The 112,675-nt window shown below is 38.8% G+C and overlaps 1 protein-coding gene and 1 long non-coding RNA gene across 3 annotated transcripts; one reads left to right on the top strand and one right to left on the bottom strand.

Annotated features, from left to right (window-relative positions):
• The first annotated feature begins 16,117 nt into the window (after positions 1–16,117).
• Positions 16,118–95,467, top strand: MYLK4 (myosin light chain kinase family member 4). Its single transcript, XM_039246548.1, has 11 exons — positions 16,118–16,291; positions 73,955–74,033; positions 77,743–77,848; positions 80,097–80,190; positions 80,264–80,373; positions 81,538–81,679; positions 84,702–84,772; positions 85,570–85,698; positions 86,314–86,466; positions 89,854–89,932; positions 95,406–95,467. The coding sequence occupies exons 1-11, from the start codon at positions 16,133–16,135 to the stop codon at positions 95,451–95,453; spliced, it is 1,170 nt and encodes a 389-aa protein (XP_039102479.1). The 5' UTR covers positions 16,118–16,132; the 3' UTR covers positions 95,454–95,467.
• LOC120241449 lies at positions 51,396–69,385 on the bottom strand. Of its 2 annotated transcripts, none has more exons than XR_005530884.1 (4): positions 69,337–69,385; positions 68,636–68,911; positions 66,512–66,647; positions 51,396–51,426 (listed from the first exon to the last, which is right to left on the bottom strand). It is a non-coding gene; the product is annotated as an uncharacterized LOC120241449 (long non-coding RNA). The 2 variants fall into 2 exon arrangements; XR_005530883.1 differs by lacking the exon at positions 51,396–51,426 and adding an exon at positions 61,836–61,855 and having other exon boundaries at positions 66,507–66,647.
• Positions 95,468–112,675: the final 17,208 nt, after the last annotated feature.

Raw genomic sequence — 112,675 nt, 5'->3', positions numbered from 1 at the left:
TCCAGATACCATCTTGCTTTCTCATATTCATACCCAAGGTACACCGGGCATTCTGAGTCTATTTAGTCCCACCATGAAACATCCCTGAGACCTTTAGTCATCATCATAGTAGTGAGCCCTACGGTTATCTGTTCTCCTTCCTGCTTTGTGATTCCTCTCCCTTAACCTAACCTCATGCTCCTTTCTTTTCCTGACATTCCCCGTATCCTCTGGACCGTATGCCACATCTTTGTATCAAGTTTATTCTCATAAATTGTATACATTTTCTTGATATTATAATAAGGACTTTGGATTGTTCTATTTTCTGACTGGTCTTATCGGTATAAAAGAAATGCATTGATTTTTATTAATTTATTTCATATTTGGCCTTTTTTGAACCCCTTTTATTAGTTTTAAGTGATTTTTCTATTGATATAATATAAAAAGAATCTATCTGAACTTTGTCCCCAGTTCCTGACACAGAGCAGGAAAAATGCTTGGCATGTCTTGAATGACAGGGGAGTCTTTATTTTGCCAATGAAGTTGCCTCAGATGGGTTCCTACATAGCTTCAGGAATGTGGCTGGTCACCAGAAAGACCAAACACATAATAAGACCTTTAGACCGAACTGTGGGGGAGGACATTGGAGATTGAGTTCAATCATGTGGCTAGGGATTCAGTCAATCATGCTTACATAATGAAACTCCAGTAAAAACTTTGGACACCAAGGCCCAGTTGAGCTTCTTGGCTGGTGAACATACCGATTGATGGGCAGGGAGAGTGATGAGCCCTGTCCCCATAGGAGAGGGCATGGAAGCTCAGCATCTGGTGCCCTCCAGACCTTGCATTATATGTATCCCTTACTAACAAACTGTAATCATATGTGGAGTGCTTTCACTGAGTTCTGTGATTTGTTCTAGTGACTTACCAGAACTGAGGGAGTCATGGGAACCCCTAGGTTTGTATTCAGTTGGTCAGGAGTGCAGCTCCTCAGACTTGAGGGTGGTGTCTGAAGTGAGGGCAGTCTTGTGGAGGACTTGCCCTTAGCCTGTGGTGTCTGATACTAACCTGGTTAGTTGGTCTCAGAATTGAATTGAATTACAGGACACCTGGGGTGCCTGGGTGGCTCAGTTGGTTAAGTGTCCAATGTCTCAGGTCATAATCTTGCATTCTGCCGGTTTGAGGCCTGCGTCAGGCTCTGTGAGAGCCTGAAGCCTGCTTCTGATTCTCTCTCTCCTTCTCTCTCTTTTCCTCCCTGACTTGTGCTCTGTCTTTCTCAAAAGCAAATAAACATTTAAAATAAAAATTTAAAAAAAGAGCACTGGGTGTTATATGGAAACCACCTTGACAATAAGCTATTTAAAAAATTAAAAAATAAATTAAAACAAAGAATTACAGGATACCCAGTTGGTGTCAGAGAATTGGTGTCAGAATAATACTCTTGTCTCTTTTCAACACATTTATCTATTATTTTGTTTTCTTTTTGAATTGCATTAGCCAGTACTAGGTATTATTAAATTATTGGAGAAAGTAGGTCTCTTAATATTCTAAAATGAAATTTGAAGTAACATAGGCAAAATTCTAATTTAATACCTGATTTAAAAAAAAAAAAAGACTTCCTTCCAGTAATAGAGAAATATACCTCCCTTAGAAGTTTTTTTTTTTTTTGCCACAAACTAGCAGCCATTTTTAAGTTCAATGGTAAAAATACTAAAGATATTCATCATATTTTCACACATACACATCTTACTTCCTCACCCTAGGGTTCCCTTCTAGCCTTTTGCTATATCTGTGTTACTATTTACTCTTCAGTTTAGATAAGTCCTATTAACCTGCCCTGACCCTCCAGATTGCTTTGATACCTTTTGACACATTGTCTATCCATTATATACGCTATGCCTCATAGCATTATAATTGCCCATTTACATGTCTCTTTGCACCCTGTTTCTGCTTCCATTATAGGATAGAGTTTTTCACCTTGCATGCTCAGGGCCAGACCTGTAGTGGACATGTAATAGACACTAGGAACGTACTGAATGGAATCCATTAATAAAACCAATCAGGCAGGCTTAAAATACAGACATAACTCTTTTCTCCTAAGGTTCACATTTGGAGCATTCTATTTCTTCTGTAAAAATCACCTGACTAGGGGCACCTGGATGGCTCTGTTGGTTAAGCGTTCAACTCTTAATTTTGGCTTAAGTGATGATCTCATGGTTCATGGGATCAAGCCCTGCATCGAGTTCTGTGCTTATAGTGCAGAGCCTGCTTAGGATTCTCTCTCTCTGCCACTCCTCTGCTTGTGCTCTTTCTCTTAAAATAAATAAACATTTTAAAAAATCACCTGACTAGGTTTTTAGATATGGAAAGTTTTGGTGAAGACTTTCTGCTGATATGGAAGTATTTAGACAACTTTCCATAAAGAAAAAAGATGCTTCTTTTTCTCAGGTTGAACATAAGATGGTCCACCTAGAACAGTGAAGAATTGCCACTGGGGAGTAAGTAAGACTAAACTTGCTTTTGAGAGACATGGATTTTTAATGGAAAACAGAAGAGAACGTGGAGGATATACCATGACCTCTGTTTATTTCTTGCCAAGCAAAATGCATTTGAAACCTTATGGTGAGAAGGCTGAAGACCAGAAGATGGACAAACTGTGAGAAACTGAATGTTCTAGGCATAAACGGTGCTGCTTTGGGAGCTAGAAGACCCGGCAGCAGTGATTTGGAGAGGAGGCCATATTCCCCAGCTCTGTTCTGGCTCCTGTGGATCAGCAGCTCAAGGAGTACCTAAAGGAGAACTGTGGAAAGCACTCACAGCACAGATTTTGATGTTTGCACCATGGACATCATGAACAGTGCCAGCAGTCAGGCTTCTTTAAGGAGGCTCCTGAGCATTGGCCTTCACTATGCGGGGACAGTAGAGTCCCACAGGCACAACATGATGACTGCAGCTGACAGAACAGATTGTAGCACATTTAAGCAACTCTTTGAGGAATATTCAGACATAAGTAGAGGATACATTGGGAGCTGCTTTGTGAGTGACTGGTTGCTACGGTGAGGCATTGCAATGGAGAATCTCAGAGACCTTTTAAAAAAGGCATTAAAAATTAATGTGAAGGTCACAAATGATCCGGTCAAAACGTGATTAAACAAAAGAGAAAAAAATGAACCTTGGCTTCTACCTTATACCACAGGCAAAAATTAATTCAAGATGGATCACAGGCTTTGATGTAAAAGCTAAAAGAATGAAACTTCAACAACAACAAAAAAGAAGAATATCATCATGACTTTGGGGCAAAGATTTTTTCAGAGAACACAAACAGCACTAGTTATTAAGAATATATGTATATATAAGTTTGACTTCATCAAAATTTAAGAACATCTTCTCTTCAAAAGATACCTTTAGGAAAATAAAAACTTAAGCCATAGATGGAGAGAAAATATTTCAATACATAAATATTTGCACTGGACTTATATCCCGAATATATAAAGAATTTTTACAATTCAATAATAAGACAAAATCACCAGTTTTTAAATGGGGAAAAGGTATAAAAGAATACTTCACAAAAAAGACATATATGAATAGCCAAAAACACATGCCCCATGCACAGGGACATGCAAATTAAAGCGGCAGTGAAATGTCACTGCATTCCTGCTAGAAGGACTGAAAAAAAAAGACTGACAATGCAAAACATTGGTAGACAAGAACAAGTGGTACTCTCATGCATTACTCACGAGAGTATGAAATGGTATGACCATTTTGGAAAATCATTTGGCAATTTTCTTAAAAAGTGAAACATACCCTTTCCCCATGACCCAGTAGTTCCATTCTTAAGGGATTTATCCAAAAGAAATGAAAACATGTCTACAACATGTCCACAAAATGACCTGTATGCAAATGTTTATGGAAGATTTATTAATAATAGCCACAAACTGGAAATACCCCATCAAGAGATGAATGGAAAAACAAAATTTGGTTTAGTCATACAATGCAATTCTACTCAGTAAAAAATAAACTGCCAATACATACAACAAAATAAATAAATCTCAGAAACATTATGCTTCACAAAAGAAATCAGACACAAAATAATATATATTGTATGATTCCAATTATGTGACATTCTAGACCAGGAAACTAATCTATAGTGATAGAAATCGTATCAGTGACTACCTGGGGCAGAGGGCTGGGGATTACTGATAGTGACAGAGTATTAGGGATTTGGGGGGATATTGATAGCAGTATGGTGTAATTTATTGAGGAGATGGTTACACAGGTGTATATATTTATAGAAACATCAAACCATACTGGTTTTGGTTCTTGGAGTTTTGTTTTGTTTTGTTTTGAGACAGAATAAGAATGTGAGCAGGGGAGAGTGGGAAAAGAATCTTAAGAAGGTTCCACGCTCAGTATGGAGCAGAGCTCAATCCCATGACCCTGGGAGCATGACCTGACCAAAAATCAAGAGTTGGACACTCAACCAACTGAGCCACCCAGGTGCCCCATCAAACTGTACCCTTAAAATGAGTGCAGTCTATTTCTGTAAGTTTTCTGTCAACAATGTTGATTTTTAAAAATATGATGAAATCCTATTTCATGCCCATGAGAATGGCTAAAATTCAAATGACTGACAATATCAAATGTAAGTGAGGATGTAAAGCAACTGGAACTCTCACATGTTGTTAGTACATTGCTGGTGGAAATGTAAATGGTACAAACACTTTGAAAAACCTCTTGGTTTTTTATAAAATTAAACATACACTTACCCTATGACCTAGCACTTGTGTTCCTAGGTATTCACCTAAAAGAGATGAAAACCTGTTTATACAAAAGCTTTTAGAACATTTATAGAATCTTTATTCTTAACAGCAAAAACTCCAAACCAAACTAAAACAAAACAAAACAAAAAAACACCTGGAAACAATGTGAATCAGAAGGTGTAGGGATAAACAAACTGGTCAATTCCCACAGTGAAATACTACCTTGTAATAGAACAGGATGAACTACTGATATATGCAACAACATACAAGATTTTCACAAACATCATGTTGAGTGAAAGAAGCCAGACACAAAAGAGCATAGGATATGGTTTTATGGGGTGAGGATGACAGTACTCAAGCTTGAAGTCTGCCCAAGCTGAGGGGTCTACTAGACCTTCCTCCATTAAGCTGGAACTCCCCAAAGTGCAATACCCTGATGGTGAGAGTAAACCAGAAGTAAATCTAACCCCCATAACTACTCCTGTGAGACCATGGAGAGGGTTGCCTCAGCACTGAGCAAAAACAGAGAGACAATAATGTTAAAAGTGCCTAGCTTTGAGCAATGTGCCAGCAGGCTCAGTTTTGTGAGAATTTGCAGCCTGGCCATGCATTCCTGGGTTGAGCCTCAAGCCAAAAATTTGTTAACTCCTGAATTTCTGAGAAGTGCTCCCAAGGCTTAGCAAAGGGACAGACAGACCTTCTCTAGAGAAAAAAAAAAACATTTTGGATAACCTATGAGTCAAAGAAGAAATTAGAATGGAAATAAGAATATATTTTGAGCTCAAGGATACAAAAATATTACATTTCAAAGCCCGATAAATGTGTCTAAAACAATATTCAGAAACAAATTTGTAGCCTTAAATGCATATATTAAAACAGAAATAAGGCTAAAAACCCTATAAGGACTTTTCTTAAAAGAAAAACTTGGTTTAATCTTACTCAAGAACCATAGATGGAAAATTCTTAAAAATAAAATATTAAGAAATCTCATTCAGTAATATATGAAAAGGATAATAAGGAATAACCAAGTTAAGATATTCCAAAAACTCAAGGTTGATTTTACAGTAGAAGATCAATAATGTAAATAACCACATTAATGGATTAAAGGAGAAAATCATGCAATCATCTCAAAAGACACACAAAAATAAAAACACTTAATAAAATTCAACATCCATTTATTTAAATGGAAAAGCGCTTAGAAAACTAGGAGTAAAAGGGAACTTCCTTAATACAATCATGAGAATCCACAAAATTCTACGGTGAAGATTAGTCTTAACTGTGAAATGGTAAAATCTTTCCTTTTGAAATCAGAAACAGAAACAGGATGTGTGCTATCATCATTTCTACTCCATGTTACGTCTGTGTTCATGGTTACCCACATCACAATGTCACATGGTCATTGAATGATATTGACCGTCTCCCTTTTTCCAAAAAATCCTTACACATTTTATTTCTTCCTCTGACTTCATAAGACTTCTAGGGAGAAGGCATCTGTAATACGTAACTGTCAAGCACGGTTTTTATATTATTAAAAACTATTTTAAAAATAATTTAATTAATAGTAATAAGATACATTAAAAAGCTACATGGCAATAAAAAATGATAGCAAATTTAATAAAGAATGAGCAAAGAAATATGTACTTAATAAAAGACAAAGACAAAATTATATACATATATGAAAATGTTCTCAGCTCTTCAGTAGACAGAAGTGCAATATAAACAAAAAATGGCATATTATTTACACCCACTAAACCAATAAATATTATTGTTAAAGATGTGGAGCAACAGGAACATTCTTACAGTGCTGTCAGGAGTCTATATTGCTGTATACATTGAAAATATACATTATGCATACATAGTAATATTCATATAAGTCCCACACTGAAAATAGCCAAAATGTTTATCAATAGTAGTGTACATGCATATGTTTTATACTATTTATACACTGATATATTGCACAACAATGAAAAATGACAAAGACAGCTATCCTCAGTAATATGATGAATCACAGACAGCTTTAACTGAAGAAAAAATAACACGGTAATACAAAAAGTATGAATACATTTACATACAAATCCCAAACTGGCAAAACAAAACAATGTATTTCTTGTGCACACATAAGTGGCAAAACTACAAAGAAAATCAAATAAATAATAATAAATTCAAATTAGTGGTTAATTCAAGAAAGAGGACAGGGGAGTGCAATTTTGGGGTACTGGTAATAATCTAGTCTTGGGGTCATTTATAATTATTTCTTATCTGTATGTAAAGTTGTATGTAGTTTCTAAATATGTATATTCCAATGAAATAAAAATATATTTCAAGTTAGCATAACTTCACTTTGTAGTCATAGGCTGGAAAGGCACTAACATACAATAACAGTCAGCGATCTTATAATGTGGCTAAGAAAATTTAGATACTTGTGAGTATTTTTCCTCCTTAGGATTTAAGTTTCAAGTGTTTCAACTGATATCTTTTATTTTTAAATGAGATTTGGTAATATTATTAATAACAATACTACCAACGATAACAATAAAGGCTTTTATGAAGTCTCCAATGCATAAGCCTTTTTTATCTCATTTCTTATATCTAAGTGACCCTGTAAGGTATGTTATCTTCATTTAACAGATGAAAAAAACTGGGCTCAGAAAAACAGAGCAATTTTTCTGAGTTCACACAGCAAGTAAATCTCAAGTGCAAGAGTAAGCTGTTTTCAAAGCACATGCTTTACTCACTAGGCTGTCTCTTTACTATGGCATTTATTATTTTAATTGCAATTTTTGATATTAAAAAGAAAATACATGTTTTTAGAAAAATTGGCAATTCTTGAAAAGCACAAGCCCTCATTCTCATCCCTACTCTAGAGATAACTATTGTTAATATTTGGAGTAGCAACCTTACCCATTTTTCCAAATTGTGTATCTATCTGTATTACCAATCATCTATATGTTTATAGAGTATCTTTTTTTAGTCAAAATTGGAATCTTACTGCATATTCTATTCTATAATCTGCCCCTCCTCCTTCACATTCATTTTTTCTCATATTGTTAAGCATTCATATTGTTAAACATGTGACTTAATGGAAGCATAATATTCTTTCTCATGGAAGTACCATATCTATTTAACCAGCTTGTACTTTTCTTTCAGTGTTTAAATATAATAAATAATGTCATCATGAATGATTTCAAAGATTTTTTTTTGTTTACTATTCTATTTCTTTGGGGCAAAATTCTTAGGAATGCAGTTGTGCGTCAGAGGGTATGGCCAAATTACCCTCCATAAAGATTAGAGAAATTTCCATTCCAATCAGAAGTATATGAGACTGTCCATCCTTCTATGCCCACCCAGAGAATGTTTCTGTATAATGCCATTTTACCATTTTGCCAGCTTCTATGGTCCTTTTGCACACACACACAAAATCAATGCTTTTGAGCATATAGCATAAAACCCAAGAACCTGTTATGAACCATTACATAATAACTACATTTATTTTCTACCTAAAAATACAAGTTTTACCTTTAACAGGAAATAACACATCCCTAAAAGTATGTGACTTTTTCAGCCATCTCCCCATCAGCTACTAGTACCCTCTGTACTGCAGTATTTTTCCCTATGGAAAATTCTTTGCCTGAACATTACCCTCTTGGGAAAAGCAGGCCAACATTTGGTCAGAAGAGCATGACTTGGGCTTTGCACTTCTGTAATTTCATGCCCTGTTACTATCATAAGCTTCTCCTAGCTCCTGAAATCCACTTCTAATTTAGAAGGTAGAAAACCAAGAATGTAAACATAAATATACTTCCTCCAATTCCCACAACGAAGAAAATGATGATACATGCTGTAGAATGGAGTTTTTAAAAATTGGGCATGACCAATTAGACTTGCCCTCGTTGTTTAGAATAGATAGTCACACAGTAGCATGAATTTTACCTTGTAACAAGCATTTTATTGTGTTTTTTCATTTTCATTTTCATTTTTTCATTTTCAAGGGTCAAATAATGGGAGGGAGATACATATAAGGAATGGGGGAAGGGGAAGAAAGAATCCTATGGCATTGAATTGGAATTAGAAATATACAGGTATGAACTCATGATTTAAAAAAAAATATATTTCTAGCTGTGTCCATGAAGGAGCTAGAAACAATGACACCCCAGAAGCAAAGAACATTCCAATTGCCTTTGTCTTAATTTCTAAATATCATTCTCTAAAAGAACCAGGGGATGCTTTGAGAAATGGCAGATTATAGAAATAGAGTCGAAAATATGTGACGTGAGTCTTAAACATCTTGTTATGCCAAAAAGTAAGCAAATACTCAAAAAAATAACAGTGGCATGTCAAAAGTACACAGGAGCTCTCTCAGAAGGGACCTGAATTAAAGAAATCTGGAAAAATCTGAGCATTAAAATGAATGATATAGGGAATGTACATTCATTTTTAAAAATCCACAAGTTCATGGTGATACTAAAAAGCAACAGGGACCCAAATGGGGTTGAGCTGTTCTCTTACAAGTGAATACCAAGTAATAAATGTAGAAGAAACAATAGAATCAGAAAATCAGTGCTTAACAATTTCTGTGGTAATATTTGATACAGGCAAGAATAAACACTGAACTCATAGGATGATAGATTGTTGGAAACAGGATATCCATAAATTCTCAGAGTTACTTATTAATTACAAAAAGAAAAAGGTTAAGATTACATTGGAGAAAACTGGCAGATGCCACCTTAATCAGATCACCAAATTACATAACGGATCATGCTACAAGCTGCACCATGTGATGTCTTCAGAAAGACACAACATTACTTGTATAGTTTTCATGCCCAGTGGTTTTCCCAGTTTCAAACATGAAGAAACAATGAAGCAATTAAAATTGAGAGATATTGGGGCGCCTGGGTGGCTTGGTCGGTTGGGCGTCCGACTTTCGCTTGGGTCGTGATCTCGCGGTTCGTGGGTTCGGGCCCCGCGTCGGGCTCTGTGCTGACTGCCAGCTGGGAGCCTGGAGCCTGTTTCAGTCTGTGACTCCCTCTCTCTCTGGCCCTCCCCTGCTCGCGCTGTCTCTCTCCTCTCTCTCTCTCTCTCTCTCTCCTAGAAATAAATAAAAACCTTTAAAAAAAAATTGAGAGATATTTTGTGAAGAAATTGGTCTGGAGTCTCCAAAAATGTCAATGTCACAAAGGGTTAAAAAAAAGAAAAGACTGCGTGATTGTTCCATGAATATATAAAAGTAGACTAAAAAGACATGCCAACTAAATGTACTGTGTGATTTGTGAATGGATCCTGTTATGTGAGAAAGTGTCTTTAGTCTCAGGAGACATATGGTAATGTATTTAGGGATAAAGGTTCATGTGGTCTGTAACTTACTCTCAGAAAAGAGAGACAGCAATATAGAAAATGTAACATTTGGTGAATCTCTGTGAAGGATATATGGAGATTTATTGTTCTATTCCTGTAAATTCTCTGTAGATTTTAAGTTTTAATAAATAAATCAGAGGAAGGGAAAAATATTTAATAAAAATTATATGAATTTCATGTCAGCCTTGGAAATTTATTTATGAATAGTATTTTTACAATGTACTGTGTTCCTATTGAATTTCACATGTATTGTTTTATCCACAATATATTTACTCAGTGATGTGCATTTACATTTTATACAAAAGTAAGAAAGAATATAACTAGATGAACAAATTGTGAATCCATCACAGAAGTAATGAACTAAAACATTATTTAATATTTCTGAAGGAAATTAATTTTTAAATGGCTCCATCTATATTTTATCTAGTTTTTTAAAACCTTCCTGTTTTTTATTTTTATTTTTTATTGCACAGAATTTAGCTACTTATTCACTGTCACTTGGAAATATTAGGGGCCTAATATCAAACTGAGTTGTAAATACATTGGGATGTTCATTTTAGTCTCCTTGCTTTAAGTATTCTGAGTATAAAATGATATAGAATTTAGTTTTTAATTACCATTGATTTTTCTATTAATTACAAAACCATGAATTTTGTGTATTCATTCCAGGAGAAGAGTGAGAATCTTGACTTTCCCCCCCTTACCATTCTCATTTCCCTTTCTTTGCCCCCAGGTATCCCAACAAATTTGGGTATAATTGGATCCCAGCCTTGGTCATCTGGAAAAGCTTGGTCACCATAAATGTTCAGTGGTACTTTGTTCTTTTTGTCTTTGAACAAGTTTACTTTTTATTAATCATATTACTAGGTTTTCTTTTATAATTACCTTATTGAAGTTTAACTTACATATAACATTCACCCACTCTTAGTATACAATCCAGCAATTTTTTAGGAAACTTCATGAGTTGGATAATTACCACCACAGAACAGTTTTTTTAACATTTCTATTGCCCCAATAAGATTTTGTTTGCAGCTAATTCCTTTTCCTGCTCTCAGATCCAGGCAACTACTAATCTCCTTTTTGGGTCTAGAGTTGGCTTTTCTGGACATTTCAAACAAATGGAACTGTATAGTATGTGGCCTTCATTTCTGGCTTTTTTCGCTTAGCACAATGTTTTTGCTTATCCAGATTGTAGCAGGGATCGGTACTTCATTCCTTTTTATTATTGAGTAGTATTCCATTTGAATGGATGTATCACATTATCTCTTTCTATTCACTGGACCAATTGATGGACATTTGAGTAGTTGCCAATTTTTGGCTATTGTGAATAATGCTGTTATGAACATTCATGAGCAAAACCTTGAGTGTTCATGTTTTCATTTCTCTTGGATAGATACCTAGAAAAAAAATTGTTAGGTTACATAGGAGATAGTTTTTAAAGAAATTGCCAAACTGTTTTACAAAATACCTGCACCATTTTACTTTCCCACCAACCTGTATGATGAGGTTCTGGGCGTTCCACATCCTTGCTAACATTTACTCTTATCTGTCTTTTTAATTATAGCTCTTCTAGTGGGTGTAAAATGCTTTCATTGTCATTTTAATTTGTCTCTCCCTAATGACTGACTTTGAGCATTTTTTCTTGTGCTTTGTAACGATTCATTTATGTATCTTCATTGATGAGATATGTTTCCAATCAATTGTCCATTTTAAACAATTGGGTTGTTATTATATTGTTGATTTGTAAGAGTTTGTTGTATATTCATGATACAAGTCCTTTATCAAATGTGATTTCACAGTATTTTCTCTAGGTCTTTAGTTTGTCTTTTCATTTTCCTATGCTATCTTTTGAAAAGCAAATTTTGAATTTCAAAGAAGTGCAATTTACCAATTTTTGCTTTTAAGGTTCATTCTCAGTGGTGGTTTTTGAAAGGAAGAAATTCAATAGTTATGTATATAACAGGGGTATCTTTCATTTGTATTTTGGTATTTGTGAAGATTGCTCCACTTTCATGTATAACTGTTCAAGAGGCCTTGTTCTGGAAACATTCAGAATGCTGTGTATAAATAGAAATGATAAGCATTATCCATCCTTGTTTGAATGCCAACCAGTACATAGTCATTGGCAATGCACTCTTTGTGTGGCTCTTTCGACAGTTTAGTTTCTTGTTAGTTAATGAAAATGTCCCTTGAAAAGAATAGCAATTCCCAAGGCTCTGTGGAATGTGGTTTTTCTGAGGTTGGCACTTTTTTTTAAGGATTTATGTCTCCAATATCAAGGATATCCAGGAAAAGCATCACTGAATCTGTTGATAGCCTTACTTTGAACTTTTCCAGGCAGAGGAGCATCTTTAAGAGATTCCATTTATTTTATGGGTATGGACTTAGGGTGCTGAGACTAGGTAGATAAATCATAATGGGCATGCATATATTAACTGGTTTTTGTTTTGTTTTGTTTTGGTGGTCTAGTATTATACCAGGTTGCTTCTCTGTGCTATCATAAGTTGGAGATAGTATAACATAGCAGAATGGACTACTGTCATCTAATGTTAGAAGACAAGTAGCATGAATTATTTTAATTGGTTTTTATTTTTTATGACAAATAGACACCATTTAAAAGCTCCTCTCTGGTAGTCAACAAATATTTATTGAATATGTATTGTGCAAGGTACTATCTACATGTGATGACTTCCACATTTTTATCTCCAACCTGGCCTTCTTCCCTGAAGTCTAGATTTCTATTTCACAACTTATTCAACTTGAATGTCTAATGGACCTGTCAAAAACTGAGCTCCTGATTCCCCTCACCCCACTCAACCACCACCACAAAAAGTTGCTCCCCCTCATGTCCTTCCCCATCTCATTTAATGTTAACTCTCTCCTTCAAATGCTCAGGAAAAAATTTGGTTGACACCATAGACCCAATTCATCACAAGTTCTAGTGGCTCTAAACAGAATATGAAACCCAGGATGAGATTCCTGCATAGAAAAGGGACATTAGGGAAAAAACTCAGAAACTCTGAATGAAGCAAGGAGTTTAATATCAGCGTTAGTTCATTAATTGTGACAGGTGTAAGGTGCTAAAAATAGGGGAAATTGGGTACAGGGCATTAGGAAACTTTTTGTACTATCTTTTCAGTTTTCATCTTTTTTTTTGTAGATCTAAAACTACTCTAAAATAAACCAGTTTATTAAGAAAAAAAAAAGAACAAGGTGCAGATTCTGCTGTTTTCTGGTTCCTTGGAACCTGTGGCTGGTTTGCTGGAACAGAGGGGATGGAAACTCTGATCCTGTTGTTTGGATGGTCTAGGTGAAAATTATAGTCGAATCAGCAGAAGGCCACACACGTTGTTTTCTTTGGCAAGAGATTTGTCATTTTATCAGTTTATCATTTTTCACAGTTTAACTACCCTAAGCAAAATTGACAGCCTCAAATCAATTGCCATTTCATAACAATTTTGTTGAATAATCTGTCTTTAACAAATGCCTAATTTTGTTTAGTTACTCCTCCAAAAGGACAGTTCTCCAATCCTAGAAAAACACCAGTTTTCCTTTATAAAGATTTTGCTATAATTTTTATATCCTACTCAAAATGGAAACATGTATTTTTATATTGTATAGAACACATTGATCTGAATTAAAAATAAGAACTTTTTTCCTTTTGGAAAAGTAAGCACTTACAGGCTACTGTTGGGCTGGGGAGTGGAGGAATCAGCTAAAACTCTGAAAAGGTGAAAATTTTCCAGGTCTTGAAGAACTGTATGATCGTCTGTATTACTAGTTCTATTTTCTAAGCAGCCAAGGTTTCAAAAGATCTCTCTTATTCTAGTTGTGTATGTTCAAAGTATCACATGTACAAACAAAGGTGGCTGTGGGATTCCCACACCCAGAATCCTCTTGGCTGGGAATGAGCACTTAAGTCATCACGAGTCTAAAAGGGGTAGAAGAACAGGGCCAAAGACAAATGCAGTTTGGTAATTCTGAGAGTATTACCACACTGATGAGAAGAAAAGGTGAAGGTGATATTTCATCCACTGTTCCCAGTACATCCTCTCCTTACCTGACCTCTGAAATGGAGCCATTGGCCTTGAAAAGCCTGGTGTCTAAAATTAATATTCTTCCCCATCTGACTAAGAAGGCAACAGCTGAGCAACATGAGATCAAGGACCATATTAATTTAAACAGGGGCTCAAAGTGGCATTTGAGAGAGAGGATACTTCCTTTCAGAGTGGACACTTGTCTTTTCAGAAGACTTATACCGACTGAGAGTAAAGACCTTTACCAGAGAATTGTGTAGTCTTACTGAACTCTGTGAAACTTTCTGTTATCTGCTGGAAATCATACTCTGCACTTGAAGTGGTCCAAACCCTAGGATGTCCTCCTATAAATGGTAATTACTCTATTTTAAAACATTGTTATAACCTCTCACACCTTTTTCTCTTTCTATGTTGCCTTAAATAACAAGTTGTACCAAGCTCTATGTACTTAACATTTAATATTTCTTTGCAAAATTATTATATCTTGTATCTGTTTTCTTTTTAATATGTTAATTTTATGTGGCTTCCTGATCCAATGTGAGTACCATCTGCAATTATATATTATAGTTAAGTCATAGTTTGCCTTAGAAATAGCCATGTATCTGTCTCTTTATTTTAATAATGACTTTTGTTTCAGAGCAATTTGAAGGAATGCTAGTATTGATCTAGGTTGTATTGAACTCTGGTTGATGCAATTCACATTTTAATGTTTTTGAAGTAAGGTGTTTGTGTAGCTAAGTAGAATTTTGTAGAGCATTGATTTTTAATAATTTGGAACTCAAGGTATGTATAAGTTTTACTTTATGAGTTAAGAAAATAAAAATAAGTTTTGTGGAGATAAATGCAGATGATATTAAATGGAGCAAAAGCTGGAAGCAGTTTTCAGAACATCTCCAGCAGGGGGCCTCAGCAGTCGGCGGTGGGGTACCAGGGGCAAATTCAAATCAATCTCTTTCTCCCCAAGCCCCCTACCATCAAGTGTGTGGACACATACCTATGTGTAGATCTCTAGTGTTGAAGTAGTATTAGGTGTACTACTTAATTTGTAATGAAAATATTTCAAGGAAAGCACAAGGACTTGAACTCCTTGATAACTAGTGGTTAATGACAATGCAAAGAAAGCTTTCTGGGTATTTTATCTGTGTGAGAGGGCTGGAAGGAAATTTCTCCTTCTTTTTTTCTTATGGTTATTTATTTATTTGTTTTGGGGCAAGGGGAGAAGCAGAAAAAGTGGGAGAGAGAAAGAGAATCCCAAGCAGGCTCCTTGCTGTCAGCGCATGAGGGGAGGCTCCATCTCGTGAACTGTGAGATACTGACCTGAGCCAAAATCAAGAGTTGGACTTGGATGCTTAACCACCTGAGCCATCCAGGTGCCCCAGGATATTTCTTGTTTAAAATAAACACCAAACATTTCTGATGTAGGCAGAAAACAGCTCTCTGGAAATGGCTCATTTGGTGGAGATCACTCTCCAGAGGGGGACAAAATTCCCAGGAAAACACGAGAGACCCCTCCCACAGGAAGGAGTCCTTCCCTTCCGAGGGTGGGCTGCAATACCAGTTAACCTCAGTGAAACTTTATATTCTATATTTAACCTGGTCACTTGATATAAATCTTATTTTATGCAATGAGGGAAATATTTAGTCACCCATTGAAAATGAAGTTTGCTTCTTACTGTTTGCTTCAATAGGAAAAGGTGGGGGAAAGTCCTTTTTTCTTTCTAAGTCCTAGAATTTGAAATTTGATATTAACATTAGCATTTCTCTTCCTAATTTTGGATCTTCTTTCCAGTTTAAATAGAAGGGACTTCAAAATTCTCACTGGTCATTTCCCCCAAAAGTCAAATATATGAGTAAGTGATGAGAACTTTTGTTTCCTTTTTTTTTTTTTACAGTCAAGAGGAAGGCACACTCAGAGCTCATGATTGTGTCTTATTTTACAAATCGGAGACAGAGGGAGATGAAAACCACACTCCAGACAGTAACTTAATCAGTCTCACCACCAAGATGTTAAAAGTGAAGAGGCTGGAAGAAATCAACACATGTTATAACAGTAACAAACTGGAGAAAATGGCCTTTTTACACTGCATGGAAAAGGTTGAGAAAGTGAAATGTTTTCTGGAAGAAAGTTCTAGTGAACAGGATTCAAGATCCGGAAAGAATGAGGTAATTATGTGCTAATTTAGTCTTGTAAAAAGTATCAGCGCTACTTTATCTATTCTTACATGAATCAGTAAATGTAGCCATTTATCAGACTCCTCAAATTTTATTTTTGTCACTTGTGTGAAGAATTAAGGAACGTTTATGGGTAAGAAATTTTCGTTTTGTTTCACTGAAGATTATGTGTTGTAGATGATATGACTGAGTTTGGTAAGTAATCTAGAGGCCTTTGATAATGCATCTCTACTAGCTGGATACTCCTCATTGTGGTTAGTGGCTTTGACATTATAAAACTGAAGTTATGGAAACACATCTTTTTTGAGAAGGATCATTTAAAAGGATGGATTTGGCCATGAAATTCAGAGAAGCACTATGAGGGGCACAATCACTCTGCAGAAGAAGTTTCTAATATCCTTAAGACCTTGAGCTCCTCACAGTATAGGTGACATAGCTTTTGACAGTTATGGTCAGAGACAGGGACAAGCAAGCCTTCCCTGAGGGTTATGTCTGTATCTTCATTTGTGCACAATGAGGCCCTGAACCTGATTCGGGCTACTTTATCTTTGGCGATCAAGATCTTAGCCAAGCGGCTGCCTCATCAGAGTAATGGGATGATGTCTGTTGAGGAAGTTATGTGTGATAATGTATAAAAAGCATGTAGCACAGTATCTGTCACCATGGTCAGCATTCGAGAAATGCATTCCAGCAACAATCTGCTCTCCTACCTTGACTTAGTCAGTTGCCACTCATGGATCCATGGATGTGCAGCTCCTGGCCCAGCCGATGGGCCCTCTCAGCATGTCGTCTGTGTCTTGTTCTAGCAATTGTTTTGAACATCTGTCACCTTTCTCTAGGCACTGCTCTTCAAGGTCAAGACCTTGAATCACTCACACTTGGACTCTCGGTTACTGTCCTGGTAACTAGCACAGAATAGGTCCCCAAAATGCCTGTGAAATGAAACAGATCTATGGAGGTGAATTCTGTATTCTGATGAAAGGCTAAGAATGATTATTTTTAAAAATGAGAGCAGGTGATTCTTATTAGGCAGGATTGGGAAACATCCTTCTTTGTTCAGCTACTGTTCTGAGAACCACTGTTTGGATAGGAAAGACATTTCTAACTGTTCCATGAATAATGAATAGGGGTGTTAAGTATACAAGGCGGAAGAGTCTTTTCATTGTCAGTGAGTATGGAATGATAGAATGTGCCAGAGAGAAGAAATTAGTTGGGTTAAATCTTAGGTTTTTTGAGACCTCCACTTTCCCTATGAGTCAATATCTTGCTCAGTATACACCAAAAAGAAATTTCCACAGGCAAAATTGAAGCCACATATGAAGGACTTCTTCTTTAGGGCTGTTATAACAGAAATAAATAAACAGAAAGATTCCTTTTTCTGTTCATTAATTTCGGTAGGACAGAGAAAACAAAGCAATCTTCTTGGATAACTTTGAAATAACCAACTACTGGTAATACTTGATAAGAATTTGATTATTTTTCCAGTATTGTTTTTCTCTGGGTTCTGTGCTATAAATTTTACAGGTAGGAAATATCTTTGAAGAGTGAGATAGTGCTAAGGTGAAACAGAAACATTATTAGGTAGAATTGTTTTCATGATAAACTATTCCAGAATATTAAAAATCACATGATTTGGAAATTAAGTATTTTAGGATATTTTTGAGGAAGAGACTGAGAATGTTGTTCTTCAGAAACCCTAAAAGAACATCCTTTGCACCTATTCTGATATCCTGTGTGACGTGGGCCTCCTGGCTTCGCTTCTGCAGTGGATGCTGTGCAGAAGGTGTAAAGGAATGACTGGTTGCTCCCTATGTCCCATTCAGTTTCTTCTTTGTAAATGGCTGAGGGCCCAGAGATGTCAGCAATAAATTTGCCTGTCTCTCTCTCTTGCTGTGGCGGATGGATGGGACACAAATAGGAGACACAGAGCTCTTCTTCTTTCTGTGGCTGCCAAGACCAGAGTGTTGGAGGCTCTGGTTTGCCCAGTCAGTGAGTGCCAGGGTCGGGAGCAGGTTTTGGCAGTGAGTGGGTGGAGAAGGGCGTTCGAGCAGCTCAGATGTCTGCAGGTATGTAGACAGAGCTAAATTGACATGTCTCCATCTTCTGCTGCGGCTCCAGTAAATCTTCACAATATCAGTCTTTTCTCTCCAGGGACTGTATAAAAAAATGCCTGTCATAATTTGCCATAAGTGGAGAAGGCCTATTCTCCTTTCTCTTCTTTTCTTTCTCTTTTTGAGGAGATTAGCATTGCTGATCACAGTAGAAAACTTGACTGTGGTGCATTAAAAAGAATTTACTCTGAATTTCAGGTACACTAGTGAGGTGGGAGCTTTGTTTTAAAAGTTTGAGGTTAATTTCTTTCTAGAAGAGTCTTTACTCCCTAGTCCAGGCTCATTAAACTCAGATTCATTCTCTTTTCCTGCTCTTAACCAGATTTTTCTATCTCACTTATTTTCCCTCCACTAGATTAATTTTAACTATTTTCTTTCTTTTCCTCTATTTTTTGTTGAAGTTGCTAAATACCACATCTTCTGCTTTTCTACTATGTTTTGTTCACTTTCTTTTTCTACTTCCCTTCTTATTCTGTTTTCTAATGACTTTTCATATTGTATTATATTCTAGAGGGTATTAAAAATCACCTAAAACTGTAGAATTTTAAAAACTTAGCAGATATGCCATAATAAGTCAGTTCTAAACCTACATATTATAGTGTTGAAATCAAGTAAAACAAACAAAAAAAAAAGAATCTGCTGTATATGAGGGATGAGCTTACTAGCTATTGTGTATATAACATTAACTCATAAATGATAAATGACTCTCATAACTCTAAATAGTTTAACTTATATATAATTAAATTCAAATTTTCTTCTTTTGTGAGTTCTCTATTACCCATATAAATAGCCCCCTGCTATGTTTTCCTCAGATATAATTTACTGTTTAGCGCGCACGCGTGCACACACACATACCACACACTTTGTTTGTTTAATAAAAGACAAAAGGGCCAGCCTAGCAGAGTTCCACTCTTCTGCTTCATTCTGTCTGCCTCCCTTTGCCTGCCTCTATTTACTATACATACCTACTTTTTATGCCCAAGGTTATCTATGCTCACATTCTTGTCCTTTGGCTTGCCCCTGCCCTCCCGAATAACTCTGGTTCCAATTCTCCATCTGAAAGGCTTTGTCCCAACCAGGGGAGGAAGGCAAGGCTGTGGGTGTAGAAAATAAGAATGGCCCTAACAGAGGTGGAATGTTTAAATGCCTGGTGCAAATGCTCTAAAGAGCAAACAAAATAAAATATTTATTGACAGGATGTGAATAGGATAGAGTGGGTGGGAGCAGTGTGGATCTCCCTATTTTGATTGCAGTTGGTGTGCTTAATAGCAGGTGGCATTTCCTGACTAACCACTGTGAAATTGTACCATCAGTGGTGTTCATAATGACTTACTTAGATATCAAAATAACATAGCTGAGGGTGGAGGTTTTGTGATTTTTAAGGTTGCATTTCCCCACCCCCATCTCTTTACTCCTCGCCCACAAGGGCAGGAGAAAGCTCCCTGGCAGTGGCCCGGCCATCAAGGCAGATGCCAGTTTCTGTGGTGCTAATCGTCCTTGAACTGGGGACAAGAGAATTCAAGTTGGTGTCAACTGTCACCAGCAGATCTCTCTCTGCCCCTGCAGCTGTTTCAGATCTGTCACACAGGCCATCATATTTTTCCTTTTAAAGAGGCAGATTATCTGTTGATCGCATAACGGGAAACACGTATCGCAGGACCCTACAAGAACCTCTGCAATTTGGCAACGCCTACTCCTCAGAACAGAGCATGTAATAAGCATGTGCTTGGAAACGTGCTCATGCTAGATTAGGGGAGGGAAGGAGCATATAAGCCAAGTGACTGCTATAGCTGCTCCCAGAGAATGGACTTAGCACTTAGAAGAAAAGGCATCTGGATTGTAGGTAGTGTGTGCCTTATCTCATCTTCCCTTCTCTGGCGTGTGTTCCGGTCCATGATGACACGAGAAGGTCACAGACAGGCTCCTGCTCTTGAGGACACACAGGTAGTAACATCACTTTTAACTACAACAGATTCATTTTACTGTTTTATTTACTGTTCTATTTCCAACCAGGGAGTGGTGCTTGCCAGAGGAGACGGAATGCATGTTCCGTCTTAATCCTTGCCCGAGACTACTGCCTTAGGAGGGGTTGGGATAATAACAGTGGCATGTGGCACATTTCAACATTCCAAACACTTGCCCCAACTTTCGGGGAACCTCAAAGCGGCCAGTCCTGGTGCATCTTAAAGTTGGCGATCTATTTTTGTTTTGAGAACTGAATAATGTCAACATCTCTTCATTGCCTTACTATTATATGACTTAATAACAAAATAAAATAACATAAAAGCAAAACTTCCATCCCCCTTATCATGTCTACAGCAAAAGCAGCATCTGAAGAGTGATTGCCTCCCCAGGGAGAGCTAGCTCACATAGCCTATATGCTCTTTCTTTTGAACTGTTGCCCGATAATGCCTTTCACATGATGCCGCAGCTATTCCAGGAATGGAATTCAGCCAGGAGAATAGTATAATTCTGAAAGAAGAGAAATAATTCAGATTCTAAGGATTTTAGCAGTTCCCAAGAGAGGGTTTCTGCATCTGGGGAAACAGCTCTTTCCAAGGATATAATTCTTTTATCAATTAGCCTAACGTACGTTCTTTTCAATGCAGTGTAAACCAGTTTGGAAGATACTGTAGAAACCAGCCTGCGTCATAGGAAGGGGATATACAGCAGTGTCCCTCAGCTTTGTTTCATTACCATCTACTCCTCTTACAGTGATTTCAGGCTTTTCTCCCACTAGTGGAACCCTTCCCGTGAAATCTGAACACCACAGGTATACTGTTACCTGTTTACATATGATAGGTCAGCCTGTGCTTTATACATAAAAGGAATAAAGTTTTTTTTCACCCTACCTAAAGATTTATACTCCTTCATTAAGAATGCATGATTTATAGTTTAAAAAAATGTATCCAGGGGACTTGGCAATATATCTGTATACCTGTATGCAAATGCTTTCTTTGTATTTATTCAGTAAGAAACCACCAACTCAGCATCCTGTGGGGTTGGAGGACTCAGAGCACTGGGGGTCAGACTTTCATAATGGCCCTTTGCCTTCTTCTGTGGGACACTGACACAATAAGTATTTCAGGGATCATTAAGTTCACTTTTGGAGGAATTGCCAAACCTTGGAATGGTTTATTGTCTGATCTATCTTAGTTGAAGACAAGGTAAAATAGATGAGAGAAAGATGGATAGACAGGAACTGACTTTTTTTTTTTTTTTTACGTAAGACATCATAAAACATAAGTCTCTTTAGTTCTGACCTAATAGCACTGTTAGGTCTGTGTTTTCAGACTTGGTCACTGTTGTCCAAGCATTACTCAATTTTGGCTGCTTAACAGATTTCCTATGGGAAACACCATGAGGGCTTTCATCTTCTATATGGAAAAGAATGAGTTATTCACCCAAGCTCTGAGAAAGTAGCCCTTATAGTATTTCCCAATGACAAGGTCAACAAGATATATGGGCTAATTGGGAGTGTGGTGGGTATGTATTTCAAAAAGCTTTTGTAACTTTTTAACTGTAAGGAAAATGTCTCTTAAGTCAGATTTTATAACATATCAACTTACTTTTTTTCTTCATTGCTAATGGTTATTTAGAAATATGTACAACCTATTGTCTTAGAAATTTCTACAAGCACAGAAGTTCTAGGAACTGCCTTTTATAGGGGCATCAGAGAAGCCTATCTGTAATATTAATGTACTCAGTCTCCATTCAGAACATAAAACAGTTGAAAGTTTTTTTTCAGTACATTAGGTACAGATACTTGCCCATGTAAAGGGTATCCCATGTTCTGGGTGTCCTGGATCAAACACACAGATGAGTCATATTGCTTGTGTCAGTTCAGGTTCTCAGAATAATTAAAATTATGATAGTTTTATGTTATTAGGTTTAATATGAGAAAAATCTTATTTTCTCTAAAAGCTAAAGTAGTATAGTAAAAAATATAAATATTGCAAATCAAGTCTGTGATCCTAAGTAAGAAAATGCATAACATATTGATAGTGAAATTCCTAAATACAATTGATCAAGCTTTGCCCTTATCCATTTATCTAAAACATTATAGTTGTAAAAAAGCATATTTATATATTAGTATTTCCTAGATTTAAGTTTTTCACATATCACCTTCATGGGTTTTGCTATATCTGCATACTACTTTAACCCCTATCAATTAGTATTTTCACAATAACAAATCATGTAAAATTTTAAAAAATTTTAATATTTATTCATTTTTGAGAGAGAGACAGAACATTAGCAGTGGAGGAGTAGAGAAAGAGGGAGACACAGAATCTGAAGCAGGATCCAGGCTCTGAGCTGTCAGCACTGAGCCCGATGTGGGGCTTGAACTCACGAGCTGTGAGATCATGACCTAAGCTGAAGTCAGACGCCTAACTGACTGAGGCGCCCAGGTGCCCCTAAAATTTTTAGCAAAAGCTATGATAGAGTGGTTTAGATATTCAAATACACAATAACATACACAGCTCAACTTTTAAAAATGGTTTGTTAGTTTATAACCTTAAATCACCTCAAATCCCTAGCAATGAGGTGATCCCAAGTCAGTCTCTGGACACCTGGGCTCAGGAAGCTATTTCCACATTTTTGCCCTGTGCCACTTGGTACTTTCGACTCTATTTCTCATTTTCTGCCCAGCATGCAGTGACAATAACAAAGACCAGGAAAACCGGCAATGAGTGGACAGCAGTGGAGAGAAGAGAAATCCAAAGTTTTCCCTCTAGATAGCGGATACACAGAGAATTGGTAATAGGTAAAGTTTATGTAGCATTTTTTTATGTGCCTAGACCTGTGTTCTCTACATTGTCGCTCTTGAGATCCCATCAGAAAGCAGAGCGAAGACAGAGTGTGTAGGTAGATGGTTTATTTTTGGAATTGACTTCAGCAACTAAGTGTAGGGGCCTGGAAAGTGTGAAATAGATAAGGAAAGAAGCCCCAACAACCTCACATTGACAAGCTAATCACTGCCGGGTTGGATGACCTCAGAGCTGCTCACTGGTAGGATGGAGGTGTGGGGAGCATTGATGCACTGGGCCATCCCCACTGGTCAAGAGCTGTCCCATGCGGTGACTAAAATCCTCGCACTTTCTGTTGCATATATGTGATTGTCAGTTCCCAGGGGATGTCCCACACAATGCTTTAACCTCATTTATAACTCTGACTTCAGGAATAGTGTGTGATTTGCTAGTCCATTGCTTATGTGGACATGTTTCATGCTCGTTTGGATACCAGCACAAACCTGCAGTAGAATCCATAGCTCATGGCTCCGTCTACTTGAGGATTCTGATGAATGCAGGTTATTGTGGCATCTCCATGATGAATGGGACACTAAAGGCCTGTGTTCTAGTATGGAGGCAGTGACTCAAAGATTAGGGACCTAAAAACATAGTTCGTAAGGGATCTTGGCAGTCAGCCCATCCAAATCCTTCTTTGAAGGGGGGACTCAAAGTCCAAGAGAGGTAAAATGGACTTGCCTAAGATTCATTATGTGGAGGGTCAATTCTTTCTTAAAATCAGAATTACCTTCCAACTGTGTTTTTCATGCTGCGTTTTACATGTTTTGTTTTATTTAAGCCAGCTCTTTGCACAGAGGGGGCGCGCAGCACTTTGCATGGTCACTACTAAGGTGGCCATTTCCCATGTGGACACGGCACAGCAGCTACCTGGGTCAACGGGCCCAGAGCAAGGCAGCGTATCGAGTCCTGCAGGCCTGCCTCAAAGGGTGGCTGGCCATCAGCCAGGCCTGCTGGCATCTTGGCGCCACCTCTTTCTAGGCAGGAGCATCCTGCTTCTTAACTTTCCAGAGCCTCAGGCACTCCCTCTACGAACAATTCTTCCAAAGCTTTAGCTCGGAGTTAGGAATCTGAGCAGCAAGGAGCCCTATTAGAAGACTCAGGTTGTGGGGAGACTCGGTAGCTCAGTCAGTCGTTGGACTTCAGCTCAGGTCATGACTTCAGGATTCGTGGGTTTGTGCTGACAGCTCAGGGCCTGGAGCCTGCTTCGGATTCTGTGTATCCCTCTCTCTGCCCCACCTCTGCTCATGCTCTGACTCTCAAAAATGAATAAACATTAAAAAAAAAAAAAAAAAGAAGACTCAGGTTGTGACTGAGCAGGTTTATGCTCCTGTCAGTGGCTAGGTGTCAGGAAATTCTGAAACAAGGCGGAGGAGACCAAGCTAGAATAAATGGTGTATGAGCCCAACCTCAGATTTTTCTACTAGACCTCTAGCGTATAAAGATGAATTATAGAGACAAGATTTCTAAGTGTTTTTTTCTTGTGTCCTTAAGAAATGACTCTACCTTCTGTGCAATATAAATGTGTTATAATAGTTTTTCCCCACATCCAGCCATTCAATTCTAAGTTGAGTTCTGCCCTACCGTTTTTGGAGTGCCAGCATGCAGGTATACCCCTGGAATTTTTTTTTTTTTTTAAACTAAGACTCAGGGATAATCCCCATCCATTTTTTTTTTTAAATTTCTAGGAGAGAGAGAGCGAGAGAGAGAGAGCGTGAGCAAGGGAGGGTCAGAGAGAGAGGGAAGCACAGACTCTGAAACAGGCTCCAGGCTCTGAGCTGGCAGTCAGCACGGAGCCCGACGCCGGGCTCGAACCCACGAACTGCGAGATCATGACCTAAGCAAAAGTCGGACACTTAACCGACTAAGCCACCCAGGCGCCCCTACCTGTGGAATTTTTAACTGTAGAGTTCTGATACGTGGGGCATAATAAGCAACCTCTGGCACGTGTTGCTGTCTTACTCAATTCCAGAGCAACTGTCATTCTTGGGGCCCACTTCTGTATTGGATATCTTTGTTTCTAGCATATATTTGGTCTACAGATTGGTTGCAGATCTCAAAGGGGTTTTGAGATTTCTTGGACACAAGAAGAGGGAGGAAATAGCAGGAGCTGAGTATTTTATTTGGAGCTTCTAAGTGTCCTAGACCCTGCCAGAGGTCTTTGCTTGCCTCTGAGTCCCTTAAGCCCCTTCAGTTCTCTGGAGAGGCTTCAGAAAGTACTCATTCTCCATTCTGGCCTATACTCTAAGGAAGGGTCCAGCAGCCACAGTGCCCCAGAAAGAGAAGCAAAGGGATGGAACAGGCAAGGGGAACACATGGTGAATCTATACTGTTCAACACTGTCTTTCACTGGAACATCATCCAATAGGCCAGAAGTTCTCAAAGTGAAATTCCTGGACCCCCCTGGGGTCCCTAAGAGTCTTTCAGAGGTCTATAAATTCAAAACTATTTTCATTATAATTTGAATATCTGTGCCTCTTTCACTGCATTGACATTTGCATTGATGATGAAAAGGCAGTGGTGGGTAAAAGTGTTAGCACCTCAGCACAAAATAAGGCAGTGGCACCAACGTGTCCCAGGAATCATAGCATTTTTCACCACCAGACACTCAGATGTTTTGTTTTGTTTTGTATTTTAAAGAGCCAGTCTTCCTTAAAAATGTACTTGATGAAACAGGAATGTAAATGTATTTAATCAGCCTGTATCAAAGTCACTTAGATCTTCGTGCCTATATTCTGTTTTAATTTACTCAAAGAATTGCTGAGTTTCTACCGCACAAAGACACACGATTGATTCTGTGGGGAGTGTCCCCAAATCGTTGCAGGATATGATTCTAGTTTGGAGGGCAGATGCCCGAAACCCAAAGACACACATAGTTTCACTTACTGATGGCTGATGATGTCAGAAAGAGGCAGAAACTGACAAAACAAGATCATTCATAAGATATGCATTTAGGTTGCAAAGGGCTCTTTTCTGTTCAGTCTGCGTTCCACATACTAGAGATGTTAGGATCTCTCTTAGACCACTTGGAAATCTCTAGGTATTTGGAAACTTAAAAATGAATAATGACCTGTGTTAGGTCTTATTTTCTTCCCAACCTTCTAGAATAGGCATGTTGAATTAACATAATAACATAGGTAAGTTTCTCCATTCTTTTCTTTTTTTAAAAATTTAAAAAAATGTTTATTTATTTTTGAAAGAGAGAGAGTGCAAGCAGGAGAGGGGCAGAGAGAGAGAGGGAGACACAGAATCCAAAGCAGGCTCCAGACTCTGAGCTGTCAGCACAGAGCCTGACGTGGGGCTCGAACTCATGCACCACAAAATCATGATCAGAGCCAAAGTCAGATGCTTAACCAACCAAGCCATCTAGACACCCCTAGTTTCTCCATTCTCAAGGCTGTGTTTGCATTTGGCAATTCAGGATTTATTTTAACTTGGGTCTATTTATTTACTTATTTATTTAACAAGAATGTAAGTGGCCTTTACATGTGTACCAGACCCTATTCTAAGCTGTTTACAAATAAATAAGGACTCATTTAAACCTTGTAGGCACTACCCTGTTTAGCTCTTTGGATAATAATAATGAGTGCTACCATTTATGTTATGTTTATTGTGTCCCAGGCACTGTGTTAAGCACTTGTCATTCATCACCTCAGTTAATCCTCAATGGTCCAGTGGATTTGGTATAATTGTTACCTCTGTTTTATGGATAAGTAAATTGAGGCTTACTGACGTCAGGTACTTGCCCAAAGTTATGCAACTATATACCATGATATCTCGTGGATGGGTTAGCTTTCCCAATAACATGAAAAGGAAAATTATATTTATTTGTAGAAAATTTAACTGGAATTTAAGAAATTAAACATGAAGTATTTGAAAACAAATTGTCTCTGATGAATTTTTGAAGGGCAGTTGGTATTATCTTCACATTATCTGAAATATAGTTCACCTCTGATGACTGTTTTTGCTTGTTTGTTCTATTTCTTTATGCAAACACAGCCAGGGTTGATAAAAACGATGCCCTTTCTTTTGCATGACAGGGAGGCTCTTTTCTGGAACTGTGATGTAACAGTGGCCTCTACTGGAGAGAAGTTGCAAAAGTTACTGCGGCAGTGCAGTGACATAACACCACTTGAGGCTAATCCTTCTGATCCTATGATCAGAAGAAACTGCCTTGTGGCTGCAGTCAGCCATTGTCAGGCATTGGTTCATGAACACAGCGGAAGCCAAGAGAGAGAATACATTGGAAGTATGATTCTCTCAAGCATATAGTAAGGTTGGAAAATCATAATCTAAATTAGCTTACTTTATTGTAAGAATACAGTACCTAATATACAAAATATGTGTTAGTTGGCTGTTTATTTTAATGGTAAGGCTTCTGGTCAACTGTAGTCTATTGATAGTTAAGTTTTTATGGAGTGAAAAGTTATATGCAGATTTTTAGTGGTGCAGAGCATAAGCACCCCCAAACCCACATTGTTCAAGGGTCAACTGTATTTGACATACAGAAGGATTTAGTAACATGGGCTTACTAGAACATGAGAGAAGACAGAGCTCATTTATTTGATTGGACACGTGTTACTCAATATGCGACAGGAGCCAGGCAATGTGTGACTCATTCAAGCTTGACACAGATACAATTTACAAAGATTTACAAGTACTATGACAAAAGGGGTAGGAGAGAATTTACTGGTCTGCTGTCCAGTACCCTCATCTCTTGATACTTCAAATGGTGAGTGACTAGACCCATCTTACCTAGCTGTCCGATACCACAAGACAAGCTGCATTCTCCACCTCTCCAGTCTTGTACCTTATTCCCTGAGAACCATCCCTGTTCCCAAGCTCAGAAGACCACACACAGTTTACTAACACAGCTGTATATTACAGTGAAATTATTGGGGGATAAAGGAAGAATGGAAAGTCACCAGGAATAATATCTAACTCTTAAGCTTGTCCACCAGAAGGTAATGACTTCTGATTGAAGCCTATCAGTCTATTTCCAATTATTCTCTTTTAATACTGTTTGCACGATCATATCATCTTCTGTGGGCTTATTAATATTATTCCCCAACACATAATGTTGGGAAAATCTCAATGCACATACAGTATTAAAGGCTCTGAGAGGTCCCTTGTTAAAACAACAAAACAGTTTTAACCAGGCAAATGGGAAGCATTCAATAAATGTTAGTTTATATCTGAAACATTAGCATTCTAATTTATCCTGAGCTTTCAAAATTGATCTGACCACTGAACTCTTCTGTTTCCTGACTCACACTCACGTTTCAGGTGCCCTAAGATGTACCTTGGGGAATGCTAGTTTAGAGAGGACCCATTATTGACTCTGGTATCAAATAGACCCAGATTCAAATCCCCGTGGGGGCTCTTACCACCTGTGTGACCTTAATCATTTAACCAGAACCTCTGTCCTTGGTTTATCAAAGTGGGTCAGAATGCCAACCTTGAAGAATAATTGGGAGAATTAAATTAGCTAAGCTATCTGTTAGCAAATGGATTGGTGCCTGGCACAGAGGTGTGGCCCTCAAATTTAATATCTGTTTCCACTTCTTTATTTTCACCACACCTTGCCTCATTCTTTCTCTTCTATGCCTTTTGAAAGCCTTCCTATCCTTCAAGGTCAGATTCAAATCCTCCCACAATTGATTCCTATCTGACATCTTGCCTCCTCCGCATGCCCACCAAGTATGCATTGACTACATCATAGCCTGTGCCATTTGTGTGGATATTTTTGGTGTCCTTTATGGCAATAATTATTTCACAGGTTGGACCTCTGTTCGTAAAAAAGCTGGGGCTCCTTGCCTTTGGGGATCATTCCTTAGATTTCTTTGTATCTTTCACAGCAACTGTGCAATACATGTCCATTTTCATTTGTGTTCTAGTTATTACCAACACATTTTAGGAACAATTTCATATTTTAAGCCTTAGAAGTAAAGATAATTATTAATATATTTATTTCAAATATTTAAACAAAGTAATGAGTAGAGCCAACCTCCAAATAACAGAGTATTTAGAATAAGGTTGGTGTTGGACATTTTCCCAAAAAGCTTCAAAAGGATGTGCTTGAATGAAATTTTAATCATTTCTAGACTGGCAGAACCAATTTTGAGAGGTCTGTGTGATCTGATGTACTGCAGCATTTTCATTACCCACAGATCAGAGTGTCTGTGATTAGAGAATACCTGCAGTTCTGGTGCTTTTCTGCCTCCTTCTGGAGAAGAAGGCTATCTGCTACCTCTTTCTCTCAAGTCAAAATTGTCTATCAACTTGTACTCTGAAATGCCTCTAGTAAAATTGGGTGAAAATTGTGTATAATTATAACCAAGGGGTATTGCATAGATTCTGAAGCCCCTTTTGGAATTAATTATCCAAAATAGTTAATTTGAATATAGTGTTAAAAATCAATTTAAAACATTTTTTAACATTTATTTATTTTTGAGAGACAGAGAGACAGAGCAAGAACAGAGGAGGGGAAGAGAGAGACACAGAAACCGAAGCAGGCTCCAGGCTCTGAACTGTCAGCGTAGAGCCCGACATGGGGCTCAAAGTCATGAACCGTGAGATCATGACCTGACCTGAAGTCGGATGCTTAACTGACTGAGCCACCCAGGAGCCCCTGAATATAGTTTTTATTTTTATTGTTTTCATTTGTTTTATATATTCTATTCTTTGATAGTTGTGCTATTTTATGGATGATGAAGATGGTCATTCACCACAAAACACAATCTTATTACTCAAAACATGATCCATGACTTGTCAGCATCTCTCGGGAACTTATTAGAGATGTGGACTCTTAGGGCCAACTTAGGCCAACTAAATCGGAATCTCTATTTTACAAAGGTCTCTGGATGCACATGCACATTAAAGTTTGAGAAACACTAGAATATTTGTTACCTCTTGTAATTGAAGAGTTAATTAAAGTTTACCATAAAAAAATTCCTGAAATAAACATTTACTATTGCACTTATGAATATATGCCTACGTAGGTAGCACATATGTATTTTACATATATATACATACATATATATTCAGGACGTATATGTATATATGTGTATCCTCCAAGGGGTCTCTCTGGCTGTTTCTTGGGAACTAGGCAATATCCTTTCTTGAACATTTTAAGAGCACATTTTCCTTGATAAAATAAATATGTCTAATAATAGTTCTTTCCATTTGATTTCCCAGGCAGACAAAACTTGCACTCTGTCCAGTGAGATTCGCTGGGTGAGAGAGCATGTGAAGTGCCAGGCATGGCCTGCCTTCCCTGTGAAGGTCACACTGGTCCTCTCAGAGACGGGTGTGGACATCAAGTTCCTTGCCCACTTCAGAGGTTGTAGCCCTCTGATGAGACTGCGTCATGGAAATTCCTTGGTCTGCTCTTGTCGGCAAAGCAGCAGGCTGTTTAATTGAAAGCCACACATGTGCTGAGTAAAGGACTAATCCGTGAGAATCTGTCTGGTAACTGAGTTACTTCTGCAGGTGCTTTCTAACACGTAACCATGAGCACGTGTGGTGTGGAGTGACTAGATCCATCCCATTCTGCTGTTGCCAGTTTTAGGATAGATTTTGGTTCAGAAGCTCTCAGGGTCAAGTGGAAAAGTCATTGGTCTCTGGAGTTTGTGGGTTCATCTGGACTTTGCCACTCATATTAGATAAGTGACCTTGACTCTGAGCATGTTATATAACTCTCTGATATTTGTTTATCTGGGATGACAACCATTGTTTGAAGGCAGAATTTCTCTAACTCTTTTGAAGTTGGGAATCACCTAGGATGCTTGGTGAATGGACAGATGCCTAGCCCCCTGACAGCTACTGGGGCAGGATCTCTGTAAGTGGAATTTGGGAATCTGTGTTTCTAATAACCCTCCAGGGGATTCTTGTAAAAAGTGTGGTCAGCACTGTTTTAGAGAAGATATTTGACTAATATCCAGCTCAATTTCCTCCAATTTCTAAATTTGTTTATATCAGGAAATGCCAATTGGCAACAAAGAAGGTGAGGTTGTATCATTGTTGGGGGTTGGTTAGGCCATAAAAATATATTGGCATTTGAAATATCTAGAAGTGTCTGGGTGGCTCAGTCAGTTGAGCATCTGACTCTTAATTTCGGCTCCAGTCATGATCCCAGGTTTGTGGGATTGAGCCCCGCATGGGGCTCTGTGCTGAGTGTGGAGCCTGCTTAAGATTCTTTCTCTCTCTCTCTCTCTCTCTCTCCTTCTGCCCCTCCTCCCCACTCATACTCACTCTCTCTATCTAAAGATGAAAACAAAACAAAAAAAGAAATATCTCACTTGAGTACTCATCATCTCTACCTTTTATAGTTAAGTTAGTGTTGTGACCACTTGAGTTTCCATTTCTATAGAATAAGCTGGAAATTATACACACATATTAGATGATTTTTGCTCTGAATCAATACTGCATAAAAGTCAGTTGATATTGAGTTTCCTGACCCCCCTGTTGCTTGTTCAGTCTCTCAGGCACCTTGGTCTCTGAGGATTATAAAATCATGGAAAATTGTGGGAAACTATAGTTTTTATGTATATATTTCCATTCCACCATAACTCTTTTGTCTTTACATTAGCCACATTTTGTCTAAGATGAAAAACGTTCTGTAGGATTAAAAATTTGGTTCTCTCATACCCAGTGAGAGATTGGAGAAGGCTGGCTTCTTCACAGTTTGGTGGAAGATATAATAGGTAGTTAAGGTAGCAAAAGAGGATTCGCCCAGGATAAAACCAAGAGACTAAAAATAATGAGAAAAGAAGAAATATATAATAAAAACTTTAAAGAAGAATTGAGTTGAAAATTGTTTTGCATGATGTGCAAGCAGGTAGAGGGATCTGTTCCTGTCTAAATAATTATAATAAAGTAAGCCTTCTTTGAATGTACTTGAGACACTGAATGAAACTCAACCCCAGGGTTATTAGCCCTAAACATATCCACAAATAGATTGAGAGAGCATTTGGGGACAGAGGGTCAAAGAAGGTTGTATGTGAAAGAATGTTTGGAAGGAACAGCCAAGGTCAGGTGGAGTGAAGCCCAAACCTTCTTCAGTGTGAGGTCACTCTCAGCAGAAATGAAGCATCAGTGCAGCCCCTTTGGTCATTCCTGCAAAACCCTCTAGATTTTCAGTTTTATGGCATTAGCAATAAAGATTCCACCCACCTCCCAGAATGTCGATTCTACCTCTCCCCAGGGCTCCAGCAACTTCAGGGGTCACTCCACATGGCCTGGCACAGAACAGCATTCCTAGGGTCACTGTGGAGCTGGCCAATAAACTCTGTCAAGACCAGGGTCCAGCTCAGACAGATTCTGGCTGTGTGTGTGGGCCCACGTGGGAACTACTGTCACCAGAAATGCAAGGAAATGTACTGTTCTGCTCAGTCCAACTGGAAAAGATTTATGAAATGCTTCCCGAGTGCCCAGATACCTGCTTGGGTCTATAGAGGAGGCCAAAGAAATGGGATTTACAGTGCCCATCATGATTAGCTGTTGGACCTCTATCAATTCCTGTAGCTTGCTGAGTAGGTATTTGAAATATGGGGTTAATAATATTGCTCTCATGCTGGCTGCTATGCAGAATATGTAGGGACTGTGTATAAAACACTTAGCACTATGCCTGATACAACCTGAGCACTCATTAAGTGGTAGCTAACATGAATATTGTTGTTACTGTTACTGTAGAAGCTGATCATTTAGTTGAGATTGAAATGCCTGAGTATGTGAATCAGGAAGAAAACAAGAGCAGGAAATTCAAGTGTGGTTCTTGGGGACTGTAATTCTTGAGGTGAATCCAGCAGGCTGGCCCAGGTTGACCTCCTGCCGGACGAGCCTGCAGAGGACTGTTTAGGGTTTTCTCTCTTCTCACTTGGGTTTATGCAAAGATGGAGTCACCCACAGGCCACGGGTCAGATTGCCTGTTGACAAGCTCACTACCACATAGAAGGGACCATGTATTGTTATGATTACCCTCTCTTTGCTGCCACACTCTTTGTTTTACCAATCCCCTTAAAACTGAAGCTCCGGAGGTGCCTGGGTGGCTCAGTCAGTTGAGCAGCCGACTTGGGTTCATATCACGATCTCGCGGTCTATGAGTTTAAGCCACAGGTCAGGTACTGTGCTGACAGCTCAGAGCCTGAAGCCTGCTTCAGATTCCGTGTCTCCCTCTCTCTCTCTGCCCCTCCCCTGCTCACACACACTCTCTCTTTCGAAAATAAATAAGCATTAAAAAAGAGAGAGAGAGAAAAGAAAAACTCAAACTCAAGAGCTGAATCTCCAAGTCCTTTTGGAATAAAAACCAATAAAATAGGCCTATGAAACCAGAATCGCAGAGCTTAGAGTTTATTTATTTTGCCACTCTTCACTGGGCACCCCAATGGGTGGGTGTTTGGTGGGTGATGAGGAGTGTGGCTAGAGCGGTGAGTAAAAGAAAGTCTCCCCTCTGCTCCCAAAATCTCACAAGGAAGTCATGCCATTAAAAAGAGTGCTGACATGGAGGAGGGCACTTGTGGGGATGAGCACTGGGTGTTGTATGGAAACCAATGTTACAATAAACTATTTGTAAAAAAAAAAAAAAAAAAAAAAAGAGTGCTGAGTGTGGAGAGAAGCACAGATGGGGGATTTTACCTAATCTGTAGGTAATTCACAAAGGCCTCTTTGTGTGTGTGGTGCTTTTCAGTTTGCACCTGTAGGATGAGCAAGCATACATTGAGCAGGGCAGCATACAGGAGGTGGTCAATAAAGGTGAATTAAAGAAGGAGGCATAGCAGAAAGATTTGGAGGGGAAGGGCTAAGTGCCCTTCCAGACCCGCCTAACCAAAGTCTAGAGAGAGTAGACCCTCTTAGCTGGTTCAAGTGGAGATACTAGAGGGCAGCCTGTTTCTACCCGTCTGACAGGTCTGATTTCCTGCTAATATCCCTACCATTACTTCGTCACCCCTAAAAGTTAATTCTGGCAGTTCCAGGGCTCATTCCTGGGACTTCTTAGAAATGAAATTATTCTTGGTGCCATTTCCCTTCCTTCTGAAATTACTATTGCTATATTTTTAGTATGTTTTAGGGGAGTAAAAAGCATTACTTACCTCTAGTTTTCCATATAACCACTTCTGATGACTACCCCTTTTAAATGCTTTTTTTTTTCCAGGCTATCCAGCCTGAATTAACTTTTCTTTAAGAAAAGGTCTTTCGTGGTTTATAAATTTTAATGTAAGATGCTAACTGCCAGGATATTTTTGGACCACGACCAGTGATTTAACCAGCCTCCCTTAACAGATGAAACGAGGCAAGCCTGCACTGCACCTGGACACAGTGGCTCTTTCATCATTCACTTTCAAAGTCATGACACCTCCTGGTTTTAACCTCAGGACGTCAAGAATTTTCTTTTAAAACCTGTTTCCTGGAAATAGGTCTTTGCTGTGCTAATGGATAATTTTTCACTTCATATTTTTTTAAGGTGCATAAATTCTATTTTTTTCCTCTTGCAAATAAAAAAAAACAGAGTATGGAGGGGCATGGTAAGAGTCTCCTCTGTACTAAATAGTACAGGCCATCCCTGTCCTGGATTTTTAAATATTTCATTAGCAACAAGGGATTCTTACACTGCCCTATTCATTCCCTGTTCCTCCTCAGACACTGGACTGATTATTTTGATTAAAAGTGCTGAGTAAGAGAATGTGGACTGAAAATTAGCCTCTTAAGCAACCACCAGAGCCTTTAACTGCATAAGGACCTGCTCCTGTGGCTATCTGGTGTCCTTTATTCAATGTCACAATTAAGGAAAACTGGATTTTTGAAAGTTGTCTCCTATCCATGCTTTCTCATCCTTTCTTCCCCTATGCTGGGTAATTCTCCTCAAAGAGGCAGTCACTCCAAGCTGGAAAAGTACCTTTGTGCAAACTTTTGACAAGTGTTCCCTCTAGGGCAGTAGATTTGCAGGAACATTCTTCTATGTGCCCCATGGGTTGCATCTTGGTCAGGTGACCTCACTTATGAGAGAAGAAAAAGGCATCCCTTCCTTAGGCTCAGCCAAGGGAACACAGTGGCTTTCAGTCCATCTGCTGCCTCCAAGGGCAGCTTTGTCCTGTGTGCAAACCTCTCACTGAACATGGATGTCTTGCTGGAACGTAGAACTTGTTCTTAGTCTGCTGTCCATTCATTCTTGTTGAACTGCGAAGAGTTCATTCCTGAGAATCTAAATCACGCATTTGCAAAAGCTTAGTGGGTTTCCTGGTAAGGCAGTACCTTAGGGAGAAGAAAAGCTAGCATTTGCCAAATGCATCTCCATCTGGATGGAGGTAAAAAGTTGTCTTGGGCCCAGTGGTCCTGATGGGAGAATTGCTTGAGTAACCCCTTCTGGGTTATGTCAATAAAAAAAAAAAAGTCACAGAAACCACTGCCTCTAGGATAGGTTTCAACGGGCTCCTTTGTAGTTTGTCAGAAACTCCTCTCCCAATGGTCTTGGTGGGTAAATGCTGAAAAATGCCCCTGAGGAGGAGCCTCCTAGAAAGAAACAAAATGAGACCTTTGCTTTTCTCCCCAAAGTTATTAAAACACATCTGATGACCTGAAATCTCCAGTCTGGAAAGTATCCAAGGAGGCCTAAAGAGAACCTCCCCTTGAGGGGGTCTGGCCCACTGCTGTAGGCAGGGGCTAGGGTAGGGTTGCCAAATAAAGTTCAGGACCCCCAGTGAAATTTGAATTTCAGATAAACAATGCATCATTTTTAGTATAAGTATGTTCATGTGATATTTGAGACATACTTCTACCCCAAAGTTAGTCATTGCTTATCTGAAATTCAAATTTCTCTGGGCTTCCTGTATTTTTATTTGCACAATCATGGGGTGTGGCCTACAAGTAAAGGCTGCACATGATGTACTTTGTGACTGTGGCTGTGAACAAAAGGCCCTGGAGCCTGGAGAGCCCAGGTGTGAGGGCATTTGGTGGACTGGAACACAGGAGGGAGTGGGGGCACCCAGGACCCATTGCTCGAGGGCACCCATGGGAACCAGCACTGACTTCATTGTCATGCCAGGCACTGTACTAGCCCAATGGGGAGCCCGCCACAGAAAGCAGCACAGCAGTAACTTGTAGCTATGGGCACTGTGAATGTTCTCTGGTTCTCTCTCCTTGAAACTGGGTGTGTATGGGTGGAGGAAGCCAGAGAGTCTACTAATTGGGAGGTGGGGGCTTGACTAATTGAAGGTCAAGAAAATACAGGTGTGAGAGGGGTGAGGTACAAACCTCCCACTGTGCAGGTTTGTACCACCTGTGTCTTACATATGAAAAATAATCTTAAAACAAATAGGGGAAGCAAAGCCTGTTGCGTCAGGATTTGCCCCCACCCCCAAGTCTGATGCCACTTGTTAGGACTTTGTTGAACTGTGGCACTGGGGTGACTTTTAAAAATCGAGGTATCAGCTCTGCTAATTACTACCCAAGTTGCCTTGGAGTTATGACTTGACTTTTCTGTGCCTCAGTTTACTTGTGTGTGGGATGGAAGAAAAATGAGCATTTAAAAGGCTGAGGAAGCTTGAACAAAGGCAGTGCCAGGCCATTGTTGAGTCCTCAGTAAATGCTAGCTAATAATAACAGCAACAACAAGAAAAAGAGGAGAAGAAATACAGCAACCAGGTCACTTTTTAAAAAAATTTCTTAGCTCTATCCCAGACCCATGAAATCAATATTTCTGATCCTTATGTTTAAGTACAACCCCTAGTGGTTCTTAGGTATTCTAAACTTTTGGAAACACTGACTTTTGTTTTCTATGAAAAAACGCCTGTCCTTGGGTGGCTTCCCACCCACTTATAGGGTAGGTTGTGTCCCTGAGACTCTGGAGAAGAAGATGAACTTTCTAGTGCCTCCCTGCCACTAGCTCTAGGGCAGCCTCTTTCTCTGGCATGCTCCCCACTCTTCTCAATTTCCATTTTTACCCCCAAAAGCCTTGTAGGGCTTCCCAGTGTCTTGCCCCTTCTTTGTGTCTAGACTCTCAGAGTGGTAGAATCTAAAGTTTTGTGTTTGAGGCAGAACAGTGGATCTACTGTATTCTGTTTTAAAGGGTAGCAGTAATTGCCTTTGATTTAGTTAATGGAGCTTGTTCTTCAAGATTAATAAAGACTTCCAAAGAGACCAGAAACAGCCAATTCTTCATGCCCTTGGTGTTCCACCCATCTGCCTACATCTATGCTCTCTGAACCACACAGTGGACTTTACTAGGGCCACATTTCAGGTAACAGAATCTGACATATATTTATAATTCCCAAGTATCATATGCCACAAAATTGGTCTTTCCTGTTGTAAGGTAATAATCCTGTTTTAAGATATTTCCATAGAATTTTGTTTTTGCTTGAGTTATCATTTGGTTAATTACATAGTAAAGAAAAGCCAACGATGTGAGATCTACTTTGGTCTCAGATTCCTTTGAGCCACTCACTCCTAGTTTTCACTGTGCTTCTCATCTGTCGTAATGGCCTTACAATTCTGTGCAGGGCTTTTGTGCCCTCTAAGTTGGAGTGAATAATTTTCTCAGTATCTAGGAGAGTGCACCAAGGATGGAATTTACTTAAGCAGATACCTAGCACTGAGATCTGGTTTCACAAAAACCACTCACCTACAGTCTCAAAACACTTACAACTATTTCCTGGCAAATGGCTATGGCTTTGTGTGCCCAGAGCTCCTTCCTTCCTCTCACCTCCTACATCTTCTCTGCTTTTTATTATAGCTGTCTGTAACTTGAAACATTGTACTTTTCTGCAAGTCTATAGTTGTAGAGTCTCAGTACCATTTTTGGACTTTAAAAAGATACAAACTGAGGGCTGATAGGGGTGGGGAGGAGGGGAAGGGGGATGATGGGCATGGAGGGCGCTTGTGGGGATGAGCACTGGGTGTTCTATGGAAACCAACTTGACAATAAACTGTTAAAAAATTAAAAAATTAAAAAAATTAAAAGATACATTTCCTAAATACACTGGAGATGCTGATTTTTTTCCTAGTCTTTTTATAAATGCTTTAGTGCCCCTCAACTCTATGAAACATTTGGTTGTATATGCAACTGATAAGGATAAGAAGTTAACCAAGAGAAGACAGCCCAGCACCCATGGCCTTATTTGCTTCTTGGTAAACTCTATGTCAGTGTCTTGAAGATGAGACCAGAAATGCTGAACCTGGTATATAAGAACAGAATCTTCCAAACACTGAGGTCATTCCATTTTGGAACATGATCATGACATCATGAACCTGTAGCTGGACAAACATTTGTCAGCAATATTATAAAAACAGTTTGAATGAGACACAGTCACATGCCCCTCCGAAGTGTAAAACTCTGATTTCTTAAAATGTTGAATCCTGAGATATGTTGAATTCTGATTTATATTCCCCCAGTACACATGAGATTATTTTTAAAGGTACTTTGAATATCAAGATTTAATTCAAAAGACGTTATAGTTTAGCTACAAAGTACATTTTAAATTTTATATTTAGTTTTAGTAAGCTTGAGTTGTGTCATGAGCTTTAACATTAAAAAATTATCTTTCTTAATAGATTATGAGGATTCTCCATGAGGATTTCTCTGTTAGTCTTTATCATCATCAAGACATTAATGAATTTTTCATTTGTCTGGTGCTGTGCTTAGAAAGTTAGGCAGATCAGATTGTTCTTTATGTGTTCACCCCATAAAATGGATTCCCTCCAGATCCCCCCAAAATAATGAACTGTGGAGTAGGTTCAAATGTCTTGGATTACTTAGCAACTGATCATAAAGGTCTAAAGGATGGATTTCTGTAGTGTGAGTTTACTTGGCAAAATAAAAAAAAAAAAGCTTTATTTTTTCCTCCATAATTTCCTCTATGGCTCTCAATGACCCTTCACACTTCTGTTCTTCAGCCCAGGGTGACTAAGGATCTCTAAATGTCTTTCTGCTTGGTTTCTTCACAGCTAGTTCAAAGTCAGCATACCACTTCAGAGCTCCTATAAATCCGAGCTTTCTGGGATTTCTGTTGTTTTCCCTTAACATAACCCTAACCCGGAGCACACCCCACTGGACCCTCAGGAGCAGGAACATCAGGATCTGGGGGGTTGGTCCCTTATGTGTCTAGCTCACCAGAACAGGTGTTAGGTGAGAAGGAGAAGTATCATTCTTGGCTACAGGAGGACTAAAGTAGGATAAAGTCACCTTTAAAATTAATGATAACAGAGCCAGTATAAAGAATATCAGGAACTGTCAAAATAACTTTTTGTAGAAGGGCTCAGAAATAGCCAGGTTCCACTGAATGTAAACAACCTAATGAAAGGTGTCTATCTAGCCAGATATGCCTGGAGCCAGAGTCACCCATAGCCCAACCACTTCTATCTGGGTTCTTCTTGAGGATGCAAAAAGCCTGAACTTTATGAGATGTTCTGACTAAGCTATGAATGAAGAACTGTGGAAAACTGATTCTAAAACAAAAACAAAAAACATATGCAAACTGTAGGGTGCTAGTGAGAAAGAAAATCTCAGGATAGCCCAGGATGAGGGCAGTCATCCAGTTTTATTGAGATCTTGGCACCTTTTGTACTTCCAAATATTTGAATGCTGAATTGCTTGAGCAAATTCACTTCAAGCTTTAAAATATACTCTTTTTACTGCTCCACATGGATAAGCTTACATTTAAAGCTTTACTTCATCATCTTAAGAATTATCATGTATCACATAACTTTCATTTTTTATTAGAGAGGTAAAAATATGAAAAGTTGGTTTATCATTGAAAAAAATGTGAGTTATTAAATGTAAAAGTGAATTACCAAGGTGATTTAACAGGGTCTCAAACTGTCATGCTAAAACTGGGATGACTCACTCAGAGTTAAAATATTTTATATATAAGGTACATAGAATATTTTTCCATAAAAATCTTCATATTTTTCATATATTTTTATACTTATACATTCCCATGAGAATCATAAAGTTCTATAAAGTTTTTGGTGAGAAACAGCAGTCCCTACCCTTATTGTCCCCATTTCCCCCTCATCAGAGATAAGCATTTTCATTTGTTTTAGTTGATTCTTTTGTTATTTACCTTCATATGTCCAAATGACATGTATGCTATTTTCATTTCATAGTTAGGTTTCTTTCACTGAATGCTGTAGAAAGATAAGGATTAAGTCTCTCTCATCTCTCACCTCTAACACACACACACACACACACACACACCCCTTTTCTCCCAACATAATTATAATTTTTAGTTAAATAAAATTTCAGTGTTTCAATTATTGTGATTTTGAAAATTCTGTTCATGACAGAAATGTAGAGCTTCATTGTGTATTTTCATTTCTTGCTCAGCCTTTTCTTTTTCCTGGAGTTATTGGTTGCCTTGATTTCAAAATTTGCTTATAAAAATGCATTATGAATTCAAAACCAAACTATTAACTTTCTAAATCTTTTCAACAAATCTTTATATATATTAAGTATCCTATCGATTTTATCTTCTTGACGGAATTTTCCCCAGAGACTTCTGATCAATCTGAACTTTAATCCATTCTACACTGGTTGCCCTCTAAACCTGAAGCACAGTTGATAACCTAGGATTTCTACTCTCCATCACTGTAGAGAGACCCTGTCTCTTAATATTGGGTATCATTTGGTAGATATGCTTTGGTTTTCTTTCTTGTTTTATGACTTTGTTTAGATAGAACACATCTTCTAGTAGTTTCCTGAGAAGTGATGGAGGGATATAATATTTTTGAGATCTTACGTGTCTAAAAATGCCTATTTTACATATGCACTTGGATAATAGTTTATATGCCATATGATTCTAGATTAGAAATAATTTCTTTTCAGGATTTGGAAGACATTGTAATTTGTCTTCCAACTTTCATGTTGCTATGGAAATGTCCAAGTAAGTTCAGAATTCTGATCTTTTGTATGAGGCATATATTTTTTTCTCTAGCACCTATCAGACCTTCTATTTGTCCCTGATGTTCAGAAATTTCATAATGATAGACCTTGTACACGTGATTCATCCATTGTGCAGGGCATTTGCTGGGCTCTTACATCTTTCAATCTTGGAAACTTTTCTTGGACAATTTAATGTTTCTTTGTTCTTGATCTGGAGCTCCTATTATTTGAATGTTGGATATCCTACTCTAGTCTTCTAAATTTGTTATCTTTTCCTTTCATTTTTATTTTCTATATCTGGTTGCTTTAAACACGACTTCCTTCTTGTAGAAGCTTTTTAAAAATTTTCTTGTCTCCTATATAGTCGTAATTTCCAATAACTCTTTTTAATTCTGAGTGTTTCTTTTTTTATGAATCCTGTTATTTTTACATAGATTTAATGCATTTTCTTATTTCTCTGAGGATATTGATGAGTTTTTTAGAAAGTTTTTTTTTTCTCTGCATAATCTGTTTCCTCCAATTGATTTGTTTCATTAGTTTTAAATCTCGGTTTTTTATGTTAGGACAGGGATCCCAAAACTTGTTTGCATATTAGAATCACTTAGGAAATCTGAAAAACTTCCAAAATCTAGGCCATATGCCAGACCAATTACACCATAATCTTTGGGAATAGAATTTAGAGATTAGTATATTTGAAGCTTTCCAGGTGATGTTACGGGATTTTGTAGGACAATTTAAGATACTTCTCTATGTTTTCCTCTTTTATCTTAAGATTCAGCTCTTCTGCTTATGCTTGGTTGATTATCATTTATCCATCTGCATCCAGCTTCCAAAAGTCTATCACTGTTGTCTCTTTCATTTTTTTACTGTGTATTTGTGTATTTGTCATTTCACAAATCCCTTTACTATTATTTTAATGGAGTTTAAGGAAGGAGCAGAATGTGGGGTTTAGGAAAGAGTATGTTGAAAAGGTGAATTTTGAACGGGAAAGGTCCTATTGATAGATTTTCAGGTATATCAGCAGTGATTTCATCTCACTTCATTTATTCTAAAAGGGGCTACTAGTTCAAAATTACCCAAATATTCATTAAATATGACAGCACTGGCATATAGTCAGTTGCATAGTAAAACCTCATGTAGTCAAACTTTGCTAATCTATAATTAGTGATAATGGACTTGGTTAAAGTTTACCTTTGTTCTGTTTGGCAGGGAGAGGATTTGATTTAAAAAATTAGCATAAATAAGATTGTAGATTAGCAACCTAGGTAAGACAGAAAATATTCAAAGGTATTATTAGAATTTCCATGTGGAAAGAGAAACTAGTTTTTCTGATTACAAATGCTATTTGTTGATGTGAATCTGATCTGGCATGTACTTGAATCATACTTTATTAGATATTAAATTGTATTATGGAATTAAAAGAACTGGATTAAAGTTGCACTTCTTTTTAAACAAATTTCATACTTTTTTAAAATAAACTTCTCAGGTACCTGAACTTGGAATTGTTAAGAACTTACTCTAATGAAAATAACAAAGACAAACTGTGAAATATAACATGTCATTTATAATTAATAAATCACTAAACACAGGCAAGAAATTCAAGGGCTATAAAATGCCATGCATTTTCACAGTCAATTAATACTAAATTATTTGGCATGTTCAATTCTGTAGCTAGATGGGAAAAATTACTATATTTAATTACTTTCAAATTCACAATTTTACCTGTGAAACGATGGCCCTCTTTTCATACTCTCAGAGATTATTATAAAGTATGGGGAAATTGTGCCTCAGTCTTCCAGTTCCCAAGAATGTTGTTTGTTTTATTTCTTTTTAGTACTACCCATCAATCTTTTCTTCCCTCCCTCAATTATTTCTTTTCTTCTTTCCTTCCTCCCTCCTTTCCTCTCTTCCTCCTTTCTGTCATTCTTCAATGATGAACATTCAATGTGCTGATTTTTATGCATGAAATTGACTAGAGTGTTTTCTCCTGTGAGGATGGATGTAACTCTAGGGTATATTTCAAGATTTAGCTGCACTTGCTGCCCTTTGAAGAGTCTTCTTTGTGAAGAGTTCTGCCTTTCCCTAAGAAGCCCCAACACTTTTGCTCAAAATTAACTTCCCATTTTTGCTCACTCCTTACTAGTATGATCTGTCTGCAATAGCAGTCCACAGTGATGCAGGTGGAATGGTGCAAAGAGAACCCCAAGTGGCCTTACAAAGTCACTTTAAGGATTTAATGAGATTAGTGACTTCCAACCTTATTAACATAAAAGAAAAAAGTTCAGACTCATAACAGCAGCTATACTTCTATTATTTCCTGTTGAGAAAATACATGACTGAAAGCTATTTTTATTCAGCAATTCTTTCAAGTAAGTCTGAATTTTACAAACCACACCAGTATAAACAAGCATTTGAACAACAGTCACGCATTCAGTTCATGCTAATTTTCAGCCACTATAACTTAGGAATTTTATGTAGCTTTTAGAAACACAGTTGTAGCTATGGTGGATTAAACACATAAAGATTTAGACCATCATAATAAAGAAGCCCAGAGGTGTTGATTTATAGCCAAGATCTCTGAAATTCTCTGGCCTTTCCTTCATGGTCCCAAAGTGGTTGCTGGAGCTCCTGCCATGAGATCTGCTTTTCTTGAAGCTTGAAGAAAGACAGGCAATGGAATGGCAAAAAATTTTCTTGCAAGCTTTTTATTCTTTTATGCTTATATCTCAGTGGCTACCCCATTTGCAAAGGGGGCTGAAGAATGCAGCACATTAGGGCCGCCTGGGTGGCTTAGTCGGTTAAGCCTCCGACTTTCGCTTAGGTCATGATCTCGCGGTTGGTGGGTTCGAGCCCCGCGTCGGGCTCTGTGCTGACTGCCAGCTCAGAGCCTGAAGCCTGTTTCAGAGTCTGTGACTCCCTCTCTCTCTGACCCTCCCCTGCTCACGCTGTCTCTCTCTCTCTCTCTCTCCTAGAAATAAATAAACCATTAAAAAATTAAAGAAAAAAGAATGTAGCACATTATTAAGCACATGTCTCTGTTAGAAGACGGGAGAGGGATGTTGGCTAAGCAATCGATGACACAGGCTATAGACAACGCTGAGAGTGCATCTGGAATCATGGGCAGTAAGGGAGTTCTCAGTGTGTGGGATAGATGTACAGGATTTCCTCCATCTCTAATGCTCTTTGATTCTATGAAGCTGACATCTTAGCATTCTGAGCTTAGGGCATTTCTCTGAGGAGACAGCAGATAGTGAAAAGAGCACTGAATGTAGATTAAGAAGGTGTGGATACAAATCTTAACTATTGGCCAGGAACTTGGGCAAATTGATTAACTTCTCAGAAGCTCAGTTTTCCCCTCCAAGAAGGAAATCAAAATGTTTTCCCAGAGGCTCCTTGTGAGGATTGACAGAGATATTGAGAAAGCCCCTTAGTGCGGAGTCTCACACATGTAGGTGCCCAGTCCAAGTGACTTTGAGTTGAGGAGTGCAAGGTCATGGTCCAAACTGATTTGGGGACAACTGAGGGAGCGCGATGTGCTGGAACTCTGCCTTGAATACCATTTAATGGGTGCTGAGGCGGACCCATCAAGAGGCTGTTTCCCAGTACGAAACGGTGTGTTGCAAATTACTCGACCCCAGAAGCAGGTGTAAATTGGATTGCAGAGGTGTGAGGCCCGCTCTATTCTGCATGTCTGTGCTCTGGAGGTCTGTGTAGGTATCTGCTTTATATTTCAGGATTTTCATTTTTTATACTAGTTCGTTTACAGATGTTTGATCAGGTGTGAACTTCTACCAAAAAGACTATAAAAAACCAATTTAACAAGTGAGTCTGAAATGCCATATGAAGGGTCAGACTTTACACAAATTACGTACTGGACTTTAAAAATGAACAAAGTTGCTCTTTCTTTTTCATTTCCTTGAGACACTCCTGGAAGGAAAGTTCAGGAGTTCACATTGCCTGTTTTGGGCTGCTGTCCAGACAGCCACACCTCCTTGCCCTTTCTCACACTATTCTCTTTCCCTGAAGTGTCCTATTCTTCCTATTCCCCTGGCAAAAACCTATTTATCTTTTAGGGCCTCATTCAAGCCGCATCTTTACTTCAAAGCCTTGAACCCAGACAGAAGAAGTTACTCTTTTCCCCATGCTGGTTGCTGTATTACCTATCTTGCATCTTTCCCATAATAACATTAGGAGTTTATTGAGAACTTACCATAAACCCAGCACTGTCCTAAGTGCTTTACATATGCTCATTCATTTAATGCTCATAAAAACTTGATGAAGTAGCAACTATTATTATCCTATTCCAGATGAAAATTGAGGCACAGAAAGATTAAGTGGTTTATCCAAAATCACATGGCTAGAAAATGGCCAAGTCAGATTTAAACCCAGGTTTTTAAATAATTATAGCACATACATGATAATTATTTAATAATGTACTTATTATCAGTGTTCTTTACTAGGTTATAAAGAATTTTCTATCAGGGGCTCTGTCTTATTCCTCTGAGCATACCCAACATTTTATCTTGAATGAATGGGTACGTATTCATATACATATGTATATATACACATGCCAGACTGGGAAAACAAATTCAAACTGTACAGAAAACTCTACAATAGACAGAGATTACTCTATGGGCCCAATTCAGGTTTATCCCTATGTAGTAAACACTGTTAATCATTTCTTGTGCTTTCTTCTAGAAGTTTTTATGCACATTTCAGCATATATACAAATACTTTAAAGATTTATCCAAATAGGATCATGCTTAAACACATCCTTGCTAGTATGTACAAATCTATTTTCAACTTAAAAAAAAAGAAAAAAACAAAAGAAGAGGTGATTCATGATATTTTGATTATAATGCCTTGAAAAGGCATCCACAGACTTAGGGTCCATAAAAATTGTTGTCAATTGGGGCACTTGGGTGGCTCAGTGGGTTGAGCATCCAGCTATGGCCCAGGTCATGATCTCACAGTTTTGATTTTGAGCCCCTCATTGGGCTCTCTGCTGTCAGCACAGAGCCTGCTTTGGATCCTCTCTTCCCCACCCCCGTCCCTTTCCTGCTCACTCTCTCAAAACTAATAAATAAATTTAAAAAAATAACAAATTGTTGTCATTTGAAATTATTGATCATAGCACCAAATCCAAATTTTAAAATGTTCTAACCACATGATAGTAACCTCAAATTCTTTGAGGAAGAAGAAAAGAAATATGGAAAGAGATCATTATCTAGCTTAAGCAATGGCACTAATCAACAGTGCTCACTTAGAACCCTTTCATTTCTTCGCATTTACAAAGAAGCATTTACTGGAAGTGTTTTTTTATTTTGTTTTTGTTTTTTTGAGAAAAGGAACTGGGGGATGGAGACCTCTGGGCAGAGTGTGAAGGGCTTTAAAATTCATGGCAGCAGGAGTCTTGGGAGCCTGGGCAGTGGGCATGCATTACAAACCATAGGCTCCTGGCTAGTGCAAAAAAGGTTCCATTAATCTTAGATCTGCCAAGGGACTTTAGTTTCACACATGCTCTGAGTTTTTCTACTGTGCAAACGTTTCATCTCCTTCTCTGGCAGGGAAAACGTCTTCATTTTCCATATGGTGCAAACATGTACCTCTTGCAGAAATGGAAAGAGAACAAGAATCTCTGCAAAGGTGAACCAGAGAAGAACAACATATTTGTGATTTTGATCTTTACCTACAGACTGAGCGCTTAAAGCAGGACTAGCTCAGCAGAAAGCTTTGACTCAGATGCCTTGAAGGATATGCTCCTTTCCCCCTTAGCAGAAAATCTCCTGTGCCCAGGCCTCTAATGGAGTCAGGACACCTTAACACAGCCCTTTTCTCTGTTCACAATTGTCTTGTTAGCCTACTTTCTCCTCAGAAAATTACCAAACAGCAAAACATATATTAGCTTTTATGACTTTAAAAAATTATGGTAAAGTATAACATAAAATATACCATCTTAACCATTTTCAAGGGTACAGCTCTGTGGCTTTTAAGTCCATTTACATTGCTGTGCCACTATCCATCTCCAGAACTTTTTCATCTTGAAAGGCTGAAACTTTGTACCCATGAAACACTAACTCCCCATTCTCTTGTCCTTCAGTCCCCCGCTACCCATAACCACCCTTCTATTTTCTATTTCTTTCTTCTTTTTTTAATGTCTTATTTATTTTTGAGACAGAGACAGACAGAGCATGAGTGGGAGAGGGGCAGAGAGAGAGGGAGACACATAGAATCCAAAGCAGGCTCTAGCCTCGAGCTGTTAGCACAGAGCCTGATGTGGGGCTTGAACTCATGAACTGTGAGATCATGACCTGAATCAAAGTTGGACACTTACCCAATGAGCCATCCAGGTGCCCATCTATTTTCTCTTTCTATGAATTTGACTCTTCTACATACCTTGCATATATGGAATCATACACTATTTGCCCTTTGGTGATGGGCTTATTTCACTGAGCAAATTTTCAAGGTTCATCCATGTTATAGCCTCTGTCAGAATTTCCTTCCTTTTTAAGGCTGAACAATATTCCATTGTCTGTATAGACCATGTTTTTTTGATCTATTCATCTGTAAATAGATCCTTGAATTGCTTCCACCTTTTGGCTATTTTGAATAATGTGGCTGAGAACATGAATATACAAATATCTCTGAGTCTTTGTTTTTAATTATTTTGGTATATACTCAGAAAAGGAATTGCTGGATCATATAATAACGCTATGCTTAATTTTTTGAGAAACTGCTACACTATTTTCCACAGCAGCTGCACCATTTTACATTTCTATCAACAGGGTGCAAGGTTTCCAATTTCTCCACATTCTCACCAATGGTTTTTGTCCATTTTTTTCTTTTGATAGTAGCCATCCTGATGGGTGGTATCTCGTGGTGGTTTTGGCTTTTATTACTTTTCACTAAAAAAATCATTTTTTATTCTGAGTTCTGGTGGGAGTGGCCATGACTTACTTGTGTTTTGAAGAGGACACACAACATTCTCTATTGAATAGTAGCTCAGGGCACATTTGCAAGCCTATCCTTGGGCCTAAATATGGAATATGACCTTTAGAAGGTACTGGCTGGGAAACCCTGCACCACCTGGCTGTGCTGGTCCTTAGTGACCTCCCCAGGGGATTCCTGACAGTTAAAGCTTGTCCTGACTCTTGGGGTGAGGAACTCCCCCTCTCTAACATAATGCCAGTGGCAGCTTTGTGCGAACTCTTATGTAAAAAGGAGAGTGTTCTTCCAAGTGTCAGGGTCATGCATGGACACTCCTTCTATTTCAGCAGTGGCGACAGACTAGATGAAGAGACACACAGAAACCTCCCCTTTGGCAGCAGAGGGAGGATTCAGAGTGAACACAGTTTGTGCAGACACTTGAAAATGCCTGTTTGAGGAAGACTAGATTGAGTTAGTGTTTTTGTTGCTTTTCTTTTTCGAAAAACACTTCCACATTTGTCACTGTATCTTAGTCTCACGGTAGTCTTTGACTCTAGTAGAAAATAAGCCCATTTGGCAGAGAGAAACATAGTCTTTGAGACATTAAATGCTTTGTTTAGGGCACAGAGTTGGTGAACAGAAATGGGACTAGAACCCAGCATCCAGGCTGTAGACCAATAATCAATTTTGATGGAGATGATCTCATCTAGGAGTTAAAATTTCATGGATTTGAATAGCTTGTTTTCTTCAGGACTTTTTATGACTTGAAGCAAGGTACTCTGTTGAGCAACGGCAGAATAGCTTACACCTGGCCCTTTTGCCATAAAGTCTTGGTGTGAAGGGAGTAGGAATCTGACTTAGTGAAGACAAGCATACCTCAGTGGGGCCTCTTCACCTCAGTGGGTACCACGTAGTACTCCTTGAAATCCTTAGAAATCAGGTTTGGTTAATTATGCTTAAATTAAGTTTAGAAACCATTGCTTATGACATTCATGATCATTAAAATCAACTTCTCAAAATATGAATGTCATAGACTGATGAATATTCTAGGCTTTTGTTGTTGTTGCTTTATATCACTGATGATATTCTTTGAATAACTGGTGGCTTCCTACTGGATTTTAAATGGCCTGAAGTAGACACCCAGGTCTGGGCAGAGCTCATGAGGCTATCTGCAAATATGCAAGCCTATGCATAAAAGGTCCCTCTTCTGGAATTTGTCAGCTTGAGACCGATGCGACCTACGTGTCAGAGAGAGCGCATGAGTACTTATGAACACAGCAGGTGAACACCATTGATAGACAAAAGGGGACCAGCTGAGACTTATGGCTTCTCTCCACAGAGGTCATCCATCAGCTCAGGTGGCCTCTGATGAATATGAGCCCCAGAACATGATGAAGCTGTTGTTACAGGGAAAGTAGTATCAGTGCTTGCTGGTTTTAGATTACGGTAAGTCTTAGATGTGAATATGGTGATGGTTTTTTTAAATCAGTTAACAGCAGTCCCTCTTCTGCTTTAAAAGAAAAGATGCAGGGTATCTGGGTGGCTCATATGGTTATGCATCCAACTTCAGCTCCGTTCATGATCTCACCGTTTGTGAATTTGAGCCCCACATTGGGCCTTCTGCTGACAGTTCAGAGCCTAGGGCTTGCTTCAGATTCTATCCCTCCTCCACTTACGCTCTGTCTCGCTTTCTTAAAAATAAATAAACATTTAAAAGAAACTAAAAAAAGATGGAAAAGCTTACTTCATAATGGCCGATTCTGATATGTATTCTGATACTTATTTCTGTTCATAATATATAATCTTTACTTTTATTATTTATGTTGGTATTATATTGGCACAGAAGCACCTTAAATTTTTTTTAACGTTTATTTACTTTTGAGAGAGAGAGAGACAGACATGTGAGCGGGGGAGGGGCAGAGAGAGGGAGATACAGAATATGAAGCAGTCTCCAGGCTCTGAGCTGTCTGTCAGCACAGAACTTGATGAGGGGCCAAACCCACAGATCGTGAGATCATGACCTGAGCTGAAGTTGGACGCCCAAAGGACTGAACCACCCAGGCATCCCCAGAAGCACTTTTTATCAAGGATACTATGTTTTGACGGAAGAGCATTAGTTACTGTGAGAAACAGTATGTTGGTATCTTGCTCTCTGTAACAAAATCTTCCGAGCCTACTTTAACATTATATGCCTTAAATTTTGCCTTATTTTTTTTAAACCAAAGATATTCAACTTCACGCATTACTTTAAAAATGTTTTTAATTAGTGGATAATGTTACGTGTTGAATGCCTGTCTCAAATGCCATTCCAAAGCATCTTTGCACCTCATAGCTTCTCAGAGAGTATCACCCTAGTAAAGCTTATATACCCAGTTATGTTCATTCCATGGGGCTGATCCCCCACAGAAAATCTCATGCATGACAACCAGAAAACTTTCTTTCTGCATCATACTAAAATGCAGTTTGAAAATAAAAAGAGTCTCTCCCCTCTCATTTTATTTCATCTTTACTGAGACATATGGAAGAGAACATTTGGGAGTAACTTGTAGCAAAGAATATTTGGTATATAGTACCATCTGGGGGTGAAAGCAGGGGTTTGCTAACATATCAAAACACTAACGAAAACCTGTAACTTGCATTCATCAAGAAAATGTCATGCAAAACTCGTTTTATTCGTTTTTCTCCTGGGTTACTAGACTAGCTGGTATGGAAATGCCATGATTTAGGTAAATTCCTGCAATTGAGTTTCTTACCATGTCTTGTGAAAAATTCAGAGGCATGTAAAGTGGATGATGTTGTGGTTAATTACATCAACACCTGGAGATGAGTTAATGCAAGATATGAGAATAAACTTACTACTCTGATTTGAAAAATAAAAGGCTTACAGATTTCCATACCTAGGACATTGTTAGTAACAAATTATTCGTTATGCTGTAAGATACCAGCTGTGATACTATTATAAAATACTCAGCCCTTTGTCCCTTGATTTCATTCTGTTCAACATTTTAAACACCAATTTAAAAAAATACTAAAAAATGTGCTTCAAATCTTCTAAGGAACCACATGGCTTGAGAACTTCTAACAGCACCAAAGCTGAAAGTAGCCTGTAGGAGGGAGGCATCATTTAACACTGGAATTGCCTTTCAGTGTTAGAAAAACCTATAGATGAGGGGAGCATTAACCCAGTGTTTAAAAGTTTATTTTTAAGAATGTACTTTTGGGGCGCCTGGGTGGCTTAGTCGGTTAAGCGTCCGACTTTCCGACTTTCGCTTAGGTCATGATCTCGCAGTTCGTGGGTTCGAGCCCCGCGTCGGGCTCTGTGCTGACTGCCAGCTCAGAGCCTGGAGCCTGTTTCAGATTCTGTGCCTTCCTCTCTCTCTGACCCTCCCCTGCTCACGCTGTTTCTCTCTCCTAGAAATAAAAAAAAAAAAAAAAAAAGAATGTACTTTTGATAACTCTATTTAAAGAGTCATTTTCCTGTAAGTGTTGCTCCAAATGGACTTTTCTTATGAACAGAAATGTCGACAGGATCAATTACTATTTAGGTAAATATTTTTTAAAACTTATTTCTTATTTAGTGAAATATAGTTTCAAGTAGGGAAGATTTTATTTCACTTCTGGAGTGTTCTTTTGAGGATAGGGACAATATCTTGTTTACTTCTCTGTTGTCAAATCCCAGCATGTCTGCAACACATACTACTGAAGTGTGGTGGATTAAACCAAAGTTAACCAAATCTAAAAGAGGAGTCTTGAATGGGGCAACAGAATTCACTTTCCACAAAGTTAAATTTAACTGGGCACCTATGTTTTCATTTGCTAAATCTGACAACTGTAAGCTTTTAGAAAATATCAAAGTGTGGGCCCCACTCGAGAGTCTTGAATACAATTAGTCTGGAATGAGAAACCAGTATTGCTATTTTTCAAAAGACTCTCCAGGTGATTCTATTGGTGTTAATTGTTCTCCTGACTTACAAGTGTACAATTTACCTCCATTTCAAGTGAGCTGTTGATCCATAGGTTTGCCGTAAAGTAAGAATCACTAGGCCACCTGGACCTCCCTGCTGTTCCTTAAGACAGTTTTTATTTTAGATGTCAAATACACCAGTGGATGAAAAGACCGGTAGAGTGTTATGAAGGCCAAAGTAGGAAGAAATGTCACACAGATATCAGTTTCTGATTATGCATAACGAATGGGTACCATTAATGGGAGGTCTAAGCTGAAGAAACCAAAGGATCTTCTAAGAGAACAGGAACCACCAGGAATATGATAGGTACATGGCTTACTGAGAGATATTAAGGTTTTAAGATATTTTTAAAGTGCCATATGAGAGTTGCTCATTTAGAAAGAAACCAGATAGTGTTTTCAAGGTTATGTGCTATGTAGGAAAATATACAGAGGCATAGAAGCCAGAAGGTGAACCCAGGACTTCCTATAATATAAAGACTGTAGCACTGGGGGAACCATGGGGGAGGAAACCAGAACTTGTGGTTATGAGTTGGAGTACAAAGTAACAAGCCAAAAGATTAAGTGGACTGGAACATATAGTCCTGGGCATAAACAAAACAACAACCCTTGTGAGAAGCTGAGAGCTGCCAGAATCCCTAAGTGGGTGAGGAGTAGCCAATTTACCCATGGGCTCCCTAAAGCTAATGAGACTAGTGGTTTAGGTCAAAGCAAGGATACTTTTTGAGATTGGATAATTCCTTCTGTTGTGTTAGCGGAGGAAATGGAAAGGTGAGCCATGATTTTCCCCCCCACAGCCAAAATTTATGACAATAAAGTCTACATTATATGGCAAGTTTTTGAAGTTAAACTATGATAAGTAGAAGTCAACTCTTTCATATTGTCCGAAAAATGATCCACAAAACCATTGAAGGAGAATGTATGAAAATATAATGCTTAAAGGCAAATTTTTAAAAATGGAGTTTTCATCCAGGAATATCAACCATAAGCATACACTTCTATTATTTCTAGTATATGTGCTGCCGAAGCGAGCACATACTTCTATTATTTCTAAGCACAAGTATGTTTATATATTCACTGTTAACTTTTTCAGGTTCTAGTTTGGAGCTGGTGTTTGATTAGAACTTGAACTTAGGTAGGGAACTTATTTTAACATTGTTAATTATAAAAATAAAACATTATTTAGATACTAGGGAAGGATTAATTCTGTCACAATTCCTATTTTTAAGTTTTAATAATGATATTAGATCATCTAGGGGGAAAGGCTATGTACACTCTGCAGACATTAATTTGGTTAAATCAGTATTTAATAAAAATATGGGTGATTATGAACTGTATATGAATGGTATGCTATTTCATTAAAATCATTTCATTATTATATAATAAACTAGACTTAGTTATTTAACCACTTGAAAAAATACAGATTTAGGATTTTGAATTGAGGATTTTTTGCAGGTGAGTCTCCATTTTATGGAACGTGGATTTTCATAGGAGTTGTAATTCTCCTCTGGTTAATTCTCTTTAAAATTCAAAGGAAAAACTGCATTTGACTTTGACATTTATTGTAACAGCTTTTAGTAGAGAAAATTTTGAGGTGATTCTGTAACTAAAATTCATAAAATATACTTAACAGTATTATAACATCTACCTGGAACTTACTTATTTTTAAATAACACTACTTCTCTGTTAGATAGGAAAAGTTGGTGCCAATACGAGTAATTTTTGTGGGAGTGAACAGAAAATGAACAAGCAAAGTTAATAGCATGCAAAGAACTTTTCATGTTCAGAGTTGACCGATATTGCTGGTACATTATATATTTGTGTAAATGTATTCCACCAGTAATGAGGTCAGTTTGAAAACTATATTGGTTGTAACTGAATTAAATCAAAATGAAAAATTTTACAGTGATTGTTAAATGCCAAATTGAACTGATCTCATTAAATGTGAAATTCAAGTATATTTAGACTATTGCCTAAATTTTAATACATGAACATAATGAGATATGATCAGAATAGTTGGAAAAAGTTACTTCTATTTTTTTTCTTTTAGCTGTTTCTCATTTCACAGTTTAGATTTATTTTCTGGAATCTGATTAAATAGCTGGGTACGTGAATATAAAGTATGTAGTACCATCAATGAATGGGGGAAGAGCACACATATATTGGCCTATGTTGTCTCACACAAGTGTTTTGCTCCTGATAATTACTCAAGGTTGTTACATTTGAGTGTAAGTCAGTGTTCACAAAGAAGAAAAAGTTCATTAAGCCCTTGGAGAGAGGTGCAGCTGCATATAGTAAACACAGATGGAGCATACTTTTATACGAGGTTCCTAACTGAAAACAGACTTTAATCCTGTTCTTGGAATACCTACACTTGAACTTTACACCAGTGATTATGCATTTCTGCTGCAGAGACCAGCTGTCACCTCATCATAGGCATTTATTTATGTATTTATTGTTATCTGGGTGTAGTCCAGCCTACAGTCTCCAGGAAGGTAGAAGAGCAAGTCTGCAATTGTTTTTTGCTTCCTATGGAAATACATGGCATGCATGATAGTGCTCTCCTCTCCCCTCACAAAGAATTCCAAGGGGAACTCTTCACAAGCAAAGGAAAGAATGGCCTGTCCCCATTCTCAGAGGATGTCTAGTCTAAGGCTGAAGATTCTCTTGAGATAGTTACTGCAGGTGCTAATAGAGTTTTCTTAATCCTATCCATTATTATGTCTTATTTGAGAGAGATTTTTTCCTCCAAACAAAAGTAATCCTTTAAAGCTTACTTATCCTGACTATATACTTCTCATGATAGCAAACCAATAAGAAAATGTAGATTAGTGCTTATGCCAATACCTAACATAATCTATAGTTGCCTACTTCTTTTAAACATCATAGAAAACTGGTATATAATAACAAATGAAATGCTGAGACCTATGTGTATATTCAAAAAATGTATTGGTGGTGGGTGGATTTTTAATGAGAGAAAATAAAGACTGAGATTGTGTGCCACAATGTCCTATTACATTGAAAAAAATTTTAATGTTTATTTTGAGAGAGACAGAGCACAAGTGGGGGAGGGGCAGAGAGAGGAGGAGACCTAGAATATGAAGCAGGCTCCAGACTCCCTGCTGTTGGCACAGAACCTGATGCAGGGCTCACACCCATGAACTGCAAGATCATGAACCGAGCTGAAGTCAGATGCTTAACCAACTGAGCCCCCCAGGCACCCCTACATTTTTAAGGATGAAGGTGTTGTGGAAAAAAAAATCACCTTTCCTTTTAGCAGGAACATTTTAACGTTACTAAAATCTCCTATAATTAGGTGAACTTGGGTAGAATCATATTTATCATCTCTAGTTGAGCTGATTGCGCTACATGTTGTCAATCTTTTAAAAGAGTAAGGTAAATTATTCAGCCAGAAAATTCTAGTTTATTTGGGAAAAGCAGAAGAATTGCAATTCAGGACAAGCAAACTGTGGCAAACCATAGACAAGTCCAGAAAACAAAGGAAAAAAGTGCCTCTTCATAGAGAAAAGGAGGAAGTTAGGAGGGGCTGTTTTGAACAAAAGTTCATTGGAGAAAGATGAGTTTGAAGTGGTGGCAGCTTTTCATTGGTTACAGGCAATTGAAGTGGTGGTGGCCCTTCATAGCTGCAGGTGAGGGCAGCTTGCTGTTGCCAGCGCAGAGGAAATCTTCCTTCCTCTTGCTGGATCTTGCAAGCTGTGACAAGGGACATGAGCATGAGAATTGACCCTTTCCTGGTCTCCTGGCTCCAATTTTGAGTTAGGTTTTCCTTAATACATTTCCATATTTCCCCCTTTTGATAAAGATCTTTCTCTGGATCCATCTATTCCTTATTGGAATCGTTTTTGTCCTTTGGTGTCAGGAAGGACCTTTTCTGGATGTCATATTCCATGCTGGAGGGAAAGTATACAGACTGGAAGACACTGAGGCCATATTTGGATAACAAGCAAGGGTGGGGAGGGAGAGCTTTCTGACATTTCCCATTTAAGGTCTACAACTTATCAAAATTGTAAGTATTGGAGACCATCTTGAAGCAGGGCGTCAGCATCACTGTATTGGGTACTTTGTTTCTACAAAGTTTCAACAGGCAACAGGTACAAAGTTTTAACAATGTTTACACAAAATAGATGATCAGAACAGTGACCCTAGCTTGTATTATAGTCCTAAACCAGAACCCCAAACCTGTTAAAGAGATCAAAGGACCATAGATCACCAAGTGGAATTTTTTGTGGCCAATGTGCTTATTCCCCTAATATTATGTAATTGGAGGAATTTATCCATGTGCAACAGGTCATATTTATTATCACACGAATGCCTCCCTCTTCAGCAAGTAGGTAATCAAGGGCTATGCAATTTTTAAAACTACTTTAATGTAGGAGATAAGTGATCACTGTTGGCCTGCTATTGCCATAGTGGTAGAAACAGTAACTTTTCCCAATTCCAGAGAGAGATTTCTAATCGTTTGTTCATTGGCATGAACACTCACAGAAGGGATAAGTGCCCTTCCAAAGGAGGCAAATTCAGAGTCAATGTATATCTCCTGTGAGTTCCCATTCGAGGTGGTGATAAAAGCTTAATGGAAAAGACCAATGGAGGACCATGGGAGGCTTCCAATTTATTGTGGATGTCCACAGGAACAGTTAGAATCCAATCTGCCAGCACATTCATAGGCCCATTTGGAAGCCCATTCACCACACTAAACGATTAAACCAGGTAGTGCACATAAAATTCCTATTGGGGCTTGATTATTAATAGTGCCATTACTTGGGATTATTTGACTAGTTCTTCCAAGTCAAGGGTCAGTGCTGTTTGGGGAATGATTAGGGAGAAACCATCCTTTTCTTTGGACTTTATTCTTGATGGCTGTACAGAGGGAAGTTCTTTTGTAACAGCACACAGACCTGAAGTAGTAGTGAAAATGGGAAGCTGTATGGGTGGAATAGGTACAGTTAGTTGCATTGGGAGTTATAATGAGAGAGGTTAACGCAAGGTACAGGAGAACCTGGTTGCTGAAGTTTGACTCGGTGAGAAAAACCTGGAAGGGTGCAGATATAATTAGGAGTCACATTGGAAATGAAGGAAAAGTTTGCAATGGGGAAGACTAAAGGATCATGTCTGTCATGGCAAGATCAGAGTTTTCCCAACAATCAGAAGTTTCCTCCTTTTGCAATGGATTAGGAAATGAAAGCAAGGGCATTGTCATTCCAGAACAGAGAAGGAAAAAACAAGGTGAGAAAAAACAGAAAGGAGAGAATATACAGGCCTGATCCTGTCATCTTGGGAAAGCTGCCTGCTTCAGTTCCTGAAAATCTTTAATTTGAAGTCACCAGCTGGTGTGTAGTTCTAGTCGGGGCTTTCTTTAGATGAAGCACATTGATCCAAGAATCAACTCCTTGCAGTTTGATGGCCCAAGGATTGGTTAGTAACACTTGATAAGGGCCTTTCCAGCGTGATTGGAAAGAGGTGTTTTGGAGATGTCTTTTCCTATAAGTGAAATTCCTAGGTTGCAGAGTGTGGTGTTTGATGTCTTTGTCTCTCGGGAGTGTGCTGTGAAAAGATTACCCTACTGGAGTCTGATTATTTTTAAGGGATGTAATTAGAGCTTTGCAACACTAACATATGTCTTCTTTATTACATGCAGGTCAGAAAAAGGAAAAGCTAGATGCATGAGGCACCCAGTATTTGTCTCAAAGTGTGAAAGTTTACAAGTTTCAAAGAGGGTGGATCTGAGATTTAGAAGGCCCAATGGCAATACTTTTGGCCAAGGTATTTGGAAGGTTTCCATAAAGTGTTCCAATTTATTTTGATTCCTTTGACTAGCCTTGAAGACTGAGGATGATAAAGTAAAAATGGTATAGAACTGGCCAAACAGCACAGACTTGCCATAATATTTGACCAATAGAATGGGTTCGTCAGTTGCTATGGAGCTCAAGAGGCATTTCCCAGGAAGGGATGGTTTTATTCTGACAGGATTTTAGCTGCTAAAGAAAGACAGTAGCTTGTCTACATGGAAGGGCTTTGTCCTGTGGGAAAACATACAAATCATTACCAAGACCTATTTATATCCATGAGGTGGGGGTAGCTGAATAAAGTCCATTTGCCAAAATTTGAATGGCCCGTTAGGCAATTTAAAGCGTCCAGGAATAGTGTCGACAGGCTTCCCTGGATTGTATTTCTGGCACATGGGGAAAGCAAAGTAGGTACTTTTTGCAGTCTTGTTGGTATTTCCCTACAACTATTGACTTATGAACATGATTCTATCTTTAGACCAGTGGTTCAATGCATGTTGGTCAATAGTGGGAACTTTAGTATTTCTGGTAGGACCAGGTTTGTATTTGGTCCAAACAACAAGTTTCTCCTCTTTTCATACTAACAACCATTTGATTGCCAATACTGTTTTACTGTTGGGTGTCTCTAGTCAGTTTCTCCAAATTATCATCTGGAGGTGAGTTCCTTTGGACCACGATAGAGATTTGACTTCTGGACCCTTTGAGGGTAGTGTTTTTAAATGGAAATGTCAGTGAGATGATTTCCTTTAGCTTCCAGAAAGTCAAGTTTATAATGCCCCAGGATTTTAATAACAGCCGAAGTAACAGGTAAGAGTATAGCATCCAGTAATTCTTGAATGTAAAGACTGCTTTTAATTTTATCTTCACCGGAAGTAAGGAAGCCACACTGTTTCCATAACATTCCAAAATTGTGAGCCACTTCCAAGTCATATATAGTGTTGGTGTAAATGTTGGCAGATTTGCCTTTGGTGGGAATATAGGCCCATGTGTGTGCTTATAGTTCCTGTTGGGCTGAAGTAGCCAAAAGCAAGGGTGCTGCTTCAGTTACTTCAAAAGGAGTTGATGTTGCATATCCAACACAATATTTGCCATTTTCATCTTTAACTAAGAACCATCAGTGAACGATGAAAAGTCAACTGTTATCCAAAGAAGTTTCCTATAAGTCATCACATGGGTCAGAAGGTGATCTGTTAGTATTAAGCAGTTGTGGGTAGTTTAATTGGTAGAGGAAGTGAGAAGAGTGGCAGCAGGCAAAAGTAATATAAGGGTTGGTTCACAGTAGCATTTCATAGGAAGTGAGATGGCCTATTGAAAGACACTTAGTGTGATGAAAGTTAAGGAGAGCTTTGACAACACAGAAGTGGTTTAAGGGGATCCGAAGACTATTTTCTCAGTGGCCTTTATGAAAAAGGCAGTAAATAACAGGTGAAGCTCTGAGGCACGGGGAAGGTATATCCCTAGGCTGCAGGATCTAGTTGTTCGGGGTCCTACGGGTTGGTGGCAATCCCCATGGTTTTGGGTGACTATCCCAAGGCATTTCCTTTCCTTCTTTCTTATATGCCAAAAGGAAGAAAAGGAGCTGATAATTTAGATGTTCAAGAGCAAGGGGGCTTTATTAAACTTTTTTTAACATTGAAAAGTCATGTTATCTGGATCTTCCTAGATGATAGGGTCAGGTGTATAAAGGTTTGGTCATAAGGAGAAGTTTGGGATACAGTTGCAATAATAATGTGTTAATTCAAGAAAATCTCACAGTTGACATTTGGTTTGAGGCTTTGGGAAGTTCAGGAAGCCATGAAAACCCTCTGGATCCAAATGTATTCCTTGTTCTGAGATTATTTGTCCTAAATATTGAACTTGAGTTTGAACAAATTGTAATGTCTCCTTAGAGATGCTGTATCCCTTTTTGGCTAGAAGTTTTAGCACATGGATGCTATCTTCTTGTGAGGGGGCTTGGGAAAGGAAGCTGAGAAGTCATCCACATATTGTATTAGCCTTTACAGGGAGTCTCCAGGGAACTTGATATCAGCCTTTAATGTTTGTGAGAAATAAGAAGGACTTTCTGTAAAACTCTGGCATTACTGCCCAATAGCTTTGCTATCCTTCCCAAGTAAAAAGCAAGAAGATATTGACTAGCTTTATCTACTGCAAGACTAAAGAAAGCACTACATAAATCAATCATGAAAAAATTGCTCTCAGTAGGGTTGTAGGTTAATAAAGTGTGAGAGTTGGGGACAACAGAATGGTGAGGGATGATAATATTGTTTATGGCTTGGAAGCCCTGGACAAGCTTCTATCTGTGGCCATTTGGTTTCTTCACAGGTAAAATTCAAGTGTTGCAGGAATAGTTACCAGGGTTGCTAAAACTCCTAGCCAAAAAGGGATAATGGGTCCCTGACCCTTATGGTCTTTTTTTTATTGCTTAATGCCTTGAAGGGCTTCTTTAGTTACAGTGTATTAATTATGAGGCGAGGTTTTGGGGGGTCTATTTGGATCTTAGTAAGAGGTACACTGTGGATTCTGTCAATATCACCTGAGGGTTTACCCGTAAGGAGGATGGTAGCTAATCCAAAGGGGACAAATGGTTATCGTCCTTGGAATTAGCTCTAAGGGCCATCAGGGACAGAGCAAATAAAACATACTGAGGGTCATACGATTTACCTAGTTGGCTATTTTGGTTGCTGAAATTCTAGAACTATTTCTCCTTTTCAGGAGAAAGAACTTCAAGCATGATATATTTTTTAAAAATCTTGGCCCAAATTAAATAATATGGTAGAGGAACTAAGGAGAAAAGGGTAGGTATATGTCTGAGGGTCTAAGCAAAAGGGAACCACTGAGGTTTATTGGAGACCTTCACTATTTGAACTGCTTTAGTACTCTGAGGTAGGGGCTGTTTAATGGTAGTGAGGTTGTGAATCACTGAATTTTACTTCTGAAACCAATATTGTCTTATATATTAACTAACTAAAATATAAATAACAATAAATTAAAAAACATGAAGAAAATAATAGTAGTGAGGTTGAGCATCTGAAGTGTATAGCTGCAATGTCAGTCAGGACAGAGAGATTCATTTTCAGCCTGGAGAGTAGTTTTTTCAAGTTCACGGTAAGTACAAAGAACAAAGCAGGAGAGTGTCCTTTTGTTGAGAGGAGGAAGTTTAGAAGAAGTGGTGGTGACCTCTTATTGGCTGCAGGTGAGGCAGTTGCCAGGTTGAGAGGAAATCTTCCTTCTTCTTGCTGGACTTGCAATGAGTGGGGTGTGGGTGACAGCTCTCCCTTCATGGCTTCCTGTCTCCAATTGAGAGTTAGGTGTCCATGACACATATCACAATGCTCCTTAAGGTCTCTCCAAATTCAAAATGGATTTTATGATTTGGTAAGTTTTCTATTTTGTTGTCTTACTTGGAACACTTAGGATATTGTCTTTGTGTGTGTGTTGGGGGGGGTAAATGGTGCAGCTGAGAATACAAAACAGTTATGTCTCTAACCAAGTGGATTGTGAGGCAAACTCCTTCTGTTATCTTAATTTCTTTCTAAAATCTAATTTAAATCTATGATGTTAAATCTAAGGTGGTTTTTCAGATTCCTTTTCACCCTGCCATCAGCCATCGTGGCCAATAAATAACTGATTTCCACAACAAAAAACTGCCCCCCCTTTTTTTGCTTTGTTTTGCCTTTTGTTTTTTGAAATAGTAATCCTTACTTTTGAGAGTAAGAACATTGTCATCTGAATCAGCAAATGAAGCTCCCTATTTAAATAGGGAGGAGGGTTCACTGACAAAGCTGCTTGAGACCATGAATTTGAAAGGGAACTGGAGGGCATATCTTAGAAACCCATCCCCACATCCCTTGTTACTACCTTGGAGCAGTGCTCAAGAATACACAGTAGAGGGGCACCTGGGTGGCTTAGTCGGTTAAGCGTCCGACTTTTGCTTAGGTCATGATCTCGCGGTTCGTGGGTTCGAGCCCCGCGTCGGGCTCTGTGCTGACTGCCAGCTCAGAGCCTGGAGCCAATTTCAGAGTCTATAATCTCCCTCTCTCTCTGACTCTCCCCTGCTCACGCTGTCTCTCTCTCTCTCTCCTAGAAATAAATTAAAAAATATTTTTTAAAAAACTAAGAATATACAGTAGAACTGGGGCACTACTCTCATTGCCCTCCCTTCTCCTTGTTAGCAAGGGGCAAATTGGAAAGCTTGTTGATAAAACCCCCAAGAGAGCTCCTTCCATGTTGACCATGCCTAATGCTGTTGAAGCAAAGCCCTCACCTGCTTTTTGGGAGAGAACTGGAGAAATGTAGACCTAAATAAACAGCACAATGCAAACAAACACACATTAATTACATTCCATGATCTGCCATAAAGACACTTTTACTTAGGGTTCTGGCTAATACTAAATCATCACCACAACAGAAAACAGATGCTGAGAGTGAAGCTACTTGGGAAAGCACCCGAGAAGCAGTCTCTCATCAGCATCTGAAGTTTCAGAGTGTGCTCTTTAACTGTGCCAAGCTTTGTTCTCAATTCTGTGGCATCATAGAGCTTTAGAGCTAAAGGGACATCAGAGTAATGGATGTGATGTATAATTAGACCTGCTATTGTTATACCCAGATCGCAGTATCCTCACCGACCAGAGACCACCAGGGAGACCGAGTCACGCATGCAAAGGCAAAGGGCTTTATTACAGGCTTGAGCTCGGGCTCACAGACTTTACCAGCGCATGAATCCATGCTGAGAGCCCCGAACAAGGGCAGAGTAGGGTTTTTATGGGGTTTGAGATGGGGGAGTTATAGAAGTTGTGACATGGGAACAGTGATCCAATCATAATTATTCAACATCGTTGACAGCGGGTTTGACCATACACATTGTCTAGAGTATTCGTTACTTTTGGCGGGATCCAATTACAACATGTAGAGTACCTTTAAATTCAACCAATCACAGAGCGAGCCTAGGGTCTTGTTCGGCGACTAACAGGTTAACTTTAACATTAGGTAACAGGGTCCTATCTATCGTTTCTATCTCCAGGCCTCTCCCTTAACAATGTGGAGGGTGGTCGCTGGCCTTTCTTGATTGGGTGTTACAAGGGTGGTTACTCCTGCCTTGGGCAATGTGTAACTGCCTGATAGTTTCGGGGAAGCCGAAACTCAGGCCTTCTAGTTTAGAGGGGAAACTTAAAGCCTGTCATGGAGTCAGTTTGGTTTAGACATTTAGACTTGTGGCCTTACACTACTTAATCACCATTAGAAATATTGTGAGTGCTTCAGCTGTAAAATGCAAAGGCATTTATTTAGCTCCTATTTTAATGTTGAGTTAGGCGATATACAAAGAAATTCTATCAGATATTTCAAAGGAAATAGCTACTGCTTACTCTTGTCTTCTGGCAAAATTAAGTTCTATAATCATAATGAAGTAAAATGTGGCAATAACAACATCTAACCTTTTTTCATTTCTAGCATCAAAAGTATTTATTAATCGTCTCCTGGGGCAATTGGCTGGCTCAGTCAGTACAGCATACCATTCTTTGTCTCAGGGTTGTAAGTTTGAGCCACACGTTGCTTGTAGAGATTACTTAAGAATAATAAAATCTTTTTTTAAAAAAGTATTCATCAAGTGTCTCTCTGTGCTAATGAGTTAAAACATGTTTAAAAAATTACTGTAGTTATATGAAAAATGGATCTTAAATATATGCATTAAGCAAATGTTTGATGAATGTTAATAGTACATGTTCTGATTTTTATTAGATATAAGATATTTATTGAGAAGGTAATTAAATGGTAAATTACCTCAATAATCTAAACTGAGGGTGGAGTCTCAGATGTTACTGGTAACACGAACCTTTAAAACTTTAGACAAAGTTCAAAGAAGACTCTGAGATTTCTCCTAGAGGTTCAGGCCAACAAGTTTCTCTACATAAAAGTGGGAACTTCTAGGTGCCACAGGAGCCTGAGGGTGAGAGAGCAACGCCTGATACTGAGGAAGATATTATAAAGGGTGTGCGATAGGACCCCTTAAGGAAACATTTTATATAGCTGGTTGAGATGCTCAGTAAATATTGCCCAGCATCAGCCCCTACCCCTACTTTCTAACCAATCAATTTATCAATCAGTGTCTGTCTGCCACATGTGCCATATGCTGAGTTAGAAGCCAGAGATACCAAGATATCCAGGCAGAGTCAGGCAGGCTTGCAAGCAAATAATGCAAACACAGTATGATAAATACCTGATGGATACATGGTCAATAAACGTAGAAGAAAGATTGACTCTTCTTTCGGTAGAAGGATGTGGGACCAGAGTGTTTCAAGGAAGAATTCACAAAGGGAAACTTCTTAAGGTAGAGGCTTGAATAACGAGGAAGAATTTCATACATTTCTGATAGTATGAACTCTGGAGCACTTACAATATAACCACTCCCGAAGCTTTTAAAATATGGTTTTGGGCTCCAGCCCAGACCTACAGACTAAGAATCTCTGGCACAGGAGATTGTAAACTTCAGGATCACTGTCCCAAGGTCTAAATTGGGCAAAGCTGTTGCCGGTAGAGACTCCCCTACCTTCTTTTGACTCATCAGCCATTGCTTTTTACTTGAGTGTCAAGGCATACCTTTCAATTCCTACTAATAATTAGCTCTCAGGGGCAGCACAGATAATTTTAAAAGTTTTTAATCCAATATTAAAAATTACATGGCCATGAGTCTACTATTGTGGCCAAGTACTCTCATAATATATTCATGTTTACTGACGTAGAACTGAATTTTATACCTGGGAGTCCATGGTCACTTATGTTTCAGAACAGACTGCACTGGAATAGGTCCCTGCCATGCTAAATATCGACACTCAAGTTATTGCATCTTATGAGGGTCCTGAGGGTGTTTATGTCAGGAGTTGGGAAGGGAGACTCCTGGAAGTCTCAGGACTCCCACTATTTACCAACCAGTATGGAAGTATTATTTCCCTACTTTAATAATTGGTAATGGTATTAGTGTGCTGCCTGAATATTCTCCCATATGTACATAATAAACAAAAGAATGAGATAAAACATGAAGAGTTCAGTAAGGTGTTTATGTTCTCCATAAATTGAGGGTTTAAGATGGTATCAGAGGTTATGTATGATCTGCATACTTTAAAATTTTTCTCTCGCAAGAGCAGGGCTAAATAAAATTACTTTTGTTCCTTTTAAAGTTGATAGTCCCCTTTATAGCAACCAAGTTATAGCACTCCTATTAATAATCCTTACTATGTTCTTCTCATTTTGGAACTGGTCAGAATATATTCCAAATTCTCTAGAGTTTACTTTTGTACCTGTCTTAGTTCAGGTGATTGTAGCAAAATACCGCAGACTGGGTGGCTTACACAGCAATTTCTTTCTCACAGCTCTGGAGGCTGGAAGTGTGAGATCAGGATGTCAGCATGGTCTAGTTCTGATGAGAAACGTCTCAGTGTCTTGCAGACAGCTGCATTTTTCCTGTATCTTCCCATGGCAGAGAGACAGAGGAAGGCCCTAGTCTCACCCTCTCTTTCTAAAGACACTGATTTCATCATAGAGACCCTACCCTCATGATGTCATCTATACGTATTATCTAAAGGCCCCGCCCCCTAATACTATGCTACCAGAAGTTAGGGCTTCAATATATGGTTTTAGGACGGTCACAGTCAGCCCATAACAGAACCTTTACATCTTACTGCTGCCTTTCTGTGAGGCCTCAGTTTGGCAGAGACCTCAGAGGTTAGTGGAACATTCTAGACACATGATATCAAGCCTTGCATACTCTTCTGAGATCCTGACAGGACTCCTGGGGCGGTGTCAATATTCTGAACAGTCTTCAAAGATCACTGATATTCATTTTTTAAAAATATTTTTTAATGTTTATTTTTGAGAGAGAGAGAGAGAGAGCACAAGCAGGGGAGGAGTAGAGCGACACGGGGACAGAGGATCTGAACCAGGCTCTATGTTGACAGCAGAGAGCCCAAGGTGAAAATCGAGCTCACAAACTGTGAGATCATGACCTGAGCCAAAGTTGGATTCTTAACCACTGAGCCACCGAGGTGCTCCAAAGCTCACTGATATTCTATACAGTTCTGGACTTCCACTGGCCACCGCCCTCAAGTCCAGCCCTCATCTGGACCAGCTGAGCATGTTGGTTTCTTCCTGCTGTCTCCATGATCCTCCCTCAAGAGCTTAACCAAGTATGACATTGGCTTTTCATGGATGGAAGAAAGATTCAAATACAAGCAGCCATGATGAATATTTTGTGAAATATTTCTTCACACCAAATCATTATGGATGTTATCTGTGCCAATGCTTCTCAAATTCGTGTGTGCATGGGAATCACCTGCGGAGTGATTGAAGAGCAGGTTCTGATTGGATAAGTGGAGGGAGGGGCTGAGCAGCTCCATTTCTGACAAGCTCCCACGTCGCTGCTGTCCACCGACCTACTTTGAGTAGGACGGACTAGACAACAAAATGTTTGGGGATAGTCATGGATGATTAGTTTATATCTACTGAATTTGGATTGCAGACCCCAAATTCAGAGACTTTTTAAGAGCTTTGCAGCTTCTCATTGCTTCTCAGAGACAGCTTTTTAAAGCCACTTTGTAGTGTGCTCACAAAATTTTGCCATGTGGGGCAAGGTACAGAAAGGCAAACTATGAGGAAGTTAAATGTTTTTCTCTATGAATCTAAGTTCAGATCTCTGAACTTCCGTAACAACCCATGGGACCACGCATCACCTCACCTGAGGAACATGGAGCCCCAGGGAGCCTCTGCCCCCAAACGCCACCTCCATGAGCCAGCCTGTGGCCAGAGGCTGCACCAAAATGCAGATTGCTTACTCAGAACAGGAGACAGAAGATGGAGTGATAAAAGTGAACCTAAAATAAAAATTAAAAAGCACACTGAGAACACCATGTGAAATGAATGCTTGTAAAACTGTCTGCAGCAGGAAGAAATAGAAGAGTTTTATTAGGTGATGAAAAAACACTGTAAACTTCATGTGAAAACATTCCAAGGTTGGGTCTTGTGTAGTTTATATAAAAGAGGAAACTTAGTAAGACTCATTTTAATCAAATGAACATCAAGGAGCTATAATCCCATTTATACCTGAATTTGAAATAGGTTATTCTCTTTCTCTCTCTTTCACACACACACAGACACACACACACACACACACACACACACACACACACACACTGGTGCACTTTCTTAGTAACCTTGTTGCACAGTTTTTGAAATGCTCAGGTGCTTGCTTTTCTGGTGGCAGAATCCCAAGAAGGCAGAGGCATGCCACCATTTATGGTTCTCAGATATGCTTTTGTGTAAAGTGCTATAAATAATTCTACACCCTGTGAAGTGGTGATTCTCCACTTAACCTCAGTCCTTTCCTCTTCTGCTCACCTCTGTTTTGGTGGAGGAGTTAAATCACTTTCAATTACTAAACTCTGACCAGGAAGCAAGGCAGAGGATTTCAGGTGTGGTTGGAAACGCTGGCTTTTTTTTTTTTTTTTTTTTTTTTTTTTTTTTTTTTTTTTTTTTTTTTTTTTTTTTTTTTTTTTTTTTTTTTTTAATTGGCTTGCTCTCCCTGGATGTGCCTGAGATCACTTTTGGAGGGGAGCTTTGTGGTCTCCAGGGCAGTCTACCTGAGACTCATTTCCACACATGAGTCCCTGGGTGGTCGGCAAGGAAGAGGCAGTGGTTTGCTGGATAATCCATCGGGGAGAGGATCAAAGACCCTTGCTGATGAGTGGGAGGATCTGGGAGTAAGAGAAACATCACATCTCCAGGGTTATTACTATCATTCAAAACTGTGGCACAGCAGTGTGGGTGGCAAGAAGGACTCAAGGGAAAAAACCCAGGGGGGAGCTCAGCTAGAGCAGACAAGGCAATGCCTCCCAACACCTGCAGAGCATTAGAGTCACTGAGGGGTGTACCTGTGATTGTGGAGCTGGGGGAGGAGAGGATATTAAAAAAACCCAAAAGTATCCAGCCCCACACCCTCTTTAGGGGCAGGACCCAGGCATCAAATGTTTTCAAACCCCTAATCCCCTCCAAGTTTTGACCTTGTAAGAGCAAAGGGGAGTTTGGGTCTGGAAGGTGGGGGATAGCATGTGTGGCCAACCATATTGGTAGTTTGAGTGGGACAAATGAGCAGTTACAAGTGAGAGGGCTCAGCATTTTCTATCTGGGGATGACAGAAAGGTGGCAATGAAAAGGAAATAAAAACATATGAATCTGTTTATAAGATGTTTTGGGTAAGCTTATCCATCAGGCATAAAATGAGGAAAAAACACAATCTATATGATCAAAGTGCTGAAGATTCTTAACTTGTTTGAACTGGTTCTAAAATTGACAAAGGCAGGCTAGATAGAAGAAAGGAGGAGAGCCAATGTTTTTAATGATTTGTATCTCCCTTCCATAACCTGGCCCCTGAGATCATGGGGCAGATATTAGGGGTCCACCATTCCCTGACCCGCTGGCCTTTGTACACCTGTTTAGGACTGAACATAACACCTGCATGGCCTTGGCAAAACAAGGGGGTTATTGGAGTAAGAAAACCTGAAGGTGTATTTAAATCAAGAAAAGTCTGTAATCAATAAGGAACAACTTGATACAGTGGATTTGACCAGTGCGATTCCCTATTCAGTCTTTTCCTGTTAGAGGAGATAGTGAAATGTGGTAGCACACCTTTATATATAACTGCTCAATACATCTTAAGATCGAGTACAAGTAAAATAACCCATGTATTTTCAACTGAAAGATGGTCCAATTAGACTTTCCTGAATGAACTTTTAATTTCAGGCACTTTTTTGGATATATATCTTTGAGGAATTTTATTTACTTGATTTCTGAATGAAGTACTCACCATGTAACAATGAATCCATCAGAAGACTTTAATTTTCCTGGCAGGGTTATTTTCTTAGGTGACTGATTATCCTGATGTTCTCAGCAGCACAGGGAGGTTCTGAGGCCGAGGTTAACACTTCGGATTCCTGGATCCAGTCAATTGGATCCTGTTCTGCCTTATTCCACCCCAGTCCCCATGGACCATTAGACAGGTTATTGCTTTGTGAACATTCCTTTTTTAACATTCAAGGACTTTAGGAAGTTTTCTCATTTAGTATAAGAATTTGGGTGTGCCCTGAAGATGAAAAGAAATAGATTTATTTTACAAATGATCCCTAAATTATCTTCTATACTTGAGCAAGGATATGTAGTTTTGATATTTCTTCTGAATGTTTCATTCATCTTTTTGCATTTCTTTTAGTCCCTATTTTTCTCTCTCCCTGATAATGAGCCTAATCAAAGTTTAGCAAAGTTGGGGCGCCTGGGTGGCTCAGTCAGTTAAGCATCTGACTCTTGGTTTCAGCTCAGGTCATGATCTCACGGTTTGTGCATTCGAGCCCTGTGTAGGGCAGAGCCTGCTTGAGATTCTCTCTCTCTCTCTCTGCCTTTTTCCACTCCCTTTCTCTCAAAATAAATAAATAAACTTAAAAAAAAGTTTAACAAAGTCTATAAATTGTTAAAATTTTGTTTTTGTATTTCTAGGCACTAGGTTAAGCTTACCAAAAAGTGTTAATCTCAGCGTCTCCACAAGCAGTGAGATGAAAAGCCCTCAACTCAGGGTAGGCAGTTAGTGTAGTCCTGTCCCATTGTGATGTTCAGAAAACAGTTTTCCATGGCAACCATAATCCCCAAATGCAGGGCTGTGGATTTCACTCAGCACCAGTTAAGTGATGCAAAAGGATATGAGCATCAGTGACAGGGATGCATTTCAGATGGCACCTCAGGTAGTCAGGCTTTTCAGTGACTCAGCCTGATAAAAGAATGTTCTCAGACTGAGGGCACTGGTCCTGCAGGCACTTCTTTCCTTTACTGCACGTGGGTTCACCACGCATATTCAGAATCTGATACTCATGTGGTGCTGGGGAAACAAGAGTGAAGAGAAGGGTCCATGCCCCAGTATGGCAATAAGCATGTCAAGTGACATACAGTAACCTGGAATATGATCACAGCATCGTGGACATCCAGAGAAGGCTTCAGCTGTTTAGCTTTTCTATTCACAGAGCCCAATGCAGGGCTTGAACTGAGGAACCGTGAGATCATGACCTGAGCTGGAATCAAGAGTGGATTGTTTACCCAATTGACCCACTCAGGTGCCCCGGATTTTTTAAGTAGGCTTCATGCCCAGCACAGAGCCCAGTGTGGGACTTGAACTTATGACCCTGAGATCAAGACCTGAGCTGAGGATCAAGAGTTGGATCTTTAACCCACTGAGCCACCAAAGCGTCCCTTGGAAAGATTTTTTAAAGTTGACTTTTATTGAATGAAAATGAAAGAAGGATAAGGCAAAGTTGTTCAATGGAACTAATTTTCCTCTTGTTTGTTCCACCACTTTGAGGGGAGGGAGAGTTGTAGCGTAGAACTGGGACAACTTCCTGTGACAGGAGTGAGAGACCCTGCAGCTGGGAGTGTGCCCAGGTAGGTAGACACATGCTTCTAGATGAATGTTGCCTTCCTGCTCAGCTCTTGATTCTATGGCACTCAGTGAAACTGAATGAAGACAAGAGTATAAAGTGCATACAGTTGGTCAAAATTGTCAAAATAGTCATTAGCAGTGAATCTTGACCTCTTGAAAGCAGTTTGCAAGAAATGAGCTGATTATTCTATTTATATACTTGTCCTTGAACCTGCTCATTAGAATGATTCTTCTCTAAAACACGTATTTCAGAAAATCAGAATGTAAGAAATAGTGTTATTTGGTAGTAAGGTCTCCAAATTATTTTGATTTTGCACTGTTATCAGTAACATACATTTATGCGTATTCCAATAGGTTTATTTATAAATTATGTACATTGATAAGCAATACATGTATATTTATTTTTATGAATAAATTTAATATATTACTGATACTTATAAATTATATATGTGTTCAATTTTACTAATACATGTTTTAAAAATATGTAACATATAAAATTTAAAAGAATGGAAAACAAATAGAAATGAGTTCTGACATTTCCTTTACAGTCACTGAAGACTACTTTGGACACACTCTGGGTACATACTCTGCACTCAGGACACCAGCCTAGAAAACTGTACAGAGTGGAGAGAGCAAAACTACATTTTTAATACTTGCCCGTTTCGGGTCCCCTTTCTTCCCTATGTCATTCTAAGTGCATCGATGGATTATTATAAAAGGAATCCATATGCACATACACAAGTATTTATTAAGTGAAAGAATAATGAGTAAATTTGTGTGAAATGAGGCCTTCCTGCTCATCTTGGTAATCAGTGTGAATTTAGCAGGGGAACATAGTCTCTGACATGATTTTTATCCATTAACAGAGGGGGATGGTAATCCTCACAGAAACATCATACTTGATAGCACTGTTACGTCCTTTCTCATCAGTAGAAACTATGTTCATCTCTGGACAAGATGTATCTACAGACTTGTGTTTCCTATTTTAACAACTTCTATGCATAATACAGAAACAAAGTGAAAACTCTTTGTACTGAAGTTGCTGTCCAAAAACAGAAAAGGAGAAATACAACTTCTGTGTTTTGGAAACTCTTCAGTTCAAAGTTCCTCTAGATGTCAGTATTACATAGAGAAATGAAAATATAATGGCCTGTGGCAATGAATAAAGGCCTTCCTACCTTATTAAAATGATAAAACATATGTGGCATGTAATTGACAAAGAAAAAAACAGCCTCATTTGGAAGCTTGTTTCTAATATCCTCAGAATTGACAGCTTCTGTTGGTCAACTCAGACTGTTCCACCCAAAGAATGTTAGCACAATTGGTGGTCATTTGCCACCAACACCCGGATGACCTTAGAGGCAAATATTCATCAATTTGGCACTCCATGGAGTCTCACCACCAAATTTTCAATTTTACATATTTTGATGAACTGAAATTGATTGATACATAACCAGTTTTCACTATTAAGTCCACCTATGTTCATGTCATCGAGAATAAATTCAGAGCACAATGCCTATCCACCAGGAGTTTTCATTTCAAAAGAGAAATACTGAAAGACACTGAAAGACAAAATTATACAATATCTTAAACACAATTTGTTAAAGTATCTTATTTGACTAATTTGACTTATTTTCTAAGTTGGACTTAAATTCTCTCTCTCACCTCTCTTCCATGTTAATTCTAATCTTTTGATGACAAATATTTATTTTTTCTCTCTGCTAATTTGTTTCAATTTTACACCCTGTCTCTTAATTGTCTTTCTTATCTCTTGTGGTATTGCTGTGTGATAGATATTCAATTAATACTAACAACATATCTTGCCTATAATCTATATTTTTTTCTAAGTGACAGTACAATGTAGTAATTAAGAAAGAGCACAGAATACAGTTGGCTACGCGTCAGACTTCAGCTCAGGTCACAGGCTGGCTTGTGAGTTCGAGCCCTGTGTTGGTCTCTGTGCTGACAGCTCAGAGCCTGAAGCCTGCTTTGGATTCTGTGTCTCTGTCTCTCTGCCCGTCCCCCACTCTTGCTCTCTTTCTCTCTCTCTCTCTCAAAAATAAATAAATATTAAAAATTTTTAAAAATGAAAGAGCACAGAATGAAGTAGGCAGCTGATTGATAATCCTTGGTTAAACTATTTCTGAACTATATAACCCTCAGAAATTACCCAATTTCTTACAAAATGGGGCCAACAGTGTCTCTATCCTAAAGGGTTGCTATGAGAATCAACAGAATTAATAACATGCTTAGAAATGTGCCTGGTATGTAGACAGGGCTTAGTGTATATTAGCCACCATCATCATTAGCATCATCACCACTATCATTATCATCGTCGTCATCAGCATCATCATCATCACCACTACCATCATCATCACTGACATCATCACCACCACCATCATCACCACCATCATCATCACCATCAATCACTATATCCCAGTGTCTGGGCTAAGTGCCAGAGACTCAAAGATGAATCAGTCTTTATGCCATTTAAGGCCTACAAGCTAGTGGGAAATTGACAGGAAAAAATGTTTAAAAGTGTTGGAAGTGATGCTGGGATGGGCATGTAAACTGAGTGCTGTGTGCAGAGGAGAGAGAAACTGGCTTTGCCTGAGGAAGTTGAAGAACATTTTTCCTGCTCTTTCACTTAAAGAGGAAGTTACAGACTCCAAGGCTCTCATCTCTAATTTTAGTTTTACACAAATTACTAAACATATCTCTGTGTTTCCAGGTTTCTATCTGAAAAATGGAAAAGCTCTGAACCTATGGGACTGCCCCTTGGATTATTTAAAAGTACATTTGCAGTTTGTCTTGAAGACCCCAAGCTATGCTAATACAGCGGCTCAAGCTTGCAAGTTACCCTAAGGCAAATTTTGTTCTCTTTCCAAAGAAAAGAAGACTGATTCTTTAGGCATCCATAGAATTTCATTAATTTACATTGCATAACTTCAGAATTTGTGATAATTTGGGTGGATTGGACTAATATTTACCATTTATGTGGTATTTAAGAAAAGTCTGCTATGCAAATTCAGAGAAACTAGCATCTGAGAAGGATGTTTATCTGCTTAAGAAAAGAGCCATCTGTTCTAAGCAATGTGAAAGCTCATTTATGAAAGTTTATTTCAGTCTTCTGCTTTCTGGCTTACAAAACCTATTCAGACATATCCTCTCATTTTCATTTGATTTATATGTGAACCATATCAAGACAATATAAACAGAGGTCAGCAGTGATATATATATTATCAACATCCTTTAATCTATTCTTGAAGATGGGCCTTCTTTTACAAACAATGCCAGAGTTTAACAGAATTTTTTTCCAAATGGTGAATTCATTTGTTTTCAAATACTGTAGTCTATACATGAAATGAAGGATTTCATTAATTCAGACTGTCCTGCTCTCTAAATTACTATTAATTTTAGTGTTTTTTTCTTTTTCTGTTTTTGAGTCAGTGGTTTTTAATCTGGGATGATTTTGCCTGGGGGGACACTAGGAATTTTTGGAGATATTTTTGAATGTTACCGCTGGGAGGGAAGATACCATCGTCATCTGGTGGGTAGAGGACAGAGATGCTGCTAAACATTCTATAATCCTCGTAACATTTTCCATGACCAAGAATTATCCACCCCATGTGTCAATAGTGCTGCGGTTGAGAAACCCTGATGTAATTAATATGTGACTTCAGTTACTCAATTGTGTATCCACAGGCCAAGGAGAAGTCACGGTCACACCCTGGCCTGAAGGAAATGACACCTGTCAAGGGCAAAAGGACATCGGCCCTCACAGGTAACATCTTTAGAAGACTAGATATTCATGGATCAAGAAAGCTCTGTTATAACAGTCTGTTGTCAATCTTCTTATCCTGAGGGAGTCACAGCCCAATGTCGGGAGAGGTGCTGTTAGAACATCTTTATTTGATTGGCTTTGGGTCCTACTAGTTACTAACTACAAAATCTTTGGGAACACAACTGTCAGTCAATTGGTCATGTTCACTTCTACTTTGCTTTTCAAAAGCTTGTATCTTCTAATAAAAAAGAAACCTGAATAGAAATGCCATTATGTGAAGACAAAATTATACTGATCACATGCGTCCTCCATTAAAATATTTTGTGGCTTTTAGAGAGATCTTCCCAGAAGAACCAGCTCTCCTCTGAGAAAGAAAAGGTTAATAAACTCAACAAGAAAAATTCTGAGAAGACCAATGCCTCTCTAGCTCAGAGAAGTTTTGCCAAATTTCATACAGAAAGACTACAAGACAAGGTAGAAGATTTGGCCCTAAGAAATTCCATACAGTCAAGAGAAAATATAGAAACAAGAGACATTTCAAGCACAGAGAGACTGAACAGACAAGAAAATAATAGTTCTGGAGATGATAAGCAAGCTTCTGTGGATAAAAATGAACGTCCAGTGTTCCAAGGAGAGAAAAGTGGGCTTCGTTCTAAGGAAGACACTAATGAAAGAGAAGTTGAGAAAAAAGGAGAACCAGCAATTGCAAATGAAACAGTGTTGGACAAGTGTTCAAATAAAAAGCAGTATGTTGATAAAATTAATGGTGATCAATTCCATGAAAGGTAGGGCTTAAAGCATCACCCACCTACAACTCATATTTTTGGTACATCTATGTGCTATTGCAACTTAAGGCTATATCAAAAGGATAACTGAAGTGAGTTTTTAAAGCAATGGTTTAGAAAAGTTTCCCAGCTTCTGTGGGTTTTTCTTGGCCATGTTCTCTTGCTATTACTTTTTCTTCTTGCCTGTGAAATTTTCAGACATTTTTATTATTTTCTCCTACCAACTGATAGACAAAGATAATGATTATTATCAATCAATATTTTCTAAAGATCAAGTAAAAAGTTCTTATTTTTAGCATTATAGAGCACATCCTTCCTAAGATCAGGAATTGAATAGTGTTCAGATTTTTCTGTAAATTAAAACGCTAATTCTTAAAAAGTTTACCCACAACATTATACAAAATAAATTGGCTATTTTCCTTGAATATTGTGAGGATTGAGCAAGAAGTAGATTACTGAGTGACTCTTCCTCAACTGCAAAGTTTCACATGTAAATACAGGTAATTATTTAGCCAATTATAACCAGTTACTCTATGTTACGATGGACCACAGAATCTATTTGGAACAGAGTGTCCAAATTATCTGTGAGGCTTTAGAGAGTTACGATATCATTTTTATTTCATTTATTAATAATATATTTGGCATCTAATTATGGAGAAAAATCTAATTTTGTAAGAATTAAACATAACGACTATTGTTTATTAAGAAAGTCCATCGCTGCAAAGACGTGCTTGGTAAGGTCTGGAGCTGTTAAAAATATTGTTGGAAATGGCTTTTGTTTCAGCCTGAAATTAGTTCCATTCTTTCATCAATAAAGGTTTACTCTCCCTGCTGTTAATATTCAGAGAAATGATTGCTTCTTTTATTATACTTTAATTTAGTAATTTCTCTCTTCTATAAGAAAAGTAAGTGAAAAAAATGAAGATTGAATTAGCTAGGTATCCATAAAATGACTGCTCTTGTAAAGGGCCAGTGGACAACTTGCCCTTGGCACAATGGGGTCATCAGGGAGAGTCTCTGGGATCGTAGTTATCTATACCTGTTCTTGTGCTACTTGGTTTGATGGGGAAGCATACTGCTCTATTTTATCCCAAATGCTGAAACAGCCAACTCTCTATCATGAAGCTTATGACCCTTCACCAAAACAGCTTGTTAAGGAAGCTTTAGTTCTAAGAATTTTGACCATCTGAAAGTTATCTCCTTGAATCTTTGAGAGCTGCAGCTGGATTTTATTTTCCAGGTGTATCAGCAATGTAAAAGCCATTTCTACATCACGAATCTCGGAAAACTCAGCAATAGCACCCATTTTCCGGAATGCTGAGCAAGCAGAGCACATTGGCAGCAGCAAGCGGCGGGTGACGGAGGAGTGCTTCATCAAAGAGGACAACAAAAAGAGCAGAATAGATGTAGCAAGTACAGGTGAAGGACATGCATTTAGGACACAGGAAACCAGACAAGCCCAGGGGAGCTTACAAGGCAAACTCCTGGTATCCGCTGGAATTAAGACCTCCAGACAGCAAGATCTGGTGACCCCATTGGGTAGGAAATGGCTTTTGTGTCAGCCTTTTGAAGCTTCTTAACCCTTTTCCAGCAAGCATTTCCAACTAAATTTCACTTAGCCTAACAGCCTGAAGGAGACGTAATGCCATACTGATGCCATTTGTGTTTGTAACTCAATCACCTTTTTTTTTTTTTTGGTTTGAAGAGATGAATGCCACCAAGAGAGTTCTTTCATGACTTCTTTAGTTTCCAGCATATTTATGGTGTGAGAGATGAATGTCTATATCAAGTCAGATTCCTGGAGACTTCTATTATCTGAATTTTTTAAAAATATTAACACTTGGCAGAGTGCCTAGCACAAGATAAGTGCTCAAGAATTATACGTTGAATACATTTAAAGTTCTGAAGGCCAAGTTATTATTTACTCACCTCCCTTTTTATCCTTTGTATGCATGTAAGAAGCTGCCTGCAGTAGATGCTTAAATAAGTAATAGATGGAGAAATGAATAGGTTCATGGAAAGCAAGCCATGGAAAGTAGAAAGAATACTGCAAGAATATTACTGAGTATGTGTTTTAGACCCGATAGGGATGTGGACTAGAGTTTAAACACTTCGGGGAAATTTGAGAGCTGTAGAATATGTCCTTAGCAAGTTTTACTGGTTCTTTTATTTCCAGCCAGGAAAAATTCATCTTTGGGCCTTTAATGTACCTTAAATAAAGGCTAAAATACTCTGGAAAGTAATATATAATAATATTAAACATTTCAATGATGTGAGGAAACTTTTCATCTTTCTCTCCTTGCTTTAATTAAAATAATGGATATTATCAGTGGTGCCTTTTTTAAAAATGGATCAAACAATTTCTCACATTTGAATTTTCATTTTCAGGCTTGAGAGAATCACCTGTGTGAACAACATTAGGGTTAGAGATTTTCAATTACTATGACATTTTGAAAAGTTGTCCTGAAGATGGTATAAACCATCGTTTCTTGGTCCTGACATTCTTTCTCAGATGTCAGGTTTACCTTCATGAATTATAGACCATAATATGAGATAAAAGCATATATTCCCAGGATTATTAGGAATAAAATAAATGGTCCATTTTATTATTAAATGAGGAACATTTTATTCTAGTTTTTTAAAAATGTTTATTCATTTATGAGACAGAGAGAATGAGGAAGGGTCAGACAGAGAGGGAGACACAGAATTGGAAGCAGGCTCTAGTCTCTGAGCTGTCAGCACAGAGCCCAATACAGGGCTTGCACCGATGAACCATGAGATCATGACCTGACCCAAAGTGGGACGCTTAACCTACTTAACCATCCAGGCACCCCTTGCAACATTTTATTCTGAGGCCCAACTGTGGTGCCAGAAAGAGGTTTGACTGCTTAACAAATGGCCCTTCTTTTCCTCTTATCTTCTAGATGATGTCCTAGCTCCTCCTGCCCCCTTTAATCACCGTATCGTGACAGCCAAACAAGCAGCAGTCAACAGTTTTTACACTGTGAGCAGAACGGAAATTTTAGGAGGGTAAGTAATGCTCAGTTTTAATCCTCTTTCAACAAAAGAAGAGTGTTTTCAAAGAGACAGATCTTGAGGATTTCATAAGTGTTTTCCACTTTTGACCTGAGAACCAGAAACATCATAAACAAACATTTTAAGAGATTTTAACCATTTCTGAAGATCACCACTGATGTCAGAAAGGTTGATGTGGGGACAGTGACTAAACTCCACATTTATTATCTGCTTTACTTCCCATGTTGTAATGTCTGAAAGTGGGACAAACCCCATGTGAGTCACCAGAAGTTTTAGAAGCTGTCCAAAACTTGAAAACGGAGACACTAAATGTAGAAATGAGTGAACACAGTGTATTTCTTGTGGCATATATTAAATCTTTTTTATCACTGTTGTTGGTTTTCCATTTACGTTGTTACTGGATTAATTACTATTATTCATTTAAATTGATTGCTTCCCTCACTGAGTTCTAAATGCACACTCTCTCCCTGAAGAAGGAAGAGTAAAGTCCACTAGGGACCAAGTTTATTACTAGGGGATATTCCTCTTCTATGTCAATCACAATCCCCGTTTGAAATCTTGTCATTTAAAGTCTGAAGAATAAAGCTTACTGCTGTCAGAATATCTATGTGAAATAGCAAGAGGAAGCAGACCATTTATAATAATAGACACAAAATTTACTTACCAACACATAGAAAATATGCATAGTGACTATCATGCATGTTTCTGTATTTGGTCAGTTGGGGTTGTGGTCAATATTTGTGAAGTCTCTTCTTCCTCTTCCTGTTCCATATTTCTTCTGCCCTCTGCCATGGAGAACCACCTGAATATTTTACTCCACAGCCTGCTTAGAGAGAATGCCCCTCAAGACTGCAAGGAAGGGCAGAGAGAGAAATGGGAACTCTAACATGTGAATAGGTGCATGGGAGTCTTTAGGATGACTGCACGCAGAAGCTCATTTGGGTATTCAGGGACGTCAATGGCAAGCGAGCAACTGTTTCTCTGAAGAACAGTTTTTTTTGCAGAAGAGGCTTTGTGACAGTTCCCAGGGCTTTTTCTTAATCAGTAGCCATATGTGAGGTACCTGGGGCTGTGTTTATGTGCTCCAGTAAAGAGACTGCATCTGGAACAGTAGTTGGAATTAAAGTCATCACTTGGTTTTGTTTACAGTAATACCATTCTCTAAGACCCATCTGTTTCTGCACAGGTGTGTAGCTGAGTTGAATCGGATATGGTGGCAGTCACCACCCTGCCTTGTCAGTTATGGCCACCACCCTCACCTCTGCAGTTCTCCAGAACTGTGGTGGACCTTAGGTTCATAGTGTTGTTCATGAAGCTTCCCCTTTCTCCCCTGCCATGATAGCCACATTGCACAAGCAGACACCTGTGTTCTATTTTACTACATCATGAATCAAAACAAGAAGTAAAAATTTTTTTAAATGTTTATTTATTTATTCTGAGAGAAAGGGAAAGAGAGTGTGTGCACATGTGAGAGGGGGAGGGGCAGCGAGAGAAGGAGAGAGAATCCCAAGCAGGCCCCACACTGTCAGCGCAGAGCCCAGTGTGAGGCTCCATCTCACAAACTGTGAGATCATGACCTGAGCCAAAATCAAGAGTCAGATGCTTAACCGACTGAGCCACCCAGGTGCTCTAAGAAGTCAAATTTTAAAATTGTTCATGAGTGTGCATTTCTGTATGTGATCACATTTGTAAGAAGCTGTCCTTCATAGTATATATAAATTTATATCCAAGCTAAACTGTTGAAAATATTATAGGTGATTATGTAATAATGTATTTTTATTATATTTATCTATATGCAATATTGTTATTACTTTATTTGTATGTAGTTTCCAAGAATAATTTTACATTCCTCACCTGTAGATTTTATTATTCATATGCTTACAAAGCCTAGCTTATTACATTCATATGTATTAAAAAAGATTCCATTTTTTCTATAACAGAAGTTCTCAAATTTTAGGGGCATATGAATCACCCAAGGACTTTGTGAAAATGTAGATTCTGGGGCCTCACCTTGGATTCTTGCCTCAGTAGTTCTGGGTAGGGTTGGGAAACCCCTCAGAAGAGTCTGATGACTATGACCTATAGACACACCTTGACATTGTTTTACAAGTTTATTGGCTAGTAATGCATAGTAGATGCATTAATACGTTTGCTCATTCAAACCCCAAAAGAGAAATTCCCTGACAACCCCATCTTCCACTTGGCTTCACTTCATACTGTACCACATGCTTTTCTTTGGCAGGGGACGCTTTGGTCAGGTTCACAAATGTGAAGAGAAAGCAACAGGTCTCAAGCTGGCAGCCAAGATCATCAAGACCAGAGGCACCAAGGATAAGGTAAAGGCCGTGCAACATGGATCTCTCCTTACCCTCAGCTTCACTTCACTAAAGCACCATTCCTTCTTCTTAGGATGAAGTGAAGAACGAGATCAACATCATGAACCAGCTGGATCATGTGAACCTAATTCAGCTCTATGATGCCTTCGAGTCTAAGAATGACATTGTGCTGGTCATGGAGTAGTAAGTGTTCTCCCAGCCCCCTCCCTCCCCTGCACCACTGCTTGCACGTATCCAGAGCATACCTTAGAATCCATGACTTTGTGGCTGCAGCTCTGTCCTGCTTCATAAGTCACTAGATCCATGCTTGGTGCACCCCTGATTCTGACTGGTGTATATTAGACAATCACATCAGTTTCAGAAGGAAAATTCTTAGGAACACACATCTTCATGTGTGATTTTACTGAGATGAAGTAGAATGACAACATAGATGTAGCTTTATATCTAAGTTATACTGTCAAATATCCAGATTAAATATTATTCTGGTTAACCTGGAGGAAAGTGATTTTTGACCTATATTTTATTTTCAACCCAACTGTTAATACAAGGTTCACATCAAATTATTAATAATTAGGGCTAAGAAACTTCCATTTAAATTCACTTTATTTTTTAAAAATATTTTAATGTTTATTTATTTTTGAGAGAGGAGGAGAGAGAGAGAGGGAGACACAGAATCCAAAGCAGGATCCAGGCTCTAAGCTGTTAGTGCAGAGCCGGGTGCAGGACTCAAACTCACAAACTGTGAGATCATGACCTGAGCCAAAGTTGGGGGCTCAACTGACTAAGCCACCCAGGAGTCCTTAAATTCACATTTATAGAAAATTAATACATATTTAAGTTAGAAAATGAGTAGTTTTAATTAACGCTGAATTAGTATTGTGATGCAGTTCATTCTTTTCCTCTGCTTGGGGTTTTGTTTATCATTGTGCAATAGAAATTTTGGATAATAAAAAGTCTAGCATCAGAAGCACATAGAAGCACTTTAACACTGAAATTAGTCTGAGAAGACCCAGTTTGACATTCATTTGGTATCTGGTTTACTCTCCCTGCCTTTATAGTGTCTTCTTTATCTTCTATATGTTAGAGAATGGCAGATGTGGACTCACTCCAGAGCTGCAGCCACTGGATGACAGGGACCTTGAGACTTTCCAGTTGTGAAATTGGTGGTAGCTAAAATTAAGGCCTTCAGTGTAAGCATCATCTAACTGAGATAGCGATGGAGGTGGAGAAATCACTGTGTGCACACATCTGTTAGAAGAGTTAGGGGAGCTTAAACACCCAGCTGCCACTACAAGAAATGGCTGTGTACATTAAGGACTCAGGACTTTGATCCTCTTCCCTCTGCAGCGTGGATGGAGGGGAGCTGTTTGATCGCATCATCGATGACAACTACAATCTGACTGAGTTTGACACCATTCTGTTCATCAAGCAAATATGTGAGGGCATAAAACATATGCATCAGATGTACATTCTCCATTTGGATCTGAAGGTAGAGCATGTTTTGTATGGAATGAAGTATAAACCCCTCCTACCCCTCTCCTCCTGTGGATCACTGGGCCCTGTCAGATACTATATGCCAGCTTGGGAAATTAATGCTATTATGAGGTGTTATGTTTGGGAATTAATAAAAATCTGGATTCTTAGTATCAGCTCCCCATTCCCAATTTTTGTACCCCCCAATATTTGCATGTTTCCATCTTCAGAGACTACTATTCAGTTTCTTATAATTTGCCTGTGTTAAATGAATCCACATAGGATATGCTTTCCCTAAAAGTTTGGAATTAAAACCATCACTATCACCACCATCATCACCCCCACCACCACCCACCAGCACCACCACCACCATGGTTTCCTTGTGTCTTTCTCATTTTTACAATAAGTAGGTGGGAAGATTTTAGCTAACTCAGAATTCACTGGTGGTAGCCAAACTTTCCATTTCCCCAAGCATCCCAAGCAGTCTCAAGATTTTATAGGAGGTTCTGAACTTTAGGGATTTTGTTTTCCTGTGGGCATGCTAAAGCACTGAGTAGAAACCTATGGCAGAATGGGGTACAGGGCAGCCAGAAAGAAAGGAGGTGCTAAAATGCTAAGGAGCAGAGAAGGCTGGTGGCACCCCGATGGATATAGTGGGGAGCCTATGTGAGTGGTAGGGAGCCAAACCACCTTCCTTTCTCCTCTTATTTAATGACCCTTCCCTTTTGATCTCTTTCATTATGAAGTGCCTAGAATTGGACAATACATAGTTACAACCCAGGCTCAATAACTCTGTTCAGCTCTAATATCAAGGCTAAGTATCATAACTTGCCTCTTCTTATGTGGCTCAATTATTTTCTCATTTCCCTGTTTGCACAGCATGACCATGAGATAAAATACATATTCTATAGAACATGCCATCTATTGCACGTCATAGGGGATTGTAGAACTAAATAAATCTAACATTTTTAATAGGCTTCCATGGTCCTCTCGTCTTATAACTTGGCTTCCCTCACTGTCTTGATTTATATGCATTACCTCTCCCATTCACAGGGAAGGAGGAAGTGATCTATAAAAGACAAAGTCATAGGTTAAAAATCATTAGCAAAGCCCTTGGCTACAAACTGAGTTCAATAATGTGTATTTTCATGGAGCATTTTCAATGAGTGTAGATATTCTGCAGATATCCCTAAAGGGATTTGATTGGCAACTGAAACTAAGACTTGACCTATCATAAATCAAATAGCTCTGTATGTGGCTTCATAACATTGATTGAGGACTTCCAATGGGCAATTTTAGTTATGGCTTGTAGGTAAAGATAATAGTAAAGGCGAAAGCTGGATGGGTCATTAAGGACCACTCATCCCTTTCAGAAGTCTCCTTGGAAGGAAAAGGGCCAAAAATATTAAGAGTGCTTGTCACTACAGAGGATAGATTAGAGGTAACTTAAAAATGGTATCCTTTATATTTTTCTGTATTTTACAAATCTCATTCAATCAATATGCTCTAATTTCATAACTAGAAAAAAATTAACTTTTTGAAGTACCCTCAAAATGGTTTCCTTACATTCTGTAAATACATTTTTATGTCATAGTATTCTTTCACAATTGAACAGCTTTATGTATGATTGATCAGTTATTTGAGCATGAAACTAAATGTTCTTATACAGCATCCACTTCTCTATAAATAGCTTTTACTTGTAGATATCAGTTTTAGAGATATTTTAGAAAAGGGCTTCCAAAGACATGCCAACCAAACGGGCTATTGAATATTGCTAAGGAGACACTATTACATCATTTCATAAAGTGCTTAGTTTCTGATCTCATTTGAACTTACTCTCCACCGGGACAAACAGGGAAGGACAGCCATGATGCCACCTAAAGAATAAGACATAGGATCCTAGGGATTCAGCAACTTAGCTAATGCACCCCAGCTCTTAGGGAAGAGTTGGGATTAGACCTTGAGAGTTCCAAGCAATTATTTGAATACTATTTCTATTTTTTAATGGATGACTTTGACTTTATTACTTTAAAATTTTTTAATTTATTTTGAGAGAGAGAGAGCAGCAGTAACAGAGAGGGAGAATCCCAAGCAGGTTCCACACTGTCAGTGCAGAGCCTGATGTGCGCTTGAACTCATGAACTGAGAGATCATGAATTGATCATGAATTGAGTTGAAACCAAGAGTCAGATGCTTAACCGACTGAGATACCCCGACAGCCCGGATGACCATGGCTTTAAATGAAATTCTTTATTTTTCTCAGACCTCAGTTTTTCAGACTTAACAAATACGGTACACTTGTAAGACATTCTATAAACACTGAGTTCCATGCAGCGCTACTATCTACACTTTTCCCCCTTCACTTCAAGACCATTGGATTGGCAGAGCAAAGTCTATCCAGAGTCAAACTCCAAGGGAACACTTAGTCAAGAGTTTAGGTATTGAGAACAAACTCAGCAAAACTTTGGAATTGCTGAGAATGAAGAATGAACATGGGGGAAGCCTTCCTCTTACACATGACTTTCCCAAAGACTAAGCGCAAAGGGAAAATCTGGAGGTCAGGAACGTTCATGTTATATTGCATACTCAGTGTGGCTGTTTAAATGAATCAGACCATTTCTCCTGGAACTCATAAATCCTTGGGAAAGATATTCCTGCAAGAAGGGGAAATTCATACTTAATAATTTTACGGGAGCAGATGTCAAGTCTGAGACAGCCTCCACCAGTCAATTTGGAAGGTACTGAAGCAGCCCCCTTGTCTTTCTTTCCTCAAGGAGGCCTCTGCCTGAACTCACACATTATGGTAAACTGCAGAACCAGTTAGAGGGACAGGCAGGGTAATGCAAGGTTGGCAGGGTACCCACAACCTCATCCACCACATAATTAAAGGAGAAAATACCCACACAGACAAGCCAGACCCAAAGTGAAAGGCCTGATATGTTTTTCCTGAGCATCGTTGTATTTTTAGTTGTGGTTCGAGGACAATTTGAGTGAATGATGGTTGTTTTCATTGCTAATGTGTCTCTTTCTCCTGGCAGCCTGAGAATATCCTGTGTGTGAATCGGGATGCTAAACAAATAAAAATTATTGATTTTGGATTGGCCAGAAGGTATGTGTATTTGGACATAAATATGAACGAAGGTAGAGAGCATGATGGGTGCCCTTTCTTTGCAAAGATAAATCTGATACACTTCTTGGTTTTATACTTTTATTTAGAATTAACTTAACAAAAATCATATCCCAGTCTTACCTTGCTGATTTTGGAATTGAAATGTTTAGAAGTTTCTACAGTGCATCTAAGAAAAAAATTTTTTAAAAACTTAAAATCTAATACAGTGAAGTTATTAAATTTGAAGACATTAATTTAGAATTTGTAACTTGGTCTTAGTCTTTTATAATTGTTCTATCTGTAAAGAGAAGATTTACTTTTAAAAAACAGTGTAAACAAGAAGGCAAAGGGTTCTGGTATACATAAACTTCTTAAGTGAACAGAGTTTACGTGTACTTCAGCACACTAATGTTGAATATAAAATGGATGTAAATTATTGCATTTAATTTGTTCATTAATATGGGCTTATTTAAGCCTTTGACATGTCAAAGATTGTATTAGTTTTCCTTTTGTTATAATCCAGGTGTTCTAATTATTCTGACTGGCTTTTCCCACCACTGTCAGATTATTAAGGCCTTAGAGTATGAATTATGACTCTTAAACTCCTGGAATTTCTTTTTTTTTTGCAAATTTTTAACACTATCTCCTAAATATGTAATTTTCTTTAAAGTCTGTGTATTTTAAATTTGCTGTATGACTGAGGTTATTTTGTTTAGAAACTGCATCTTTTCAGTTTCTAGGATTGTTGACTTTTGATGGACCTTCTCTATCCCTCCATTTTATTTCCTAAATTCCAGATACAAACCCAGAGAGAAGCTGAAAGTGAACTTCGGAACCCCAGAATTTCTCGCTCCTGAAGTTGTGAACTATGATTTTGTTTCCTTTCCCACTGACATGTGGAGTGTGGGCGTCATTGCCTATATGCTGTAAGCAGATCTCCAATCTCTCTGACACTCACAAATATGAATAAAATCCCTAAATTAGGTCTTTTAAAAATAAATAGCACCATGACATATTGAGTCGCTTTCTAGGCTCTGTGGATCCTGTGGGTGGAAGGAGTAAATTCTTTCCCTGCACGTCACCTGAAAAAGTAAATGTGTATCTACTTGTAATCACTCCAACCCTCAGGACACCACCCAATACCATAAAAACAATTAAAAAAAATTAAAAACAACTTGCATCCTGATCTCCTAAATGACTAATGCTAGCCTTATTCCTTGGGGTTGACACTTTGGTGTTTGCCCTCTGAGTGTGTGGCAGACTTTAGCAGCTGTAAATGCTTTAAGAAGGAAGTTGTGTTGTCCTTAGAGATTCATATTTCAGTGTAGCTGCTGACTCCATTGCTGCAGGTATTGAATTAAGAGCTAGGGTGGGGGAGGTAGGCATTTTCTTGATTGCAAAAATATATTACAGAATTATGTTTAATTATCAGGTTATTTGCCTTCTCTCAGTTTTAAATGACAGAACCCAAAAAAGCAACCTATTTGTAAAGAGTTTGAAGCTATTTAAACAATGCCCACTCTGGATCCTGTGTCTTACAGACTGAGTGGATTATCCCCCTTCCTGGGTGATAATGATGCTGAGACCCTGAGCAACATCCTGGCCTGCAGGTGGGACTTACAGGATGAAGAATTTCAGAACATCTCTGAGGAAGCCAGGGAGTTTATCTCCAAGCTTCTGATTAAGGAGAAGAGGTAACCCAAGTTTGTTCCAGGCTCTGGAAGAAGGAGAGATAATAGGGAAGCTTGTGCCACCACAATTCATGTGAGATAATCCCCAAATTCCCTTAATGACATCTCCGATGCCTGTGCAAAGTTGTAAATGGAAGGAATTTGATGCTCTTAATCTTGTTTTACTGAGATCTGGGACTGGTTTGGTCCTGAGGCTTGAAAGGGGCTATAAAAACTTCCCTCCTTCTGCTTTTTGCAATATGGCTCTAGCAATTAGGGGCTCTTGCTAGGCCTCAAAATGAAGGGTTTAGGATAAGTTATTTCCATAACCCCTTTCACATCTACAAAGCCCATATCTGGCTCTGTGTAGCTGAACTTTTAACTATCATTTCATTTGAGAATCTACTGTGGGCCAGACTGTGCCAAGTGCTTCATAGACATGTCTTTTAGTTTTTTAAGTTTATTTATTTATTTTGAGAGAGAGAGAGAGAACATAAGGAAGGGGCAGAGAGAGAGAAAGAGAGACAGAATTCCAGTCAGCTCTGTACTGCCATGCAGAGCCCAAGGAGGGGCTGGATCTCATGTCCCTGAGATCATGACCTGAGTCAAAATCAAGGGTCAGATGCTTAACTGAGCCACCCAGGTACCCCTAGACATGTCTTTTAACCCCCATCCATATCCAAGAGGTGAGAATTATCATTACTGTTTTATGGATAAGACTCTAAGTAGTTTGCCTAAGATCATATGGCCAGTAATTGGCAGAACTGATAGTCAAACATGTCAACCTTCCCCTAAGGCTGCACATTTAACTGTTATATATTACATGGCCTTCTATTTTCTGTCATGCTCAAACCACATTAATTCAAAATTCAGAGGATGAAGAAGAGTGATGTTGAAATATAAGGGGTTGCATTTTAGAATTATGGGTAGGGGAAGGACATTGTGATTAACCAGTCAAAAAACAGTTCTGATTTTTTAAAAGTTTATTTTATTTATTTTGAGAGAGAGAAAGATCACAGCAGGGGCAGAGAGAGAAGGAGAGAGAGAGAATCCCAAGCAGGCTTTGCATTGTCAGCATGGAGCCAGATGCTCCATGTGAGCTGAACTCACAAACCATGAGATCATGGCCTGAGCCAAAATCACAAGTAGGACACTTAACCGACTGAGCCACTCAGGCGCCCCCAGATGGTTTTATATCTAAAATATATACTAGTAACAGTATTTAAGATTTTCAAAGCCAAGAATACTTGCTTTGTTGTTTTATTATTTTTAAGGCTTTTAAGTTATTAATAAACTTGATCATGAACAGATAGGAGGGTGTATTTGAGGAGAGGGGATTAAAGAAATATCATGAGCATTGGGTCTGGAGAAGTACCTGACACAAAGGAGGTGCTTTATCTATAATCTGCCAGGAAACGTATCTGGGGCATTAAAAACAGATGTATAAACTCCAGTCCCTGCCTTTAGGTAACACGTGATCTAATAGAAGAGATAAGTATTTTTAAAAAGATATAACCCAATGCAGTTAATGCAAAGTTAGAGTACATTGAAAAGAGTCAGGACTGAGTCCTAAAGTGTAAGGAGGACTTAGCTAGGCTGGGGGTGTCAGTCTGAGGACAGGGGAAATAACAGACATTGGTTTATTTTTTAATGGAAAGGCAGAACAGCTGGTGTTACTATTATTATTATTTGTAGATTACTGAACACCAGGCAGTGGACAAATGGAAAGTGTCAACTCTGTCAAGTCTTTGGTGGCTGAGACCCACATTTACTGAGAATCTATTTTATGGACATATATTTTTTGTGTTATTTGATTCAGTCCTCTGGATTAAATGAGGAAATTGAGGCTGAGAGCAGTGAAGCAGTCACACGGCTAGCACCATACCCTGACTACTCCTTGAGTCTGAGGGTCGCATTAATACCTTAGGAGGTACAATTACACATTTGGGCAGAATGACAACTGGCTGATTATTATTGGGTGGAACTAAGTTCAACACCTGATACCACTATCATAGAATACATTTCTGGATGCAAAACTAAACTTGAAATTGTATTAAGAATTTAATTATTAACACTATGTTATTGCTAACTTTTTAATAGTCAAGTTTCAGAAGTTTGACATTACAGTGCAGAAATAACAATTTTTGGTCACTGTCAGCTATTGGAATGCTTCTGGGGGTCCACTACTGAAAATTTAGGATATTCAACAAAATAGCACTTCCCTCTGAGGTTGGTGGAGTTCCAGAGTTTTAAAAAACATTATATCTGCCTGCTTACGGTCCTACTAATGGTGATGTTGTCACCAAGTTATTAAACTTCATGGACTAAAGTAAAGATTTATCATCTCTTCAAATCTTATACTTAAATATTTGGTATCTGATGAAGCAATTTTATTGAAGCAGTCTACAAACTGAAGCTCCCTGGCTGCTTGAAATTACTTTCTTGATACAGTTTCAGAAGTAGACTCCAGATAATTATCCTCACTTACAGATTTTATTTTGAAAGGTTATTTAGTTTAATGTGATAAACATTAGCACACAAGACAATTTTACCAAACTTAGAATTAGAATATAATATAATTTTTATAATTCTTTCCCATGTTATTTTTTTTAAATTGTATAAACATTTGCTGGCTCAGAAAGGTATAGTTTCTTTGTAAAGGTATCTAATGTATTCTCTCTCAGTGCTTATATTACTCCCTATTTATTTAAGTCTTCAAAATTTATTTTTTAAAAAAAAATTTAATGTTTTATTTACTTCTGAGACAGAGAGAGAGAGAGAGAGAGAGAGAGCAGGAGAGGGTCAAAGAGAGAGGAAGATACAGATTCTGAAACAGGCTCTAGGCTCTGAGCTGGCTGTCAGCACAGAGCCCGACACGGGGCTCAAACCCACAAACCGTGAGATCATGACCTGAGCCGAAGTCAGACGCTCAACCGATTGAGCCACCCAGGTGCCTCTAGTCTTCAAAATTTCTTAATTCAAAAGTTTGTGCTACCATATTATTTGAAAGGTTTAATATACAAATCACTTTTGCAATTATCAAGAATCATTATAACATTTTGCTCTTGCAATAGTAAGTATACATTTATTCTTCCACTGACTGATAGAAATTCAGTTCATGAAGCTCAAACATTGCCTGAGAAATGGTTACTTATATTTGAAAGTAGATGTTCAATTAATAATAAGAATTTTGAATTATTTGCCTCAGTTGTCTTACCACTGCTGTTACCCTGACTGGTGTGATGGTAACCTACAATCATTAATAATAGTTCCAGACAAGGTAGAATTGCCTGTGAATTTGACATTTGGCCATCTGGTCTCCCAAAGGCAATGGCCAGAGCTGAGGTTGAATGACAGATTCAGGCCTCGTTTGGTGTGTCTCTGCTAAAAGCCTTCTGAATCTCCCTTTAGTTGGAGAATAAGTGCAAGTGAGGCTCTCAAGCACCCATGGCTGTCAGACCACAAGCTCCACTCCAGACTCATCTCACAGGTAACCAAGGCTTGTTGCTTTTCCTCTCCTTTTCTAGCTGACCTCTGTCTTTGGATGATCAGAGGCTAGAAGCATCCTAGCCTTATATGGGGTTCTGTCTCATTCATTTCTCACAGCCTTCAAATCTTGTGCTAGTGTTGAATTGCTTAAAATGCTTTTATTGAGCAGTTTGTGTTTCGTCAAATACGATGTTTAGGAGAGTATTGTTTTCAGCATAACTATTATGTTTATTATTCAATCATTATACTCATAAAATAAATTACATCACTGTACTATGCACCCATACTTATATACATACATAGCCTAGGATATATAAACAAATAATGTGTTGAAGAATATATGCTAGTGTACTTCAGGATAAATAGTACTCCTTAAAACAGAACTCAGAGTTTTAACTTTTATGTTTACCTGGTTCAGTCTGCTCTGGCACCAAAAATCTGTACTACTCAAGTTGATCCAGATAGCAAAATAAATATATGTGAAGAAAATTCTTACCAAGACTGAATCAAGATGACCTAAGTACTTGTGTGAGTTTTTTTTTTAATTAATTAATTAATTAGTTTATTTATTTTTTACAAATAGTTTATTGTCAAGTTGGTTTCCATATAACACCCAGTGCTCATCCCCACAAGTGCCCTCCTCCATGCCCATCACCCTCCTTCCCCTCCACACCCATCAGTCCTCAGTTTGTTCTCAGTATTCAAGAGTCTTTCATGGTTTGCTTCTCTCCCTCTCACCCACTATTTCCCCTCTTTTTCTCCCGCATGGTCCTCCGTTAAGTTCCTCCTAATCCTCCTATACGTGAAAACATATGGTATTTGTCTTTCTCTGCCTGACTTATTTCACTCAGCATAACACCCTCAAGGTCCATTCATGTTGCTATACATGGCCAGATTTCATTCTTTCTCACTGCCATGTAGCATTCCGTTGTATAGATAAACCACATCTTCTTGATCCATTTGTCCATTGATGGACACTTAGGCTCTTTCCATGTTTTAGCTATTGTTGAGAGTGCTGCTATGAACATTGGGGTACATGTGCCCCTATGCGTCAGCACTCCTGTATCCCTTGGGTAAATTCTTAGCAGTGCTATTGCTGGATCATAGGGGAGTTCTATTGTTAACTTTTTGAGGAATCTCCACAGTGTTTTCCAGAGGGGCTACACCAGTTTACATTCCCACCAACAGTGTAAGAGGGTGCCCATTTCTCCACATCCTCACCAGCATCTAGAGTCTTCTGATTTGCTCATTTTAGCCACTTTGACTGGTGTGAGGCGGTATCTCAGTGTGGTTTTGATTTGTATTTCCCTGATGAGGAGGGATGCTGAGCATCGTCTCATGTGTCTGTTGGCCATCTGGATGTCCTCTTTGGAGAAGTGTCTGTTCATAGGGGTTGTTTTTTTTGTTTTTAATCTTTTTTCTCTTCAAGGTTCTATTTAAATTCCAGTTAATTAACATACAGTGGAATATTAGTTTCAGGAGTAGAATTTAGTGATTCATCACTTACATATAACAGCCAGTGCTCATCACAAGTGCCTCCTTAATGCTCATCATTCATTTAACCCATCCCCTGCCCACCTCCCCTCCAGCAACCCTCGGCTGATTCTCTGTAAGAGTCTCTATTAGAGTCTGTTTCCAGATTTGTCTCTTTCTTTTTTTTTCTTCCTTTTTTACTAAGTACTTGTTGACAATAATGGAGACCACACTCTGACAACATAGTACAATAAAATCCCTAATCTACTCTTATTGCCTTAATTCCCATTTATGTCCCATAGCTCATCTATCCCTTTGGGACAAATTCCTTTTCGAAGCTTCAGATCCATATATCCCCCTGTGTAACTTGACATTTCCACTTGGATCTCCTCAGTCCTAAACTGTTCTCATCTTCCCCACCTCACCTTGTCTTCCACCATCCTCCTAGAATGGCCCCCTACTGAATGACCTAAACCAGACCTGAGGGCATTTTTGTTGTTTCCTTCCTCTCCCCCAATCGTTGCATCTCATATTTGATTTATCTCCAAGTTATGTACATTATTTTCCCTAATTACTTCTATAATCTGTCTAACCTTGTCCATCTCCTTGGTAATCCTGGCCTACGACACCCCTCATCTGAATTACTACAACAGCCTCCTCCAGACTTTCTCCACCCAGATCCCTATGGATTATACAAATAACACAGAAGCAAAAGTGTAACATTAAGTAACTCGACTAAACATTCAGGATGTTTAGCTGGCCATGTATAGAGAGTCAATAAGCAATGTATGCCTTTGGGCCTTGTCAGGGAAGGTCTGACATAAGCACTGTTAAGATGGCTGTCGTCGTGCCCTGGAGTCATACGCGTTTGATACAGTTTCATTTCCTCCGTCTCTGTACCCCATTCTCCCTACTCCCCAGGGTTTTGGAACAGAGCTTTTTCAGTGACCAACAAACCTTGGAATGACTATGCTTCAGGTACTCATTTTTTCCACATTCAGTTTTTATTGAAATTAACTTTACTTCTAAATTCAGCATCAGTACTAAGTTTTATTTGTGTCTGAATATACCTTTCCTTGATAATTGGTACTGATGTCAAGTAAAAATAGACTTTTTACCTAGTTGGTACCTCACCCAGACTACATAAACTGCTTATTAGGGTTACCAGCTTATTTTAGGCCAATTTTCCACCAATGTATTTTTATCCAAGCTTATTGGTGTCCAAATAACACTTTGACGTGGTAGGACAATATGGAAACCACAACAGATAATTAATGACATTATACAATTTAAAAAGTGCTTAAAATATTTTTTAAACCATATAATAACAAAAATCACCTTTTTGTTATTCTATCCAACTGTTGGTACCTAGGTGAACTGATACTTCAAGAATGATGGCGATTTGAAAAAAAGACTAGAAATTCCACTGTATAAATTCAGTTAACCATCATTAAAGTTATAATTATGTGGCACTGTGCCAGGCACTGTTCTCTCTGCTTTACAAAAATTAATTCATTAATCCACATACCAGCTCTCTGAAACAAGTACTGTTATTATCCTCATATAGATGAGGAAACTGAAGACAAGGGTACTTGTCCAGGATCCCACCAGGAGAAAGTGATGGAGCTAGCTCCCCAGTGTAGAGAGGCAGGCTCTGGAATCTGGGCAGAGTTTCACCACTCTACTATCCTGTTGGATAATGGGCTTTTGGGCAAAGGAGACCTGATGATGTTTCCAGAACTCTTCATGTACAGTACATTTTTGGTGTTACTGAAAGCCAGTATTCAAGATTAATGTATTTTATTTTTCAAGGAAATATTGAAACTAGATTTTTCCAGTAGATTCATTTTTGGGATAATCTTAGTTCTGATATGTTCTATAAAATCAGAATATAACTTTATGTTGAACATTTAACTCCTACCCAAAACTATTTACTATTTAAATTGAAATTCTATTTTAAAAGCCTTTTACAAACTTTTATTTATCCCTTTTAATTGTTTCATGCTTAAAAGCACTTACCATTTCTTAACCACTAAGCATGCCTATAATCAGTCAGTAAATTTAAAAGGGGTTTTTCCTTAGGAATTAAAGCCCTGTAGCTCTCTGCCTTCTGTATTATGCTCTGACATTGCCAACCATCCGTACATAACCCACCTTCCATCAGAAACAGCTCTTGGCTGGAGTGGAACAAAACATTCCCAAATTACAAATCTATTAGAACTCATCAAGTGCCTACTGCAGGCTTAATAAATGCTTTGGGCCTGGAGGAAAGAAAAATGAACAAATATGACATTGTTTCTTTTCTGCCAGAACTAATAAGTCTCTACCTTTCCTTCCCATTCCCAGTGTTAAGACCTCAGCTCATGCCCTTTCTCTAATTTACTGACTAATAAAATGCCATAGGAGCTGATATTCCACCTCTATCCATCTCTTTTCTAATTCACCAAATCATTACTTCAGTAATGACAACTCTGATCATATTACTCCCTCACCATAAATTCTTCCAGTGTTCCCTAACGTGCACACCAAACTAACACACCCATCAGTTCAGCCTGCTCTGATACACCCTGATCTCAGCTGTCCAGTCCTGTCTCCACTACTGCTTCTAGATCAGCCCAAATCCTAGTGAGTGCCTGACACCTACTTTAAATGCCACCTCCTTTAAGATGGTTCTTCTCTTTTTTTTTTTTTTCATTCAGCCCTTTATTTATTTTTTTTGTTTGTTTTTTTTACAAATAGTTTATTGTCAAATTAGTTTCTACATAACACTCAGTGCTCATCCCCAAAGTGCCCTCCTTCATGCCCATCCCCCCCTCCCCCCCACATCCATCAGTCCTCAGTTTTTGTCAGCATTCAAGAGTCTCTCATGGTTTGCCTCTCTCCCTTTCCCCCACCATTTCTGCCCTTCTTCTCCCCCTTGGTCCTCCGTCAAGTTCCTCCTAATCCTCCTATACGTGCAAACATATGGCATTTGTCCTTCTCTGCCTGACTTATTTCGCTCAGCATAACACCCTCAAGGTCCATCCATGTTGCTACACATGGCCAGATTTCATTGTTTCTCATTGCCATGTAGTATTCCATGGTATAGATAAACCACATCTTCTTGATCCATTCATCTGTTGATGGACACTTAGGCTCTTTCCATGTTTTAGCTATTGTGGAGAGTGCTGCTATGAACATTGGGGTACATGTGCTCCTATGCCTCAGCATTTCTGTATCCCTTGGGTAAATTCCTAGCAGTGCTATTGCTGGGTCATAGGGGAGTTCTATTGTTAGTTTCCTGAGGAACCTCCACACTGTTTTCCAGAGGGGCTGTGCCAGTTTACATTCCCACCAACAGTGTAGGAGGGTGCCCGTTTCTCCACATCCTCGCCAGCATCTAGAGTTCTCTGATTTGCTCATTTTAGCCACTCTGACTGGCGTGAGGTGGTATCTCAGTGTGGTTTTGATTTGTATTTCCCTGATGAGGAGGGATGCTGAGCATCGTTTCATGTGTCTGTTGGCCATAAGATGGTTCTTCTCAATCCCCAAACCGGAGGTGCTTTCTTTGTCTTCTTGAACCTCTCTTGTGGCACTTAAATAACTCTTGGAAACTTTTGGAAGAAGCAAAAGTTTTATTGACTCATTTTTGTCCTTATCTGATCTCAGTCTTGACTCTTAGGCTTTGTCAACATGAATATCTGTGGAAGTGCGTTTTGACAAAACACGTGCATATAAAAATGAAGTGTCATTAATTGCTCAGCTCCTTCTGACTCTGAAAGGAAAGGTAGTAATGACAGTGGAAAGTGGGGACATGCTCGAGCCAGACCTTGAAGGTGGGTCAATGTGTCTGCCAGAGGGTTATAAACAGTTTAGGCTTCTAGAACATCTCTTGAAGAGCATTTTCAACTCAGTAGCAAGTTATTGATTCTTCAGGTGTTCTCATATCTTAAGTGAGGAATGAAATGATAAAAAAAAGTAAAAGTTTTAATTCTTCTTGAAATGTCTTCTGGTTTCCCTAGAAGAGGAAGAATTGCTGCTCTAATGAGAAGGACCTTGTGACCAAATAGTCCATGGAAGGCACCCATTTGAAAGGTTGGTCTTGGGTCTTTTTCTGACGAGATGTTTGTGCAAGCCTTAAGAGAGAGTAGAAAGAAAAAAACCAAATATGCATTGCAGTGACTATGTGGGAAGCAGGGCAGTGTTTCTGCTGAGAGGGAGGGCCCCAATTTTAGACTGCTGTGTGTGTAGCCTGGCTCTGCCATTTTCTAGCACAGAAACCTCTGTTTCCTGATTTGTGGGTTGGGGATAGTCTTACTTCCTATGCTTGTTGAGTGGCTCCAACAAGATAATCCAAGCAAAGCCTGGAGACTGGGGCCTGGCACATAGTGGGTACTTGATAATTGGCTCAGTAGGTGCCAGTAATTGAACAGAACCATCTCTGGTAGTCCTAACAATTGTGTGGAATCAGAAGAAGTAATACTTCTTTTGGGTTGATGGGAAAACCAGTCTCAAGAGACCCACAGACTAAATAACTCCCCCAAAGCCATGTAAATGGTAGAGCATGACTTTTCAGGTTATCTCTGAATTTAAAGCCCTGGGTTATTTTTCTTTCCTGAACTGCCTCCTGGTATTGGCCCACTCTTGGACCTGGAGGAATCACCACTTGATAAACAGCCTCTACCCTGCTTAGAATTTTGTCAGAATTATTAAGAGATAGCTTTACACATGAATACCTTTGATTAAATAAAAAAGCTAGCTTAATTTATGCCCTAAAAGAGAAGCTTAACCTCTTATTACAGAGAACTTTTAGAAATCTCAACATATATGTCCTTTTTGGGGGACCACTTACCCTCCAGGAAGCCAGTTCTCTGATTTGGGGCAGTAAGTCTGTGGCCACTGATGCAACTCAATTTTAACAAATGCATGAGACTGATGACTTGTGAGTCTGCATTTTTGCTGCCCACTGTTCTTATTCTTTTATTCTGATTTGTATTTACTCTGGCCCTGAGGCTTTTGTTTGTCTGTTTGACTCTATATTCTTGCAAGCTGCCTTGAAATCTTTTGTGGAATAATATCAGGTAGACATATATCAGTAAATCATAATAAAAGTCACAGTCCAGAGTTAGGAAAGCACTCAGCCTTTGGTGTAAGGGTCATTCCTTCCCAGTCTATCACTTATCTAGAAACCTATGAAACATCAGCAGGAAGGCTTGTGCTTCCCACTTACAAAGACCACTCTCATGTGTTGGTCATAGCAAGGATGGTAAAGTTTTGGGAAGAATAGAAGGTAGCTGTGTGCCCTGTGACAGTGTGGAGAAAGGAAGGACACTCCGTGCTCCCAAGCCTGGGTGGTCAGGCTCACCGAGGTGCAGCCTGGCCTTCACCCATGAGTGGTGGGCACCAGAGTCTGCAGGGAACTCTCCCTCCCCCTATTCCCCAGCAATTTCGTCCCCAGTGACCACAAACCTCAAGGGTTTGCCACAAACTGCCTTCCCACCCTAAGCACTGGAGTCACTGTTAAGGCCTGGTAGGAATGAATTCATTGGGTGACTGAAGGTTGCATTGCAAGGCAGGCTTGTCGCCAGGGTCTGGTGGGGAGAGAAAGAGGAGGAAATGGTAGTAGGAGGTGGTAGAGTCCTTTCATGTCACATTGGTGCTTTGAACCCAATGCAATGCAGGCCAGTAGCAGCCCAAGCAGTGAGTTATGCCGAGGACAAAGACATTGGAGCTGGTCACAGGGGCACAATTAGATACCGTCTTTGTTGAATTGCTTGATGAGACCTTTGAGTGTGGTCAGGTCCGCCTCCGGACAGTCCCCTGGGCTGGCTGCCTTCCTCTCTGGAGCCCTCAGCTCCAGTTGGGCCACAGAATTTCACCTTGGTTGCACCGCAGACCTGGGAAGAGTTGTTTAAGGTCCATGGGATGTGGGTACCTCCTGGTTTACTTTTTTTACTCTTTTTTTTTTCAAATTAAAATGTAAGCTTAAGATATTAACTCTGAGAGCAGCCTCATTTGAGAAGAATTTTTTTTAAAAGCCATTTTTTAATAGTATTTCCTGCCAGGATAAGATGGGGTTTTTGGCAAGCTCTATTAGTGAGTAAAACCAACTTTGTGATAATATTGATTTTTAAAATCTGGTGGTTGAAGATTATTCCTGTGGAAAAAGAATGACTTCCAGGCCCTGTGAATAAGGCAGGATCCACCATGTCAATTGAGGCATATAAATCTGCAATTTGTTAGAGGTTTTTTGATCCATTGAAGAAACACTCTAAAAATCAACCCAGTGGCATTTCGTTTCGTGTTTCTGTTCCATCTTTTGCTAACCTGTGAACTATGAATTTAGGACACCTCCTCAGAGCCATGGGGATGATATAGGGCAGAAAGCTGCGTGCAGGCCTGTGTCAAATGTGGTCATAAAGCAAATGAAAATCTTATCCATGCACGATCCGCGCCCTCACTTTGTGCGGGGTCAGGCTGACAGAATGGATGGTATGGTAGCAGCTGGGGAGTTGGCTGTGCCTCACATGAAACAAAGAGGCCTTGTCCTTCCATCTTGCAAATAGTACAAAAATATCTTGCATAAACTGAAAAAAAAAAAAAAAAGCCCAACTAGGGTAAGCGGTGGAATCCTGCAAGGGGTTTCTTTTTTTCTCTCACATGCACACATACATTATAAAAAAATCATGTGTGGTTTTCCTAAGGCGCACAACCAACTAATTACAATTTTAAAAGCCCTGCTGAATTAACAAGAGTCATATTTTGTTTGCTTTGCAGGAAAACTGCTGCGGTTGTGCTGCTTTGAGAAGATTTTTGGAAAAATCAGCAGTTCTGATGACTTGACCCCTGTGATGACGGGTGGCCCTGGGGGGTGGTGGAACCACTGAACTTGAACTCTGAGCACCCAGTTAAGGGGGATGCCTAGTCCTGGGGTCCCATGGGGTGCATTCAAGCCCTGAATCCCTTTCCTCACCTCCCCACATCCCATGGTAGTGCACAATGGGAAAGATGTGTCCTGCCATCTTGAATTTTCAATTTTTAATTTTTGATTTTAGTCACTGGAGCAATGGGTACATTATTTCTGCTCTTTCTCAACTTACTAGAGCAATCACACTGAAGATTTATTTGAGACATTTAAACCTGGTGGATACATTTAGAGTGAGAAACCTGCTTCCAGTCCTTAAACTATGCCTTTCAAAGGGGCGAGCGATCATATCGCCAGAAAAAAATTCTGTCTTTTGCATCCTTGAACATTTAGTTTCTCAGACTCTATTATTTTGATTTGGTATGAAATCAGGTGAATCCAATTGATAAATAGTTTGCTTTCTGGAACATAAACCGTTTTTGAATCCTGAGGCAAGAGGCACCAGACATTATATCTTCCATTTATCCTAACTTTTCTCCAAGTTCATCAATTTCTTCTGAGTAGCCAGTTCTACTTTCAAATGAGTGATGTGCATTTCACAAGACACTCCCCGCTCTCTTCTGATTGTACATTCGCTTGCATGAAATGCACTAGTGTTCCCAGGTGGAGCAAGAGGTGTCTGTTTATGGTTAGTCTTTGGAATTACAACCTTTGAAAAAATGTTGATAGTCACGAGAGCTTTCCTCATGCTGCCGTTACCAATGAGACATGGGCTGTGTGCATGCCAAGGAAGGACAGTGCTTTGCTTCCAGTCTTGAGTGACTTGGGAAATAGCACTCAGGTTTCTGGGTAAATTCCAACATTTCTGAAGACCAGTGATCTCACCGACGTGGAGTCTCACATGGCTCAGTGGTTGTGAAGAAAGAACATCCAGAAACCAACGGTGAGGGGAATGCTGCTTCTCACTCTTTGGATATGAGAATGATTTCCAGTTGGAAGCGGCTTCTTGTTCCTGAGTTCATGTGCCATTTCATTACAGATATTTAACAATAGACATGAACCCTACTGTATATAGCACAGAAAAGCATTGGGCCTCTCAAGAGTGAAACATGTGCATCATTTCTTTAGGAAGAAGAGGCCATGTGAAGCCACACTAAATTCTTATTATACATCCAGCACCAGGCTCACCATTCAGCTTCTTAAGCTTTCCCCATATTTCCCATTTCCAAATAGCTCCTACGTTGAGATAAACTATAATAATGTCTTTATTTTTAGCTGTAAATCATTCTAGACTCTGATAGCCACAATAGCAGTGACATGAAATAAGAATGACTTGATGGCCATGTTAGTGAGGGCAGTTTTAATTGGCATTGGCTTTTCTTCATTATTGCTCATATATACCTAGTGGATCCTTATAGCATGCCCATGAATAACCATATGTGCAATGTTCCTATTCTCATGTGAAGGTAAAGGGGAAGTAGACACAGAAGAAAATGTGTAATTTAGTTAGGACCACATGCCAATTTAGTGGTCATGCTAGCTATAAAACTGACTCCTTTCTAGCTTTGCTCTTACATTATGATGCATTTCTTTTTTCCTTTGGCCTATGCATTTATCCAAGGTTGGTTTTCTCCTGTTCCTGTTATGTGACTGTGTTTAAAATGTTTAATTTGGTTTCCTTAAAAAAAAAAACACATACAAAACACACACACACACACACACACACACACACACACACACACAAAGCCCTGTGACTGAAGTGTTATATTACTGTGCTATCTTTAGCTGATGGTATTCATGGAGGCTGGAAAAATACAAGCCAGTGCATGCATTAATACTCAGACCACAGAGGGCTGGCATTCACTCAAATGCTAAATAAGACGCAAGGGTCTGATTTGAAACCCCTCATGGAAGGGCGTTTTCTGTCCTGTGGTGTGGAATCTCTACCAGATAGAGCAGGAGATCTTTCGCATCCAGTTCCTATCCTGATTCACGCTGGCAGAGAAGCTTTCACCAGACCCCAACACACGTGGGACAGGCAGCTTAGGCCAAATGAAGGAATGATTTCTTTGTCAAATTAATCCACTAATGACCCTGCATTCAGTGGGTGTGATTTTTTTTAAAAAGAGGTTTAGGAAGGAGACTCTACTGTAAAAACGAATCTCCTTTGAATCTGGAGTTGAATTTCCACATTAGGATGGGGAGGCATCCCCGTGCCAGCGGTGTGCCTTTTATATGAGAGCTGAGGATAGTTTGCATTGCAGAATTGATTATTACAGTCTAGAGTTACAGTGAAATGGGAGAATTTCAGTCTCCTGCTCATCCTGTTCCCTCCCTCCACGCCCATGTGTGGCTGTTCCAGCAAGCACTGGTAACTTGGTAGATTGCCACTCTGATGGAAAAGGGAGCTTTGCACAGCGGAGGTATCAAACCAGATCCAAGCGTAGACCAGAGAAGCTGAGTCTGGCGAGACTTGGGCTATTGTGATCAATTTTTCCAAGAAGTCATTAGGATTTGATAGCCTGTATTTGTCCCCCACCCTCTTAATGGACTTTATGGCTTCACTCACTTGCATTAGCCAGTAGCCATTGTTTTAGAAAATGGAGGAAATTAAAACACTGATGTGGCACTTCTCACTGCCTGGACAGAAATAAACCTCATAAAAGATTAAAGAAAAAGCATGCCCCCTTTGTAATTTGTAAGATATCAACACTTACCCACAACCTGTGGCTATTTCAAAAAATGAGAAAAGAGCTCATGTCCTAATTTGTGACATAAAATCATCTGAAGTGGATTCTCACCTGAACTATGTTGGGGAAAGATTTCTAGGTCAAAATTGGGTAATTCTCATGTTTGTTTTTTAGTTACTTTTTGTCTGACTTGATATTATTTTGCTTTCTTTCCTCAAAAATGTAAATAGGCATGTGGCTATTGTTGCGGCATACTTGGATGTGAACGTGTTTTGAAAGATGTGCGAATTATTACATTTTCACTATTTTTATGTAAACTAGTGTAGACAATTTTTTTCTTGTTTTAAAATCAAAATATATTTGATATTAGGGAAAAAAGAGTCTTATTCTTTACTTCATTCCTTTATTCTTCCTTCTGCTCCCACTACCCCCACCCTAGGCATTAAGCAAATGGTGTCAGGATGCCTACATGTGCTTGCTCAGTTAGGATTACAGCCCAGCTGAGGGGACCTTATTTGGAAAGTTCATCTGTGCAAGTGAGGCAAGAGGGCGAGGCGAGGGTCTGTGCAGGCATGCTCAGTGATCTCAGTTCCGCTCTCAATCCTTTGGCAAGTTCGGTATGGGCCTAGGCTGCACCCTCGCTGTGGCTCACTTCTCAATAGCCATGATGCTCCCTATTTTGCTTTTGCTTTGTCTTTTTAATTTTTTTTTACTTCCTTCTCTTTTCTTCAGTTAGAATCAAAGTCCATCTTCTTATCCATCACAATGATCCCATAAAGACTTTGTGGGATGAAAATTATATTTCCAAAAGGCAAATATCTTGCTGTCCTAAAGGAAACTTGAAGCTGGACTATTAGATGGTCAATTTCTGGGTGAAGGCAACTTCCTTGCCTCACATGAAGTCAACTGTTTCTCACACTTGTCTACATATGTCTCCTAGATACATTTCAGTCAAGTGTACTTTCATAAGTGATCTTTATGTGGGTAGTTTCACCTTCCATGAAGGCTTATAACTCAACTACTACTTATTCAAAAGAGCAGAGAACATCTAGTACCTGAGTGTTTCGATCTTGAATTGTACGTTTTTGTACTTGTCCTGGCTGATAGATGTCAGTGAGTTCTTTTGATCAGGTTTAGTAGTGTAGATAAATTAAAATGGATTCACAATGTGACTGCATTTGTTGTGTATATTTTTTATTTATGAACGTAGTTTCATTCAGCTGTATTTCTTTGCCTTATAAGGATGTATAACAGTCATATATGTATTATATTGACAAATAAACATGGACCTTATTTATCCTTTGGTTGATGAGCTAAATTATTCAAAGAAGTGGACTTGGTAAACGCAATACAAACTCTGTCCTTTATGACAAGCTTAGACATGTTAAAAGTCCTGTGACAGTAAGAACCCATACCTTAAAAGACTGATGCCATGCTATTTATTTGGGGGCCCCAGAAGCATTCACACACTGGCCAGCTCCAAGGTGAAGAAACAACTCTCCCAGTTGAAAACATGGTGGTTGCAATGTACTCACACAGATTTAGGATTTTTTTCTCCTATAAATAGAAGACATTGAGATATATGTAAAATGTATAGTGCCAGAACACTGTTTAATAAATTATTAAATTAATTAGCATTCAATCCCTTTAATGTATCTTAGTGAATATTCATTCCTCAGACGCCTGTAAGGTGCCTGCTTCAGAAAATCTGCTACTGAAATATTTCAGTATGTAATGGCCACCCAGTCATCAGCTGCCATATTGCTTTCTGGGGGCGGCATTGGCTGGAAATGCTGCTGGGACTCTTCAGCATCAAGCATGCCTGTGTGCCTGAGGATGACATTCATACCTATGTCAACATTCACATGTTAACCCAGCAGTGATCAACACTGAGAGACTCAGTGTCAACAAAACTTCCCACCTTTACCTGGCTTGAGTCATCCCCATTGAATTTTCTATTGTCTCACACAATGCAATCTTATCCCTCTCTTTAGAATGAACCCGTTTTTTCCCTACTCTGACTTCAAGGTGAGGTATTCTTACTTCTTCCCCAAAGTGGGGAAAACTCATTGATCATCTGTGATATTGTGATATTTTAAGAACTATATATTTAGTCTCATCCCTGGTTCCTGGCACAGAGTCCCTAAAACCCTTGGAATTTCCTGAGTGACAAGGATGAGAAGAGTGAGTATCTTTTGTTATTCATGATCTGCCCCTTCTAACCATACCTCAGTTTATAGCCACTGAGGTGACTTAGAGGAAGGGGCTGGTTGCCAAGAGGAACCAACCAGGTGATTGAAGGTTAGAACTTCCAGCCTCCTCTCTCCACCTCCAGGAGGGGAAAGGAGCTGGAGATTGAGTTTATCACCAATGGGCAATGATTTTATCTATCATGACTATGTAATGGAACCTCTATAAAAAACCCACACAAAGAGGTTTGGAAAGTTTCTGGGCTAGTGAACAAGAACACATACATGTGCCAGGGGAGTGATTTATCCCAAACTCCAGAGGGCCAGAAGTTCTTGTGCTTAGGACCCTTCTGGACCTTGTTCTGTGTACCTTCTCATCTGGCTGTTCATTTGTATCTCTTATAATGCCCTTTACAATAAACTGGTAATTGTGAGTGAAGTTTCCCTTGGATTCTGTGAGTCATTGTGGCAAATTATTGAGCCTTAGGAAGGGGTCACGGGACCTTGATTTGTAATCATGTCATACAGAAGTGGGGGGTAACCTGGGGACCCACCACCTGTGATTGGCGCCTGAACTAAGGGCGATCTTGTGGGACTGAGCTCTTAACCTGTGAGGTCTGTGCAAACTCCAAGTAGTTCATGCTAGAATTGTTTAATATGAGGAAAATCTCCATGCATTTGGTGTCAGAAATGTTATGAGCAGAGAAACAGTTTTCCTTTACCCTCCAATACTGGCACAATATAGGTCCCAATGGCCATCTCCACCCTTCTACAGAAATAAATCCTTAATGCTAGAGTTTCAGGGCCTGAGACTCAGAGATAAAAACCAATCATCTTCCCACCCTTCTCCTTGCCCTTCCCTGAAGTAAATTAAGTGGGTCAATCTCCCTCACTTTCTGCACAAAGGGAGGGGACTGAAACCCACTTCATCACTTTGTCTGACCACTCCTTGCTCTGAAAAGGGACACCAATCCCACCTTAGGATCCACACACATCAGGAGGATATGTGGTTCTTGATGCTCCTCCTTCAGTAACTTATTTCTCTTGCTCCTCACACAGGGCTTCTCCAAGAGATTGTAATTTATGTTCCACAGGCATTGCTGCAGGTGCAAATAGGGTCTCATGAACGGTACTAACCTGTATTTAGCTGGCTCATGGCCTCAACTGCAGAGTTTAGGGCCTCTGAACCCCCTCAGCACTCACCCAGTTATTTGTAGAGACTTCCAAAGTATTCTTACACAAGTTTAGGAATTGGCATGTCAGGGAGAGTGGACTCTCCTGGAAGATCACTACCTGAGGGCACCTCCTTGCTGCTGCTCCAGCCCACCCTGAAACAGCTGCCCCTGCCAAGTGCTGCCTCCAGGCTTCCCTCAAGAGGACAGCTCTCTAAGTACATGGACTCCCCATCACACTATGTTCACAGTGTCATGAAAGTGCAAAGAATGCTCACTGCCCTGTCAGCCTCATTCTTTGTGCCGAGACAGGCCCAAGCCACCACAACTTAAGCCTAGTCACTATAGCTATCAGGATCTTCTTGGGAACTCTTACAAGCTTCTAATAGGTAGAGATAAGTGGAGGCAGAAGTCTCCTCCCCCATAAGCCAACTACTAGGTAGTTCCTCAGCCTAGTTCCTGCCCAAAGAAGTTTGAGAATTCAAACCTCTTTCCTCTTTGTGCTCTCTCTGCCCATCTTAATCCAAGCTGTTGGTGCACCTGGTGACATAAATCTTTTAAAAACTTTATAGGTTGCCTGTGAATTTTATTGGGATTGACTCCATTAAAAAAGACCACCCTGAGAGATCTCTTTGAGAATCACTCTTCTCTGCCTTGGTCTTCTGCTGAGCCTAGTGAAGGACAACACCTTCAAGCTTCTTAGAAGTCTTATTATTTGACTGAATGGTTCTCTGATGTACTGTCTTGGATATTTCTGAGGTCTTAACAGAGAATTTTAAATACTTGGCTTCATTATTGGACCACATTCTCTTCAGAGCGCCCTGGATTTGTTCTTTACCTGGCAGCCTTTTCTTTCCTTTTCCTTTCTTCTTTGTTCCTCTTCCTTCCTTCCTTCCTTCCTTCCTTCCTTCCTTCCTTCCTTCCTTCCTTCCTTCCTTCCTTCCTTCCTAGATTTTATTTTTTTAAAGTAATCTCTACACCTAACATGGGGCTTGAATTCACAACCTCAAGATCTAGAGTCCCATGCTCTACTGAGTAAGTCAACCAGGTGCCCCAGCCATTTCTTAATTTTAGTACCATTTGTTGTCCGGAGAGGCTGGAATTTTTAACTCCCTCTTTGTTTAGAAGTCCTTCCTTTAGTTACCTCTCTCTTCTCACATTTTATTATAAGCAGCAAGAAGAAACCAAGAAGTACTTTCAACAGTATCTGGAAATCTCCTTAGCTAAGATCACACAGTTCATTCCATAAGTTTTCTATTCACTATATCAAGTGACAAGGTTGCTAAATTTCTGCCACTATATAACAAAGATCATTTTCCTCCAGTTTCAAATAACATTTTCTTCACTTTCCTCCTCAAGCCATCACTCACAACCCCCTCAAAGGTTATTAGGATTTCATGAAACACTCTTGCAGGCTCTTCAAGCTTTCAAATCCACACTCTCCCCAGAGTCTTCCCAGCTTCTTCCCATAACCTGCTTGCAAAGCCTCTCCCACCTTTCAAGTGTTTGTTACCGTCATGCCCTATGGGGCCAGACAGCACCCACACAATAGACTTGCTTAGAATTCTGCAGCTTTATACAGCCCCTCCTCTGTCTAAAATGTTTGCCTCTATGGGGCATCTGGGTGGCTCAGTAGGTTAAGTGTCTGACTTTGGCTCAGGTCATGATCGCGTGGCTATTGAGTTTGAGCTCCATGTCAGACTCTGTGCTGACAGCTCAAACCTGAAGACTGCTTCAGATTCTGTGTCTTTCTCTCTCTCTGCCCCTCCCCCACTCATGTTCTGTCTCTCACAAATAAATAAAAACATTAAAAAATAATAAAATGTTTGCCTCTAATCTTGACTACATGACTAAAACCCAAATCCCACCATTCTTCCTCCTCCAGGGCACAGTCTTCAAGTACTTATCCCATCCTCTGTTTCTCATGGTAGTTCTCACATTATTTTCTAACTTTCTGCTTTTCTGATCTGGCTTCCCTCCTCCTGGAAGCTTCTTGAGGTTGGACTTGGGTCATATTTTTGGCATAATTATTCTTTTCTCTCCAAGTTTCAACAGAGATACTCTTTGAGTGCACGATTTTGCTAGATTTAGAAGGAGACATTTCAACATTATTAGCAAAACTGATTGAATAAACTTTCAAAAATTTATAACATTTCTTTCTTGGTTTAGAGCCCTTTTTGTTTTCCTTCCATGTCTCAATAAGTGATTAATGGCAAAAGCATAGAATATTATGAATAAGTAAGAGTTCATTTTCTACGCATATTTGTAATGAAAAAAAATTCTTCTATACATATGCTTAAAGATATGTCAATGGAGAGAAAGCAATTCAACAAGAATATTCATAATTCTTGCTAATTAATGTCTGAACTTTTTCCCCCATCAATTACTTCACACACCTGTTCACTGTAAATTTCCTGAACAATTTTTATAACATGTTAATATTGCCCAGAACTTGGATGTACACCTGAGATTTTTCTGAATTTTAATTATTTTCAAATTAATTTTAATATTCTGAATAATTTGAAACTTACCCATATGTTTAATAAAAGTGAACTTTACATTTCAAGAATTATGAAGTTTCCCTAAGGTTTCAAAAGACAACGTATGGTCTACTTTTATAAATACTTTAAAAGAGTTTTAAAAACATCTTTTCACCAAAAAGCTTCCTATGTCCCAAATCTTATCATCCATAATTAGCAGCTTTTGTAGTGTGCAGTGCCTCACAGCTCCCCAAAGTGAAACACGGCTTTGTTTCCCTGCCAAGCCTACCTTCTAAGTTCCCTATAATCAGATTCCACGGTTCTAGTCAGTTTTTTCTGCAATAGCTTTCACTTTCTTTATGTCCCTCTCACCAGCTCTTTTGCTCTAGCTTGTGCTATCTTACAAATTTGGCTAACATCCAGTTGTTTCTTAAAAACACTGGATGTTTGATTAAGGTCCTTTACAATATTAGGACATTACTACTAGCATAAAGAGGAACAAATCAGATAATAATTGTTTCTGGTATGGCAATCTATATTGGAACTTGTAATTTTCAAAGTAATAGCTTTTCAATTAGAGGATAAGAGGAGATCTTGTTCATATTGGCAAAATGAGGTTTCCATTTTCTCATAGTAAGCCATAAATAGTGTTTACTGTTTAGCCTTTATATAGTAGTTTATGTTGTATATAACTTAATAGCCATTTTTATTAGTTATTGGCAGTAATTATGGGGTATTGGTAGCCTACAGAGATAGCTAGGGAAACAAAAAAAAAGTAGGTTTAGATGGGTATATATGGCACATAGACATTCTGGCTTTAAAAATAGTCTGTCATGTTCTGTATGGATATATACCCAAATGTGCACACATCTCTCGGCTTATGAACAGATGTTCAATTGTCAAAACAATGGAAAAATCAAATTAAGATCAAATAGGAACTCATTTAGTCAATATAAACTTAACTTTGAAGACCAAACTCCTAGACCAGTATGTCTATTGGCCATTTCCAATTTCTCTTGGAAAGGAACAAAACAGGGGCAGATATAATGGTAACCACCTGGAAATGGTGGGATACATAAAGTAATGAGGAACTGAGGATACTTACATTAGAAATGTGCCTTAAAACATACATTTAAATTACTGTTGTACTCAGGGCGCTTGGGTGGCTCAGTCGATTAAGTGTCCAACTTCGGCTTACCTCATGATCTCACGGTTTGTGGGGTCGAGCCTCGCATTGGGCTCTGTGCTGACAGCTACTCAGAGCCTGAAGCCTGTTTCAGATTCTGTATCTCCATCTCTCTCTGACCCTCCCCTGCTCTTGCTTTCTCTCTCTGTCTCTCTCAGAAACAAATAAAAACATTAGAAAAAAAATTACTGTTGTACTCAAAACAGTCATCCTCTATAGATATGAGTTTATTCTAATCTTTTTTTTTTCTTCATGTGTGTTTGGAATTCCTCTTCAGGAACTGCCCAGTGTCCTGTTTTGAAAATGCCTTCATCAAAATAGTATCACTTCTTTAGACTAACAATAGAATCTTTAGCCTTACCACTCATTTTATTCACTAATATGACTTCTGTTTTCAAAAATTAGATAACACCTTTAAATTTAAAGAATTGCTATCATTGAAGATATCTTTTTAAAAACTATAATGGGTATCCTACATACTATTCCACAAAAGTTCTAAAGTTGTTTTGGGATATGCTGGTACAATTGAATAGGTGTAATTCTTGTTATTCCCACAATAGTGATCAGACCCACCTGTAATACAAATGTTAACAGTTATATAAATTAGGCATAAGCACTGCTTTTCCTGCATCCCCAAGATTTGATATGTTGTGTTTTAATTTCATTCATCATAAATCATTTTCTGATTTTATTTGTAATTTCTTCTTGACTTATTGGTTACTTAGTAGTTTGTTTTTTTAATTTCCACATATTTGTGAGTTTCCCAAATTTCTTTGTTACTGATTTCTAATTTAATGCTATTGTGAGAGAACACAGTCTGTAAAATTTTCCTTCTTACAAATTTATTGAGGCCTTGTTTTATGACCCAACTTATGGTCTATCTTGCAGAATGTTCTGTGGGCATTCTATACAATTAGTAGCGAGTGTATATTCTGCTGTTATTGGGTGTGAGACAGAGCAGAGACTGGACTAGGGTCCCCTCAGTTCTAACTGCAAAATATAGGATTCCTTGGCTATCTTGATAAAAAGAAAAGCTAATGCTCCATGTCTTTTGAGTAGTATATCTTGCAGGAATGAGGAAGCAGGAGAGACTTAGGGAAAGGAGGGACTCTACTAAGAAGACTGGAGAAGACAGGACCAAACCAGTCTATGCTAAGATGGATCCCACACTGGCCTTTCACTGACTTGTGTCCTTGTTGTCATACTAAAAATCACACCCAAGAGTGGAGGTTAACTTGCCGATTAGACACGTGACACATGAAGAAACACAACCTTTAAGTGCACAGAAGCCAAGAAATCTCTACCTCTACATGCTTAAATGTCACCCTTTTCCCACCTGGGCCTCTTTAAAGTTCTCCCCACCTCTCCTTGAGGGCCAGCCTGAAGCACTTTTCCTCTGTGCTCTGTCTCTAGTGCTTGATCATAAGCCCCAATAAAGCCTTGCCTGGAACTCCTGTTTGGCCTCTTGTCAATTTCCATTGTTTAGCGAGCCCAAGGGCCCAGTTCAGTAACAGGTGTTCTATACATGTTTGTTAGGTGTAGTTGGTTCACACATTCTCAATTCTTCTCTTTCTATGTTGATCTTCTGCTGTGTTGTTCTATTCATTATTAAAAGTGGGATATTGAGCTCTCCAACTGTTACTGTGAATTATCTATTTCTCCTTTTGATTCTGTAAGTTTATGCTTCATGTATTTTGAGATTCTGTTGTTAGGCACATGTGTTTATAATTTTTGACTTCCTGATAAATTGTCTCTGTTATCATTTAAACAGTGTCCTTCTTGGGGTGCCTGGGTGGCTCAGTTGGTTAAGCATCCAACTTTGTCTAAGGTCATGACCTCACAGTACTTGAGTTCAAGCCCTGAGTTGGGCTATTTGTTGACAGCTCAGAGCCTGGAGCCTGCTTTGGATTCTGTGTGTGTGTCCCTCTCTGTCTCTCCTCCGCTTGCACTCTGTCTCTCAACAATAAAATAAAAGCGTCAAAAAATTTATGAACAGTGTCCTTTGTTGCTAGTAACTTTTTTTTGTTGTCTTAAAGTCTATATAATGTGATATTAGCAGCCATTCCAGCTCTCCTTCTGGTATATCTTTTTCCATGCAAACTATGTTTGTCACTTGTAGATACCGTGTAGTTAGATTGTAGCTTAAAAAAAATTAATTCTGCCAGTATCTTCTTTTTAATTGGAGCATTTAACCCAGTTGCATTTAATGTAATTATTGATCAAGTAGGATTGATGCATTCCATTTGGCTATTTGTTTTCTATATGTCAGGTCTTTCTCCTCTCTTCCTCTTTCATTCTTTTATTTTGTGTTAAAAAGTATTTTCTAGAGTGCCATTTTAATTCTCTTTTTTTGTTTTTTTTTACTATGTTTTTTAGTTATTTTCTTAGAGATTTTTCTGGGGATTACAATTAACATGTTAAGTTAAAACAATCTACTTTGTATTAATACTAAATTTAAATAATAAATAAAAATTTGCTACAAAATAGGTCGATTCTTACTCCTTTCTTTGTGCTCTTATTATCATACAAATTGATTCTTTATATATTATCTTGTCATCAACACAGTTTTATAATTATTGCTCTATGCAGTGTCTGTAGGTCCAATAAAATATGCTGTATTTACCTAATGTTCCTTTTCTGGTGCTTTTTCTCTTCATATGGATTTAAGTTACTCTCTGTTGTCCATTTCAGCCTAAATGATTCATATTATTATTTAAACTGCTTTATTGAGGTATTTATTTTACTTTATTGATGTACACATGGACTTCCTTTACTATTTCTTATAGGAAAGTTGGCTATAAATGTATTCTCTCAATTTTTGTTTATCTTAGAATTGCTTTTCCCTTTATTTTTGAAGTATAGTTTAGTACGTATAGAAATCTTGGCCAACAGTCTTTTTTATTCAGCCCTTTAGATACACCATTCAACTGCTTCCTGACCTCTATGGTTTCTGGCCAGAAGTCAGCAGGCCTTATTGAGAATAACTTGTACTTAAAAAGTTGTTTTCTCTTGCTGTTGTCAAGATTCTTTGTCTTTTGGCAGTTGTTTCTAGACTCTGTTTCTAGCTGTGGACTTCTTTAAGTTTATTCTACTTGAAGTCTGTTGAGCATCCAATGTCTTTCATTAAATTTGGAAAGTGTTTGGTCATTACTTCAAGTATATTTCTTTCGCCCCTACCCAACTTTCTCTGTCTCACCTCTCGTTCTTGGTCTCCCACTGAGTATATGTGATGGCATGTTTGATGATGTCCCACAGGTATCTGAAACTCTGCTTATTTTTCTTCATTTTTTTTGGGGGGGTCACAGACTGGATAATTAAATTAGTATGTTTTCATTTTTAATGATTCTTTCTTCTACAAAATAAATAAGCTATTGAGCCCCTCTAGTAAAATGTTCACTTCATTTGTAACTTTTTAACCATAGAATTACTAATTTTTAAACATAATTTCTGTCTCTGTTGATATCTCTTGTTGATATTCTCTGCTTGGTGAGACATTTTCATGTGTTCCTTTAATTCTTTAAGCATGATTTCCTTTAATTCTTTGCCTAAATTTGTAATAGCTATTAAAAAGCATTTTTAATAAGTTCCAAAATTTGTCTTTTTCATGGACAATTTCTATTAATTACTTTTCTTCCTTTGTATGTGCCATAATTCCCTTTTCCTTTCAGTATCTCATAATTTTTTGTTGAAAATTGGACATTTCATTTTTATTTATTTTTAATTCTTTTAGTGTTTATTTATTTTTGAGATGGAAGGAGGGACAGAGAAATAGGGAGACAAGAATCTGAAGCAGGCTCCAGGCTCTGAGCTGTCAGCACAGAGCCCAACATGGTGAGATCATGATCTGAGCTGAGGTCAGATGCTTAACTGACTGAGCCACCCTGACACCCCCAAAATTGGACATTTTAGATAATAATATAACGTGATTACTCTGGAAATAAGATTCTTCTCTCCTTGTGATTTGCCACTGTTGCTTTTTTGTTGTTGTTGTTGTTGTTGATCTTGTTTAGTCACATTCTTGGACTAATTTTATAAAATCTGTATTCCCTGTTATGAAGTGGCACTTGAGTCTCTACTCAATGTAAGTTTAGAGATGAGTTCATAACAGTGATTTTTATAAGTGCTTTAAACGTAAAGCTGATGGACTCTCTCTGTGTGTTGGGGCACTTCTTCAATGCAACAGCAGTTTAGAACTCTGCCTTAGTTTTCATTTTCTGCTTTATATAGGGCCTCAAAGTCAGTCAGAGTTTGATAGATTAGAGTCTTCTCAGTTCTTTCCTAAGCATGTACATATCCCTGCACATGTGCATGGCTGTCTAAATCCCCAGAAATATGTCAAAGTTTTCCCAAACCCCAGTGAATATCTCATTCTGTAGATCATTCTTTTACGTTTTTGGTCAGTCTCTTGTTTGCCCCAACTGGTAATACTGATTGAGGCAGCTGAGATTTTAAACAATTCTCATTGCTTGTTTTTGACACATGCACTGGTGATAGAGCTTTTCCCACTGAACAAGATCTGAGTCAGTTCAAATAACAACAAGCCCTGAAATTGGGGATTTCTCAGGAAGCTGTTACACAGGTTTAATACAATGCTCTCAGGATGAAACTTTTTGAGGAATTTCAAAACCAGCATACAGCCCCTAATGACTGCTAAGCTGCTGATTTTTAAGACTACCGCAGTGCTGGGGAGGAAGCAATGAAAATAGGGCA

The sequence above is a fragment of the Hyaena hyaena genome, unplaced genomic scaffold (assembly GCF_003009895.1).
Source record: "Hyaena hyaena isolate Hyena2069 unplaced genomic scaffold, ASM300989v1 scaffold_282, whole genome shotgun sequence".
Lineage (NCBI taxonomy): Eukaryota > Metazoa > Chordata > Mammalia > Carnivora > Hyaenidae > Hyaena > Hyaena hyaena.
Note: the sequence above shows the minus strand (reverse complement) of the source record. Positions and strands in the feature narration are given on the sequence as shown.

Excerpts from the sequence above, each read along its gene's own strand:
- MYLK4 (XM_039246548.1), top strand. The coding sequence starts at position 16,133 with ATGTTAAAAGTGAAGAGGCTGGAAGAAATCAACACATGTTATAACAGT. Across the intron at positions 16,292-73,954 it reads CAAGATCCGGAAAGAATGAG|GCCAAGGAGAAGTCACGGTC; the intron begins GTAATTATGTGC and ends GTGTATCCACAG. Across the intron at positions 86,467-89,853 it reads CTTCTGATTAAGGAGAAGAG|TTGGAGAATAAGTGCAAGTG; the intron begins GTAACCCAAGTT and ends ATCTCCCTTTAG.